Source organism: Salvelinus sp. IW2-2015, unplaced genomic scaffold, assembly GCF_002910315.2.
Source record: "Salvelinus sp. IW2-2015 unplaced genomic scaffold, ASM291031v2 Un_scaffold16393, whole genome shotgun sequence".
Classification (NCBI taxonomy): Eukaryota; Metazoa; Chordata; class Actinopteri; order Salmoniformes; family Salmonidae; genus Salvelinus; species Salvelinus sp. IW2-2015.
This window is the reverse complement of record NW_019957565.1, coordinates 527,697-658,714: the sequence shown is the minus strand read 5'-3', so window position 1 is coordinate 658,714 and position 131,018 is coordinate 527,697. Positions and strand designations below refer to the sequence as shown.

Genomic DNA, 131,018 nt, shown 5'->3' with positions numbered 1-131,018 from the left:
CATAACATGTTTATTCATCTTAATTTATAGGCTACTTTGATTGAGATTTGTTTTAATAACTCAGGATGGTTACATGCAAAGTGACTTTTTCTGTTTTTGTGGTAGCCTATTAAGTATTTTGTAACAAGATTAATGTTGATGCAGACTATCTTTGCCCAACCATGGGTGCAGGTATTGACACTTTTCAGGAAACTTTAGTGGAACTGGAAACATTAGTGAATGGTTCAATAAGGGTTATCCACAAATCTGCCCAGAGGACAGATCTGCCCTTGAACAAAATGTACCCCCCAAAAACACCAAATAGCATTCCACTGAACCATCCACCAAGGTATTGTGGCATTTCTGGCTTTCCCGATCTTAGCTATAACTTTACTAGCTTAAATAACAAACGGACAGAGAGGGAAATACAGTTAATGCCAACAGGTGTTTTAATGTTACACTGCACAGGGTAAAGGGAAGGTGCACAAAGCAACAAACCCAGCCTGAACTAGCTAGCCATAAATCACAGTACAGCGGGAGGTATCTCCCCAGAGAGATAAACACAAGAGAGAGATAGTTATATCCCCACAAACCTATTTTGAACATCTCCCCCACACACACACACTCTTCTATTACCATGACAACCCCATAAACAATTTTCATGACTGATGCTGCCAGCTTGCACACCCTACCCGCTGAGGGTCACTACAGTATCATGAAAAGTTTCTAAAAGTAAAAGTATCAGCATCAAGTTTTTCAGTGACAGTCAGACTCATGTCAATCCAATCTGCCCCATTATACTATGAGGTTTAGCGTTACAATCGAGAATTTGGTATTAATAAATCAAATTATATCAATTTCCCTCTTCAGTACCCCAGCCAAATCACTAATCAAACGCTGTTTCTTTGTATATCATTTTAACAAAGGATCTTGTGTAATTATGCAGCATGCGTCTGGATGCAGACTTAAAGTGGAGGGGGTGAGGGGGACCAAATACAAGCCAAGATACATGCTTCTAATTGATCTCATATTGCTCTTGGCAGTGGGTATCACTAAACTGTTCAAGACAATGTTCAATATCCAATAGAATCCTTGTGCGGAGAGGATATCTTTACTGGAAACAAAGGCTAATTGAAACTGAACTGTATTGTAACTGCCACATTCCCTCCGTGCTGTAAGAAAGAGGCTAAATACAGTCCTCCTAACATCCCCAGGGGCCCAAGCCCTGTTCAATGGAGGTGAGCTAGCAAGCAAAACCCCTGGGGAACAATAAGACTACGAAAAGACTACACATTGTTTACAATGTTCTTCTGCTCATGTCAAGACTAGGTCAGCTGTGTCCTCTTCTTCTCTTGGTCTTGATGGACTCCGGCTCACCAAGGGTCTTTAGTGATTAACCCTAACCCCCCCACCTCCCTCTCTGTCTGGCTGGTGAACCCTGACCACAGACCAGTCACACCACAAACCAGACATGGGCCTCCCCATCGAGCTCATCAATCAATCTCCCCCTGTGATTGTATGAACTTGAGATGTCCGCTAATGGAGAAGACAACTCTTTTCTTCTCTAACCAACAGGCCACTGGGTTAAGAGTTTATTACCTGGTCTTTATGGTTCGAGGCCGGTTCAGTTATTAGCTGCAATCCGTCATGTCCCCAAGGAGGCTGAAGCAATTTGGCTTGGCCTCTGAGGCTCACAAACATCTTTAGATGCACCATTGAGGGCATCCTGTCGGGCTGTATATACTCCGGCTCTCCGCCTGGTACGGCAATTGCACCGTCCACACAGCTCTCCAGAGGGTGGCTCGGTCAGCCCAGCAGAGTTCCTGCCCTCCAGGATTTAAAAAATGTATTTTATTTATTTCACCTTTATTTAACTAGGCAAATCAGTTAAGAACAAATTCTTATTTACATTGACGGCCTACCCAAGCCAAACCCAGACGACGCTGAGCCAATTGCGCGCCACCCTATAGTACTCCCAGTCACAGCCGGATGTGATGCAGCCTGGATTCGAACCAGGTACTGTAGTGACACCTCTTGCACTGAGATGCAGTGCCTTAGACAGGCTGCGCCACTCAGGAGCCCACAGGAATCTACAGCACCCGGTGTCACAGGAAGGCCAAGAAGATCATCAAGGACCTCAGCCACCCGAGCCACAGCCTGTTCACCCCGCTGCCATCTAGAAGGTGGAGACAGTACAGGTGCATCAAAGCTGGGGGGTGGGGACACTTGTGGGGGTCGTAGATCAAAACGGAGAACACCATTGTGTTCGTGAGAATCTCCCCTTTCTACAGTTTGTTCAGACACTACAGACGTTTTCGTGAGAAGACCGATTTTCGGGATGTCTCATGGTCTGACTAACACCGCTATAGCAGTGCCACCTTTCACCACAGATGAGGAAGTGCGACATAGGCGGATGCACTGGATTGAGACGATATCTCAGATATCTCTAGCTTAAACTGACGGATGTTGATGGGGATTTTTAAAATTATGTTACTTAGATTGACACACCAGTGCATCACTCAACATTTTTTTAAACAGTCACCACTATCCGGCCTCCAGTACCCTGCCCTGAACCTTAGTCACTGTTACTACCCAGCTACCACCCGGTACTCTACCCTGCACTTTAGAAACTGCTGCCCTATGTACATAGTCATTGAACACTGGTCACTTTAACCATGTTTACATACTGTTTCAACCATTTCATATGTATATACTGTATTCTAGTCAAGGGTCATTCTATATAACTACTGCTGTACACACCTTTTCTATTCATATACTGTCCATAATGTCTATACACACCATCATATACTTATACATTATATTCCGGACTCTGACATTGCTCTTTCTTTCTTTCTTTCTTTTATTTATTATGTGTGTATTGTGTTTTTATTTGTATTTATTTTTGATTGCTAGGTATTAATTACTGCACTGTTGGAGCTACAAACAAAAGCATTTTGCTGCACCTGCGATAACATCTGCAAATCTGTTTACTCGACCAATAAACTTTGATTTGATTTGTTAAAACCTTGAAGTGGATCCACACTTTAGAGTGGTGTGGCAGCAAGGGGGCTAAAGGCTAGAAGGGCGGTATAGTGAACCTTGTTCAGAAGAATAGGTCACTGTGCTCCTCCTTGTCTGTGTCTCCCCAGAAGCCGTTTCCTTCCACCATCACCTCGCTACTGATATGTTATCATTGCAAGCCAGCACCACCTCTTGGTTGCAGAGTAAATGCAACTGATGGTCCAGTGGCAACTCAGACGACTCTGTCCTCTTAAATTCCCCCTCACCCCTCTGGAAATGGATGCCCTAGTAACTGAGACCCAGTTGAAATCGCACCCCTGAGTCACCCTGGCCTGTGGTTAATTAATGGTTTTCCTGCCCTTTATTGTCAGGTGCAGATTTGGGTTGATCAGCCAAGCCAGTTTGTCACTCTTAACCTCCCCACACACAACTCTCTCCCCTGACCCCAATCCCCTGGATCGGGCTGCTGGACCTGGGAATGTATTGGGGCTGCTAGCCACAACAAAGCCAGACGGACAGGCAAGCTGCCCCGCAACACCCCTCCCCCATAAGGACCCACTTATGGTCAATTATGGGCCCAAATGGATGGTAGAGCAAAGAGGCATGCTGTCCGGCTTAATCGCTGGCAGATTTTCCTAAAAAGACATAAAAACTCCCCTTTCCTTTTTTTTCAGAGAACAACACTAAAGTTGAGTCATCTCAAATTACCGGTTGACTCGATAACCAGTTTAAAAGGAGAAAAAACAAAAGTGTTTTATATTTTCTTGGGGAACCAGGTGCGTGTCCAGTAGGGGTGGAGGGGGTTGGTAAATACTGGACCCCCAAACTCTTTGGATGTTTGGATAGGTAACCTCACAGTAGATTGTGGTAAGTTTGGTTCAAGGTTCCTCTTCCTCTGTCAGAACTGTGTAAAATCCATCAATATACCATAAAACCTTTAGTTGGGAGTTTGTTTTGTTTTGTCCCATAGAAACTTTAACTACGAAAAGGCTCAGTTCATCCTCTTGAAAGAAGCCTTAAAGAGAGCAGAGGAGGAAAGCCATCCTCTTTTGACTGATGCAGTCGCTAAATTCAAGCAGAGCCATAGATAAATAGTGAGGTCATTGTAGTTCCATCAAAAATCACCATGATACACAATCATATTGTTATGTACATTAGATTCCGTGCTACTCCATGCTGCTCAACTGCCATCTACTCATTTTTAAATCAATTGTGTGATTCACCCGCACCTGGCTTTGGCTGCACTTGACTCGAATAATAGCCAGCCGGTCATTAGAGCAATGTTCAAGCACCGATTAAGCCCAATCAAGACCTCACAAAGCAATGCCTCGTCCAGAGATAGTTCAACAGTGAAGAACAGGCTAACGAGTTAGAATGGGGGGGCAACCAGGTCAAGGTGGCTAGTGGACCAACCTCAATGGCCTTTCTATAGTCGTCAGACATCCATAAACTTCCTCCAGCGGGCTCGGTGTTGTTCATCAGAGGATCTTAAAGCTGACCACATGTTAATCACACCTCTCCAAGCCAGCCCTATGTCCACTTCAGTGTTCATTGATCATCAACAGTGGATTGGACATCCCTCTGCTTGCTTTCCTTCACACCTGGATGTCATTTTACTGCCAATTAACTCTGTTTGTGTTTCCCAAAGAGGATTGGCAAAACAAAGACAGCACAAAAAGGTTCCCAAAAGATGTAAAGGTTTCCTATTCATGTCATGTCATATCGTTGAATCTCATTTGGCGTGATATTGCAAAATAGACCTGTATTATCGCTGATACAGATGTTCCTATTGTCTTCCTCCTGCTGTAGCTATCTTGTTGCACCACACACAGACACACACACACCAGGTCACATAGGTAGGTAGGTAAAGAGCCTGTAGCGACGGGTTTCCCCTGAATGACTCAATAGTGACAAACAGTGAAAAACTATTAATAGCTGCCGTCCAGTTCCAAAGGCACAGTTTACTGAGATAATGGTCCCGTACAGACCAGGCTGTGGCTCAAGTTTCCTAATGCCTGGGTTAAGTTACAAGGTCATAAAACCAAAGGTTGCCTTCTGAAGGGTTTCTTCAGCCCAGTTTCATGAATACGGGTGATGGTGTTGGTTGACAAATTGTTTCAAACAGAGCACATACTGTTATAATTTAAATATGTGGTTATTATTACAGTAATAATCCTCTGGATGAGAGTATACTTGATGAGTGGTTTTCTGAAATGCAAACCAACCGATTTTTCAGTTTTCAGTTATCTGATAGTTATTTTCATTCAGCAAGTAATTAAATCAATCAATCAAAAGTATTTATGAAGCCCTTTTTACATCAGCAGATGCCACGAAGTGCTATACAGAAACCCAGCCTAAAACCCCAAACAGCAAGCAATGCAGATGTAGAAGCACAGGGGCTAGGAAAAACTCCCTAGAAAGGCAGGAACGTGGTTGTAGGGGGTGCAACAGGTCAGTACCTCAGGAGTAAATGTCAGTTGGCTTTTCATAGCCGAGCATTCAGAGGTCGAGACAGCAGTTGCGGTAGAGAGGAGGAGAAGGTAGAAAACAGCAGGCCCGGGACAAGGTAGCACGTCCGGCTAACAGGTCAGGGTTCCCTAGAGCAGCAACACGACCAGGTGGACTGGGGATAGCCAGGAGTCATTATGCCAGGTAGTCCTGAGGGAGAGAGAAAGAATTAGAGGGAGCATACTTAAATTCACACAGGACACCTGTGTCAATTCCCTTTGTGCAGGTAAACATAGTTGTAATTCTACCTACACAATTACAGAGAGACAGAGAGAGGAAGAGAGGAGGGGATACAACTGTTAGAACGATAGTGGGACCAATTGCACCAAATCCAATAAGACATGAGGCTTTTGCTTTTAAAATGATTGATCTGATACCCAAAGCTGAGGATTTGAGAGTCTTTTCCATCTGGTCTCTTTTTGTACATCTTTCTGTTGGGCTACCCCAGAGGGAATGTTCAGAAAAAGTGCCAACGCATGCATGTAATAGAAGTTCAAGTGATTCACAAATGTCATATCCTACAGACACATAAATGCTTATAAATCGGTCCCATGGCGCTGTAACGGTCCTGACCTGTTTTATGTTGTTTTTGTATGTGTTTAGGTCAGGGCATGTGTTTTGGGTGGGCAGTCTATGTTATCTGTTTCTATGTTGGTTGTGGTTGCCTGGTATGGCTCTTAATTAGAGGCAGGTGTTTTGCGTTCTCCTCTAATTAAGAGTCATATTTAGGTAGGGTGTTCTCACTGTTTGTTTGTGGGTGATTGTCTTCCGTATCTGTGTTATGTCTTGCACCATACGGGACTGTTCGGTTGTTCGTTTCGATGTAGTCTGTTTCCTGTCCGTAAGTGTTACGTTTAGTTATGTAAGTTTATGTTCAGGTTTCGTCTACGTCGTTTTCTTGTTTTGTATTTTTGAAAGTGTTTTGTTTTTTCGTGTTGCCATCGTCGTGTTAATAATAAAAAGATGGCTTATTTCCCTAATGCTGCATTTTGGTCTGATGATCCTTCTCTCCTCTCCTCGTCCGAGGATGAGGAGAGCGACAGCCCTTACAGAATCACTCACCCACGCTAAGACCAAGCGGCAAGGAATGCTCAACAGAGCAACAAGAACTCCTGGACTTGGGAGGAGATCCTGGACGGTAGAGGACCCTGGGCTCAGCCAGGGGAATATCGCCGTCCCAAGGCGGAGTTGGAAGCAGCGAAGGCTGAGAGGCGCTGTTATGAGGAACGCGTCTGGCACGGAAGCCCAAAAAGCCCGTGAGTAACACCCAAAAATTTCTTGGGGGGGGCACACGAGGAGTGTGGCAAAGCCGGGTAGGTTACCTGAGCCAACTCCCCGTGCTTACCGTGGAGTGAGAGGGCGTCGTACTGGTCAGACACCGTGTTATTGCGGTAAAGCGCACGGTGTGCCCCAGTACGCGTGCTTAGCCCAGTGCGGGCTATTCCACCTTGCCGCACTGGGAGGCTAGGTTGGCATCGAGCCGGATGTCATGAAGCCGGCCCAACGCATCTGGCCACCAGTGCGTCTCCTCGGGCCGCGCGTACATGCACCAGCCTTACAGGTGGTGTCCCCGGTCGCCTGCATAGCCCAGTGCGGGCTATTCCACCTCGCCGCACTGGCAGGGCTACGGGACCATTCAACCTGGTAAGGTTGGGGAGGCTCGCGTGCTCAAGAGCACGTGTCCTCCTTCACGGTCCGTATACCCGGTGCCACCTCCAAGTACCAGTCCACCGGTGGCAGCCCCCCGCACCAGGCTGTCTCCGGGTTCTCTCTCCAGCTGCTCCCGCCTGTCCAGCTTTTCCTCCTCTCACGCCAGCCAGTGCCTATACCACGCACCAGGCCTACTGTGCGCCTCAGCAGGCAGAGTCGGCCGTCTGTCCAACGCCTGCTGGCACTGCCTGTCTGCCCAGCGCCGTCTGAGCCATCTGTCTGCCCAGCGGCGCCTGAACTGCCCGTCTGCCCAGCGGCGCCTGAACTGCCCGTCTGCCCAGCGGCGCCTGAACTGCCCGTCTGCCCAGCGGCGCCTGAACTGCCGTCTGCCCAGCGGCGCCTGAACTGCCCGTCTGCCAGCGGCCCCTGAACTGCCCGTCTGCCAACGGCGCCTGAACTGCCCGTCTGCCCAACGCGCCTGCCAAAGCTGCCCTCTGCCATGAGCCTGCAAAGCCGCCCGTCTGCCATGAGCCTGCAAAGCTGCCCGTCTGCCATGAGCCTGCCAAAGCCGCCCGTCTGCCAAGAGCCTACAGAGCCTTCCGCCAGACCGATCAGCCAGAGCTTCCGCCAGACCGGATCAGCCAGAGCCTTCCGCCAGACCGGATCAGCCAGAGCCTTCCGCCAGACCGGATCAGCCAGAGCCTTCCGCCAGACCGGATCAGCCAGAACCTCCAGCCAGACTGCCAGAGCCGTCCAGCAGGACCTGCCAGAGCCGTCCAGCCAGACCTGCCAGAGCCGTCCAGCCAGGACCTGCCAGAGCCGTCCAGCCAGAACCTGCCAGAGCCGTCCAGCCAGAACCTGCCAGAAGCCCGTCCACCAGACCTGCCAGAGTCCCTCAGCCAGGACCTGCCAGAGTCCCTCAGCCAGGACCTGCCAGAGTCCCCAGCCAGACCTGCCAGAGTCCCTCAGCCGGAGCCAGATCCCTCAGCCAGACCTGCCAGAGTCCCTCAGCCAGGACCTGCCAGAGTCCCTCAGCCAGGACCTGCAGAGTCCCTCAGCCAGGATCTGCCAGAGTATCTCAGCCGGGACCTGCCCCTTGTCCCGGTGTTGCCCCTTGTCCCGGTGCTGCTCTTTATCCCGGTGCTGCCCCTTGTCCCGGTGCTGTGCCCCTTGTCCCGGTGCTGCCCCTTGTCCCGTGCTGCCCCTGTCCGGTGCTGCCCTTGTCCCGTGCTGCCCCTTGTCCCGTGCTGCCCCTTGTCCCGTGCTGGCCATTCATTTAGGGATGTTAGTTTTAGGGTGGTCATTGGGAGGGGAAGACAGAAGCGGGGAGTGACTATGGTGGTGTGGGGACAGCGTCCAGAGCCGGAGCCACCACCGTGGTCAACTGCCCCCAGACCCTCCCCTGGACTTTGTGCTGGTGCGCCCGGCGTTCGCACCTTGAGGGGGGTCTGTAACGGTCCTGACCTGTTTTATGTTGTTTTTGTATGTGTTTAGGTCAGGCATGTGTTTTGGGTGGGCAGTCTATGTTATCTGTTTCTATGTTGGTTGTGGTTGCCTGGTATGGCTCTTAATTAGAGGCAGGTGTTTTGCGTTCTCCTCTAATTAAGAGTCATATTTAGGTAGGGTGTTCTCACTGTTTGTTGTGTGTGATTGTCTTCCGTATCTGTGTTATGTCTTGCACCATACGGGACTGTTCGGTTGTTCGTTTTCGATGTAGTCTGTTTCCTGTCCGTAAGTGTTACGTTTAGTTATGTAAGTTTTATGTTCAGGTTTCGTCTACGTCGTTTTCTTGTTTTGTATTTTGAAAGTGTTTTTTTTTCGTGTGCCATCGTCGTGTTAATAATAAAAAGATGGCTTATTTCCCTAATGCTGCATTTTGGTCTGATGATCCTTCTCTCCTCTCCTCGTCCGAGGATGAGGAGAGCGACAGCCCTTACAGGCGCTGTGGAATCCATTTTGTTTTACACAGTTGAAGTGAGACAAGTGTGGTATAATTCCCATACCCTATCTCAGAAACAACTTTGTTTTATATTTGTTATTATGTTGCACTGTTTATTCAACATTTATTAGTCTCTGGAATAAAATACATTTTTCAAGAGACCTATTGATTACTATGGATTCATGTGGTACTCTTGTAAATTGCACCTGTGATCTTAGACGTTACCCTCAGGTAGCCTTGTAGGCAAAAGTTGATCTATTCAGTGTTACTGTCATCAAATGAGACCTTTCATGAACTGACTTTAGTGGCTATGAGTCAAATATGGTATTTCAGACACTTTACAACTAACCTGCAAATCTCTGTTTGTAATAGGATAATAATAATAATGCCACAGCTTGCCATCTGCATTTCATTCATTTGACGGTTTATGTATTTCATTGGGGTCAATATTCTCAAATTAAGTCATAAAAAACAGAGATAATGGAGGCAAGGGTATGATAAAGTAATTATGATTCAGACAGTCTTCAAAGACATGAATTTCCCTTATTCAAACCCCTCTGGTCCTTTTCCCTTATACTGTCTTAATTCAGCGTAGCACCTTTAAACTATTTATCAACCTTTATTCAACCTTTATCCAAGGGAAGCCTATGTGTCATCTCAACTTTGGTGCAGCAATAGGGGATTCAGTTACAGAAGAGACTGTTTACCTGAAGGGGTTCGGTGGGTGATACGGGCCTTGGAGCCTGTTGCTTGACATGGGGATTAGCCTAGGTTGGTGAAATTCTATTATTTTATCTGAAGATTGAGCCTGTAACTGTCTGCCAAAGAAATTAGCAGAAAACACAAACATAAGACTTTGCAAAGAAATAACTCCAGACCTATAAATTGTTCCTGTTCCGAAGTCATTATAAATGGAGGTAAACAGGTCAAGAGAAAAGGTGGAGGTTTACAATGAAAACTGTGATGGAGGACATTGGGCAAAATGCTACCAAAACAGCTACCTGAAGCCGTCATTTCACATAAAGCTTTTTAATCCGTCAGGAGCCTATGAAGAAATAACAAGGCAAGAACCTCTCTAGGTTATTGTGTTAATGTGATGCTGCTTATAAAACGCCAACAAAGGACCCATGCATTCTTCCCATTCTTTTGTTGGTGTTTCTGTTTTGCAGTAAGTGTGTGTGTGTGTCCACCAGGTATCCACCCATAAGTGTTGTACTTTGCACAGGAGGTTGGTGGCACCTTAATTGGGGAGGATGGGCTCATGGTAATGGCTGGAGCAGAATCAGTGGAATGGTATCAAATACATTAAAAAAACACATGGTTTTCATTTACTCCGTTCCAGACATTATTATGAGCCGTCCTCCCCTCAGCAGCCTCCACTATCGCTTTGAGATGAGTAGGGAGAGGTTTTCCACTACCATTAAGCCAAATCAGGACACCTTTCATTGAGGTGTTGCTTTGAGAGTGAGTTGGTTCTCCCTGCCTTGCACAGAGCATGTGGGTTTTTTCTTTGTGCCAATGTCAGCCCTTTTTAATGACATGGGGTCTCCATGCTCTCTCAAATTCAAGCCAGACCAAAAGAGAGTGGTCCCGCCACAGACGCCGCTCCAACCAGCCCCCAGAGGCTCAGTAAAACAGGGAATGGGCTCCAACATGAAAGTTCGCCCCTGAGGATCTAATCACCCCCCTGGTCCCACTCCCCTTCCCCAGTCAGCCTGTGTGCCGCTGACCACAAGAAAGGACCTGGGGGCTGAGACGAGGGGATGTGGGGTCGGGGTACAGATTGGGGGTGCAGCTGGCTCGCTCAGCTGGAGAGGTAGCGGTCCATGGCAAAAAATAGGATTGTGAATTTGGCATGATTATTTTATTGCACTGTGATCATGAAAAGATGTTGCCCAGGCAAGCAGCCCCACTGGCACATACAGTACAGTGCACATACAGTACAGTGCACATACAGTACAGTACACATACTTTTCCAGGAGGGATGTCACAGTATGGCCTTAAGCACCTTCTGTTGTTTAGTGCTTCAGTGAATACAATGCAGTTCCTGTCCACCGAGGAGGGAGTGGGGAATACAATATGCTTAGTGAAGTCTTTTATGGTCCACTGAAGCTCATCAATCACGTGCTACAGTAGGCTAACTGTTGTCTTCATCTCTCAATGTTTTGGTATTTCCCCATTTGCCCTTCGTGGGGGAATCTTTGAGGTTTACTCATATGGAGAGTCAACACATCAAAAGTCCCTCAGTTATTTATAACCAGAATTGCTCTCTCTCTTTTGTACCAGGTGGTCTCATGGCCAGGAGTTGGTCACCACCGGCTGGTCTAACTGAAAGAGATGGCTTATGGGCCTTTTGACTAGTTTATTAGCCTGTAAGCCTTTGTGAGTCATTCTCTGTGGGGAGGCACTGTGGTCATGTGAAGGGAATGGGATTATTATCTAATGATAACATATCACTTGTGAAACTCAGCACCTGTGATATAGTTGCTGGTTTAAGCAAACTTATCAACATCAGCATTTGATATCGCACACAACGGGATGTTTTGGGTCACACTCCATATAGCATCACTGGGTCTTGGTTCAACACACTTGTGATCTTGGCGTTTGGTTAAAGCTACAGTCTGGTATTTGGGATGTATACCAAAACAAGTGCGATGTGGGGACTCCAGTTTGTTGTTTTTCTAATCGCTGACTGTAGCTTTAATGCTGTAGCCCAGCTGCAAGTCATTGAGATGAGTAAGCACGTCAACCTGATAAGAGATGTAACAGTCTCACATAAATGCTCTGGATCACCAATCCCATCCAAAACCTCAGAAAACTAAAAGTGGGTGAATCATACTAATTTCCTCCTCGATTAAACACCACAAGCAATGCCACACACTGAGAAGAAATTAACTAGTCCAGTTATAGGCTACATAACCACAGAGTAACTTTGGACACTAGTTCTAAATAAAGACCTTGTGCTGTGTACAGATGTAGGATCTTAATTTGATCACCCTATTACAGGAGAACATTCTTGTAATGCAGGAAATGTAAAATGTGTAGTATATTTGAGGTTTAAAAAGGCCTCTGAAGTTTCTAATTTCCACTTTGAAATTTCAGACTTGATTTTCCCTTACGAGAAAAGGTATCAACCCCTACAAATATGTCCATGCATTATAATCCACATAATAATTAAAATGTTCTGATCTGATTATTTTCTTGCTGTAGCAAACTGGCACAAATGAAGATCCTATGTCTGTACAGTCTGGTATTTGGGATGTATACCAAAACAAGTGCATGGTGGGGACTCCAGTTTGTTGTTTTTCTAATCACAGACTATAGCTTTAATGCTGTAGCCCAGCTGCAAGTCATTGAGATGAGTAAGCACGTCTACCTGATAAGAGATGTAACAGCCTCAAATAAATTCCCTGAATCACCAATCCACTTAGCCTTGCAAAGCCGACTGATCCCGTGAGCTTACATTAAATGCTGCACGGATATATCTGTGCTGCTAGTTCTAAATTAATGCAGAAATGGACAGGCCATGTCTTCAGCCCTTGTTTTCACAGACCTTGTGTTGTGTATTGACTTGGAATTGAAGAAAAGTGCCTGGCTTACTATCAGTATCAATATTAAATCTCTAAGAGCCTTGGGGGTATTGTGTAACTGTAGTGGTGCTCACAAACAGGACACAAGTGGCAAATGAATAGGGCAAACCAAAAACACATCAAACAATGGTTCTGTCTGCTTGTGCGTTTTTCCTGCAGCCCACAGGTTCAATTTGCTTACGATACCTGACTGATGTTTAATTAATGTGTCCCCTATGGCGACGACTCTCTCCAGGCATTCACCACCACCTCAGAGGCTTAAATTGCAAGAATGTATGGAAAAATATTTACAAGCCATCCATGCTTAAGATGAAGCCTTAATGGAACGCTTTGTTTTCATCACTCTTTGTGTTTATACTGAACCATACTTTCTACCTTCTCCTAATACAATATGTGCTTAGTGTAGTTATTTTTCTGTCTGGCCAAGATTGCAGTACAGCACACTATAAACATCGCATTCATTATGGGTTTCTATAAACAAAACAAGTGCTTAATTGAGATGGATTAAACTATTTTGACTCATCACATATGCTGCTGCTACTGTGTATTATACAGTATATCCTGCTGCCTAGTCACATAACCCCTACCTATATGCACATATCTACCTCAATTACTTCTTACCTTTGCACTTCTAATCGGTACTGGTACCCTGTCTACATAGCGACGGTATCGTTACTCTTTGTCTATTTATTCCTCGTGTTATTATTATTATTTTTTATTCTCTCTGCATTGTTGGGAAGGGCCGTAAGTAAGCGTTTCATTGTCAGTCTACACTTGTTGTTTACGAATCATGTGACAAATACAATTTGATTTGATATGCTTCAATAAGAGTTTTACAGAACACACATATTACAAATAAATGATAATTAACAACTTGGGAGTTATTATATTACAGAACCTTGAAATTGCATATTCTTTCGTTTAATCACAATTTGATAAATTGCTGAGGGTTGACTTATTTTCCGCTAGACTTTCAGCGTCATCATGTGGCCATCAAAGGTAATACATCAGCGAATGACCGATTGAAGATTTTCCTATTTGACTACAGTAAAATGAGTACGGTTACATGCGCACAATAATGTGATTATTGTGGATAGTCAGATTAATATAATAGTTCGATTAAAACGTTTACATGCTTTGCAAGAATAACGATTTCCCTAATAATCCTGTTTACATGGACACATCTGAAATCAGGCAACCTGATGCCACGCTGATAAATGCAGAAAATGCAGAAAATGGCCAATCAAAATAGACGTTCTACCACAGCGACCATGTTATTTTTGTGAAGCATATTTTATTCTGATTTCGGACATATAAAGTTTATATGTGAAAACTACTTCTAAAACCCATACAACCACTTGTTAGGAAGCTTATTATAGCTCAATGTTCCGAACTCGCGTAAATAAGGGTCCCTTTTTTCCATTTTCGCCTAAAATGGCATACCCAAATTTTAACTGCCTGTAGCTCAGGACCTGAAGCAAAGGAGATGCATATTCTTGATACCATTTGAAAGGAAACATTTTGAAGTTTGTGGAAATGTGACATGAATGTAGGAGAATATAACACATTAGATCTGGTAAAAGATAATACAAAGAAAAAAGCATGCTGTGTTTTTGTACCATCAACTTTGAAATGCAAGAGAAAGGCCATAATGTATTATTCCAGCCCAGGCGCAATTTAGATTCTGGCCACTAGATGGCAGCAGTGTATGTGCAATGTTTTAGACTGATCCAATGAACCATTGCATTTATGTTATAATTTTTGTATCAAGACTGCCCAAATGTGCCTAATTGGTTTATGAATAACTTTCTAAATTCATAACTGTGCACTCCTCAAACAATAGCATGGTATTCTTTCACTGTAATATCTACTGTAAATTGGACAGTGCAGTTAGATAAAAAATCATTTAAGCTTTCTGCCAATATCACATATGTCTATGTCCTAGGAAATCTTCTTGTTACTTACAACCTCATGCTAATCGCATTAGCCTACGTTAGCTCAACTGTACCGCGGGGGACCCACCGATCCTGTTAAAGAGGGAGGCTCGCTCGGCTGGTGCGAGCACATGCGCAGATCAAATACACTGCTGGAACGCCGGTTAAGGTGTTTATATGTCCTAATAATTAGAAAGATTGCTCAGAAAACCATGTGTTTAATGGATGTATGCTTACTTTGATGTTGCCCGTACACCGATTAAAATGAGCAGAGTTAAGTGGTTACATGACTATTGTATAATCTGCCTACTGCCATAATCAGTTTAATATCAAATTATTAGTGTGCATGTGGTTCTGATGAAAATGTATGTGTAGCTAGATACTTTGTTGACCAGTCAGTATAACTGCAGTATACTGCGTCCAAAAGAACACCGTTTTTGTTACTGCAGTAGTTTTGCAGTGTACTGCAATTAGAATGCAGTTCAACTGCAGTTATTCTGCAGTTACTGTGTACAAAATACTATAGTCGACTGCAGTTACTGCACTTTTACTGTAGTTTCAAAACTGCATTTTTTGTAAGGGATTGGCTAGTTCAACAGAGATTTGGGGACACTGGAACGTCACTGAAAGCTTGTCATGCTTGCCTAATCTTATTATGCAGTCAGAGAAACGTCTAGAAAGTGTTCATAATCTGTTTACCTGTTCTCTACAACTGTTGTCAGAGTTTTAGAATTAAGAATTAACAAAGTACCTATTTTGTTTGTAACGTGATTAAAAAAAAAATGCATCGTTGTACTGAACTCCAGGAAATCGGTAATCACATTTTAAAGTTATTTTTAGTTATACCTACTCGTACACATGCGCATGCGCTCCAGACAATCCACACAAGGTCACTGGTACGTGTGCATGCTGTCATCAAGACCTAATCACGTTACAACAGCCTTTGGAAGAAGACTCTTTATATAAACGACGACAAGTTTACCCTGGCAGAAACAGCTTGAAGTGGTAAAGAACATCTGCATCAAAAATGGCAAGAGGAAGTCGCAGTGCCAGTCGTTCTTCGGCACCAGCCAGGTAATGTGTTTTCAACGATTATGCAACCGATTCAGATGACGGTTTAATTACAAAGTTACAGCCTCGTTTGCGTAGCATTTTACTGGTTATTGTAGTATATACCTATTGTAATTGGATGACACACAACTGTTTTAGAAATACAGCCTAAATCTACTGCCAAATCACTTTTACACTTCTCCTAATAGCAGAGGTCCTGTCATTTTTCAGTTATTGACCCCAAGGGCACTGGGTAGGTCAACATTTCCTAGTGAAGTTTGCACAAGCCAAATATCAAGTTATGCCATTCAACTTCAATAAATGTTTCTTATTGTCATTCAGAAGATGTTTTGCCTGTATTCATCCTAGATTATGGTAATCTATTTGGGTTTATATGATTAGAGCTCAGCTGCTTACTAATGTATCAGGTGATGTGCAGGGATGCCTGATGCAACAAAATAACAATTGTAATCAGTGCAAGTGATGTCAGAGCGATGATGTTGCATCAGTCTGACCCCCCTCCCCCTATAGTTATGTAGCTGTTCTGTTTTTAAAGGCCATGTTGGCTTCATTGTGTTTTTAAAATATATTTCCAGCTCAGCTCCGACCTATCATCCCCCGGCCCCAGTCGCTCCAGCCCCGTCAGCCCTGGCTGTTCCTGCCGCACCCCAAGGACCCGGCCTAATGGCCCAGATGGCCACCACCGCGGCCGGGGTGGCAGTGGGCTCTGCCATGGGCCATGTCATGGGCAGTGCCATCACTGGCGCCTTCAGTGGTGGCAGCCCTGAGACAGCCAGACCCGCCGCCAGCACATACCAGGTGAACAGGTCAGGGGGCTGTTGAGAAACTGTGAACGGAAATAGGCAGTGTTACAATACTCCTAAATGTCTTTCTATTCTTCAGAAACATTGACAGGGGATAGAACTAGATTAGTTTTCACCGTAGGCTATTGCTTTCACCAAAGCAATGGACTAGAAGGAAGTTTTGGTCTATTCAGGTTGGGACATTGTACTGGTGAGGTCTTCCCAAATTCTTACCTACATTCAATTTGTTTGACAAAAAGGTATGTTGTCTGGAAAGAACAACAGCCAAAAATAAGATGTACTGTTTCTGTCTGTTCTGACAGTACTACATTTGGTGTGGCCGTTGGACAGCAGAGGATGTCTCTAAGAGGCATTACTGACTTTGGCAGCCATGGTGAAGATAAGCTACTGCCCTAAGTGATTTGACCCTTCAGCTTTCAAATTGTATTTTAAAATTGAACCTAACAGCGTTGTTGGACATTCAGTATTGTGTGGTTGAAGAATTGAAAGAACTCTCTCTTAAGTGTGCAAAAAACAGATGGAGAGATCTTGGGTATTTAAAAATGTGACGTCGCAGTTTGATATGTTGCAGTTTGATTTCTTGATAGCATTTCTGAAAATAGAACTAGACCTGTCCTAGAAAGCTGAAGAAAGGAGTTTGGGCTAAGTGAGCTCATGCTAGCTACATTTACATTTCAGTAATTTAGCAGACGCTCTTATCCAGACTGACTTACAGGAGCAATTGGGGTTAAGTGCCTTGCTCAAGGGCACAGACAGATTCACCTATTCGGTTCTGGGATTCGAAGCAGCAACCTTTCAGTTACTGGCCTAACGCTCTTAGCTTCCCGGCTGCCTGCCGCCCAAGAAGAGTCACATTAGACTCCTTGATGTCAGACATTGAGTCTAGACGAAAACAGAGCGTCATCTGGCACTGACAGTGTTACAATATCTATGCCTAATAGTTGCAAACAATGAAGGATCTATTGTTTAAAGGAAGCATGGGATGTCTTGAAAAGTGACATGACTCCAAAAAGTGGTTGTTGTATTGATTCTATGTTATAGTTTATGAATTTGACTGTGCTAAGTATTAAATCATGTCAACCTGCCCTTGCGGTTTTGGATGCTGAATATCATGTAGGACTAGCCATAGCAAAGGAAGGCTCTAGATACACAAGCAACATTTTTAAGCTAGCTTGTCAATACTGTCCTATGAAATCTATGCAGAATCAGTTTAAAGGTGAACTATGCAGAAATTATTTTACATGAATATAGCTTATATACAGTGGGGAGAACAAGTATTTGATACACTGCCGATTTTGCAGGTTTTCCTACTTACAAAGCATGTAGAGGTCTGTAATTTTTATCATAGGTCCACTTCAACTATGAGAGAAGGAATCTAAAACAAAAATCCAGAAAATCACATTGTATGATTTTTAAGTAATTAATTTGCATTTTATTGCATGACATAAGTATTTGATACATCAGAAAAGCAGAACTTAATATTTAGTACAGAAACCTTTGTTTGCAATTACAGAGATCATACGTTCCTGTAGTCTTGACTAGGTTTGCACACACTGCAGCAGGGATTTTGGCCCACCCTCCCTACAGATCTTCTCCAGATCCTTCAGGTTTCGGGGCTGTCGCTGGGCAATACGGACTTTCAGCTCCCTTCAAAGATTTTCTATTGGGTTCTGGTCTGGAGACTGGCTAGGCCACTCCAGGACCTTGAGATGCTTCTTACGGAGCCACTCCTTAGTTGCCATGGCTGTGTGTTTCGTGTCGTTGTCATGCTGGAAGACCCAGCCACGACCCATCTTCAATGCTCTTACTGAGGGAAGGAGGTTGTGGCCAAGATCTCGCGATACATGGCCCCATCCATCCTCCCCTCAATACGGAGCAGTCGTCCTCCCCCTTGCAGAAAAGCATCCCCAAAGAATGATGTTTCCACCTCCATGCTTCACGGTTGGGATGGTGTTCTTGGGGTTGTACTCATCCTTCTTCTTCCTCCAAACACGGCGAGTGGAGTTAGACCAAAAAGCTCTATTTTTGTCTCATCAGACCACATGACCTTCTCCCATTCCTCCTCTGGATCATCCAGATGGTCATTGCAAACTCAGACAAGGCCTGGACATGCACTGGCTTAAGCAGGGACCTTGCGTGCGCTGCAGGATTTTAATCCATGACGGCGTAGTGTGTTACTAATGGTTTTCTTTGAGACTGTGTCCCAGCTCTCTTCAGGTCATGACCAGGTCCTGCCGTGTAGTTCTGCTGATCCCTCACCTTCCTCATGATCATTGATGCCCCACGAGGTGAAATCTTGCATGGAGCCCCAGACCGAGGGTGATTGACCGTCATCTTGAACTTCTCCATTTTCTAATAATTGCGCCCAACAGTTGTTCCTTCTCACCAAGCTGCTTGCCTATTGTCCTGTAGCCCATCCCAGCCTTGTGCAGGTCTACAATTTTATCCCTGATGTCCTTACACAGCTCTCTGGTCTTGGCCATTGTGGAGAGGTTGGAATCTGTTTGATTGATGTGTGGACAGGTGTCTTTTATACAGGTAACGAGTTCAAACAGGTGCAGTTAATACAGGTAATGAGTGGAGAACAGGAGGGCTTCTTAAAGAAAAACTAACAGGTCTGTGAGAGCCGGAATTCTTACTGGTTGGTAGGTGATCAAATACTTATGTCATGCAATAAAATGCAAATTAATTATTAAAAAACATACAATGTGATTTTCTGGATTTTTGTTTTAGATTCCGTCTCTCACAGTTGAAGTGTACCATTGATAAAAATTACAGACCTCTACATGCTTTGTAAGTAGGAAAACCTGCAAAATCGGCAGTGTATCAAATACTTGTTCTCCCCACTGTAGCTTATATGAATATAGCTTGGAACCAGTCACTCTTCAGTAAACAAGCACTTATTAAGCTTCAACAGTGTTTAATATGTTAATTCTTCGATCAAACAATTGCACTTCTTCTATATCATAGATATAAAGAGCAGGTGGATATCTTGCGTAATGTACCTGAGATGGCATGGAGATTTAGATAATGTCTGTCACACTGTAGTCAAATCAGTGCTTGTTAATGGTAATGCAGATGTCTACAGTACCTTTGACAGGTGACTTATAAGTGTGTGTCCGTGCCATTACAGGAGGCCCCTCGACCTGCCTCATCCCAGCCGGGCCCATGCATGTTTGAGGTGCGACAGTTCCTGGACTGCCCACCACTCAGGCTGACCTCAGCTTGTGTGAGGGCTTCAACGAGGCGCTCAAACAGTGCAAGGGCTCACACGGTAAGGCTCTCCTTAATGATTGGTAGCTAGGAATTATGAACACCCAATTGTATCACAGAACACTTGGTTAAACCAATGACTTAGAATAAATAGAACATGCAAGTCTACTCAATTTCTGCTCAAAGGAGTGATCTACAATTCTGTGGTATAACCATAAGATACAGTATTTGACAGATCTAGAAGATCAGAAATTAAGACTTGTCTTTGCGTATTTTCAACACAAGACATTAGATCGACCGATTAATCGGAATGGCCGATTAATTAGGGCCGATTTCAAGTTTTCATAACAATCGGAAATCGGTATTTTTGGACACCGATTTGGCCGATATCTCTCTTTTCTTTTTACACCTTTATTTATCCTTTATTTAACTAGGCAAGTCAGTTAAGAACACATTCTTATTTTCAATGACGGCCTAGGAACGGTGGGTTAACTGCCTTGTTCAGGGCAGAATGACAGATTTTTACCTTGTCAGCTCGGGATTCAATCTTGCAACCTTACAGTTAACTAGTCCAACGCTCTAACCACCTGATTGCATTGCACTCCACGAGGAGACTGCCTGTTACGCGAATGCAGTAAGAAACCAAGGTAAGTTGCTAGCTAGCATTAAACTTATCTTATAAAAAACAATCAATCAATCATAATCACTAGTTAACTACACATGGTTGATGATATTACTAGTTTATCTAGCGTGTCCTACGTTGCAATAGATCGCGGTCCATATTCGTGAAAAAGGACTGTCGTTGCTCCAATGTGTACCTAACCATAAACATCAATGCCTTTCTTCAAATCAATACACAAGTATATATTTTTAAACCTGCATATTTAGTTAATATTGCCTGCTAACATGACTCGTTGCGAACTGTGAAGACTATTTCTTCCTAACAAAGACAGCCAACTTCGCCAAACGGGGATGATTTAACAAAAGCGCATTTGCAAAAAAAGCACAATCGTTGCACGACTGTACCTAACCATAAACAACAATGCATTTCTTAAAATCAATACACAGAAGTATATATTTTTAAACCTGCATATTTAGCTAAAAGAAATCCAGGTTAGCAGCAATATTAACCAGGTGAAATTGTGTCACTTTTCTTGCGTTCATTGCACGCAGAGTCAGTGTATATGCAACAGTTTGGGCCGCCTAATTGCCAGAATTTTACGTAATTATGACATAACAATGAAGCGTTCCTGCAATGTAACAGGAATATTTAGACTTAGGGATGCCACCCGTTAGATAAAATACGGAACGGTTCCGTATTTCACTGAAAGAATAAACGTCTTGTTTTCGAGATGATCGTTTCCGGATTCGACCATATTAATGACCTAAGGCTCGTATTTCTGTGTGTTATTATGTTATAATTAAGTCTATGATTTGATAGAGCAGTCTGACTGAGCGGTGGTAGGCACCAGCAGACTCGTAAGCAATCATTCAAACAGCACTTTCGTGTGTTTTGCCAGCAGCTCTTCACTGTGCTTCAAGCATTGAGCTGTTTATGACTTCAAGCCTATCAACTCCCGAGATTAGGCTGGTGTAACCGATGTGAAATGGCTAGCTAGTTAGCGGGGTGCTCGCTAATAGCGTTTCAAACGTCACTCGCTCTGAGACTTGGAGTGGTTGTTCCCCTTGCTCTGCATGGGTAACGCTGCTTCGAGGGTGGCTGTCGATGTGTTCCTGGTTCGAGCCCAGGTAGTGGCGAGGAGAGGGATGGAAGCTATACTGTTACACTGGCAATACTAAAGTGCCTATAAGAACATCCAATAGTCAAAGGTATATGAAATACAAATTGTATAGAGAGAAATAGTCCTATAATTCCTATAACAACTACAACCCAAAACTTCTTACCTGGGAATATTGAAGACTCATGTTAAAAGGAACCACCAGTGTTCATATGTTCTCATGTTCTGAGCAAGGAACTTAAACGTTAGCTTTTTTACATGGCATATATTGCACTTTTACTTTCTTCTCCAACACTTTGTTTTTGCATTATTTAAACCAAATTGAACATGTTTGTGTCACGTTCCTGACCTATTTCTGTTAGTTTGTTGTATGTGTTAGTTGGTCAGGACGTGAGTTTGGGTGGGCATTCTATGTTGTCTGTTTCTATGTTGGTTTAAGGGTTGCCTGGTATGGCTCTCAATTAGAGGCAGGTGTTTGGCGTTCCTCTAATTGAGAGTCATATTTAGGTAGGTTGTTTCACAGTGTTCGTTGTGGGTGGTTGTCTCCTGTGTCTGTGTGATGTTACACCATACGGGAATGTTTCGGTTTGTTCGTGCGTTTATGTAGTCTGTTCCTGTGTCAGCGTGCTTCGTGTATTTGTAAGTTCATTTGTTCAGGTCTGTCTACATCGTTTTGTTATTTTGTTAGTTATATCAAGTATAGTTCGTTTTCGTCTTTGTCTGTTTTGTTTATTTAATAAATCATTATGTATTCACAACCTGCTGCGCCTTGGTTCCCTCAATACTCCTCCTCTTCGTATGAAGAGGAGGAGGAAAACCGTTACAGTTTGATTATTTATTTGAGGCTAAATTGATTTTATTGATGTATTATATTAAGGTAAAATAAGTGTTCATTCAGTATTGTTGTAATTGTCATTATTACAAATTTAAAAAATTTAATAAAATCGGCCGATTAATCGGTATCGGCTTTTTTTTGTCCTCCAATAATCGGTATCGGCGTTGAAAAATCATAATCGGTTGACCACTGCAAGACATGGATGTGCTTGCTTTGTTCAGTGTCTTGCATGTGCTTGTTTTATTTAATTTTTAAATCAACTTTGTTTATCCTTTTCTGAGCCCTAACTGTTTTGGAATATGATTTGCAGATTGTTATTTTACAAATGAATTGACCTTGTCTTTGGTTGTTTTTCCTTCAGATGTGACATCAATGGTTTGAGCGAGGATGTTGTGAGTCAAAACAAGACACCATGTTTGGATAAATACCTACTGTAGACAGATGAGCCACTCGGTCATGAAATAAACTCTATTCAACTAACTCTCCACTATTACAAGAAAGAAATTATGTTTGTTGACATGTAAGGAAATGTGTGCTGTTTGATTATTTTGGTAATGTATATGATATTGTGAAATAAAGAGCTGCTGTTTACTTTCTGCTGGAGGCCTGTTTAGTCTTTCACTTTTTTAAAGTAAGGATGGAAATTTGTCCTTTGGTCTGGAGTCCAAATTGGAGATTTTTGGTTCCAACCGCCATGTCTTTGTGAGATGCGGTGTGGGTGAACGGATGATGTCCGCATGTGTATTTCCCACCGTAAAGCATGGAGGAGGAGGTGTGATGGTGCTTTTCTGGTGACAGTCTGTGAGTTATTTAGAATTCAAGGCACACTTAACCAGCATGTCTACCACAGCATTCTGCAGTGATAAACCTTACCATCTACCATACTATCATTTGTTTTTCAACAGGACAATGACCAAACACACCTCCAGGCTGTGTAAGGGCTATTTGATCAAGAAGGAGAGTGATGGAGTGCTGCATCAGACGACCTGGCCTCCACAATCCCCCGACCTCAACCAAATTGAGATGGTTTGGGATGAGTTGGACCGCAGAGTGAAGGAAAAGCAGCCAACAAGTGCTCAGCATATGTGGGAACTCCTTCAAAACTGTTGGAAAAGTATTCCAGGTGAAGCTGGTTGAGAGAATGCCAAGAGTGTGCAAAGCTGTCATCAAGGCAAAGGGTGGCTATTTGAAGAATCTCAAATATAAAATATATTTTGATTTGCTAAACACTTTTTTGGTTACTACATGATTCCATATGTGTTATTTCATAGCTTTGATGTCTTCACTATTATTCTACAATGTAGAAAATAGTACAAATAAAGAAAAACCCTTGAATAGGTAGGTAGGTGTTCTAAAACGTTTGACCTGTAGTGTATGTGTTATGGCTTTTAACCTCAGCTCTGAATCCACGATATGGCAAATCTAATAGAACTCAAAGGGTTTTCTTTAATGGAAGATTCTCAAATGTCAAACATGTAACGTGTGGTGTACCGCAGGGCAGCTCTCTAGGCCCTCTACTCTTTTCTATTTTTACCAATGACCTGCCTTAAACAAAGCATGTGTGTTCATGTATGCTGATGATTCAACCATATATGCATCAGCAACCACAGCTAATGAAGTCACTGAACCCTTAATAAAAAGTTGAAGTCTGTTTTGGAATGGGTGGCCAGTAATAAACTGGTTCTGAACGTCTCTAAAACTAAGAACATTGTATTTGGTACAAATCATTCCCTAAATTCTAGACCTCAGCTTAATCTGGTAATGAATGGTGTGGCTGTTGAACAAGTTGAGGAGACTAAATTACCTTAGATTGTAAACTGAAATGGTCAAAACATATAGATTCAATGATTGAAAAGATGGGGAGAGGTCTGTCCGTAATAAAGAGATGTCCTGCTTTTTTGACACCACACTTCAAAAAGCAAGTTCTGCAGTTTCTAGTTTTGTCTAATCTTGATTATTGTCCAGTCGTGTGGTCCAGTGCTGCAAGGAAAGACCTAGTTAAGCTACAGCTGGCCGAGAACAGAGCGGCACGTCTTGCTCATCATTCAGAGGGCTGATATAAATCAAATCAAATTTTATTGGTCACATACACATGGTTAGCAGATGTTATTGCGAGAGTAGCAAAATGCTTATGGTTCTAGATCCGACAGTGCAGCAGTATCTAACAGGTAATAGCTAACAATTCCACAACAAAATCTAATATCTAACAAATTCCACAACAAAACCTAATACACACAATCTAGTAAAGGAATGGGATGAGAATATATAAGTATAAAATATGGATGAGCAGTGACAGAACGGCTAAGATGCAATAGATAGTAAAGAATAGATAGTGAAGGATACAGTATACAGTATATACATATGAGATGAGTAATGCGAGATATGTAAACATTCTTAAAGTGGCATTATTAAAGTGACTAGTGTTCCATTTATTAAAGTGGCAGATGATATCAAGTCTATAGGTAGGCAGCCGCCTCTCTGTGCTAGTGGTGGCTGTTTAACAATCTGATGGCCATGAGATGGAAGCTGTTTTTCAATCTCTCTGTCCCAGCTTTGATGCACCTGTACTGACCTCGCCTTCTGGATGGAAGCGGGGTGAACAGGTAGTGGCTCGGGTGGTTATTGTCCTTGATTATCTTTTTTTCCTTCCTGTGACATCGGGTGTTGTAGGTGTCCTGGAGGGCAGGTAGTTTGCCCCCGGTAATGCATTGTGCAGACCGCACCACCCTCTGGAGTGTCCTGCGGTTGTGGGCAGTGCAGTTGCCGTACCAGGCGGTGATACAGCCCGACAGGATGCTCTCAATTGTGCACCTGTAAAAGTTAGTGAGGGTTTTTGGTGACAATCCACATTTTTTCAGCCTCCTGCGGTGGACCATTTTAGTTTGTCGCTGATATATACACAGAGGAACTTTCCACCTTCTCCACTGCTGTCCCGTCAATGTGGATAGGGGGGTGCTCCCTTTGCTGTTTCCTGAAGTCCATGATCATCTATTTTGTTTTGCTGACATTAAGTGAGAGGTTATTTTCCTGACACAACACTGAGGGCCCTCACCTCCCTGTTCTCGTCGTTGTTGGTAATCAAGCCTACCACTGTAGTGTCGTCTGCAAACTTGATGACTGAGTTGGAGGCGTGCATGGCCACGCAGTTGTGGGTGAACAGGGAGTACAGGAGAGGGCTGAGAACGCACCCTTGTGGGGCCCCAGTGTTGAGGATCAGCGGAGTGGAGATGTTGTTACCTACCTTCACCACCTGGGGGTGGCCCGTCAGGAAGTCCAGGACCCAGTTGCACAGGGCAGGGTCGAGACCCAGGGTGGGGTCGTGTCTCAAGCTTAATGATGAGTTTGGAGGGTACTATGGTGTTGAATGCTGAGCTGTAGTCAATGAACAACATTCTTACATAGTTATTCCTCTTGTCCAGATGGGATAGGGCAGCGTGCAGTGTGATGGCAATTGCATTGTCTGTGGACCTATTGGGGCGATAAGCAAATTAGAGTGGGTCTAGGGTGACAGGTAGGGTGGAGGTGATATGATCCTTGACTAGTCTCTCAAAGCACTTCATGATGACAGAAGTGAGTGCTACGGGGCGGTAGTCATTTAGTTCAGTTACCTTCGCTTTCTTGGGAACAGGAACAATGGTGGCCATCTTGAAGCATGTGGGGACAGCACACTGGGATAGGAATTGATTGAATATGTCCGTAAACACACCAGCCAGCTGGTCTGCGCATGCTCTTGAGGATGCGTCTAGGGATGCCGTCTGGGCCGGCAGCCTTGCGAGGGTTAACACGTTTAAATGTTTTACGTCGGCCACGGAGAAGGAGAGCCCACAGTCTTTGGTAGCGGGCCGTGTCGGTGGCACTGTATTGTCCTCAAAACACGCAAAGAAGTTGTTTAATTTGTCTGGAAGCAAGACGTTGATGTCCACGACGGGGCTGGTTTTCTTTTTGTAATCCATGATTGTCTGTAGACCCTGCTACATACGTCTCATATTTGAGCCGTTGAATTGCAAATCCACTTTGTCTCTATACTGATGCTTTGCTCCACGGTTTCTGGTTAGGCAAGATTTTAATAGTCACAGTGAGTACAACATCTCCTATACACTTCCTTATAAACTCGCTCACCGAGTCAGCGTATACGTCAATGTTATTGTCTGAGGCTACCCAGAACATATCCCAGTCCATGTAATCAAAGCAATCTTGAAGCCTGGAATCCGATTGGTCAGACCAGCGTTGGATAGACCTAAGCACCGGCGCTTCCTGTTTTAGTTTCTGCCTATAGGAGGGGAGCAACAAGATGGAGTCATGGTCAGATTTGCCAAAAGGAGGGCGGGGGAGGGCCTTGTATGCATTGCGGAAGTTAGAGTAGCAGTGGTCGAGTGTGTTACTCGCTCGTGTACTGCAATCGATATGCCGATAGAATTTAGGTAGCCTTGTTCTCAGATTAGCTGTGTTAAAATCCCCAGCTACAATAAATGCAGCCTTAGGATATATGGTTTCTAGTTTGCATAAAGTCCAGTGAAGTTCCTTGATGGCCGTCTTGGTATCCGCTTGCGGGGGGATACACACGGCTGTGACGATAACCGAGGAGAGTTCTCTTGGGAGATAATACGGTCAGCATTTGATTGTGAGGAATTCTAGGTCAGATGAACAAAAGGACTTGAGTTCTTGTATGTTATTACAATTACACCATGAGTTGTTAATCATGAAACGTACACCCCCGCCCTTCTTCTTACCAGAGAGATGTTTGTGCCTGTCGGCGCGATGCATTGAAAATCCTGTTGGCTGTACGGACTCTGGCAGCATGTCCCCGGCTAGCCATGTCTCCGTGAAACAGAGTATGTTACAATCCTGGATATCTCTTTGGAAAGCAACTCTTGCCCTAATTTCATTGACTTTGTTAACTAGGGACTGGACATTAGCGAGTAATATACTCGGAGGCCTCACTAGAAGACCGCTCCGGCACCCTCTCCTCTGACGGCGTTGTTTTGGGTCTGCCTCTGGAATCAGTTCAAATGCCCTGGGAGGTGCAGACAAAGGATCCGCTTTGGGAAAGTAGTTTTCCTGGTCGTAGTGCTGGCTGTGCTGGTAAGTTGACATCTCTCTGATATCCAATAGTTCTTCCCGGTTGTATGTATTAACACTTAAGATTTTCTGGGCTAACAGTGTAAGAAATAATACATAAAAAAACGAAATACTGCAGTTTCCTAAGGACTTGAAGCAAAGCTGCCATCTCTATTGGCGCCATCTTGAACTCGCCATCTTGAATACTATGCATGCCAGTCTCTCTTGGCTATGAGTTGAGGTGAGACTGACTGCATCACTTCTTCTTTTCATAAGAAACAATGTGTTGAAAATTCCAAATTGTTTGCATAGTCAACTTACACACGTCGTCAACTTACACACAGCTCTGACGAACACTTACCCCACCAGACATGTCTTTTCAGTCCCCAAATCCAGAACAAATTCAAGAAAGCGTACAGTATTATATTGAGCCATTATTGCATGGAAAGCCGTTCCATCTCATATTGCTCAAATAAACAGCATACCTGGTTTGGATAAAGCAACACTTCACGGCACAACCCCTCTCCCCTATTTGACTGAGATAGTTTGTGTGTTTGTATTGATATTGTAATGACCTGACTAGATCATAAAGGAACAATTGTCCAGACAGAGGTTTGAGTTTACGAATTGACGGTTTATTAACCCAACTTTACACAGGCTGCTGTTTGGCCGTAGCCCATGCCAAATAAATGAAAGATACCCCACAAGCCAACCGTGACCTCTTGTGAAGGCCAGATGTAAGAGAGAGAACAATGGCTAAACCTGGTCTTAACTTCCAATGCTCCATCCTCCTGCCCAACTCCCCTCCACGCCACTCCGCCAACCGCCAGGATGCCCGGCATCAGAACATTCCAGGCATTCCCGTGATTGGCAGATAGCAGGTTGATTGGCATGTCGGACCCCACGAACACTGGGTACTGGTAATTACAACACAACCACCTACTAGCCTAACACATAACACACAGCTGAACTAAAATGTATGTAGTTCTGTCCTTGAGCTGTTCTTGTCTATTCATATTGTGTATTATGTCATGTTTCATGTTTTGTGTGGACTACAGGAAGAGTAGCTGCTGCTTTGGCAACAGCTAATGGGGATCATAATAAAAAAACAAATCTGTGTGTATTTAACCTAACGTAAGGCGTAAAAGTGTATCCTTCCAGAGATCTGTATATAATGACGAGATGCTCAAGGCAGGCGACAAGTATAGGTCCAAAATAAGCTCATAGAAACGCATTTGGCTTATTTTGGCGACAGTGAAACCACGGGGGAAATGGCGCAATGGATTGTGGGATTGTAGTTAATTACCACGTTTCTGACCTGAACTAGTTTGAATATGTTTAATGAAAACTACAACTCCCTTCAGACATACATGAGAACACCCCATTTTTCTCCTAGAAGAACTGGTTAGGGTGTTTTCATGTTATCTAGAGCGTTAGTGACTGTATCTGTGCTGCTGGCAACAATTTAATTACGTTTTTTGCCGACCTTTACTGACACAGGTCATATTCAACGTGTGTTGCGCGTCTCGTAAATTCAACAGTTATTCTGCACTCTGGCACACTCAGACGAGAGCACTCTGAAATCGGAATAGATAGTCAGAGTGAATTTACGAACGCACCCCCAGAGAAACTGCACGTTGGGCTCACAATTTTTTGGGATGTTTATTAATCGCTCAGCACTATTCTGCACAAATAATATTATATTTGAATAAAGTATTGAATAAAATCAAAGTTTATTTGTCATGTGCACAGGTAAATAGTACAATGTGTAAATAGTACAATGAAAGTATTACTTGCAGCTCTTCCTCAACTGCAGAATGAATGTAAAGTAGCAGAGTCAATCAATAGACAATAAGACAATACAAATAACATTATCACAACAGTTGGTAAAAAAAAGACAAGGTAATAAAACCTATAATAAAAGAACACAATAATTTAAAGATGCACTATGCAGAAATCGCTCCACCACTTTCTGGTTGCAAAAATTATGTTTATGTGACAAAACAAGCAAGTATAGTGTAGAGAGTAATTGTACCATATAAACAACTGTGAATATATATTTTCCATAACCATAAATATTGTGTTTTCAGCTGTTTGAAGCTGGTGTACAAAACCCAAAGTAAAAGAAGCAAAACCGAAACTTAAGCAGAGGAAGCATAGAAATAGAACACAGAACATATCTACTGCTTCTTAAACTTGCATTCAATGAGAATGACATATCTGTAACACACATTTCTATGTAAATTTGGTTGGGTCGCTACATTTTGCAGCTTTAATGTCAAAATTCATAAAGGAGAGCAAATGTCCACAACTGATTAGGATTTCATGCCATGGGTTGCTATCAAATATAACATGAATAATGCATATGAACCTGGTTGGGAACCGACAAATCACAGCTCATGAGGCGTTTCTCTACCGACCAATGCGCAGAAGAGAAGTGCAATCGCTTTCTCGAACTGTGAACACTCGCAGTAAACTGACCCCTCTAGCCACCTCATCTGACAGAACGGCCTCTTTACAAAATCATCATGCCGTTCATTGATTTGGAAAGTAACTTACCTGCTAGTAAGTTTTCTGAGGATTTCTTGAAAAAGCTAGGGTCCAAAACAGCGGCTGTTCTAGGCAAACCCGAAGAGGTGAGTAGGTAGCTCTGGTTCACCGCGTTACTATATTTAATAACGCTACTTGAGTGAAGTTGCATCACTGTAGCTAAAGAGCAGAGGTTACAAAATATCACCAATACAACATTCTCTATTGAGATTACAGTTCACTGTAGCTTAGCTAGGTTGTGCTCGTGTGTGTATTTATGTTGTATTTTTTTATGTAGAGAATGATGTTGGTGGTGAAACCTGGACTGCCAATGCTCATGGGTGGAACTTGCGCTCCGTGCGTCATACTGTCCGTGTCCGCCATCGGTGTCACTGACACTGCGGAGAAGAACAAGGAACACAGTGCCAATATCTTCCCTTTTCTTATTGGAGAACTTGGTCTTACTGAAGACAGGTTAGTAGCTGATTATGTGTGTAATATGCTACAAATCATTAGTTTTCATATGCAGACGATAAGGAGCTTGCTGTGGATAGAGGACAAAGTCATGTGATACCTCCTCTGATATTGAAAGTGGGAGTGTCCAACTCAACTCAGTTATGGCCAGTTCCTGTATCCTGTAGCCTCTTTAGAGCACAATTCAACATTGACTTCTCTAGCAAGTTTCTTATCTGTTATGCCATGATGTTTCTGGATTCATGGACAGTGCAGATGTTTAGGGCAAGGCTACTAATACAATAAGTTGTTGATTATAGCCTAAGGCTTGTAAGTAAGGTGCTCCACTGCCTTGCAACAGCGTCATTCAAAGGGAATATAAATGTAAAATATGTATTTACTATATACTGGATTTCATTTGATATTGCATGAATATAATATTGTATTTAGTAGATTTTAATGATATAAACATGATTTTTGTGTATATGATTTGCATTACATTAATCTAATTATAGGTTAACTTGTATTCTCCAGGATCGTGATCAGGTTCTATGCACTGGAGCCCCATCAGGTTGGAAAGAAAGGTACTGTTATGAGTTACCTGTAGCAGGCACTGTGGACGACAGAGTGACTTCAAGCATCCATTCCACACCAGTTGCCATTGGAGAGGACAAACCCTGTCAGTGGATTTCCACCACTCAATTGGACATGAGTGCCACATGTCGTCAATAAGACTTGCATTGCATTTTAGGATTATGGAATTTGTCCCTATGAAACTATGTCCTGGAACCAGGACTCATTAATTTATATTACTGTACATGTCTGCCATAGTAAACAAAACCACACATTTGACAAGCTAGATGATAAAATACCCTGATTAGAGGAAATGTAAGTCAATTGACCTGTATTCAATGTTATTACTATGTCATTTCAACTATTCAGTTCATATCACAAGAACATTGGATAATGTGGTTATAGATTTTTTTTCTGCTGTTTTGGTAGTAAGAATAATAATGACTAACATACACTACCGTCACTTAGAAATGTCCTTGTTTTTGAAAGATAAGCATGTTTTCTTTGTCCATTAAAATAACATGAAATTGATCAAAAATACAGAGTTCCTCTGTCCAGTGTCTGTTCTTTAAACCATATTTAATTTTTATTGGCCAGTCTGAGATAGGGCTTTTTCTTTGCAACTCGGCCTAGAAGGCCAGCATCCCGGAGTCCCCTCTTCACTGCTGACGTTGAGACTGGTGTTTTGTGGGTGCTATTTAATGAAGCTGCCAGTTGAGGACTTGTGAGGCGTCTGTTTCTCAAACTAGGCACTAATATACTTGTCCTCTTGCTAAGTTGTGCACCGCGGCCTCCCACTCCTCTTTCTATTCTGGTTAGAGCCAGTTTGCGCTGTTCTGTGAAGGGAGTAGTACACAACGTTGTACGAGATCCTCAGTTTCTTGGCAATTTCTCGCATGGAATTGCCTTCATTTCTCAGAACAAGAATAGACTGACGAGTTTCAGAATAAAATTATTTATTTCTGGCCATTTTGAGCTTGTAATCGAATGCACAAATGCTGATGCTCCAGATACTCAACTAGTCTAGTTTTATTGCTTCTTTAATTAGCACAACAGTTTTCAGCTGTGCTAACATAATTGCAAAAGGGTTTTCTAATGATCAATTAGCCTTTTAAAATGACAAACTTGGATTAGCTAACACAACGTACCATTGGAACACAGGAGTGATTGTTGCTGATAATGGGCCTCTGTACGCCTATGTAGATATTCCATAAAAAAAGTTTTTTTTACATTTTATTTCACCTTTATTTAACCAGGTAGGCCAGTTGAGAATAGGTTCTCATTTACAACTGCGACCTGGCCAAGATAAAGCAAAGCAGTGCGACAAAAACAACAACACAGAGTTACACATAAAAAAACGTACAGTCAATAACACAAAAGACAAGAAAAAATGAAAAAATCTATGTACAGTGTGTGCAAATGTAGAGAGGTAGGCAATAAATAGGCCCTAAAGGTGAAAATAATTACAATTTAGCATTAATAGAGTGATAGATGTGCAGATGATGATGTGCAAGTGGAGATACTGGGGTGCAAAAGAGCAAGAGGGTAAGTAATAATATGGGGATGAGGTAGTTGGGTGTACTATTTACAGATTGGCTGTGTACAGGTACAGTGATCGGTAAGCTGCTCTGACAGCTGATGCTTAAAGTTAGAGAGGGAGAAATAAGTCTCCAGCTTCAGTGATTTTTGCAATTCGTTCCAGTCATTGGCAGCAGAGAACTGGAAGGAAAGGCGGCCAAAGCAAGTGTTGGCTTTGGGGATGTGCCAGTGAAATATACCTGCTGGAGCGCATGCTACGGGTGGGTGTTGCTATGGTGACCAGTGAGCTGAGATAAGGCGGAGCTTTACCTAGCAAAGACTTATAGATGACCTGGAGCCAGTAGGTTTGGCGACGGATATGTAGTGAGGGCCAGCCAACGAGAGCATACAGATGGCACTGTGATAAACTACATCCAATTTGCTGAGTAGAGTGTTGGGGGCTATTTTGTAAATGACACGCCTAAGTCAAGGATCGGTAGGATAGTCAGTTTTACGAGGGTATGTTTGGCGGCATGAGTGAAGGAGGCTTTGTTGCGAAATAGGAAGCAGATTCTAGATTTTATTTTGGATTGGAGATGCTTAATGTGAGTCTGGAAGGAGAGTTTACAGTCTAACCAGACACCTAGGTATTTGTAGTTGTCCACATATTCTAGGTCAGAACCGTCCAGAGTAGTGATGCGGAGGGTGCGGGCAGCAATTGGTTGAAGAGCATGCACTTCGTTTTACTAGCATTTAAAAGCAGTTGGAGGCCACGAAGGGAGTATTGTATGGCGTTGAAGCTCGTTTGGAGGTTTGTTTACACAGTGTCCAAAGAAGGACCAGATTTTCCATTTCCAGCTACAATAGTAATTTACAACATTAACAATCTCTACACTGTATTTCTGATCAATTTGATGTTATTTTAATGTGCTTTTCTTTCAAAAACAAGGACATTTCTAAGTGACTCCAAACTTTGAACGGTAGTGTAGATAATAGACTAGTATTACCAAGTACTTTCAGTATAAAGAAAGCTAAGTAAATGTCATACTGTATCACAGCTGTGAAACATCATTATATGCATTTATTGAGTGTAGAAGCAGATAAGGACATAACACATTTTATGCTGCATTGGACTAATATGCAGACAGTATTTGTGAAGGGCTTTGCTCAGTGAATTTCCATATACTGTATTCCTTTTGAATTTATTAGGCTCACAAGTATCAAGAAAATGTTGCGAAGGATTTGCTGTAAAATTAGTCATACTTGAAGTAAATATACTTATATTCTCATTTGAGTGTCCCACATGACTCCAAATTATTTGCAGAATTTAATGTCTTGTAGATATTTCTTTACACTCAACAGGAAGAGTGGAAGTGTGTTAAAATTATACAAGATGTGCTTAAAATGTGACATTGAATAGCTAGATATTTAGGAACAGTGCACTGTAAACCAAACCAATGTAAAAAAACAAATGCTATCTTTCCATGCAATACAGCCCACAATAGTCCAGTATTAGGCCTAATCTTGTCAAACAGCCATGTACATGTGAAGGCAAAAAAATAAATGCATATTTCGACTGTGGGCTTGCTGTCCATACATTATACAATTTAGTATTTATTATGATCCATAATTAGCCAAGGCAGCAGCTACTCTTTCTGGGGTCCAAACAATATTGTTAGTCTTAAGTTTGCCTTGTAACAACTCCAGCTGGATCAGCTTATTAGTATACAGAATTGTCCTTTTGTTTGAAACAGCAAGGCAAATGAAGATGTTCTTGCTCATTCTTGTTTGGCTTGTGTTGAATTCAGAACAACACCCCTTTAATCTTGCTGTATGCATGACATCTTTCAGGATGTTGTCTGCTTCTCCAGGTCCTCTGACAGGGCCAGGTAGAATCTCCCCTTAGCTTTATCCTTATTCATCAGCTTGGTCAGCAGAGCCACTGAGCCTCTTCTCTCTAGCTGCTCATTGTTAAGGATGTGAAAAGACAACTAGGGATGCATTACTTTCTTAGATTGAGAATTACTGCACAGTGATTACTCCCCATATCCCCATATTAGTCAAAAGATAAGACTGTGTTACATACCTATATGTAATTATTTAACTTCTCAGCGAGACTATTCTGGTTCATCTTCTCCAGGATCTTCAGAGTGATTGTCACAGCACCGTCCAGTCTGTAGCTCTGCACCATCTTATCCACTGTGTCCATCCTGTCTCCATTCTCCAGCCAGCTCTTTGGGATGGGAGGATAGTCATTCAACACACCCTGAGTCAGGAACCACTGAAATCTCTTCAACCCGTCTGAGTCCAGATCCTCCATAATGTTAAGCAGCTGAGCCGAACTGATCACCATGGTTGATCACTACACACACTACTAAGTAGAAATACTGGTCCAACTTTGACTGAAGCACCCTCTAATAATAGTTTTTTGAATACAGAAAAACAATACAACCTTTTAGTGTTTATTGAGACAAAACATTGTACCTATTGTACCTATCCAAAATAAGCTTTTCTCAGTGCCAACGTGTCACGATTGCGACACCCAGGGTTTACTTTCACTTTTGACACCAGGAAATATCTGTATATGAGTACACTCTGGCGGGAAACAACTCGCAAACTCCTTCTTCCTTGGGTGTGTGTGTGAGAGAGAGACAGCGAGAGGCAGGTTTGACAGACTGAGGGTTCTGTAGGACTGCCCTGTTTAGTTGTGAAAATGGTCCTGTTAAAAACATGTAATTTCAGAAATGAAAATGAATATGAAGGACCAATAGACCTACAATAAGTGATTAGAATCAGGACCAGAACATGTGGATTAACATTGTGTTGGCCTGTTTGCATCTGTTATAAGTAGGATTTAAACCTGAGAATATTGTGCATACAAGTTTTGCTTTGTTTACAGTATGAATGCAGTACTGAACAGTGCCTTGCACAGATTGAAGAGGAGTGGACTCTCTCCTGTACACTCTTCCACCGATCCTTGGTTAGTATTGAAATGTTCCCATAGTTCCTTCAATTCAATAATGGACACCACTGCTGAAAAATTACTATAAGAACCCATGACTAACCTCACATCATGTGGACCAGGTGATAGGCTACACATCCCATAATGTTGTGTACGAGTAGGACAAGACATGAGTGGCAACCACAGAAGGTAGAGCTGACAACAATTAGAACATTGGTTTACTTTGAGGGCCACCCTGAGTCTGATTTAATTTGATGGAACTCTCCCCTACCAACCAGACCTCAACATTGACAGGGTGGCTGGGGGAAGTGGTAGAAACTCTATCAGTAAAGAAAAAAACCTATAAAGAATAATACATTAAAAAAACATTGACATCTACAAGACAACGTTGATGATCTGGAATTTTTATATAAACTGAAACAATATTGGGTCTGGGAAACTCTGATATGGATCAGTTTTGCAGTCCTAGCTTCAGGAAAGCCACTTGCCACAGCTGACATCCCTCTGGGAAAAATAAAGTTATTATATTGTATTCTTTTATTTTCTATCAGTTACACTGCATTCTAGAATTATATTCTAGAACTATATTATATTCTCGTGGCTGTACCTAAAAGTGACTTAGTTCACAACAACTGTCTTATCTAGGCTTGTGGTTCCCAACCTTTTTTTCTTACTGTACCACCAACTAAATTTTGCTCTGCCCGGAGTGCCCCTGAAGTATACCCTCGTGGGCATTTTACCAGTAAGCCTATGGTCTCATGAGTCTTCTTAAGTATCCCCTGTGGATAGGCCAAGTACCCCCGGTTGGGAACCACTGATCTAGGCTATTTTCATCCTTAATTGGACCACCTAACTACTGCCATCACCATCATGAGTGCAGCCAGGATAGTCATGGCTAGAACAAATTCAGCTTTGGTAAATTCAGGTCAAAAGGTCATGTGTTTTGCATTTTACCTAACCCTAACACTTTTTCTCACCTTAACCTAATTATCCTAACCTGCTAAGTTAATTATTCTAACCTGCTGCATAAGCCCTTCTAACCATGACCCCAGGAGAGGAGAGAGCAACTCCCAGCCAAAGCAAACTTGTGTAGGCTTGGACGGTTTCTAGGGAACCCGTTGCTATCAACAACGTGGATCATAAAACACCAAGGTCAGTTCTTTGCTCCAATCACAGATCAGCAAAGTTTTGAATCAGCCAATCACCTATCAGAATGCTAGTCTACCGGAAGAATGGTGTTTTGGAGGAAGCTTTGCCTGTTGAATGAAATGCTAGCAAGCTAAGTAAAATATATTTCACAATATACATAATCTACCATTTCGAGGAATATTGTGTTTTCACATGGTGAGTGACTTCTGATGTTAACGCTACAGTAGATACTTCAACTTATTTTTAGCTAATCAATTTGTCCACATCGCAGTCTCTGTCTTAGCAGAAACTCGGTTTAGCCAAATAGCTAGCTAGCTAACGCTACCAGGCCATTTCATGTGGTATCTACTAAATTTCATAAGCTACGTATCTATCTAGCTTGCTAGTATAATGGCTATCTAACTAACTACTTATATTTTGATTGACAGACAATCTCCTACTAAACAAGAATCACATCTGACAGTGAATCAACCCCACCTTGTTTGTTTACACTTGCCCCAATTTCCTTGATGTTTGTGATGTACCCAGGGAAACTGTCCCTTATCAAGGCCTGCTTTGCACCATTTACTCTGTTTCAGACAGTGCATATGATTCTGCCTCCCTTTGAAAAAGTCTCCCTTTGACTGGGTTTGTTTGAAGGTGTGGTAGTGCTGGGCCACAATAGAAAGGTTGAGCTGATGAGGGAGTTATTTTGTGGCCTTTGCGTAGTTGACACACAGCTTTTTTTACTACAGAAAAAAGTACTGAGAACCCGATCAATCTCACCACCCCTACATGTGCACGTGAATGAGACCACGCCTGTGCATGTGCATGTGAAGAAGAGTAGGAGCCCTGCCAGGACACCACAGTTTGGAAAAACCTTTTCAGGCGAACACATTTGAAAAGTTCATTAGATGTCCTAGTTTCCTATGAATACAGTTCTGATTCAGGGCCTGAGGTGCTGAATTGATACGAAAAGCATGGAGAATATGTTCTACACTGTTTCCAAGGGTCTCTGAATGTATACCCCTTTCTTTTATGCTATTTGATACTGTATGCCATGCACTACATGTAAAGGCATAGTGTCTCCCTTGAGTTTTATGCAGTCTGTTTTTCAGGGTAAGACTAAGGGCGATGGAGGGAACCTGCGACCTACTGCAAAGGTCAAGACACGGGTGCCGTGGATACCGCCTGGGAAGGCCTCCATACGGGATGCCTCCTACAAATGGGAGGTCTGACATGCTATTCACTCCTTTTATCTTGTCTGTCTATTTATCTTAATTTCCACAAATACAATGTATCCATACGCCTATTAAAGCAGTATCTTATAAAATAACTAATTTCAAGACTATCCTATCAACCCTTTCAATAATATGTTATAAAATGGATCAAAAGAAGCAATGTTTCCAGAGTCTGGTCACTGAATCTATTCATGTCTCAGAGTCTGTGGTCACTGAATCTATTCATGTCTCAGGGGCCGACTCATCGTCTGGAGATCACAACATTACCTCAGCCCGAGATCTCCCACTCTCCCCTGCGATTTGCCGACCTCTCGTCAGAGGAGGAGGAAGTGCTGCATGGACGAATCAACCAGTACGAGAGGAAGATTGACAGCCTGATGACTGAGGTGAGCACGTTCAAAAGTGTGGTCTGTCCCTCCCGTAAAATTCTCCTTAGGACCGGATGCACAAGTTCCCCTAGTTCCCTACGTCTTGATACAACATTTATTTAATCTTGTGTGTGTGTGTGTGTGTGTGTGTGTGTGTGTGTGTGTGTGTGTGTGTGTGTGTGTGTGTGTGTGGTTGGGGGTTGGGGTGTGTGTGTGTGTGTGTGTGTGTGTGTGTGTGTGTGTGTGTGTGTGTGTGTGTGTGTGTGTGTGTATAGGTGGAGCTACGAAGGAAGCAGCAGCTGCTGGAGCGGCAGTCTGAGAAACTTAGCGCCTCCCAGCGGGTCATTGAGGAGCAGAGGAGGAGCTGGCCGAGGTGGCCAATGAGCTGGAGGTCACGGAGAGGAGGAACTCCTGCCTGCGCCACTCCATGGAGAAGATGCTGGACGAGAGCGACTGCACCAGCAGGTATGGACCAGACAGATACACTTGAAACGATAGTTTATTAAATTTACTTTGTTTTCGTGATGTTACAGCTTTAACTTATTTTCTTATTTTTGCCCTGTTTAAAAATGTACTGTATTTTATGGACAGTGTTAGTCAGAAAGTAGAGAGGAAAACAGATAGTGAGTGTCAGACAGAGAGGAAGATGTGATTCAATACCCTGTTGCCGGCAGGTATGAGTTGTCCAGAGTTGTTATGACTGTGATGATGAGCCATGATTCTCAGACGCCTTTAACCCTTAATAGTCCTTGTAATAAAAGAAGGTCTATTTAGTAGTTCTTTATATATAACATCTGATTTATTGTCGGGAGCCAAAAGTTAAGTTATCGAGAGCCACCAGTGAATCGCGAGCCATGCAAAATATCACTGGCCTGTTATAATGTCATACAATGAGCCCCGGTGTCCTGGCTGAAATTCCCCATCTGGCCCTCACACCATCATGGCCACCTAATCATTCACAGCTTTCAATTGGCTCATTCACCCCCCCCCCCCCCCCATCCCCTGTAACTATTCCCAGGTCATTGCTGGTGGCTCTCAAACAAGCAAAGCGTCAGTATAGAGACAAAGTGGAGTCGCAATTCAACGGCTCAAACACGAGACGTATGTGGCAGGGTCTACAGTCAATCACGGATTACAAAAAAAAAACAGCCCCGTTGCGGACATCAACGTCTTGTTTCCAGACAAATTAAAAAACTTCTTTGTGCGCTTTGAGGACAATACAGTGCCACAGACGTGGCCTGCTACCAAAGACTGTGGGCTCTCTATCTCTCTATCATGAAGTGCTTTGAGAGACTAGTCAAGGATCATATCACCTCCACCCTACCTGTCACCCTAGACCCACTCCAATTTGCTTATCGCCCCAATAGGTCCACAGACAATGCAATCGCCATCACACTGCACGCTGCCCTATCCCATCTGGATAAGAGGAATATCTATGTAAGAATTCTGTTCATTGACTACAGCTCAGCATTCAACACCATAGTTCCCTCCAAACTCATCATTAAGCTTGAGACCCTGGGTTCTCGACCCCGCCCTGTGAAACTGGGTCCTGGACTTCCTGACGGGCTGCCCCCAGGTGGTGAAAGTAGGATCCTCAACACTGGGGCCCCACAAGGGTGTGTTCTCAGCCCCCTCCTGTACTCCTTGTTCACCCACAACTGCGTGGCCATGCACGCCTCCAACTCAATCATCAAATTTGCAGACGACACAACAGTAGTAGGCTTGATTACCAACAACGACAAGACAGCCTACAGGGAGGAGGTGAGGGCCCTCGGAATGTGGTGTCAGGAAAATAATCTCTAACTCAATGTCAGCAAAACAAAAGAGATGATTGCGGACTTCAGGAAACAGCAAAGGGAGCACCCCCCTATCCACATCGGTGGATGTGGACAGCAGTGGAGAAGGTGGAAAGTTTTTTAAGTTCCTCAGTGTACATATCACAGACAAACTGAAATGGTCCACCCACACTTACAGTGTGGAGAAGGAGGTGCAGCAGCGCCTCTTCAACCTCAGGAGGCTGACAAAATGTGGCTTGTCACCAAAAACCCTCACTAACTTTTACAGGTACATAATTGAGAGCATCATGTCGGGCTGTATCACCACCTGGTACTGCAACTGCACCGCTCACAACTGCAGGGTTCTCCAGAGGGTGGTGCGGTCTGCACAACGCATCACCGGGGGCAAGCTCCCTGCCCTCCAGGACACCTACAACACCCGATGTCACAGGAAGGAAAAAAAGATAATCAAGGACAATAACCACCCGAGCCACTACCTGTTCACCCCGCTTTCATCCAGAAGGTGAGGTCAGTACAGGTGCATCAAAGCTGGGACAGAGAGATTGAAAAACAGCTTCCATCTCAAGGCCATCAGATTGTTAAACAGCCACCACTAGCACAGAGAGGCAGCTGCCTACTTACAGACTTGATATCATTGGCCACTTTAATAAATGGAACACTAGTCACTTTAATTATGCCACTTTAAGAATGCTTACATATCTTGCATTATTCATCTCATATGTTGTATACTGTATCCTTCACTATCTATTCTTTACTATCTATTGCATCTTAGCCGCTCTGTCGCTGTTCATCCATATATTTTATACTTATATATTCTCATCCCATTCCTTTACTAGATTGTGTGTATTAGGTTTTGTTGTGGAATTTGTTAGATATTACCTGTTAGATACTGCTGCACTGTCCGATCTAGAAGCATAAGCATTTCGCTACACTCGCAATAACATCTGCTAACCATGTGTATGTGACCAATAAAATTAGATTTGATTTTAAATGATAATGTGTTCTCAGTCAATTTATCTGGTAAAATAAGGGTAAAATAAAATCTGTGTACAAAACATTAAGAACACTTACTCTTTCCATGACAGACTGACGAGGTGAATCCAGGTGAAAGCTATGATCCCTTATTGATGTCACTTGTTAAATCCACTTCAATCAGTGTAGGTGAAGGGGACAGGTTAAAGAAGGATTTTTAAGCCTTGGGGCAAGACAAAAGATTTAAGTGACTTTGAACGGGGTATGGTAGTAGGTGCCAGGCGCGGCGGTTTCTGTCAACAACTGCAGCGCTGCTGTGTTTTTTACGCTCAACAGTTTCCCGTGTGCATCAAGAATGGTACACCACCTAAAGGACATCCAGCCAACATGACACAATTGTGGGAAGCATTGGAGTCAACATAGGCCAGCATCGACACCTTGTAGAGTCCAGGCCCCGACGAATTGAGGCTGTTCTGAGGGCAAAACGGGGTGCAACTCAATATTAGGAAGGTGTTCTTAATGTTTTGTACACTTAGTGTATAATTAAGCAATAAAGCCCGTGGGGGTGTGGTAGAACCATTAGCCATATACCACAAACCCCCAAGATGCATTATTGCTATTATAAACTGGTAACCAATGTAATTAGAGCATTAAAAATAAATGTGATATACAGTCTGATATACCACGTCTGTCAGCCAATCAGCATTCAGGGCTCAAACCACCAAGTTTATAATACAACAATCTTTCCTTTCTGTGTCCCATATTCACAATCTGCCATTCCTCTGCCTCTCATACGACGTCTGCCTACACACCTGTCCAGACTAGAGAGGTCTATGGAGTCGATGCAGCTGGAGAAGGACACTCTGCTCAGGAAGTTGATGGAGGCTGAGATAGATGGGACAGAGGCTGCAATACAGGTGTCAGCCCTCAGAGAGACCGTCACTAAGATGAGGAGTGTCAGCACCAGCGTGAGTGACAACAGAGACAGGGTTAGGGGGTTGAGCACAATTTCAATTGAGGAAATGGATTGACATGCCAATTCAGACTATTTGTTATTTTCAGAGGGGATATTAGTTAACTTCCTCAGTTGACTGAATTGAAATGGAATTGACCCCAACCATGCTTAGAAACCAATATAGGTTTTCAAAATGCATATGGTAGGTGCAACCTCAGGATATAATGTAGGTGTTGAAATATGAAATTCTTTCATTTGGTTGGAAAAGAGGATGTCTGGGACTGAGTCTTCCCTCCTGGCGAGTCAGAAGGAGCTGCTGCTCCAGAAACTGGAGACGTTTGAGGCCACCAACCGCACGCTGCGCCACCTACTGAGGGAACAGCACGGACGTGAGGTACCGGTACACGCTTCAGGCCAGTAGAGGGCAGATTGGCCTGCAGTAGAGTAGAACTTACTTTTAGCTATAACATGCCTTGATTTAGGGCCACAACATGATTAGCAAAGATACTTTACTTAGCCTGAACCCTAGCCCTACTTGAACCCCTAAGTTTCAACAAATTCCGGGATGGTGAAAATGCTGACAAGATGAGGAACCAATGACTTTCAGAAGCAGGATGAGGCAGCAAGCCAATTACAACTCACAATCTTATGTTGTGGCCTGAAATAAGGCCCTCTTATAACTGCACTTTTACCTGTTGTGGTGGCTGTTTTTCTTGTTTGTTTTTTGAACAGCTGGAATCCACGAGGATGTCAGAACAGAAAGATGTACTTCTGAAGAGGCTTACAGACACAGAGGCAGAAAACTCGGTGTGTTTCTTTGAATAAGCCACTGTCTGTCAGCAAAATGTTCCTCGTATCATGAATCACCAAAATGTCCTCTTCAAAATGGTTTGTGCTCTTGGGGCAGTTGATGAATAGAAGAAGGTTCTACTGAAGTTAATGTCTGTGTCATTTGTAAAGCATACATTACACTATAAGCATATTATAAACATGGCATGTCATCACACAGAATATTGTGGTGAAACTGCAAGAGAAAAAGAGGGAGGTGAAGCAACTGACTACGCTTCTGGACACAGAGAAGGTGAAGTACAGAGGCAGTAATGTGTCTCACACACTCGCAGCGTGTTCATCAAATATATCATTATTTGAATGATAATGTATTTTCTGTCTGTTGATGTTCCAGGAGAATGCTAAGACCACAGGCGAACTGTCTAAAGTGCTGGAGTCTACTCGGGCCCACTTGCAGAGCCAGTTACGCAGCAAAGAGGCTGACAACAACCGCCTTGCTGTGCAAATCAAGGTAGAGTGACATGTTTGTTGCGTGGATTCTGTTTAGTACGCAATTCATCTTGCTCTGGAGCAGCTTCATTTTGCTATATTTACATACTTTGCCTATGCCTTATTGTAAAAGAAAAGTGAAAAGATCAGTCCCACTACAAATAAAATGTCTTCCTGTATGTTTTTTTTCATCCTCTGCTTTTGGATTTGTCAAGAACCTGGAGCGGGCGGCCAGTCAGCAGCAGGGAGAGATGGGTCACCTGCTGGAGCAGTTGCGGGGTCTGAAACTACAGGCGGAGGCCGACAAAGAGGACCTAAAGAGGGCCACACGGGCCCAGAAACACCGGGCTGAACGCAGCGAAGATACCGCCGGGCAGCTCAGCACCCAGCTACTGGATGTGGTAGGTGAAGGGGAGGAGAAGGTGGCCTAACTGTGTCTAATCTTTATAAAAAACCGACCTTGAATCAGTGCTTAGGAACAAGATATCCCACAGAAGAATAGCTTGATGATAAGTCAACCTTTGTTAGTAATGGGCTAGAACAACAGCCAGATGTACCGTGTAGCTCTCCATGGCCCGACTTGAATAATGTTAAAATCTATTGGATGATATTGTTGACTTCACAGGAGAACCAGATGGCAGAGGCCCTATCAGCAGCAGAGAACTGGCGTGGTCGCCACGCCCAGGAAATGAAGGACAAGACTCAGCTAGAGATGGAGGTCTCAGTCCTCAACAGGTGAGAGAAAGAGAGAGATGCTTCATTTGATTGACCACTTTCTCTCAGAATAAGAGGGAACACAAAATCAAGCACAATCATGAATATGTCAAATGTAAAATATAGTCAAATCAAAGTCATTGGTCGCGTACACCGTTTAGCAGATCTTATATCGAATGCAGTGAAATGCCTATGTTACTAGCTCCTAACAATGCAGTGAAATGCCAATGTTACTAGCTCCTAACAATGCAGTGGAATGTCAAAGAAGTACACAGATAATCCACAACCAAAAAACAAATCAAGAATTTCTGAACTAATTAATTAAAAACCCAAATAGAACTGTAACAGTAATCCAAATGCAATCTATACATATACAGTATACTGTATACACCAGATGAATTTACACAAGATACATAATATATACAAGAGTATGTGGACATCAGCCACACATGTTGCTGACAGGTGTATAAAATCGAGCATACAGCCATTCAATCTCCATACACAAACATTGGCAGTAGAATGGCCCGTACTGAAGAGCTCAGTGACTTTCAATGTGACACCGTCATAGGATGCCACCTTTCCAACAAGTCAGTTTGTAACATTTCTGCCCTGGTAGAGCTGCCCCAGTCAACTGTAAGTGCTGTTATTGTGAATTGGAAACGTCTAGGAGCAACAACGGCTCAGCCGCGAAGTGGTAGGTCACACAAGCTCACAGAACGGGACCACCGAGTGCTGAAAATCATAGCGCTTAAAAATGGTCTGTCCTTGGTTGCACCACTCACTACCAAGTGCCAAATTGCCTCTGGAAGCAACATTGGCACAAGAACTGTTCGTCGGGAGCTTCATGAAATGGGTTTCAATGGCCGAGAAGCCGCACACAAGCCTAAGATCACCATGCGCAATGCCAAGCGTCGGCTGGAGTGGTGTAAAGCTCATTGGACTCTGGAGTAGTGGAAACGCATTCTTTGGAGTGATGAATCACGTTTCACCATCTGGCAGTCCGACGGACGAATCTAGGCGGATGCCAAGAGAACGCTACCTGCCCTAATGCATAGTGCCAACTGTAAAGTTTGGTGGAGGAGGAATAAGGGTCGGGCTGTTTTTCATGGTTCGGGCTAGGCCCCTTAGTTCCAGTGAAGGGAAATCTTAATGCTACAGCAAATCAAATGTTATTTGTCACATGCGCCGAATACAACAGGTGTAGATCTTACAGTGAAATGCTTACTTACAAGCAGCAGTTTAAGAGTAGCAGCAGTTTAAAAGAGGGGAGGCAATGCAAATAGTCTGGGTAGCCATTTGATTAGCTGTTCTGGAGTCTTATGACTTGGGGGTAAAAGCTGTTAAGAAGTCTTTTGGACCTAGACTTGGTGCTCCGATACCGCTTGCCGTGTGGTAGCAGAGAGAACTGTCTATGACAAGGATGACAATGTCATTGTAGATGATTCTGGGCTTCCAACTTTGTAGCAACAGTTTGGGGAAGGCCCTTTCCTGTTTCAGGGTGACAATGCCCCTGTGCACAAAGTGAGGTCCGTACAGAAATTATTTGTTGAAATCGGTGTGGAAGAACTTGACTGGCCTGTACAGAGCACAAACCTCAGCCCCATCGAACACCTTTGGGAGGAATTGGAATGTCGACTGCGAGCCAGGCCTAATCGCCCAACATCAGGGCACAACCTCACTAATGCTCTTGTGGCTGAATGGAAGTCCCTGCAGCAATGTTCCGACATCTAGTGGAAAGCCTTCCCAGAAGAGTGGAGGCTGTTATAGCAGCAAAGGGGAGACCAACTCCATATTAATGCCCATGATTTTGGAATGAGATGTTCGACGAGCAGGTGTCCACATACTTTTGGTCATGTAGTGTAGACTAAGAATGATATGTAAAGCAGTAGATATATTAGAGTGAGCTACATCAAGAATCCAGTATATAAATAAGTATGCTGTGTTTATAAACAGTAACTAAAATGTAATGTACAGTAGTAGAAATATTAGAATGAGCTATGTCAAGAATACTGTCTTTAAATACACAGTACAAACCCACATGGTCTAACATAAAGCCCAGCTGACATTAAGCCTTCCTAATCCAACTTTTATCATCCTGCTCCACCCTGTGTGTGTGCAGCCGAATGTCAGACCTGACACAGCAGCTCCATGGGAGAGAGGACAAGGGCCGGGCCGAGAGAGAGGGGCTCCTGGACCGCCTGCACAGTCTCACCACAGAGGGCACCCACTCCAGGCTACAGAACCAGAGCCTCAAGGTCAATGACGACAATGGATTAACACCTGAAATGTTTTGCCCAGTTTCCCGGAGACAGATTCATTTTAGTCTGGAAGTTGGACTAGAAATCGCTTTGAATGGATATTTTTCATTGAGCTTTAAAGGGGAATGTAAACACTTTAGGAAGTAAAGCCAAGCAACGTTACAGTTAGCTGACGTTCTAAAGCCTAGTGTTTCCCTTCGCCTTTAATCTGTTTCTGTACCAATCCATTATGTGGTACTTTCTTCTTTTACGAGAATCCCATTTCTACCCGGTACCTAACAGATAGTACGTGTTGGTTCTGGTTTCAGTACATTACAAAGATACAAATGTAATTCATTATCCATAGATTTATCTGACCATATAATAGATTGCTTCATTGCATCATAACACCGACTTGCGGTCAGATTATTCTGGTACACACATGTACACCGTTCTGTACTGCTGGCTGACAGCCATATGTGTGTGTTTCCCTCATTCAGGCCAGGTTATCTGCTGTGGAAGAGAAGCTGGCTCTGTCCCAGTCAGAGGTACAACAAGTCAAAGCCTCTGTGAAGCAATACGAGAGCCTGGTAGACAGCTATAAGACCCAGGTATGTAAACACACACAAGCGCACACACACACAAGTATACGCCCACGTAGTACCCACATACAGTGCCCACAAACATGCAATAATAGACTAAATGAAAGAGAATTAAGCAATAAGGCCCAAGGAGGTGTGGTATATGGCCAATATACCACGGCTAAGGGCTGTTCTTATGCACGACGCAAAGCGGAGTCAGACCGTATACCATGGGTATGACAAAACATTTATTTTTACTGCTCTAATTACAGGGGTAACCAGTTCATAATAGCAGTAAGGCACCTCAGGGGATTTGTAGTATATTACCAATATACCACGGCTATGGGCTGTATCCAGGCACTGTGCTTTGCGTCGTGCATAAGAACAGCCCTTAGCCATGGTATATTGACCATATACAGTTGAAGTCGGAAGTTTACATACACCATAGCCAAATACATTTAAACTCAGTTTTTCACAATTCCTGACATTTAATCCTAGTAAAAATTCCCTGTCTTAGGTCAGTTAGGATCACCACTTTATTTTAAGAATGTGAAATGTCAGAATAATAGTAGAGAGAATGATTTATTTCAGCTTTTATTTCTTTCATCACATTCCCAGTGGGTCAAAAGTTTACATACACTCAATTTAGTATTTGGTAGCATTGCCTTTAAATTGTTTAACTTGGGTCAAACATTTCGGGTGGCCTTCCACAAGCTTCCCACAATAAGTTGGGTGAATTTTAGCCCATTCCTCCTGACAAAGCTGGTGTAACTGAGTCAGGTTTGTAGGCCTCCTTGCTCGCGCACGCTTTTTCAGTTCTGCCCACAAATTTTCTATAGGATTGAGGTCAGGGCTTTGTGATGGCTACTCCAAAACCTTGACTTTGTTGTCCTTAAGCCATTTTGCCACAACTTTGGAAGTATGCTTGGGGTCATTGTCCATTTGGAAGACCCATTTGCGACCAAGCTTTAACTTCCTGACTGATGTCGTGAGATGTTGCTTCAATATATCCACATAATTTTCCATCCTCATGATGCCATCTATTATGTGAAGTGCACCAGTCCCTCCTGCAGCAAAGCATCCCCACAACATGATGCTGCTACCCACGTGCTTCATGGTTGGAAGGGTGTTCTTCGGCTTGCAAGCCTCCCCCTTTTTCCTCCAAACATAACGATGGTCATTATGGCCAAACAGTTCTATTTTTGTTTAATCAGACAACATTTTTCCAAAAAGTATGATTTTTGTCCCCATGTGCAGTTGCAAACCATAGTCTGGCTTTTTTATGGCGGTTTTGGAGCAGTGGCTTGCTGAGCGGCCTTTCAGGTTATGTCGATATAGGACTCGTTTTACTGTGGATATAGATACTTTTGTACCAGTTTCCTCCAGCATCTTCACAAGGTCCTTTGGTGTTGTTCTGGGATTGATTTACACTTTTCGCACCAAAGTACGTTCATCTCTAGGAGACAGAACGCGTCTCCTTCCTGAGCGGTATGACGGCTGCGTGGTCCCATGCTGTTTATACTTGCGTACTATCGTTTGTACAGATGAACGTGGTACCTTCAGGCGTTTGGAAATTGTTCCCAAGGATGAACCAGACTTGTGGAGGTCTACAATTTTTCTTCTGAGGTCTTGACTGATTTCTTTTTATTTTCCCATGATGTCAAGCAAAGAGGCACTGAGTTTGAAGGTAGGCCATGAAATACATCCACAGGTACACCTCCAATTGACTAAAATGATGTCAATTAGCCTATCAGAAGCTTCTAAAGCCATGACATCATTTTCTGGAATTTTCCAAGCTGTTTAAAGGCACAATCAACTTAGTGTATGTAAACTTCTGACCCACTGGAATTGTGATACAGTGAATTATAAGTGATGTAATCTGTCTGTAAACAATTGTTGGAAAAATTACTTGTGTCATGCACAAAGTAGATTACCTAACCGACTTGCCAAAACTATAGTTTGTTAACAAGAAGTTTGTGGTGGTTGAAAAACGAGTTTTAATGACTCCAACCTAAGTGTATGTAAACTTCAACTGTACCACACCCCCCTTGTGCCTTATTGCTTAAATAAATGACTATGTGTGTGCGTGCACTGTTCCTGCGTGCCCTATGTGTGTTAGTGCGTCTGTGTAATGCTACCCATTGCCCATCACTCAGGTGGTGAAGACGCGGGCGGAGGCGGACGAGTACTGTGCCAGGCTGGGACAAACGGAATGCGAGGCACGGGAGGTCCGGGACCAGATGGAGAGGGAGTTGGAGGTGGTGCGTAGGGAGCTACTGGGCCGGCTGACAGAGCTGGAGCCTCTTCCTGAGGCATTGCAGCGCTCCGAGGTCCTACTGGAGGAAGCTCAGGACAGGGAACATGCCCAGGAGAGACACAGCACCGAGCTGACCACTGCCCTGGCCAACCTGCACATGAAGGTGTGTGTGTGTGGGGGGGTGAAAGTGTGTGTATGGGAGGTGGGAAGTGTGTGTGTGTGTGTGGGGGTGTGTGTGCCACCTTGGCTGACCTGAGCATGGTGTGTGCGCTGTACACAAAACTTAATGGTATGCTTCCAGACTGTGGCTTTATTGGTGTTATTAATGGTTTATTAATGGGTGGTGTGTGTGTGTGTGTCTCTCTCTCTCTAGGTGGAGCAACAAGGCACCCAGGTGGAGCTGGTGAGAGTGAAGAACTCGGTCCTGTTGGAGGAGAACAAACAGCTGCAACACCGTGTGGAGAGTCTGGAGAGGTCAGACAGTTACGGCCATTCCAGAGGCTGACACATGTATTGACCCGCATGAATATCATTACACACTGAACAGTATGAGTCTGTATGTGTGTACAGTGTGCATGTTCCTGTGTGTTTTTGTAATATGATAACTAATATCAGGGGTGCAACTTTTGCTGGGGACGGGGGGACATGCATTTTTGTGCCCCCCCCAGTTTTATCATTGGAATGTGATACAAAACGAGGCAACTGTGTGCTTTAGGACCATGCGGACGCCTCCGAGGAGTCGGGTAGGCTGTTTGGAGTGTTTATCCAACTAAATAAATAAAATAATATAATAATAATCATTTTAAAAGTATGTTCCCCCCACCAAAGTTGCGCCCCTGACTACTACAGTTGAAGTCAAAGTTTACATACACTTAGGTTGGAGTCATTAAAACTCGTTTCTCAACCACTCCACAATTTTCTTGTTAACAAACTATAGTTTTAGCAAGTCGGTTAGGACGTTTTTCCAACAATTGTTTACAGACAGATTATTTCACTTATAATTCACTGTATCACAATTCCAGTGGGTCAGAAGTTTAAATACACTAAGTTGACTGTGCCTTTAAAAAGCTTGGAAAATTCCAGAAAATTATGTCATGGCTTTAGAAGCTTCTGATAGGCTAATTGACATAATTTTTGTCAATTGAAGGTGTACCTGTGGATGTATTTCAAGGCCTACCTTCAAACTCAGTGCCTCTTTGCTTGACATCATGGGAAAATCAAAAGAAATCAGCCAAGACCTCAGAAGAAAAATTGTAGACCTACACAAGTCTGGTTCATCCTTGGGAGCAATTTCCAAATGCCTGAAGATACCACGTTCATCTGTACAAACAATAGTATGCAAGTATAAACAGCATGGGACCACGCAGCCGTCATACCGCTCAGGAAGGAGATGCGTTCTGTCTCCTAGAGATGAACGTACTTTGGTGTGAAAAGTGCAAATCAATCCCAGAACAACAGCAAAGGACCTTGTGAAGATGCTGGAGGGAACAGGTACAAAATAATCTATATCCACAGTAAATGAGTCCTATATCGACATAACCTGAAAGGCCGCTCAGCAAGGAAGAAGCCACTGCTCCAAAACCGCCATAAAAAAGCCAGACTACGGTTTGCTACTGGGGACAAAGATTGTACTTTTTGGAGAAATGCCCTCTGGTCTGATGAAACAAAAATAGAACTGTTTGGCCATAATGACCATTGTTGTGTTTGGAGGGAAAAGGGGGAGGCTTGCAAGCCGAAGAACACCATCCCAACTGTGAAGCACGGGTGTGGCAGCATCATGTTGTTGGGGGGGATGCTTTGCTGCATGAGGGACTGGTGCACTTCACATAATAGATGGCATCATGAGGCAGGAATATTATGTGGATATATTGAAGCAACATCTCACGACATCAGTCAGGAAGTTAAAGCTTGGTCGCAAATGGGTCTTCCAAATGGACAATGACCTCAAGCATACTTCCAAATGTGTGGCAAAATGGCTTAAGGACAACAAAGTCAAGGTTTTGGAGTGGCCATCACAAAGCCCTGACCTCAATCCTATAGAACATTTGTGGGCAGAACTGAAAAAGTGTGTGTGAGCAAGGAGGCCTACAAACCTGACTCAGTTACACCAGCTCTGTCAGGAGGAATGGGCTAAAATTCACCCAACTTATTGTGGGAAGCTTGTGGAAGGCTACCCAAAATGTTTGACCCAAGTTAAACAATTTAAAGGTAATGCTACCAAATACTAATTGAGTGTATGTAAACTTCTGACCCACTGGGAATGTGATGAAAGAAATAAAAGCTGAAATAAATCATTCTCTCTACTATTATTCTGACATTTCACATTCTTAAAATAAAGTGGTGATCCTAACTGACTTAAGACAGGGAATTTTTACTAGGATTAAATGTCAGGAATTGTGAAAAACTGAGTTTAAATGTATTTGTCTATGGTGTATGTACACTTCCGACTTCAACTGTATATCCAAAGTGACATACAGTACAGTGAGTTCATACATTGTTAGTGTGTGACCCCGGCCGATACATGTGACCCCCCCTCTGTGTGTGTTTATGTATACCGTGTGATGTATGTGTGAGCATACCTGGGTCTTACAGCCCTCCCCTCTATCTCTCTCTTTAACCCCCCTGTCCCTCCATCCCACCCTGTCTCTCCCTTACAGGAAGTTGGAGGAGGCCACCAGTCAAAACAGGGACCTGGCGGGGGTGATCGCCAAGCGGGAGGAGACCATCCACAGCAACCATCTCTGTCTGGAGGAGAAGTCCCGTGAGTGCACCCACCTGACCCGCCAGCTGGAGGAGGCTTTAGAAGACGCCCGACTACAGGTATGTCTGGGGCTCCTGGCTGCCTGGGGACAGGGGAGGCTGTGGAGCAGTCATTTTCAGACAACAAAAATCTCACCACGACATCAGCTAAAATACTCTGACAATAGTTTTCTTCCCTGAGGATGTTTTATCTTTGTTGTAACAAGGTGAGAAGTCTGTTGCTCTGTCTGATGGAGTATCTCTGTCCTGGTGTATAGGTGTCCAACACCCGGGAGCGTGCGTCCACCAAAGAGCGCTCCTCCCAGTCCAAGGTGGTGGACCTACAGACACAGTTGAGCAGGACCGCCACAGAACTCACCACCCTACGCCGTAGCAAAGAGGAGGTGTGGGGGAGTGTTTTAAGAAATGCACATCTCTCGTGTAAAACTCTGATTATAATCTATGATAGTCTCTAGACCTATTGTGGTCAACGACATTGAATCACGACAATACTCACCTTACACACACACAATCAGAGATAATTTCATAACTGTGTGTGTGCTCCCCTTCAGGTGGAGCGGCGTTACCAGTCGCGTCTGCAGGATGTGAAGGATCGTCTGGAGCAGTCAGACAGCATCAACAGGAGTCTGCAGAACTACGTCCAGTTCCTCAAAGCATCCTATGCCAACGTGTTCGGCGACTTAGCCCTCACCAGCTCTCTGCGGGCCCCCTCTCCTATCTGAGGGAACCATCCCCAAAGATTCTCTCAGAACACACACACAGACACACACACCTGTCTCATCTGAGGGTACTCTGTCCAAACACACACTTATTTATCCAGGTCCATTTTCAGAGGGCTCTTTTCATCTATATGAAATATGTGGATTTTGAGTGTGTATATGTTACAATTATACAATATCAATATGGCTATAATATATAAAAAATTTCAAGAAAGGAAAGTGCTGTTTGCAGACATTAATAGTTTACACAGTCTTCACTTCCAGCTTGGACAAGTACACCCAAACACGCTTCAGGCCAGCTAAAACAAAAAAGGAATCATCTGAGGGACTTGGAAATCCAAAAAAACCACTCCTTACCCCAGGACACTTTAACTAGTGACTATCAGGGAGAATGCAGAAAAAGTTGCATTCTGTTTCTGGGTAAATCTGATAGATTTATTGACGGGACAAAAAAACAATAGGCTTACGTTTAGGCATGAATCACCTTCATCAGAGCCTGACTCCCGGAAAGTCAGTAGTTGAATAATATATGCCATTTAGCAGTCGCTTTTATCCAAAGCGACTTATGCGTGCATACATTTGGGTGGCCCCGGGAATCAAATCCACAACCCTGGCACTGCTGACGCCAATCTCTACCAACTGAAGTGTGCTGGGATAAGGAATGTTTGGGGGATTTACTTCCTGCTTATCTACAGTAATTGTTACAGTTGTCCTATAGTTGTTGATGTCCTACTAAGTCCATTATGTTTTAACCTCTACGGTTTATGATATCTCAGCAAACTGTATCATTCTGTGCTGTACCCTACTGTACAACACTATATAGCTAGCCACCCACCTAACAAATGTACTGTACCAAACCATAGCTGTCCAGCTACCCTGTCGCGTAGCTGTCATATACAGCATCCGTCTATTTATCATCTTATCATGTTACAGAATTGTTCCATTGGTGCTATGATTGATTAACCTGGTCCCAGATCTTTTTGTGCTATCATGTTAAGTCCTTGTTATGTTTGGCGTGACAAGGAGCGGCATGTTGGCACAAACAGAATGGTACCCAGGCTAATGATTGGTGCTATCTGCTAACCAAGGCCATATCAATGAAACTAATGATTTAGTTTGGGTTGTTTTTACTGTTTATTTGGGTCAGTAGGCGATAATTGTAATAGTCTTGGCGATAATTGTAATAGTTGTACTTCTACTTTAATTATGAAATAGAATATATATATTTTTCATACTTTAATACAATTATTTTATATACCTTGAAAGTGTTGAGTTACAATAAAGCAATTTAAAAGGTTATCTTTTTTTTCTTCTGGTAATAGCCTACACTCCTTTAGTGTCAATGGTTTATGTTACATACACACAATTAGAAATGATACATTTTTTTTCTCATCCACTTTAATATAGGTAAAATGGAAAATAAATATATACAATGTATACATTTTTATTAAAATATTGTACAGAAAAGCTAAGATGATTATGGTATTCAAAGGAATTATGCATGGCATTTGTTATGCACGAATGCATGGAATTGATTGTATATTTTCATTCTTTCATCTAACTCTCATGAGAGAAGCCTGTCATAAGGCTATTGACTTGCTGTCAACTGCAAATCATCTTGCATCAAATAACTACCCATTTCTCGCCACTTGGGTAAGTGACAAATAACTTTATCAAATAACTACCAATTTCTCACAAACATCACATCCTCTGGTTCCAGAACCCAAGGTTCACACAACATTTGGTTATGGGTTGCTGAGATTACCTAACTCGATATCTCTTAGGTAGGCCTCATGCACAGCTCTGACTTGTGCCTTCATCAGGATGTGCCTTCTCTCCAAAATCCTCCCTTTAGCTTTAGCTTCTCTGGCTCTGGTCCTGAGCTCATCACGTTGCTGGATTATCAGCGCGAATTGTCTTCGAAAGGTGTTTTTCAGTGCTTGCCGGGATCTCATCACCCCCCGTAGGCGTATGCTGATTGAGGTGAGAGGTTGTCCACAAGAAGAACAGAGAGTGTCACCATGGCCTCTCATAGCACTGTTCTGAGATCCACGAACAGTTCTTATCGGAATAGGCATTTGATACTGTCTAGCCTGTTCACGCAGTTCCTGGAAGAGATCAAAATAAAGCTAAAAGTTCTACATCTAATTTCAACACAAATAATTGACACAAATTTGGCCCTCGTTGTGTTTAAGGAATGGTCACCCCATTTGTCTTTAGCTTTCAGTATCTGCACAAAAATACAGCCCTACCTACACATCCTAATCAAGCCAGAAAAGTAGACCTACCTGTATTTGTCTGCTGGCTCGCACTAAGTTGTTTGAGATCTGACCAGATCGTAAAGGGATTTGTCCTGGTTGTAAAGCACTGACCTGTGCCCTCAACACAATGGCCTTTCTCTCAAACATCCTCACTTTGGCTTTGGCTTCTCTGTCTCTCCTCTGGTACTCGTCACGTTGCTGGATTGTTATCACTAACTGTCTTCGGAGTCTGTTTTTAAGTTCATCTCGTGAACTCATTTCGGCCATTAGGTGAATGGTGGTGGCGATGGGAGATCCTTCACAAGAACAGAGAGCAATCGTGGGACTTCTCATAGCATTGTTGTTCTCAGATTCATGAAGATTTCTTCTTGGACTAGGCAGGTTAGGCATTTCCTGGAAAACATCAAAACAAAGACAAATTCAGATAAATTTAAACCAAATTCGAACAAAAATAATTGTGGAGTGTTTTTTAACACACGGACACACTTTAATTCTGATTGAAAAGATAATAGGTTATAACTGTGTATCTGGTGCTAACACTTAGGCCTAGTAGTCTTTTGATTGTCCTTTCCAGCATGGTTTGAGCAACTATGGTAGAAGGATATCTAGGCCAGCCCCGTACTGCTTGGGTTAGCTTGGCCCTATAGCATGAATCTGTAGTGAAGTAATATTTTAAATACATTTATATTGTTATCCTCTCATGGGGCCTGTGATTACGCAATTATTATGAACAAAGAGAGGGAGAGAGTTCATGGGCTGAAAGGCCATGCCCCAAGAGTCCACGGGGTGTTTAGACAGTGTAGGTATCTCACCACAGCAGGTCAGGAACAAAAGAGAATGACACAATGAGTGTAAGACCCTTTTATAAACATTTGAGTTGTTTGTATTCGAAATCTGAGTTGACCAATAGAATAATGTAAAAGTTAACTTCCAATCACACCATCAGACCTATAGGCTTTTATCACAACTGCTTCCCAGAGGTGTGACAGAATGGGGGTTGTGGATAGCGTTTGCATAGAGTGTTGATAAAAATGAGGTCGGGTGTTGGGCCTGCCTACAAATCAGGCAATAGTATGTTCCACAAGGCATGGTCACACCAGAGAGTATTAGCACACAAATCAGCAAAAATAAAGCCAAAATAGGCTTACCTGTAATTGTTGGACATCACAATTGGTTGGGATGACACCAGGTTGCAAACTGTATCCTGAGTCAACTGCATCAAAGCTGTTGAGCAAATGATGAGTTTTATTACTGTATCACCTTTCAGTCAGCGGCAAATATGCTTAAATAAACAATTTGGTATGGCAACATCCCCTCAGCAAAGAACTAATTCATGTAAGTGTCAGCGGGATAATAGTAAAGAAATATGGTACTTACAAGTGGAATGCTATGCCTCTGCCATTGTCCCTTGCTGCCAAATTCTCACTGGACAATGCGAAGTCCTCAGAAGTTGACATCCTCCTGGTTTGGTCTGTGTCTGTCACTGCAATGAATGTGAAGATTGCAAGGGTTGATTGCTGGTTTATATGGTGTTCTGGATCTAGAGTAGCGGGTGTCTTTCTATTGGTTGTTTCAGTCCTCTTTGTCATTCTATCTTGATGGGGCTGTCTAATGTAAACAGAGCCGGCAATTGAAAGTTGTGACAACATGGTTCATTGCATGCATGTCTGCTGAGGAGGGTGATACTTCAAGACAGAGAGCCATCTGGGAAACATGTTATATTATAATATAAATTCTATGTTATTTGCTACAAGTAAGTTGTGTTTGTGTGCCTAGTTAAATAAAGGTTAAATTAAAAATTGATAAACAAATAAAATGATGTTGTGAGTGTGCCGGCTTCCCAACCCAGCCGAGTGAGTCATAGTACTACTGTAGGCTTAGCACTAGTTATACTACTGCAATTATAAAGTCATAATGAATTGAATTGAATCCTCAACCAAAAGCCACCAATAATAGGTTAGTTGTGTCAGGTACTTTGGGAAAACATTTTACATGACATTTTAGTCATTTAGCAGACGCTCTTATCCAGAGTGACTTACAGAGAAGAGCTTTAACACCTATAGGGTTGAGAGGGCCAAGAGACCTGAGGTGGCAGAACGGAGTGCTCGGGTTGGGGTGTAGGGTTTGAGCATAGCTTGAAGGTAGGGAGGGGCAGTTCCTCTTGCTGTTCCGTAGGTAAGCACCATGGTCTTGTGGTGGATGCGAGTTTCAACTGGAAGCCAGTGGAGTGTGTGGAGGAGTGGGGTGACATGAGAGAACATGGGAAGGTTGAAAACCAGGCGGGCTGCTGCATTCTGGATAAGTTGCAGGGGTTTGATGGCACAAGCGAGGAGCACAGCCAACAGCGAGTTTCAGTAGTCCAGACGGGAGAAGACAAGTGCCTGGATTAGGACTTGCGCCACTTCCTGTGTTAGGTAAGGTCGTACTCTACGGATGTTGTGAGCATGAACCTGCAGGAGCAGGCCAGTGCTTTGATGTTTGCAGAGAACAACAGAGTGTTGTCCAGAGTCACTCCAAGGTTATTTGCACTCTGGGAGGGTGACACTGTGGAGTTGTCAACTGTGATGGTCTTTGAGCGGGCAGGCCTTCCCCAGGAGGAAGAGCAGTTCCGTCCTGTTTTAGGTTGTGCTTGAGATGGTAGGCTGACATCCAAGTTGAGATGTCTGCCAGGCACGCAGAGATGCGTGTCGCCACCTGGGTGTCAGAAGGGGGGAAGGAGAAAATAAGCTGAGTGTCATCCGCATAGAAATGATAGGAGAGACCATGTGTATGGATATGACAGAGCCAAGTGACTTGGTGTATAGAAAGAAGAGTAGAGGGCCTAGAACCGAGCCCTGGGGGACACCAGTAGTAAGAGTACCTGGTGCAGACAGAGATCCTCTAGGAGCGGCCTGCCAAGTAGGATGCAATCCAAGAGTGTGTAGAGCCTGAGATGCCCAGCCCTGGGAGGGTGAAGAGGAGGATCTGATGGTTCACAGTGTTGAAGTCAGCAAATAGATCTAGGATGAGAACAGAGGAGAGAGAGTCAGCTTTGGCAATGGGGAGAGCCTCCGTGGCACAGAGAACAGCGGTCTCGGTTGAGTGACCCGTCTTGAAGCCTGACTGGTTAGGGTCAAGAAGATTGTTCTGAGAGAGATAAAGAGATAGTTGATCAGAGACAGGACGCTCAAGTGTTTTGACAGAAAAGAAAGATGGGATATAGGTCTATAGTTTTTGACATCAGATGAGTCGAGTGTTGGTTTCTTGAGAAGGGGAGCAACTCAGGCCATTTTGAAGTCAGAGGGGACGCAGCCAGTGGTCAGGGATGAGTTGATGATGGATTTGATGAATGAGAGAAGATCTCCAGAGATGGTATGGAGAAGGGAGGAGGGGATGGGGTCAAGCGGGCAGGTTGTCGGGCAGCCAGACCTCACTAGTCGCAGGATGTCATCTGGAGAGAGAGGGAAGAAAGAGGTCAAGGTGTAAGGTAGTTCTGTGTGAGTGAGACCAGTGGACTCAATGGGCTGAGTGAATGAGTAGCAGATGTCAAGTGGTTGACAAAGTCGTCTGCAGAGAGGGAGGGGGTGGAGGCTTAAAGAGGGATGAGAAGGTGGAAAAAGTTTCCTTGGGTTAGAGGCAGAAGCTTGAAATTTAGAGTGATAGAAAGTGGCTTTGGCAGCAGATACAGAGGAAGAGGAGGTGAAAGGATGATAGGTCCTCCAGGAAAGTTTAGGTTTCCTCAATTTTCGCTCAGCTGCCCACAGCCCTGTTCTGTAAGCTCACAATGATTCACTCAGGAGGGGAGGGCCGAACACATGGCAGCCACGCATTCCCCTCAAGTGTTAAGCATACATTCTTGAAATATTACAACCTAGTTTAAAATCAAGTACATTGTGTCAGTCAGATTGGTTTGTATGCTAACACAAAACAAACTATGTATCAATATTACATTCCATGTTCATTTAAAATAATAGGAAACATGTTGGTAATTTGATACAGGGGTATAACAAAACATGTTTTATTTCTATGAATAAGATAACAATCATAAGGTGATACGATAGTATATACAATACAAACCATACTCATTTTTATATATTTGTATAGAACCACCATGTATTCTGTGACACACGTCCAAATGGCCTGCGTCCTGCACGAGTACACACCCAGTCTACTTCTACACATGTGAAACAGTCACTAAAAGAATGTGATATGATATAGTTTCATTATCACTGGAAAATAATGATAATTTAAGTCACATTTATTACAAATGAATTACATGAGCATGCAAAACTATGGTATGATGATGTTCGGTATTTTCCGGTAGTCATCGTCACACATTCGGTGCTGCGGTGTATGATGTCACTAGCGACATCCCAAACAGCTCGCTCTACAGCCCAGAACAGCTCGACGCCGTCGACAGCTATTTTATTCCGGGAGGTTTCCACACATTTTTGATCCGGTTCTAGAAAGCTACCCAAGCTAACTGCAAAGTAGAGGTAAGAGTGCACGTGGTGGGTTTCAATAAAAACTGCTTTGGCGTTTACTAACTAGCCTATTCATAGAGCAATTTACCATCCTGCTTTTTCTAGTAACGTTAGGTTGTGTGGGATAGCATTTTTGTCACTCACACAACTAGCCTCACCCTATATACATCAGTGGCCTCACCATCCCCCTGCTAACTAAGTTAGCTAGCTACATGCATCTGGGAGATGCAAGCCCGACAGCAAAACCACGGAGTTTCTAAACGTACTATACAATATTTGACATAACTGTCAGGGCACCGCCATCTCCTCCCTGGTAAAAAAAACAAGCTTAATTTATAACTTGTTGAAACAGACTTGTATAACCTTATGGAGGAGACTAGCTTTATTAGCTAGCTGAACCAGAAGCCATCACTGGCTTGTCAGCTTGCTAGCAAGTTAGCTAAGCTTCCTTGCGTTGACTTTGACAGAGCGAGCCCACACAACGTCGCGACCCATTCTACAGCAAAATTTGCAGCTTATAAATGTTTATAAATCAAATACCCATTTATACATATGGTATGTAATTGTATATATACATCATTTAATCAATTGTTATTTATTGTCTGTTGTCGACGGAAGACATATTTGTGTCGGCTATAGGCGAAGGACCCGCCCATCATCAATGCCACAGTTGGAATGCTATTGAATATAATGGCATCATCTGCTGGTCTAGCCAGCCAAAGCGTTTGTAAATAGCAGCAATACTGCGTAGTGGCAAATATTTGCATACTTCTAAAATACGGCTTTAAGAATATCCTAAACTAATCTTTATCATGGTAAGCAGAAAGCACACTTAGCAGCGCAGTTGACAGGTATTTCTCAGCTGGCTGTTCATTGTTTTAGTAATTCAGACATTGGATGTCGATGGCCTTTGTCGATTTGTCTTTCACCGTGCTTTCAATGCATTTTGATGGTTTTCACATTGGGTGGTGGTATTACTAGCCTTTGTATACCTAATCCTTTCTGATTATAATTGTCTTGGTGGTGTGGTAAACTATTTGCACTAAATTTAGTTTTAACTCACCCACTCAGGCTCCTGAGTGGTGCAGCGGTCTAAGGCACTGCATCTCAGTGCTATAGGTGTCACTACAGACCCTGGTTCGATTCCAGGCAGTATCACAACCGGCCGTGATTGGGAGTCCCTTAGGGCGGCCCCCATTTGGCCCAGCGTCGTTAGGGTTTGGCTGGGGTAGGCCGTCATTGTGAATAAGAATTTGTTCTTAACTAACTTGCCTAGTTAAATAAAGGTTGAAACATTAAAAACAATTATAATAATAACAAAATTCATAAAAATCCTAATAAATGTAAAGTTATCATAATGAAAATATTTGTATTTTCCAACACACACTCAAATGAACAGCTGCTGTTGTCAGCAGTTCACCTTCTTTAAAAGTTTGTCAAGGGCCCTAAGGCGATGTAGATGTGAACGAACATGCCATGCCAATAAAAATCAAATAAAACATAGATATGTGTTGAAGTCACAGGGAGAGGATTTGCACAGCTGGGTGGGTGATGACCTCTGAGAATTTGGACCACGCTGTGCCTCGCTTGCGTCATTGCTTTTGACTGTTCTAATGGGTGGTGGCCAATTGTGGACATGACATAAGCCTTTTCCATCCTCAGTGAGAAATCCATGGGGAAAGTAACAACTACGTCCTCAAAGATTAGCATGCAAGGCTTGTGATCTGTGCTTGCTGTTTTAGTTTTTACTTCTCCTGTGAGCTAGGAAGACCAATGTCTCCATGACATTGCAGAGACGAGAAGGCCTGTCATTTTTCTAGTTGATGGCCTTATTCAGTGCTAATTTATTAATAGAATTTCAGGTCTATTCTCCGAGCTGCAGCCTGAGTGAAGAAATAATTTCTGCGTTACGGATGAGCCTGTTCAGTTGTCTCCTCTCTGTCCTCATAGTGTCTGGTATTTTTTGCACCAATGTCAGAATTTAGTTTTCCAGTCATCACTCCAGACTAAAGACGGTATGTTCAAAACTCGGGCCTGGTTGCATTGTGGCCCCTAACTCCTTCCAATAGTCCCTCGCCCTACTAAGCACAGATCTGAATCGATTGGATGGGGGAAGGAAGCTCCACTTAACATTTCGGAGAGTTAGGTGGAGCAATCATAATGCTGCTGCTGTCTGTCCCTATCCCTTCGATGAGGTAATCACTGGAAATATATAGAATGGAAGGGGCCAGGCAGTAACCAAAATTAACTTATTTCATTAGCTTCTTGTGTAGTCAAGGGAATTGGGTATATTTTATAAGCTCTTCGACCCACCACCACCCACTTCCCTTCATAGGTGATGCACATTGTGTTTCTATTGAAGGGTGACAGAATGGGTGTGGCTCAACAACAACCTGCTCAAACCATTAGACACACACTACCTTGAAACACTAAAATGTACCCTTAGCAGGTCTGTGTTTTGCATTCTTGATGTGTGTTTTGCATTCTTGATGGCATCAAGAACACGGTTGAGGTCATCAACTGTCACCAGAGTGAAGGAGACACATGACCAAGGACAAATTCACATGAAAAACATTTAATCAGCGTTCCTCACTAAAATAAAAATATGTGTCGTATGGATTTCATTTTAAAGTCTGAACCTCGTATAGGCCTAACCTTAAACATATTAACAGTGGACTGATTTAGCTTCCAGTTTCCGGCATATTCAGTCGTTTTTTTCTATGTTTGTCTTGTTTAACATGGTCAGCTATATGGTTTCCGGCTGGCTGACAGATAATCACATTTGAACAGAGAATGTGTTGACAGTGAAGTAGCCTAATTTAAAGCATCCCTACCCATTTAGTCACTCCCTGTCTGAAAAGGTCGAGGACAGATGCCACTCTTATTCAGTTATACTCTCCGTATATGTTCTGTTCAGTGTGTTCAGTTTTATGTAAAGGGCCCTACGTAAACAGAGCGACGGGTATGGTCCGTTCCAAAATTTGAGCCGCACAAAAGTATATGGGTGATTCTCACGAAACTGACAGAAAATAATTTATCTTGGATCACTAACATAAGGATCTTTATTCATCCATTTCATAATTGTTATGTTTATTGATCAGATATGCATTTTACCACAATTTTCACAACTATTACGACAGTTTTTGAAGTCCAAAAAGGTAATAAACAAAGATATTTCAAAAGTGTTTTTATTTTTTATTTAAATTTTTATACATTGCTCACCTATTGAAAAGGCTGGACTTAAACAACACTGAAAACAAATATATTTCAAATTAAATTATTATAATGTATTTCGCAACACAATCTTTTGTGAAACTTGTTTTTTGTCATAACTTGTGTATACATGTTATTTGTATGTACACATCCACTACATGGCCAATTACATTCCAAAATCATGGGATTAATATGGAGTTGGTCCCCCCCTTTACTGCTCTTCTGGGAAGGCTTTCCACTAGATGTTGGAACATTGCTGCAGGGATTTGCTTCCATTCAGCCACGAGCATTAGTGAGGTCGGGCACTGATGTTGGGCGATTAGGCCTGGCTCGCAGTAAACGTTCCAATTCATCCCAAAGGTGTTCGATGGGGTTGAGGTCAGGGCTCTGTGCAGGTGTAACGGATGTGAAATGGCTAGCTAGTTAGCGGGTACGTGCTAATAGCGTTTCAATCGGTTACGTCACTTGCTCTGAGACTTGAAGTAGGGTTTCCTCTTGCTCTGCAAGGGCCGCCGCGGCTTTTGTGGAGCGATGGGTAACAATGCTTCGTGGGCGACCGTTGTTGATGTGTGCAGAGGGTCCCTGGTTCGCACCCGTGTCGGGGCGAGGGGACGGTCTAAAGTTATACTGTTACACAGGACAGTCAAGTTCTTCAACACCGATTTCAATAAACCATTTCTGTATGGACCTCGCTTTGTGCATGGGGGCATTGCTGTTTCAGCATGACAAAGGGCCTTCTCCAAACTGTTGCCACAAAATTGGAAACACAGAATCGTCTAGAATGTAATTGTATACTGTAGCGTTAAGATTTCCCTTCACTGAACTAAGGGCCCAGCCCAAACCATGAACAACAGCCCCAGGCCATAATTCCTCCTTCACCAAACTTTACAGGTGGCACTATCCATTGGGACAGGTAGTGTTCTCCTGGCATCCGCCAAACCCAGATTTGTCTGTCGGACTGCCAGATATTGAAGCGTTTTTCATCACTCCAGAGAATGCGTTTCCACTGCTCCAGAGTCCAAAGGCTTTACTCCACTCCAGCCAACGCTTGACATTGCGCATGGGGATCTTTGACTTGTGTGCGGCTGCTCGGCCATGGAAACCCATTTCATGAAGCTCCTAACGAACAGTTATTGTGCTGACGTTGCTTCCAGTGTCAGTTTGGAACTTGGTAGTGAGTGTTGCAATCGAGGACAGACTATTTTTTACAAGCTTCAGCACTCTGCGGTCCAGTTCTATGAGCTTGTGTGGCCTACCACTTCGCGGCCCGAGCCGTTGTTGCTTCTTAACCTTCCACTTCACAATAACAGCCCTTACAGTTGACCAGGGCAGGCATTTTTACGAAATGACTTGTTGGAAAGGTGGCATGCTCGATTTTATACACCTGTCAGCAACATGTGTGGCTGAAATAGCCGAATCCACTCATTTGAAGGGGAGTCCACATATTTTTGTATGTATAAAGAACAAGGGACACACTATCAGATTAAGCCCAGATTGCCAAAGTAAATATTTTATTTTTCCAAAATGTTTCGGAGAGGAGAATGTATGTTTCGGTAATGAGTGTTACCAAGTTTGCCATTGGAAAACTGTACTGAGCTCTATTTGAGATTTAGTAACCCAATACATCAAACTGTGTCATTTGTTAATCCCAAATGACTTGCATAATACAAAAATTACTGATCTTAATGTAGTTGATAAAAATGCCCCTTATTTTAGCATAAGTACTGTAATTACGTGCATGTATTTTCAGAAGTCAAAGTGGACTTAAGCATAGAAAAAGTAATTTCTCCAAGGTCTTTACAGGTAATATTGGTGTATTAGGGATCCTATGGGCAAATGGCATATAAATATGTGGGATCTGGACTAGAGGTAGACCGATTAATCGGAATGGGCGATTTAATTAGGGCCGATTTCAAGTTTTCATAACAATCGGTAATCAGCATTTTTGGACACCGATCATGGCTGATTACATTGCACTCCACGAGGAGACTGCGTGGCAGGCTTGACTACCTGTTATGCGAGTGCAGCAAGGAGCCAAGGTAAGGTGCAAGCTAGCATTAAACCTATCTTATAAAAAACCATCTTAACAAAATCACTAGTTAACTACACATTGTTGATGATATTACTAGTTTATCTAGCTTGTCCTGCGTTGCATACAATCGATGCGTTGCCTGTTAATTTATCATTGAATCATAGCCTACTTCGACAAACGGGTGATTTAACAAGCGCATTCGCGAAAAAAGCACTGTCTTTGCACCAATGTGTACCTAACCATGAACATCAACGCCTTTCTTAAAATCAATACACATGTATATATTTTTAAACCTGCATATTTAGTTAATATTGCCTGTTAACATGAATTTATTTTAACTAGGGAAATTGTGACACTTCTCTTTCGTTCTGTGCAACAGAGTCAGGGTATATGCAGCAGTTTGGGCCGCCTGGCTCGTTGCGAACTGTGTGAAGACTATTTATTCCTAACAAAGACAGCCAACTTCGCCAAACGGGGAATGATTTAACAAAAGCGCATTTGTGAAAAAGCACAATTGTTGCACGAATGTACCTAACCATAAACATCAATGCCTTTCTTAAAATCAATACACAGAAGTATATTTTATTAAACCTGCATATTTAGTTAAAAGAAATCCAGGTTAGCAGGCAATATTAAACTAGGGAAATTGTGTCACTTCTCTTGCGTTCATTGCACGCAGAATCAGGGTATATGCAACAGTTTGGGCCGCCTGGCTCGTTGCAAACTAATTTGACAGAATTTTACGTAATTATGACATAACATTGAAGGTTGTGCAATGTAACAGGAATATTTAGACTTATGGATGCCATCCGTTAGATAAAATACGGAACAGTTCCGTATTTCACTGAAATAATAAACTTTTTGTTTTCGAAATGATAGTTTCCGGATTTGACCATATTAATGACCTAAGGCTCCTATTTCTGTGTGTTTTTATGTTATAATTAAGTCTATGATTTGATAGAGCAGTCTGACTGAGCGGTGGTAGGCAGCAGCAGGCTCGTAAGCATTCATTCAAACAGCACTTTCGTGCGTTTGCCAGCAGCTCTTCGCTGTGCTACAAGCATTGAGCTGTTTATGACTTCAGGCCTATCAACTCCCGAGATTAGGCTGGTGTAACCGATGTGAAATGGCTAGCTAGTTAGCGGTGTGCGCGCTAATAGCGTTTCAATCGGTGACGTTACTCTCTCTGAGACCTTGAAGTAGTTGTTCCCCTTGCTCTGCAAGGGCCGCGGGTTTTGTGGAGCGATGGGTAACGATGCTTCGAGGGTAGCTGTTGTCGACGTGTTCCTGGTTCGAACCCAGGTAGGGGCGAGGAGAGGGACGGAAGCTATACTGTTACACTGGCAATACTAAAGTGCCTATAAAAACATCCAATAGTCAAAGGTATATGAAATACAAATGGTATAGAGAGAGAGAGTCCTATAATAACGACAACCTAAAACTTCTTACCTGGGAATATTGAAGACTCATGTTAAAAGGAACCACCAGCTTTCATATGTTCTCATGTTCTGAGCAAGGAACTTAAACGTTAGCTTTTTTACATGGCACAGATTACATTTTTACTTTCATATCCAACACTTTGTTTTTGCATTATTTAAACCAAATTGAACATGTTTGATTATTTATTTGAGGCTAAATTGATTTTATTTATGTATTATATTAAGTTAAACTAAAAGTGTTCATTCAGTATTGTTGTAATTGTCATTATTACAAATAAATGCATTTTTAAAATCGGTCGATTAATCTATCAGCTTTTTTTGGTCCTCCAATAATCGGTATCGGTGTTGAAAAATCATAATTGGTCGACCTCTAATCTGGACCAACAACTGGCTTGGGATATCAAACAACAGTATAGGTAAGTGCTAAAACAGGTGAATGTGTCAAATAGGGATATCCTCCTTTAAGTGGTGGGGTTGCTCTTTGCTGAAACAAAAACTCCAGTTTGTGTCTTTAAGTAAATTAAATGGGGTTTATACACTCATATTTCTTGACAACTCCTACTTAATCAAATAACTAATATTTTACAAAACATCTATACAATAGATGTAAGCAGTGGTACTGGTAAATCATTAAAGTTACCAGCATAGGACACCTGGTGACTATACATTAGAATTAGCTCATTATCATTACTGAAATTAAGGTTATAATTACCGAAACAGACCTTAAAGTTATTTGGTAATGAGAAATGTTTGTTAGTGAGGCCCTTGGCTCAATCTGCAAGTAATAGGAGACAGCCATTATGAGTCAGCAAACCATTGACCACATCACTAAAGCCCATTCATGCCTCCATGTTGGTAAGGTAATGGTTCTCGAGGTTTTCCCAATTTGACCTTTTTAGTCATTTCGGTAATGAGAAAGTCAAGTGTCATAAAGGGTGTGTTTGAAAACAAGATATACTTGAAGAAATTCAATTAACTTGTGCTTATCTAAGCACTACTCCTCTAGATGATGCATCATTGGTGAATACCATTTTATTTAAAAAAAAAAATATTGCAGTTTTTACAGCAACTTAGTGTTACGGTAATGAGAAACATGTCCTCAGACACTGTTTTTACATAATCAATATTATATTTGAATGTTAACTTCAACTAGTATACAATTTTAATGATTTATGCACAACCTAAAGCAAAATATTTTGTTTTATTCAAATAAGATACATTTATCTAAAGTAAAATAGTATAAAATGACCCAAGAATCTAATCTGGTCTCATTTCGGTAATGAGAATTTGGGGTTAAAATGTCTAATTCAGGCAAATGTAAAATGTATTTCAAATAAGACACTGTGCCATTAAACTAGGCATCTTCATTTTCAGAATGACAGTTGATTCTTGCAGATAGATGCATCATGGTTTTCAAACTCAATTTGCTACTGCCATGGTTAACTGGTTTCATGAGTATCTCCCACGTAGAACTACGTAGAAAACAATGATGCGTTTGCATAAAGTGTGTAGCAGCTTAATGCCATAGGAACTAGGCTAAGGAGCCTCTTATCTGGATGTCATGCGAATGCTGTTACCCTGACCTTAGTGATCTATCAGGTTGCTGGCTGGCTGTCCTAACTCACCTCATACTTTGGGCATGCACACTTGACACAAAGCAAATAACAAACACTTTTGTAATGCTGCAACTGAATGAATATTCTTATTGCAACTGTATTTATCAATGTCAACAAGTCATGTTTGTTAAAAGCAATAGTTTGAATTCTCTTTTTGAATGGTTGGAAATAACCCATTGCTCTGACATGAAACTGTTGTGCATGTTGTTGCCTTTAGCCTGCGCAGGCACCTGTCATCATGTCCCAGTTTATTAAACCAAAACTGAAGGTAACTTGTGTCACCACTGTGTGTTAGTTTGCATGTTGTGTGCGTTGCTGCTATCGAAGGGTGTTCATTGAATGCATGGACATTTCTGGAATGCTGAGAGCAGCCAGGGAGAATGTTTGCGAGCAGGCCATGATGCTGCTGTTTTGCTGAATAGAGGAAGAGGGAGGGAAAGAGGCAGAGAGACGCAAAGGGCTGGGCGTTATCTTGGCCTGCTCCCCTCACGGCCTAGCCACTGCAGGGGCGATGCGTCTATCTGTGCTGCAGCGAGAGAACGAGTGAGAGAGAGAATAAGAGAGGCGTTCAGTTTCTCATTCTTCCTTTATCAGTTGAGCCTTTCATCTGGAGCCTAGACCGAAGTGACTGCTGCTGGCTTCATGGCCACCACCTCTCCTCAGGTACTGATTGCAGAGACAGTGTCGGAAAGAACAGGGCTCTGGATAAACAGCCCAGAATATCTTGATTTTCTCTTGATACACAACCAAAGTTGGTTTTACAGGTTAATGGTTAGCCCATGTCCCTTTATTTTTGAGAATTTAAGTTGTGAGTAAATGTTTATGGTTAACTGTGTTAGTCTAACTCTGGTCAGTTGATTTGGTTTTAGTTTATTTTTATGGTAATTTGTCACTGAATTCAGGCCTGCGTTTTCTGCATGCATTGTATGTTTGTGTAAGCAAATGTTTTTTGTCTTGACAGGACTTGGTTAATTTGGTAATTTGATTGGTTTTAACTGAATTCCATGGTAATTGAATCACTGAATTCAGGCCTACGTGTAGGCTACTGCATGCGTTGTCAGTGGATTTGTGTGGAGTCGTGTGCATGAAACTGAAGGTTTGTTGATTTTAACTGAGCTGGATTAAATTAATGTCACTGACCATTATTTATGAAAAAAAATACATGCAAGGGAATCATGTTTGCATTTGGCATGGTAAACCTCCCCAGATGTCAAATCTCTTGACTTTGGCATTTCACTGTGTTGTTGACTGGGCGGCAGCCATTTTGATTTAATCCAGACGTGATTGTTTGGGTGATGTTCCAGAGAAGATTTGGGATTTGTATGACAGATTGAACGTTTTTTTATGTGAAAACGTATGAAAATAAGAGTAACAATGAAGCTGAATTCAATCTTTTGTCATGTAGCCTAATCACACTCTTGTACATATTGTTTTAATTCACAAACCAACCATCCACTGTTAACTTCTTCAGCTGCACTCAAATCTCCCCTGGGCATGCTACCGATCAGCTAGGAGTGGAGTGGGCTGTAAGGGGGGGGGTCAAGGTTCACTCTGAGGGAAGGGAAATGAAGCTACGCCTCTTCTCTTTGCACATGTATTTGGCATGTACTAAGTCTTCTGGGATCACCCTGCCGTTTCCTGTAAATTCCTCCGGTCTGCATTCGCCCAGTATGGCGTCATATAACTCCTCGCTAACTGATGTTACCATGGGAACCGTGAGGGGGCTGACTATGGCTGTGTTTACACAGGCAGCGCAAAACTTTTTTTCACTTACTGGTCTTTTGACCAATCAGATCAGCTCTGAAAAGATCAGATGTGTAAAGATCTGATATGATTGGTCAAAAGACCAATTATCTGTTTCCCACTGTCTCACCCTTTGGGAGTGATGATGGGCCTTCTCCTCAGTATAATAATTTCTTGTGCTCTGTCAAAACTAATGCATTTGTTTATGCCAGGAAGCGAGCGAAGACTTTGGTGCACTCAAATTAAATATCCAGCTACGAAGAGTAGCCTAGGCCTAATGCGTAGGCAATAATTCTAATGAAGCAAATCGATACCCCTCCCCTCTCCACCAACCCGTCCACCCACCCACCTTGTGTCGCATTCTCTCTCCGCAGAGCAATATCTCTGGATACTTGTGCAGCGATGGGAGCCACACAGGGATCTATAAATATCTCTGGCCTCCTCGAATGGAATCTGTGGCACGTCTTTATGAGAATGACCTGATTTTAAAATGGGGAGAGTGGGAATAGATGCACTTATGGTTTTCATCCTTTACTTCTAATCATGGACTGATTCAGAACTGGGACACCAGGTGAGTGCAATTAACTACCAGGTAGAAACAAAAACCAGAAGTGTTTTGGCCCTCCAGGACCGGAATTGGAACAGCCCTGTTAATATGCCTTCATGACAATGGCTAACTGTCTGAAAAGGTACTGTCACTACTGTGTGGCGATTACAAGTGGTTATTTCAGTGACAAAGACCTATTGCAGATAATGACGTGATATTTGCGTTCAAGTTGTTGTCTCATCAGGAATACCAAATTAATATTCAGTTAGAATATTGCTGATTCACTAAATTCCGTTAATCTATTGAAAATGTGAAATAGTTTGACATGACAGTTTGAGGTAAACACCCAAGTTGAATGCACCTTTGCTAAATGACTGAAGGGAAGAATCTTTTAGAGAACCTTGAAACAGCCACATTTACATAACACTTCAAGTGTGCCGGTCCCGTGCATGAGTACTGACATAACGTCTTTCTTTCTCTAAAGATGTCTTATGTAGTTGGTACTGAAGTGGCAATTTAGCCTAGTTTCCTGCGTCCATATTTAACCCAACCACTTTCCGGGTATCTAGGCCTATAGTTAGTGTTTTTTTTCTGCATAGAAAAGTATTTGGGAAAATAGTTTTAGGGATGAAAAAAAAAAAAAAATGTTTTTTAACTAAACGACTAAAACCAAATATAGTATGTAGGAATGATTATGGCACTTAAAAAATAATAATTTTGACAACTAGCAATCACCAAAATAAATGCTAGATTGTCAGGGAGAATAAAACATTCCCCAAATTATGCATTCAGGAGTATTTTTGTCATTGCATGAGGCCCCCATTTGATTTTATGTTTAAGTCACTCAGATGGCGTAAGCCATGGCAAAATGTGTAGAATTGCAGATTTTCTCTTAGCTCCATTGTAAAATGTGTAGATTTGCAGGAAACTAGCATAAATGTTTTAGCTAAGCCTAAAAGATTTCCGATATTTCGCGCGGCAGGTAGCCTAGTGGTTAGAGCGTTGGACTTGTAACCGAAAGGTTGCAAGATCGAATCTCCGAGCTGACAAGGTAAAAATCTGTCGTTCTGCCCCTGAACAAGGCAGTTAACCCACTGTTCCTAGGCCGTCATTGAAAATAAGAATTAACTGACTTGCCTAGTTAAAAAGGTAAAATTATTATAAAAAATAAAAAAAAGATTTCTGGTTGTTGACTGTACCATTAGCCACACCCATGGCCACCCACCCGTCACCCCCACCACCTAAGTGCTATTTTGAACCAGAAAAAAACCCAGCAAGACCGTCCTTCATGTGGTCTCGCCACAACAACAGGATGTGGGTCCACCATCTCAATCCACAACCTTTGTCTCTGTGCAGTTGATAAGCAGGCCTAACCACTGTTAGGTATAAGTCCTAACCACCGTAGAGTTATTTAATTGCTGCTTGCTTACACGGTTGAGAAACCAGGTGGTTGGACTTTGACTATCCTATGTAATGCGGATGGAATTTGTGCATGGTGCTTCTGTCTCCTCCTCTTAGCACTAAAAATGAATGAGCCTGTTGGCGAGAGATCAAGGGTTACATAGACGGTGAGCCTCGAGGAAGCATTCAGCTCTGCTGTTTAGTAGTATGTGGGGGGGTGTGTGAGGTAGTTAGTGGATAAGTGGACGAGGGAGTGAAGGAGGGAAATAGTGTTAGAGAGAGGGGGCAGGAGATGGAGGAAATTGGTGTTATCTACCACTCACAGCGTCAGTCAAGCACTATCTCCTATTGCAGCTGCACTGTGCTAGGGGGTCTTCCGCGGGTCGAAGAAACAACATGTGCTATGACGTGGCCACTTCCTTCCCCAAATGTATTGTCGTCTGATAAATGCTACAGATTTGTTTTTCTGTAACGTAACCGTTTACACTGCCTTCAGAAAGTATTCCCACCCTTTGACTTTTTCCACATTTTGTTGTGTTACAGCCTGAATTTGAAATAGATTATTTGAGATTTTCTTTGTCACTGGCCTACACACAATACTCCATAATGTCAAAGTGGAATTACGTTTTTCAAAAATTGTACAAGTTAAATACAAATTTAAAGCTGAAATGTCAATAAATATTCATTTTTTTTGTTTTGACAAGCCTAAATAAGTTCAGGAGCAAAACATTGTCACATAAGTTGCATGGACTCACTCTGTGTGCAATAATAGTGTTTAACATGATTTTCTAACGGCTACCTAATTTCTGTACCCCACACATACAATTATATGTAAGGTCCCTGCAAATAGTCTGGGTAGCCATTTGATTAGAGGCGTCCTACCTGACACAGTTGCCGGAGACGATGGAAACCGCTCAGGGATTTTACCACGAGGCCAATGGTGACTTTAAAACAGTTACAGAGTTGAATGGCTGTGAAAGGAGAAAACTGAGGATTCACCAACACCATTGTAGTTATTACTTCACAATACTAACCTAAATGAGAGTGAAAATAATGAAGCCTATTCGGAATAAAAATATTCCAAAACATGCATCCTGTTTGCAACAAGGCACTAAAGTAATACTGCAAAAAATGTGGCAAAGTAATTCACTTTTTGTCCTGAATACAAAGTTATATTTGGGGCAAATCCAATACACCACATTACTGATTACTACTCTCCATATTTTCAAGCATAGGGGTGGCTGTATCATGTTATGGGTATGCTTGTAATCGTTAAGGAGTTTTTCAGGATTAAAAAGAAACGGAATGGAGCTATGCACAGGCATATCCTAGAGGAAAACCTGGTCCAGTCTGCTTTCCACCAGACACTGGGAGATGAATTCACCTTTCAGCAGGACAATAACCTAAAACACAAGGCCAAATCTACACTGGAGTTGCTTACCGGCCTGATTGGCCGAGTTACACTTTTGACTTAAATCTGCTTGATGGCACGACTTAAATTGTTTTCTAGCAATTTGACAGAGCTTGAAGAATTTTTAAAAGAATGGGCAAGTATTGTACAATCCAGGTGTGTAACACACTTAGAGACTTACCCAGAAAAATTCAGAGCTATATTCGCTGCCAAAGGTGATTCTAACATGTATTGACTCAGGTGTGTGAATATTTTCGTATTTCATTTTCAACACATTTGCAAACATTTCTAAAAACATGTTTTCACTCTATCTTTATGGAGTATCATATGTAGATGGGTGAGGAAAGATATATATTTAATCCATTTTGAATTCAGGCTGTTTATCAACAAATGTGGAATAAGTCAAGGGGTATACATGCTTTCGGAAGGCAGTGGGCTTGACACATGGACTCTCCACACATTCAGTTGTCTCTAAACCACATGCCAACAGGGCAAACTCTTTACAAGGTCCGATGACTTCAAGTTCACACTGAAGTGACGATATCTCACACGGCTGTAAAATTCGCAGCATCACTCCAACAACGACTTTGGCACATTGTGTCTCAGAGCAGCAGTGTCTCCCAGGAGAGGGCGGTGTCCTGAAGACTAATGACCCAAAGGCTGTTTACTCATTTGTCCAGAGAGCTGTCCCTCAAACAGGCTAGTCAGAAACAGGCTAGTCAGAGTAGTGTGTGCCTTCATCCCCACAGGCAGATGTCAGAGCAGAACGGGGTTGCGGTCAGCTAAATCCTGGGATGATTTAAGCCCTTAGTGTATTAGGACTGGTGTAAGGGGACGGGGGAGGGGAAATTGTCTAGTATGATGCTTTTTACAGAAAATGGGCCAGTGTAGAAGCTACTAATTGTTTAAATGCTTTTTCATGATCTTGTCAGTTATTTCTGGCGTATCTCTTTCTTTTTATAGATTGATTTGTTTGATGGCAGAGTGGGCATATACTCATACAGTACATTTGGATAGTATATTGAAATTGAGCTCCAGTGCTTCCTGTTTTCAATGATCATGAGATGTTTCTACAACTTGATTGGAGTCCACCTGTGGTAAATTCAGTTGATTGGACATGATTTGGAAAGGCACACACCTGTCTATGTAAGGTCTCACAGTTGACAGTGCATGTCAGAGGAAAAACCAAGCCATGAGGTCGAAGGAATTGTCCGTAGAGCTCCGAGACAAGATTGTGTCGACGCACCGATCTGGGGAAGGGTACCTGCAGCAATGAAGGTCCCCAAGAACACAACAGCCTCCGTCATTCTTAAATGGAAGAAGTTTGGAACCACCAAGAGTCTACCTAGAGCTGGCCGCCCGGCCAAACTGAGCAATAGGGGGAGAAGGCATTTGGTCAGGGAGGTGACCAAGAACCCAATGGTCACTCTGACAGAGCTCCAGAGTTCCTCTGTGGAGATGGGAGAACTTTTCTAGAAGGACAATCATCTCTGCAGCACTCCACCAATCAGGCCTTTATGATAGTGTTCAGACGGAAGCCACTCCTCAGTAAAGGCACATAGCAGCCTGCTTAGATTTAGCCAAAAGGCACCTAAAGGACTCTCAGGCCTCGAGAAACAAGATTCTCTGGTCTGATGAATCCAAGATTGAACTCTGGCCTGAATGCCGAGTGTCATGTCTGGAGGAAACCTGGCACCATCCCGACGGTGAAGCATGGTGGTGGCGGCATCATGCTGTGGGGATGTTTTTCATTGGCAGGGACTGGGAGACTAGTCAGGAATGAAGGAAACATGAACGGAGCAAAGTACAGAAAGATCCTTGAGGAAAACCTGCTCCAGAGCGCTCAGGACCGTGGACTGGGGAGACTTCCAACAGGACAACGACCCTAAGCACACAGCCAAGACAACGCAGGAGTGGCTTTGGGACAGAGAAGAATGGGAGAAACTCCCCAAATACAGGTGTGCCAAGCTTGTTGCGTCATACCCAAGGCTGTAAACACGGCCACAAAGGTGCTTCAACAAAGTACTGAGTAGAGGGCCTGAATAGTTATGTAAATGTGATATTTCAGTTAATAAAAAATATAAAAAAATCTTTTTTTTCTTCTAAAAAGCAGTTTTTGCGTTTTCATTATGGGGTATTGTGTGTAGATTGATGAGGGGGGAAAACTATTTCATCCATGTTAGAATAAGGCTGTAATATAACAAAATGTGGAACAAGTCAAGGGGTCTGAATACTTTCCGAATGCACTGTATATGAGCTATATAGAACAATCTGCACTTTGACTGGACTCATGGCTCCTCAGTTTTTTTTTCTCTTTCTGGTGCCATCTCTTCAGTGGGTTATGGTTATGGTGTAGTTCAGTGGTTCCCAAACTCTTTCATTTACTGTACCTCCAACTGAATTTTGCTCTGAATTACCCCTTCATGTATATCTTCTCAAGTACACCCTGTGGAAAGGCCAAGTACCCCCTGGTTGGAAGCCACTGGTGTAGGAAGATGTTTGGGGAAGAATTGAACCAGGCAACAAACTGGTCTGTTGATTGTTGAGGAGACCCAGCCAGCCCAGCGGCCCCTCTGTGGACCAGACCAAGCAGTGTCTCCTGGATCTGCTGAATGTCACCACACTGCTGACACCACTAATCCTACTGTCAGAGATGGACCATTTCACTCTCTCTCCCTCTGTCCATCTCTCTCCACCCCTCTTTCTCGCTGTCTGAATGGGAGCTGCACTGGCTGTGTTTTAACAGTGGGCCTCTTTCATGAGGTCTAGTACTACCCCCACCCCCACCCCCCGGGGCAGACTGTTGGACTGTCAGCAATTTTATTTTATTTCTATATGGTCCTCTTTGCTCATGGGGTTCACTGTCCTTGGGTTGGCCGGGTAAATCAATGTTCTGTCCCTCCTTACTGAAATAAATTACTCAGTTAAGCACACTGAATTCTGTTCATAGTCGCCATATCACATTTTGATCTTATCCATGTCTATTGTGAGACACCTTGTCTGCACTTTTCTTTCTGGAACAATGGTTAGTCCATTTATTTCTGTCAAGAAGGTTATGATTGTATGAAGGGTATGAGATGGTTTATTGGAACTGGATGACAACCATGCACAAACAGTCCTGACCTGAGATGAAGGATGCTGTGTGTTTTCTCCCCCTGGTGTTCAGCTGGACTGGCCTCTCTCCACCAGGGCCTGGTCTGGTGTATCAGAGGTCACAGGGACCTGATAGGCCACAGTTTAGGTCACACCACCCTGAGAAAAGACTCCAGATGTAGGCCTAAGCATTGGGAAAGACCAGCCATGGACAATTTAGCAATCCCCCCCACAATGGTTGGCAGGTAGGCTGAGACTACACCCATGTGCTAAAATCCTACAATCTCACGGAAGCCATTTGGAGGCTGCCTCACATTTAGTTGTGTATTCATCAATGATTGAAAAAGACAAACTTGCCATCTTAAATGCACTTTATGCTGCTACAGTTCACTGTCACATCAGCTTCAAAGTTGCCATGTTGAATGTTGGTAATTCAATTTATGGTCTAGGAGCCTAGATTCTCTCGCCCTCCCAGGCCCCCTGCCACTCCAGAAATGACACCAAATGTTTAGCTCACATTCCTCGTTGTACAGAGAGACTAGTAGTATATGAAAGGAAGCACCCTGGGTATGCCTGCCTGGCAGAGACTGCGTTACAGTCACTACCAGGGTGTGGTCCTCTGACAGCCCCACTATCCAGGCTGGGGACTAGAATACAGGGTGGGTGACTGTGATCCTGTCTGGTTACCTCGCCCTACTCTTCCCTCTCCCTACTGGCCTCCACTCCCCCGGTGTATGGTGGGATGGTATATAGGCTGGGTGAAGAGGGGGGCTTAGGGCCAGTGCGTGTTAGGAGGGCTGACAGCAGCAGTCCAATTGTGAAGTGAGGTCTGGTTACTGTTTGTTCAGAGCTGTGTGGAATTTCCGCCTCCACTCCCTTTTTTCATTCTCGCGTTCTCAGCTGCTGCTGGCCCCACGGCGAGTCAGCTGGACTGGAGAGGAGCTGGCTACTTATTTCACTGTGGAGTTTTTGTCCTTTCATAGCAATAGTCAGCCTTGTCTCGTTGTATTCTATAAAGTTGTGTGTCTTCCGTGACTTTTCCTCTAAAAAACGTTTTTTGCGTGGTGAGTAGAGATCCATGAAGAGCTGCACTGTGTTCAAATGTCCCCAGGGAAAGAGAACGTGGAAAAGAAAGAATGGCACTTCGTGACATTCTGGAAGTTCTCCACAGCTATTCAGTTTCTGAGAGCTTTTGTGTTTTAAAGGCCTAAAGAAGCAGAGATTAGAGAAATTGGATGACGGCCAAGTAGAAATGTTTGATGCGATGCTAGCGTTGCCATAGCAGGCTCAGTTGGACCGTTATTTCTATACTATTCAAAGGGATGGACAAATGGTAGCAGCCATCTTGTTCATACACATACATTTGTCAAGATGGCTGACGGCATTCTAATCCACTCATCTCAATTGTAGTAACTATTAATGCTAACAACTAGAAAGCAGAATCGTTTTGTTGCAAGTGGTAAGAAGTGTTAATGATTACCTCCCCCATTGTATTTCTCTTGTCAGAGAATGGATACCAGTGGGGTGAAAGTGCTGGAGTCTGCTGATGACATCCAGGAGCGCCGGCAGCAGGTGTTGGACCGCTACCGGCGCTTCAAGGAGCTTTCGGGTGTGCGACGGCAGAAGCTGGAGGACTCGTACCGCTTCCAGTTCTTCCGCCGCGATGCTGACGAGCTGGAGAAGTGGATCCAGGAGAAGCTGCAGATCGCCTCTGATGAGAACTACAAGGACCCTACCAACCTCCAGGTCAGTCTGCCTTGTCCATATGTCTGTCAGCATCCGGAATAACAGTACCTACCTATCGCACATCATGGGTTTTAGTGCACAAGGATGCATTTCAACAGCTCCAGGTAGATTTAGGATCAGCCTGTCCAGTTGTCATTTTAGTCTATTGGAATTTGGGTGGTGTTGTACTGTAACCTGGGCTTTGACAAAATGAATGGTAACATCCTGATTCCATTTTATTGTCACCTTTATTACAGTATGCACAAGCCACTTTTTGTGAATTGACTGACTTGTAGCATTTCCAGTGGCCATTCAAAATGAAACCGCAAGGGCATAAAACTCACATAGAATGATCAGTACATCATGATCCGTGACCCTTCGCCAGGTATGTCTCTCCTTTCCACTGTAGTCTTTGCCATGCTAACATGCCTCCTCTCCCCCCACAGGGCAAGCTCCAGAAACATCAGGCCTTCGAGGCGGAGGTGCAGGCCAATGCTGGAGCCATCATTAAGCTAGACGAGACTGGCAACCTTATGATCTCCGAAGGCCACTTTGCCTCCGAAACCATCCGCGTAAGAGACAAAGACACACACCCACACAGTCCGCTGAGCTATGTGCCTGACCAAGATAGATCTACACAATCCACCCTTTTTAACCCCGATCATGTCTGGTTCAGTCCTTCACGCCCTACCGGACTTCCCAGAGACCCATAGTTTCAAGTTTCAATATGGCTGACTATATAAAAGTAGGTGCTTGGGTGATGTGGACCTCCTGGCTCTTGTGTTTCTCTCTCTTTTAGGTTCCACTCCCTTTTAATTCTTTCAGATCCATTCTGTTTGCTGTGTGGTTATGACCTATATAATAAGACTATGAGAAGTGCATGATGTGTGTGTGCCTATTTTCTATTGATATGCACTTATCTTGGTCTCAAACTACAGCGTCAGCAAGTACTGGACTCAAAGTATTGGAACCATAACCTGTGTCTCAGATTAGGAGTGCTGATTCGGGATCAGTTTTAACTTTTGGATCTTAATGGACAAGATCACATGGATGAAGGGAGCTGGTCCTAGGTCACCACACCTACTCTGAGATACTTTGTGAATATGGGCCCTAATTTCTCTTTTTAGATCGTAATGAATAACGTTGTATGGACCGAGGGGACCTGATCCCAGATCAGCACTCCAACTCTGAGAGACTGAATATGGGCCCTAGTCTTGAATCAGTTTCCATCACCCTGTGTAAATTGTCTCCCTTTCTGCTTTTAGACTCGTCTGGAGGAGCTTCACCGTCTTTGGGACCTGCTGCTGCAGAAGACCAAGGAGAAGGGTGTCCGTCTGCTGCAGGCCCAGAAGCTGGTGCAGTACCTGCGCGAGTGTGAGGATGCCCTGGACTGGATCAGTGACAAGGTCAGTGTCTCAACCTGAAGTCACACACATCCTCTATATCTACTGGAGGCAATGGCCTAAAGCATGTCTATGGAACTCTAATAGACAACATGACCTTACCCTAAATCATATCCAACAGGAGACCATTGCCATAGGACCTTATTGACAACCTATCCTAACATTAGCCTCCCTAAACCATGTCTGCAGGGCCCTACTATATAACCGATCCTAAATCTTACCAAAACCTGTGTCTAACAGGAGGCCATGGCCACCTCGGAGGAGCTGGGCCAGGACCTGGAGCACGTAGAGGTGCTCCAGAAGAAGTTTGAGGAGTTCCAGACGGACCTGGCAGCCCACGAGGAGCGTGTGAACGAGGTGAACCAGCTGGCGGGCAAGTTGAGCCAGGAGTCCCACCCCGAGGCGGAGCTCATCGTTCGCAAGCAGGAGGAGGTGAACGCCGCCTGGCAGAGGCTCAAGGGCCTGGCGCAGCAGAGGCAGGGCAGGCTGTTCGGAGCCGCCGAGGTGCAGAGATTTAACAGGTATGCCCAGGACAGGCTGGGGGTGTGTTTTCTTTTGGAGTGTGTGTGTGTGATGGGGAAGCCACAAGACAACTGAGAGGATCAAGACATTTAGATTTTCTGTTCCGACTGAGAGTGTTATGTGGCCTGCAGGGATGTGGACGAGACCATTAGCTGGATCAAGGAGAAGGAGCAGCTCATGGCATCCGATGACTTTGGCCGGGACCTGGCCAGCGTTCAGGCTCTGCTGCGCAAGCATGAGGGCCTGGAGAGAGACCTGGCTGCCCTCGAGGACAAGGTCAACACTCTGGGCGGAGAGGCTGAACGTCTGCAGCAGACACACCCCCAGAACGCCTCCCAGATCCACCTGAAGAGGGATGAGCTCATCACCAACTGGGAGCAGATCCGCACGCTGGCCGCCGAGCGCCACGCCCGCCTCAACGACTCCTACAGGTGGGTACCGGTAAAACCCTGGCCGCCCTAACAGCGAACACACTAACTTTACTGGATCAGTACCGTATTGTTACTATGTCAGTACTGTAACTTTGCAGTGTCCCTACTGTAACCTTACTTGGTCAGTACTGTAACTTTGCAGTGTCACTACTGTAACTTTACTGGGTTAGTACTGTAACACCACTGCGCTCAACACACAGCGACTACCCAATAGCATGGTCAAACAAAACATTTATCAGCCATTTGAGCCCAGTTTAGTTGAAAGTATGCAGAACCCTATCTTCTGACTGACTGTCTGTATGTGTTTTGCAGGCTGCAGCGCTACACTTCAGACTTCCGTGACCTGACCAGCTGGGTGACGGAGATGAAGGCCCTGATCAATGCTGATGAGCTGGCCAACGACGTGGCTGGAGCTGAGGCTCTCCTCGACCGCCACCAGGAACACAAGGTACAGGAAAACTGATCCTAATAATAATTTTTATATAATTGCAGTTGTTAAGTACTATATATTTTCTCAGATCTTCAATCAGTGATGCTAGTTTTTCATGCAATGTTGCTGACGTTTACTGTGTGTGTGTGGTCCTTAGGGTGAGATTGACGCCCATGAGGACAGCTTCAAAGCCACGGACGAGGCCGGCCAGGCTCTGCTCAACACTGGACACTACGCCTCAGAGGAGGTCAAGGAGAAGGTATGGCTATCTGTCTCTTTATCCTTGGTTTGGAATTCAAGCTTTTACATGGACCTGTGGACAGATTAATTGAACCCCATCCGTGTGTGTGTGTGTAGCTGGGTGTACTGACTGAGGAGAAGGAGTCTCTGCTGGAGCTGTGGGAGGTGCGCAGGCAGCAGTACGAGCAGTGCATGGACCTGCAACTCTTCTACAGGGACACGGAGCAGGTCGACAACTGGATGAGCAAGCAAGAGGTATCGCCATCCACACACAATAACATGCTCACTTACACTTAAATTATTATTCTCCAAAAATGTTTGGGTGTGAAGTAATTCTTGTGTTCTTGCAGGCGTTCCTTCTGAACGAGGATCTTGGTGACTCTCTGGACAGCGTGGAGGCCCTGCTGAAGAAACACGAGGACTTTGAGAAGTCCCTCAGCGCCCAGGAGGAGAAGATCACTGTGAGTATATAACAGTAACCTCTAGGATCAGCTTTTCCTCCTCAAATGTTACGCCTAATCTCTAACCTCTCTCCAGGCCCTGGATGAATTTGCCACCAAACTGATCCAGAACAACCACTACGCCAAGGAGGATGTGGCCACTCGTAGAGATGCTGTAAGTAGAATACGATGATCAGGACCGGAATGTGTCCTATGTTTGTAGCACTTTGCTAAATGACTAAAATGTCAAATAGAGAGTACAGACTCTCTTATCCAGAGCAATTAGGGTTAAGTGCCTTGCTCAAGTGCACATCGACAGATTTTTCACCTAGTCGGCTTGGGGATTCGAACCAGCAACCTTACGGTTACTGGCTCAACACTCTGAATCACTAGGCTACCTGCTGCCCTATATCTGCTTATACCATATCCTGGGTGTTGTGTATAAAATCTCACCCACCCTTCAGCTGCTGAGCCGCCGTAACGCCCTGCATGAGCGTGCCCAGTCCCGCCGCGCCGCCCTGGAGGACTCCTTCCACTTGCAGCAGTTCTCCCGCGACTCGGACGAGCTCAAGAGCTGGATCAATGAGAAGATGAAGACGGCCACCGACGAAGCCTACAAGGTATCAATGTTTCTCAGTTAGCTACTTTAGCTAGCTATTTTATAGTGATGTACTTTAGCTAGTTAGTTATCTACTTTATAGTAGTATACTTTAGCTAGTTAGCTACTTAGTACTTTATAATGGGGTTTCAATACTCAACGTGGCTTTCTCCTAGACTGCAGTGTGATCCTATTAGGCTGCAATACCACTGTGAACCACACAGTTCCTTATTCCCAGTAATATGGCCTAATACTTATAACAACCCCTTCCTTTCACTATCTCTCTGCTCTTTCTGTTCTCCCCAGGATCCGTCCAACTTGCAGGGCAAGGTCCAGAAGCACCAGGCCTTCGAGGCGGAGCTGTCAGCCAACCAGAGCCGCATCGACGCGCTGCAGAAGTCTGGACAGGAGCTCCTGGACGGAAAGCACTACGCCACGGACGAAGTGTCGGTCCGCATGGACGAGGTCAGCTCCCAGTGGAAGAAGCTGCTGGAGGCCACTGAGCTCAAAGGTGAGATGAGTGTGAGTGAGGCTGTTATTATTATGGCGACCACCATTTTGAGTTTGCCTCCAGTGGAGGAAATATAAAATGGCGGCGACGCTAGTTACTCTGTAGAGTAGCGCTGCAAAAAGGTGCATTTATGTTTTAAGCTAGTTTTTAGTCACTACACTAGGTTTAATTTAAGAGCCCCAAGATCTGAAACCAAACCTACAAATTTAGAACTGCCCTTCCTTCAATACCTACATCCAACTTAATTGAATCCACCCTGAAACCGCTCCTCACCACCCTCTCCTCTCTCCCCTCCCCCCAGGCATCAAGCTGCGTGAGGCTAACCAGCAGCAGCAGTTCAACAGGAATGTGGAGGACATTGAGCTGTGGCTTTACGAGGTGGAGGGCCACCTGGCCTCCGATGACTACGGCAAGGACCTGACCAGCGTCCAGAACCTGCAGAAGAAACATGCCCTGCTGGAGGCCGATGTGGCCGCACACCAGGTAATGATTTACTGTCATTTATAAACTGGGTGGTTCGAGCCCTGAATGCTGATTGGCTGACAGCCGTGGTATATCAGACCGTATACCACAAGTATGACAAAACATTTTATTTTACGTTGGTAACCAGTTTATAATAGCAATAAGGCACCTCGGGGTTTGTGGTATATGGCCAATATACCACGGCTAAGGACTGTGTCCAGGCACTCCGCAATGCGTCTTGCATAAAAACAGCCCTTAGTCGTGGTATATTGGCCATATACCACACAGCCTCGTGCCTTATTGTTTAAATCACCGCCGGGTAACTGACTGACTGCCATCACTAGATGTTTTCAGAACCAAAAAGTAAACTACTAACAGACACTGTTGCATTTACCTCTGGGAGCAGCTAGTGCGTTTCTACTCTAATTATAAGAAACCCGTCCATGCCTTGTAGTTCCTAGAAAAAGCTGGACTGTGCTAATCTATAGGTTTTTGATTGACTGGCAAATATATACTCTGTGATTTTATGCATGAGAGTTGCCACTCCAAGTACTTCATAGCCCAGTTGCAGAGACATTATTATGGTCTACAATATTCAGGCATTCAAATATTTGTGTCGACTACTGTCTGTCAGTGCACAAGGTAAGTCTTGCTGACTGACTTACTGCCAACACTTAACTGACCGACTCTCTCTCCCCTCTCTAGGACCGCATTGACGGCATCACCATCCAGGCGCGTCAGTTCCAGGAGGCGGGCCACTTTGACGCTGACAACATCAAGCGCAAGCAGGAGGCCCTGATGGCGCGCTACGACGCCCTTCGCGACCCTATGGCTGCTCGCAAGCAGAAGCTATCAGACTCGCTGCGGCTGCAGCAGCTCTTCAGAGATGTGGAGGACGAGGAGACCTGGATCCGGGAGAAGGAGCCCATCGCCGCCTCCACCAACCGGGGCAAAGACTTGATTGGCGTTCAGAACTTGCTGAAGAAGCACCAGGCCCTGCAAGCGGAGATCGCCGGCCACGAACCCCGCATCAAGGCTGTCACCCAAAAGGGAGAGGCCATGGTGGAGGAAGGTAAGCCGGCTCTTACTAACATGCATACTGCCACCTTTTTCAACTGTTCACCTGTTGACTATCTAGCAGGTTGGGTCAATTCCATTTAAATTCAACACATTGACTCTAGTACTCGCGCTGCTAAAACACGATCACTGCTACTCGCCCTTCCAGGATGGCTACAAGGCCCTCCCTCGCCCTCCCTTCAGCAAATCAGATCACGACTCCATTTTGCTCCTCCCTTCCTATAGGCAGAAACTCAAACACGAAGTACCCGTGCTAAGGTCTATTCAATGCTGGTCTGTCCAATCGGAATCCATGCTTCAAGATTGTTTTGATCACGCGGACTGGGATATGTTCCGGGTAGCCTCCGAGAATAACATTGATATATACACAGACATGGTGACTGAGTTCTTCAGGAAGTGTATAGGCGATGTTGTTCTGACTGTGACTATTAAAACCTACTCAAACCAGAAACCGTGGATACACGGCAGCATTCGCGCAAAACTGAAAGCGTGAACCACTGGGAATCTGGTCGAATACAAACAGTGTAGTTATTTCCTCCGTAAGGCAATCAAACAGGCAAAACGTCAGTACAGAGACAAAGTGGAGTCGCAATTCAACGGCTCCGACACAAGATGTATGTTGCAGGGTCTACAGATGGTCACGGATTACAAATGAAAAACAGCCCACGTCCCGGACATGATGTCTTGCTCCCAGACAAGCTAAACACCTTCGCCCGCTTTGAGGATAACACAGTGCCACCAACGCGGCCTGCTATCAAGGAATGTGGGCTCTCGTTCTCCGTGGCTGACGTGAGTGAGACATTTAAGCGTGTTAACCCTCGCAAGGCTGCCGGCCCAGACGGCATCCCAAGCCGCGTCCTCAGAGCATGCGCAGACCAGCAGGTTGGAGTGTTTACGGACATATTCAATCTCTCCCTATCTGTCGGCTGTCGCCACTTGCTTCAAGAAATCCACCATTGTTCCTGTACCCAAGAAAGCAAAGGTAACTGAACTCAATGACTATCGCCCTGTAGCACTCACTTCTGTCATCATGAAGTGCTTTGAGAGGCTAGTTAAGGATCAAATCACCTTTACCTTACCTGACACCAGACCCACTTTAATTTGCATACCGCCCCAATAGATCCATAGACGATGCAATCGCCTTCGCATTGCACACTGTCCTATCCCATCTGGACAAGAGGAATACCTATGCATTGACTATAGCTCAGCCTTTAACACCATAGTACCCTCCAAGCTCATCATTAAGCTTGGGGCCCTGGGTCTGAACCCCTCCCTGTGCAACTGGGTCCTGGACTTCCTGACGGGCAGCCCCCCAGGTGGTGAAGGTAGGAAACAACACCTCCACTTTGTTGATCCTCAACACTGGGGCCCCACAAGGGTGTGTGATCAGCCCCCTCCTGTACTCCCTGTTCACCCTTGACTGAGTGGCCACGCACGCCTCCAACTCAATCATCAAGTTTGCAGATAACACAACAATAGTAGACCTGATTAACAATGTTAGCAACTGATGTTATTCTTCAATAACACAAACTCCAAAGCAAATCATGGGGAGAAAAATAGGTTTATTCAGAGAGGACAAATCAAGATGTTATGCTGGGAGGTAGGTAGATGTTCAGTCTCCCGTCCTCAGCTTTTCCCCACTGAACAAAGGAACAGGATGCCATTTATAACTCCCCCCACCCTAGCTTGGGGTTGACCATCAGAAGTTCTTGCAATACAACTTGGCCAATGGCCAAATAACAAGTATCCTGCCCCCGACTCAATATACATACCAATGAAAACGTGGCACAGGTAGCACACGTCGCTCTGAGTTCAGGAGTGACTTTCCACAGATTCTGAACAGATGTTGAATTGAACTCCTATTTACAATTCCCTAATGACCATTAATACTCTAGTTTTTAGTCCTCTCACCCTCTGCGTTGTGTATTTATCTTCAACATATTCCTACACCAACAATGACAAGACAGCCCACAGGAAGGAGGTGAGTGTCCTGGCAGAGTGGTGCCAGGAAAATAACATCTCCCTCAACGTCAAAAAAACAAAGGAGCTGATCGTGGACTTCAGGAAACAGCAGAGGGAGCACGCCCCTATCCACATTGACGGGACCGCACTGGAGAAGATGGAAAGCTTCAAGTTCCTCGGCATACACATCAATAACAATATGAAATTTTCCACCCACACAGACAGTATGGTGAAGAAGGCGCAACAGAGCCTCTTCAACCTCAGGGGGCTGAAGAAATTCAGCTTGACCCCTAAGACCCTCAAACCTTTACAGATGCTCAGTTGAGAGCATCCTGTCATCCTTATAGACGGTAGGCAATTAAGGTCACAGTTATAAAAACGTAGGACACTAAAGAGGCCTTTCTAATGACTCTGAAAAACACCAAAAGAATGATGCCCAGGGTCCCTGCTCATCTGCGTGAACGTGCCTTAGGCATGCTGCAAGGGAGCATGAGGACTGCAGATGTGGCCAGGGCAATAAATTGCAATGTCCGTACTGTGAGACGCCTAAGACAGCGCTACAGGGAGACAGGACGGACAGCTGATCGTCCTTGCAGTGGCAGACTACGTGTGACAACACCTGCACAGGATCGGTACATCTGAACATCACACTTGCGGGACTGGTACAGGATGGCAACAACAACTGCCCGAGTTACACCAAGAACACAATCCCTCCATCAGTGCTCAGACTGTCAGCAATAGGCTGAGAGAGGCTGGACTGAGGGCTTGTAGGCCTGTTGTAAGGCAGGTCCTCACCAGACATCACCGGCAACAACGTCGCCTATGGGCACAAATCCACCGTCGCTGGACCAGACAGGACGCGTTTTTGTCTCACCAGGGGGTGATGGTCTGATTCGCGTTTATCGTCGAAGGAATGAGCGTTACACCGAGGCTTGTACTCTGAAGCGGAATCGATTTGGAGGTGGAGGGTCCGTCATGGTCTGGGGCGGTGTGTCACAGCATCATCGTACTGAGCTCGTTGTCATTGCAGGCATTCTCAATGCTGTGTATTACAGGGTAGACATCCTCCTCTCTCACGTGGTACCCTTCCTGAAGGCTCATCTTGACATGACCCTCCAGCATGACAATGCCATACTGTTCGTTCTGTGTGTGATTTCCTGCAAGACAGGAATGTCAGTGTTCTGCCATAGCCAGCGAAGAGCCTGGATCTCAATCCAATTGAGCACGTCTGGGACCTGTTGGATCGGAGGGTGAGGGCTAGGGCCTTTCCCCCCAGAAATGTCCGGGAACTTGCAGGTGCCTAGGTGGAAGAGTGGGGTAACATCTCACAGCAAATCTGGTGCAGTCCATGAGGAGGAGATGCACTGCAGTACTTAATGCAGCTGGTGGCCACACCAGATACTGACTGTTACTTTTGATTTTGCCCCCCCTCCCCTTTGTTCAGGGACACCTTATTCAATTTCTGTTAGTCACATGTCTGTGGAACTTGTTCAGTTTATGTCTGTTGTTGAATCTTGTTATGTTCATACAAATATTTACATGTTAAATTTGCTGAAAATAAACGCAGTTGACAGTGAGAGGACGTTTCCTTTTTTGTTGAGTTTATATACTGTATTCTAACTACTGTATTATTGTCATTGCCACTCCGACATTGCTCGTCCTAATATTTATATTTTTCTTAATTCCATTCTTTAACTTTTAGATTTGTGTGTATTGTTGTGAATTGTTATATACTACTGCTCTGTTGGATCTAGGAACACAAGCATTTCGCTACACCCACAATAACATCTGCTAAATATGTGTTTATGACCAATACAATTTGTTTTGATTTGAATTTAAATTAACTTCCTGAATTGGCTGAACTGAAATGGAATTGTCCCAACCACGCTCTGCAGGTCGTTATTGTAAAATATATTTTTCTCAATGATTTTCCTTCCAATAAATAAACTATCCCCCTCTCCCCGTGGTCCCCACTAGGTCACTTTGCCGGAGAGGAGGTGAAGGTGAAGCTGGAGGAGCTGAACGGCCGCTGGGACACCCTGAAGGGCAAGGCCGGGCAGCGCAGGCAGGACCTGGAGGATTCGCTGCAGGCCCAGCAGTACTTTGCCGACGCCAACGAGGCAGAGTCCTGGATGAGGGAGAAGGAGCCCATTGTGAGCAGCCCCGACTACGGCAAGGACGAGGACTCTGCTGAGGTAAGAGAGGCGGAGAGGGACATTTGACTATCTAGGCGGGTAAATGAAGGAGGTGAATTAATTAATGAATACTTTATTGTTTGAGGATAGGTTTGGATGTAGAAGGTTGTAGGATGTAAAGTGGAGATGACACTCACCCCTGTCTGCTCTTCCCCAGGCCCTGCTGAAGAAGCACGAAGCCCTGATGTCTGACCTGAGTGCCTATGGAAGCAGCATCCAGGCTCTGAAGGAGCAGGCCCAAACCTGTAGGGTAAGTCTGGAACCCACATTGTATCTTTAGCATTATTGTAAAATGGATATGAACCATTTGACAGCTTATGAATGCTTTATCTAGCTAGTTCACATTCTTTGGATAATACAACTTTCTCATCCATGCAAACATCTGAGAACCAGAGGTCCAACAAATAAATAATTTCTTTACTACTCCCGGTCTATCATATACATAACCTGATATGTTTATGTTGCCATCTTCTAGATTACACCTATAATTCTTATTTTTCATCTCACCTGCAGCAACAAGTGGCTCCCACCGATGATGAGACGGGTAAAGAGCTGGTGCTGGCCCTCTATGACTACCAGGAGAAGAGCCCCCGCGAGGTCACCATGAAGAAGGGAGACATCCTCACCCTGCTCAACAGCACTAACAAGGTACACACACACAACCACACAGCGTCTTAGCGAGATGAACAAAAGCCTTGTACCGGAAACAACTACTAGGGCATACCCATGACTAGGCACTTGATGTAGAACGGAAAGAATTGGAAGGATATAGGCAATATAGTATGGGACATATCTCTTAATATTTTATGGGGGATAAAAAGAGCACGTCTTCTCCTGTGGTCCTTTCTCCTGACCTCCCCTCTCTCCCCTGCTGTAGGACTGGTGGAAGGTGGAGGTGAACGACCGCCAGGGTTTTGTTCCGGCAGCCTACGTCAAGAAGCTGGATCCCACCCAGTCCTCTTCCAGAGAGAACCTGCTGGATGAGCAGGGCAGCATCGGCCTGCGCCAGGATCAGATTGAGAACCAGTAAGGGACTACTTCTATTCCCTCCACCTAAGCCAGTTCCAAAATACCCTATCCCCAGTACTTCTCTTCAGTACACTCCTGCATCTCTGTATAGTTATTTACCACTTTTACCCCTTTAACTTAGGACATGTTGTCCCTAATGGGTTAATTAACTGTGTATTCTGTTTCCTGACTTGAAGAAATGTCCATGTGAGCTCAACCCAATAACATTTACCTCTGATGCCCCAGTCTTGCTCCCCTTTTCTGTCTCTCTCTCCCTTTTCTGTCTCTCTCTCCCTTTTCTGTCTCGCGCTCCCTTTTCTGTCTCGCTCTCTCTTCAAATTCTTTTTGTATCCCTTTCTATTCCTTAGTGAAACAGCCCAGAGAGTCACACTTTTTTCTCTCTCTCTATCACTAACGGCCTTTTGCCTTTTTCTCCATCTATCTCTGTTTCTTTCTCTAACCACTAACGCCTGCCTGCCTGCACATGTCATGTCTGGACTGAGCAGGCCGTTGGCCAAGGAGGCGTGCAGTGTGTCTGTACGCATGAAGCAGGTGGAAGAACTGTGAGTAGGACCAGTGTCCCCATAGGTGTCGTGTTTGCGAAGCCACCACGCATCGCCACAGGCAAAGCCATTTGCCATTCCTGCCACTCCCTCAATTCATACCATGTCAATCAATACCCATGTCGATGTCGTGGTCCTTGTGACTGTGATTCCAGTGTGCATGCTCTCTCTCTCTCTCTCTCTCTTATATCCGTCACTCATCTTCTATTCAACATGTCTTCTATTCAACAGAAGGATAGAAGCTTCATCTGTCTTTCTCACTCCTTTTTTCTCCCAGCTTGCCTGTGGGTGTCATGAGCTCTCACTTGCGTTCTGTTTTTCCATGAGAGCGTATAGACGTGTTTTTAACTCTGCATCATAGACAGCCATGTTACAAACCTGACTGATTATGTCATTCCGATGGTATTTTATGAAATTGTGAGCAAAGTAAGGGGGAATCACCTCATCCACCACCAATGTGTAGCAACCACCTGAGGGATGCCATGGCAGCCAATTTGTGCTGCGCCAGAAAGCTCACCACACATCAGTTATCACAGTGGAGAGGTGTGCACTTTAGGGCTGACCCTGCAGGTCTACCGGTATTTAAAGATTTGCTCAATTATTAATCCAAATTGAAATATAATTTTGGCAACAACCCTAGTGCTCTCAGTTCTCCCTGTAAATCATCATGTATTGACACTTCTACGTTATTTCCACTACCCAGTCTCCCCCCACAGGGAATTCTGAAAGCCTTTATCCTGTATTTTTAGGTACGGAACTCTCCAGGAGCTGGGCGAGAAGCGCAAGGACATGCTGGAGAAGAGCTGCAAGAAGTTCATGCTGTTCCGCGAAGCCAACGAACTACAGCAGTGGATTAACGAGAAGGAGGGAGCCCTCACCAATGAGGAGGTGGGCTCCGACCTGGAGCAGGTGGAGGTGCTGCAGAAGAAGTTTGACGACTTCCAGAAGGTATGCCGCACACAACATGGCCGCCAGGAGTAGGAGAAGGACACTAGATTACTTACTGGACTAAGAAGCATTTAAAAATCATGTTCAAGCACAGGAGCAATGTGTGCATTATACTTACTCAGTTCTTCTAATCTATGCTGTCCCATCTCACCCAGTACATTGGTGAATACTGGTATGAGTTTTGTGTTGACTGTCTTGTCTTCTGTCTGTTTGACTACCAGGACCTGAAGGCCAATGAGTCTCGTCTGAGGGACATCAACAAGGTGGCGTCTGAGCTGGAGTCTGAGGGCCTGATGGCCGAGGAGGCAACCATGGTCCAAGCTCAGGTAGGATGGTGTAGCCAACCACTGCGGAGATATTAAATACTTTTCATATTAGAGGTCAATGATAAAAGCATATGGAGTGAATGTTATGAGGATTTGTAAAAATAATTTGGTACATTATTTGAAACAAATCAAATGTATTAACTTCAGCTTACGGCAACATTTCTCTCGTCTTCTCTCTCTTTCTCTCCTCTCTCTAGGAACAAGTGATGCTGGGATCTGCTCCTGGCCAGGTAAGACAATTTCACAGTTGCAATACATTATACTGGTAAGGAAAGTTAATGCAATCAAAATGTATAGATGTGCCATCAACGTCAACCCAAATTCCGCTCTTTGTTCCAACAGGATGAGGCTGATAACAAGAATGCCTCTCCATGGAAGGTAAGACGCTCGTCTTCTGACAACATGACCAATCAACATGATTTCATGTGCTTCCAAACAAAACATTTTGTGTCCCAACCTTATTTTAATGTTGTTTTAGTCCATAACAGATATCAACTGCTAAGATTGGACAGCATGCAGCAGCCTGTCAATCTGGACTTGTCATATGAACCTGAGCATGATTGAACTGTATTGTGGGTTTTGACACAGTGGGAGTCAAAACTATTTGAATGGACCTAAATCATGGCCACTAACTCAGCCTTGTTCATAGGAGCTTACATCAGTTAATGTAAGATGTATTTGTTAACACAAACAAGAGACAAACGAATGGAAGACCTGGCAGTGGTACTCGCCATTCTATCTACAAGTTTACTTAAACAATAAGGCCTGAGGGGGTGTGGTATATGGCTGTTCTTAGGTATGGCTGTTCTTATGTAAGACGCAACACGGAGTGCCTGGATACAGCCCGTTGTTTATTGGCCATATACCACAAACCCCTGAGGTGCCTTATTGCTATTATAAACTGGTTACCAATGTATTTTTACTGCTCTAATTACATGTTTTGTCATACACGTGGTCTACAGTCTGATATACCACGGCTGTCAGCCAATCAGGATTCAGGGCTCGAACCACCCAGTTCATAAAAGACAGAGTAGCTGTACTCCACTGTTAAGTAGCTACTCTGTTTACTTACTAGCTGTTTACTCATTAGGGTAAACATTATTCCTCAAAATCAGGTCATTTTTAAATGTAAAGCAGCCTGAAAAGACCAAAGCAGACATGTTGACTCACCCATATAAATAGAATTAGAACAGTATTTATTATATGGCTCTCTATGGACACACCCTGCACATAAATGTCCATATTACCCAGTGCACTGTATGTGTAGCAGTCGACGTTGGGGGTCAGTTTCCACTTTAGGGGTCAGTTTCCACTTTAGGGGTCAGTTTCCAATTTAGGGGTCAGTGTCCACTTTAGGGGTCAGTGTCCACTTCAGGTTCTGCTGGTCTTCTATTGCCATGGTGATGGTGCCGGTTGTCTCTTGGGCAACCGTGTAAAGACATGGGCAGCTTTTACCTCCCTGCTGCGCTAACATGGTGACTGGTGTGGTGTTTTCTGTTATTGTCCAAATCCTCCTTCCCTCCTCCCCCCTTTTCCCCTCCTCCCTCCTTTCTGATCTGGTTTTTTCATCTTTGATTGTAGAATGTACGCTTGGCTGTTCAAACGACGGCTAACTTTAATACTATCAAGGTAAGATTTTTAAAGACCACTCCATCTGTCCCGCCCCTGATCCCACCTCCTCCTCCACCCTTGCATTATGTCCTCCTGGCTCGTCTCATACCTGCATCGTGTTTATTCGGGAGACTAAACCCTTCCATCAACAGTCTCATTGTGGTCTTGCCGTGCGTTCGTTGTCGTCCTGTAGTTCCATTGTCTTGCACATCGTCCTGGTCTGGTCTCCGTGTCCACACTCCTTACATCGTTTTTTGTTCTAATCATGTGACCGATGTCATTGAATGGCCTTGTCCCTCGTTCCGGTTTTCATTTGTCTCATCCCCCTCTTCTTTAACCATTGTTATTTGTTTTCAGAAGGAAGGATGGCTGTTACAAAAAGGCATTGAAATATGCCTCAACACCATCTTTGTAATCCTAGCATTTTGTTGTCATTTGTTTCTCCATTTTGTGTGTTCTCATCACTATGCATCCCTCTCCCTGTCTGACTTACCTTCTTCCTCGTCACCAACCCCTCATCTGTGTTCAACACCCTCCTTTTACGTCAGTCTCTCTGTCAAACACGTAGAGCACAAACTGAATCTTTGAGCACTTTCACTGATTCACGATTGATATTCACCACTGATATCAGTTTAAGTCAAGATTACCAGGATTGGGCTCCATTCTAACTGTCAAAGCAAACGAGTTCATATTCAACTAATAAATGAAATATATATATTTTTCATTTATTGAGTTCAAATGGAATTTATCCTAACCTGGAGGATATACAACCATCAATACATTAAAACTTATCAATACATTAAAACATTCCCTCAATTTGAATCAGCTAAATTGGAGCACTGGGTTCCAGAAACCTGGGTAGAGGCCTCATGGGAGTGATTGACTCCTGGCGAAGCTCCATCTAGCTCTGTGATTGGGTGATACATTTCCGGGGGTGTGTTTGTAGGAGCTGAACAACCGCTGGAGATCCCTGCAGCAGCTGGCCGAGGAGAGGAGCAACATGCTGGGCAGTGCCCACGAAGTGCAGAGGTTCCACAGGTACACACACACACACACACAGTTGAGAGCAAGAAACAGTGGGTGGATTTCAATATTACAACGCACATGAAACAAAATGGCTGGTGTTGAGTCAAAATTGAAATGGCTGCTTTTTGTTGTCCTCAGGGATGCGGATGAGACCAAGGAGTGGATCGAGGAGAAGAACCAAGCGCTGAACACAGACAACTATGGCCACGACCTGGCCAGCGTTCAGGCCCTTCAGCGCAAACACGAGGGCTTTGAGAGAGACCTGGCCGCCCTGGGAGATAAGGTGAGAGGGAACACAGTCGGTCTCTCAAACACACACACACACAGTCACACACTTTCGTTGCTCTGCTGTTTAGAGACGATACTGACCCTTTTCCTTCCGGTTCCAGGTGAACTCCCTGGGGGAGACAGCGGAGCGTCTGATCCAGTCCCACCCGGAGGCGGTGGACGACATCCAGGAGAAGTGCACAGAGCTCAATACGGCCTGGAGCAGCCTGGTGGGGCGCGCCGACCAGCGAAAGGATAAGCTAGGCAACTCCCACGACCTGCAGCGCTTCCTCTCCGACTTCAGGGACCTCATGTCCTGGATCAACGGCATCCGAGGCCTGGTGTCCTCAGAAGAGCTGGCCAAGGACGTGACCGGGGCTGAGGCCCTGCTAGAGAGACACCAGGTACTGCCTCTACACACACTGCACTGGTACCGTCCATCCACTGTCTCCTTATGGACACCAGATAAGTCTGATCTCACATATCAACATACACAAAGTTCTCGTCCATCAAATACACCTTCTTACCCTCCCCGTCTTCTCTCCAGGAGCACCGTACTGAGATCGACGCCCGTGCGGGCACCTTCCAGGCCTTTGAGCAGTTTGGCCAGCAGCTGTTGGCGCGCGGCCACTACGCCAGCCCTGAGATCCAGCAGAAGCTGGAGGCCTTGGACCACGAGAGGGCAGACCTGGAGAAGGCCTGGGTGCAGAGACGAATGATGCTCGACCAGTGCCTGGAGCTCCAGGTATAAACGCAGGCACACACTATCTTAGAAACCCCCTCTTAGAAACCTCCTCTTGCTGATCTTTGCTTCTGGCACATTTAAGAGTACCAGACGAATCCTTCCAAAACCAAACGTCTTGTCTCAGTGGCTTTTGGCCATTTGAACTCAAGGACATGTTTCTGTGTCCTCATAAGTGTATGTTCCGTTGCACCAGATCTGACACCTTTTGAACAAGGCCTAATCTATTGTGTGTGTCTACCAACCCACATTTTTTTTTTTTTTTTACCACACTCAACAGGTCATGACAACAATTACTAGCCTCTATACAACATCCACTGCCAGTGAATAACCTCTCTCTTTTCTCTGCTCTCCTCCCTCAGCTGTTCAACCGTGACTGTGAACAGGCTGAGAACTGGATGGCGGCTCGCGAGGCCTTCCTGGCCAGCGACGACAAGGGTGACTCCCTGGACAGCGTGGAGGCTCTCATCAAGAAACACGAGGACTTTGACAAGGCCATCAACGTGCAGGAGGAGAAGATCGCTGCTCTGCAGTCCTTTGCAGACCAGCTGGTTGGCGCGGATCATTATGCCAAACCAGAGATATTCAACCGTCGCAATGAAGTCCTGGACAGGTCAGTCTTTCTCTTTTTGATGACCGTGTGTGTGACTTTGTGGGCATCTTTGTGTGTAACTGTCTGCCTGTTCGTTGTTGCTCCAGTCTTAAGTGTTTGTCCTCCCGGCCTGTAGGTGGCGCCGTCTGAAGGCTCAGATGATTGAGAAGCGCTCCAAGCTGGGCGAGTCCCAGACGCTGCAGCAGTTCAGCCGCGACGTGGACGAGATAGAGGCCTGGATCAGCGAGAAGCTGCAGACAGCTACAGATGAGTCCTATAAGGACCCCACCAACATCCAGGTACAGGATTGGCTAGCAGCAACTCAGGGCTCCACCCTTAAAGGTTTGAGCATGCTGCCACATAGAGGGCACAAATGCCAAAAAAGGCAATGATAAGCATGGGCAGCTCCATGGAAGACTTTTACCATGGGAAGTACGCCCTCTAACCATCTCAATGGGCTGCCCCTATCCACATATTTAAGGTCAGTTTACCCTACTGCCCCATACCCATTAGTAGGATAACACATATCTGACCCTCTGGCAGTGGTTAGGGTTAATTTTTACCTAGCCTGTCAAGACTTTCTTGTCGGATGAAACACTTTGACCTGTTCAATAGATCACGATCAAATGACTTAATTCATTGTATTTTTGTTTCAATAGATGGTTAACCAATTTTGTGTGAGGGTTTGTTAATATACGTCGAATGACATCTAACTTGCCAGTGATTTTAATACTGCAGTTTAATGTCTTGTTGCTCCTTGTTAACAATGACTACTACTTCTACTCCTGTGACTACTGAACCAACCCCATGTGTTGTGTCTATATGGGACTGAATCTCTCCTCTGTTTTATTGTCTTGTTTATAGCTGTCGAAGCTGCTGGTAAGTTGAATAGTGTCAGCTAAACTAACATCCAAAGTAGGTTTCCTGTTATATGTCCACGTCTGTTGCCTTGTTTGATGTAGAACGCCATCCCATCTGTCTATTTTCCATGTTCCTCCGCACTCGCGAGTGCCTGCTTCTTTTTTGTATGGGTTTCATTCATGTGTTCATCCCCCCCCCCATCTTCTGCCATCAACGCACATGTTTGTACATGACTGTAGTTCTGTTATCATTTTAGCAAATGTCACTTTGTGTAGTTGCTGGTCGTGGCTTCCATATTTTGTGGTTTTCTTTCTTTTTTTGCTTGTTTGAGGTATGGTCATCTTCAAACACGCTCCACATATTGTTGCTTTTGTTTAAATATTCCTATAAATCTTGAGAAATGTCTAAACATGTTCTGATCTTAATATAACAGAAACTTGATATATAATTTCATAAAACGTTTAGTGTTAAAAAAAAAAAGCGGCTTCCATCTATCAAAACTGCAATGTAAATTTGAATTTAGCAAATCTGTAGTGTATCAAATACATTGACCTGATCGAGAGGAGACCTCCAGCTTAGAATTGTTGTGCCTTGCCTTATTGTACCTAATGTAGAGACAATCATAGAGATATGTATGCTAGCAGCAGCCATGGTTGTGAACAAAAACCATACTTTAGCCGTAAAATAAGTATTGCCAAAGATCTATCAAACATCAAGGATAGCTCAGACAAGGACTGTTGCGGTCAAATTCCACATGACCGTTTAGTCACAGTAATAAGGCTTCTTCTCCAAGCTCTGATTCTGCTGATGGTCATTAGTAGCCTACCAAACTTGCTACTGCCTGGTACTCAGCACTCTATTGTCCCTCTAATCACTCTGACATCAATGCAAATGTTATCGAAAATCTAATCAAACACTTTGAGCTCATGTTGTGTAACATTTCTATAGGCTATGCAATTGCGTGAGAAAACAGTCTACTAAAAAAAGGAGGATCCCATCAGCTTTCTATAGGCTAGGCCTACCATATTTATTTCTCAACTTTCCTAATATTAAGCACATTGCTTATATTTACAACAGGAGTATAGCCTACCTGTCTGGCATGAAAATAAACCACAGGGAAAAGTGTCCTCCATTTGCTATTTAAGTGCATAGATGACATGTCTTTTTCCCGCTGCCCTGTTTCCATACAGGTGCACGATAATGGTCCAATGTCTCATATATTATTTACTATATGTAAAGACAAGATTAAATCAAGAAAAAGCTAATATTGTCACCAATCAGACAATCACTTGTTAATTATATATTATCACTTGTGAATGATGCCCAGCGTAAGAAACAATGCCTTTTTCTAATCATAGTCGTACACCTCATGTAGCCTAGCCCATAGGCCTATATGTTTTAATAAGGTTTGTATCACAACTAAAGTGGCCAAATAACTTCTTTAAAATTAAGCACATTAATCCACTTTACAAGGGGTGTAGAGCCTAACTGGCATACATAAGCAGCGCGGGAGTTTCAAGTTTGGGGAAAATAATTTTCACCATTAAAATGCACCTTTTATAATAAAAGCAATACATGCATAATTGCATTTGCGGTCACTTTTGATAATGGTGTTTTCCATTAATGGAACATTCACGCTTATAGCCTACTACGAGGTGCGCATTGCAGGGCTCATGCCTTTCAAGCAACTTTTTTCAAATCATCATTAGTCGCCTTACAATCGCCTTACAATGTATTAAAAATGAAAACATTATAGCCCAACGTTTGTAGAACAACTAAAGTTACATTAATAACTCTAAATTAAGCATATAGGAGTACCTATTTCTTTGTTGACCTCTCAACACAGAATAGCCTCATATGCGCACTCCCTCAAATCGTTTGAAGAAAATATTTATATTTTATTCAGCATTGTTCAATTGTATTCTTCATACTATTAAATAATGCCATGCAATTATAAGTTAATCTTGTCTGCTAAATTAACTAGTATAGCCCGCAGCCATTTGGCATAGACACAGGTTCTAACATAAGGACAACTCAGAGTATGCTATTCTTTTATTCTGACAGACCACATTTTCTTCATATCATGCTTCTCTAGACCTGTCTAAAATAAATAATGGATTTATTGTGAAGGTATAGGCTATATTACATGGATTTTTTTTACTTTTTAAAAATGGCTTGTAGGCTATGTGTGGAAGCCAGGAGATGCTAAATGTGTTTAATTAACAATGGTCAATTACCGTGAGACCGACCAGTTATTTGCTTGACAATCACCGGCTGACAATTCCATGATCGCCACAGCCCTAGCTCAGACACCTCGCATAAGGTTTTTATTGTTTGCTCTCTCTCGGTGTGTAAAAACATTGTGGAACGAGTTTTGAAAAGACCCTGACCTCTTCTAGGTACTCTTGAAAAGTAAAATTTGTTGTGGCCCCGTTGTGGGTCTGTTCCAACTCCATTTTGTGTTTGTCACCTTGGTGTGTCTTGTCTTGTAGAAGTCAGTCCGACACATTGTCTGTCCTCATTTGGTGGTGTCTGAATTTCACATTTGTGACCTCATCTTCTTTTTTTATGACCTCACCTTCTGTGTGGATTTTGTCCTGCAGTCATCTCCTGGATGTAGACTTAGTGTATTTATGTGTGTATATATCCATCAACAATAGCACCAAGTTAGGAGACATTTACTGTCCAAACACAAACATGCATGAAAAATGACTGCCACTTATAAAAGTGCCATTCTAATATATATACATGTACTCAGCCTCCTTATTTTCAAATTGTACATCAACCCTTACCAACACATTATTTCTAAGTAGCCTACCGGATTGTGTTTTCACACAATCTAAGGGAGATGTCACCCATCCACCACCAACCCACTGCCTCCCATAGTTCTCACTCCTGCTCTCTCTCCCCTTCCCCTGCCTGAGCTCAGAGTAAGCACCAGAAGCACCAGGCCTTCGAGGCGGAGTTGCATGCCAACGCAGACCGCATCCGTGGGGTTATCGACACTGGCAACGCCCTCATCCATAGAGGGGCCTGCTCCGGCAGTGAGGATGCGGTTCAGGTACACACACTCTGTCTTTAATCATACTTGTTATTATACATACACTTCATACTTGTTACAATACATACACAAAACATATTTACATACAGTTGAAGTTGGAAGTTTACATACACTTAGGTTGGAGTCATTAAAACTCATTTTTCAACCACTCCACAAATTTCTTGTTAACAAACTATAGTTTTGGCAAGTCGGATAGGACACCTACTGTGTGCATGACACAAGTAATTTTTCCAACAATTGTTTACAGACAGATTACTTCACTTATAATTAACTGTATCACAATTCCAGTGGGTCAGAAGTTTACATACACTAAGTTGACTGTGCCTTTAAACAGCTTGGAAAATTCCAGAAAATGATGTCATGGCTTTAGAAGCTTCTGATAGGCTAATTGACATCATTTTAGTCAATTGGAGATGTACCTGTGGATGTAGTTCAAGGCCTACTTTCCTTGACATCATGGGAAAATAAAAAGAAATCAGTCAAGACCTCAGAAGAAAAGTTGTAGACCTCCACAAGTCTGGTTGGGAGCGATGGGAGCAATTTCCAAACGCCTGAAGGTACCACCTTCATCTGTACAAACAATAATACGCAAGTATAAACAGCATGGGACCACGCAGCCGTCATACCGCTCAGGAAGGAGACGCGTTGTGTCTCCTAGAGATGAACGTACTTTGGTGCGAAAAGTGCAAATCAATCCCAGAACAACAGCAAAGGACCTTGTGAAGATGCTGGAGGAAACCGGTACAAAAGTATCTATATCCACAGTAAAATGAGTCTTACTACGACAACCTGAGAAGCCACTCAGCAAGGAAGAAGCCACTGCTCCAAAACCGCTATAAAAAAGCCAGACTACGGTTTGCAACTGCACATGGGGACAAAGATCGTACTTTTTGGAGAAATGTCCAGTACAAAAAAACTATGAATGTATGTACTTGTAAGTCGCTCTGGATAAGAGCGTCTGCTAAATGACTTAAATGTAAATGTAAAATGTCCTCTGGTCTGATGAAACAAAAATAGAACTGTTTGGCCATAATAACCATTATTATGTTTGGAAGAAAAAGGGTGATGCTTGCAAGCCGAAGAACACCATCCCATGAAGCACGGGGGTGGCAGCATCATGTTGTGAGGGTGCTTTTCTGCAGGAGGGACTGGTGCACTTCATAAAATAGATGGCATCATGAGGATGGAAAATTATGTGGATATATTGAAGCAACACATCAAGCCATTAGTCAGGAAGTTAAAGCTTGGTCGCAAATGGGTCTTCCAAATGGACAATGACCCCAAGCATACTTCCAAAGTTGTGGCAAAATGGTTTAATGACAAAGTCAAGGTATTGGAGTGACCATCACAAAGCCATGACCTCAATCCTATATAAAATTTGTGGGCAGAACTGATAAAGCGTGTGAGAGCAAGGAAGCCTACAAACCTGACTCAGTTACACCAGCTCTGTCAGGAGGAATGGGCCAAAATTCACCCAACTTATTGTGGGAAGCTTGTGGAAGGCTACCTGAAATGTTTGACCCAAGTTGACAATTTAAAGGCAATGCTACCAAATACGAATTGAGAGTATGTAAACTTCCCACTGGGAATGTGATGAAAGAAATAAAAGCTGAAATAAATCATTCTCTCTACTATTATTCTGACATTTCACATTCTTAAAATAGTGGTGATCCTAACTGACCTAAGACAGAGAATCTTAACTAGGATTAAATGTCAGTAATTTTGAAAAACTGAGTTTAAATGTACTTCTACAATGCCACTTCAAGGATGAAAGCCTTTGAGAAAAATATGGTGATAACATTGCAGACAGAATGTTAACTGTTCCTATGGCATTCAAGCTACGTGAACCGATTCTTGCCTCATTCAACATCTATTGTTCTAAAGCTGGGTATCTAACCTGGGTGTGTGTTTCACCAGTCGCGTCTGGGTGCTCTGGACGAGCAGTGGCAGTTCCTGGTGAACAAGTCGGCAGAGAAGAGCCAGAAGCTGAAAGAAGCCAACAAGCAGCAGAACTTCAACACTGGCATCAAGGACTTTGACTTCTGGCTCTCTGAGGTAAAATAATGAAAAAAATAAACATATTTTCTAGATGTCAATATGAGACTACTTTCACTTAAGTTCAAATCTCCATCCACCACACAATTCTCAAAGTTAAAGATGCTGATATTGTGTATTCTGTACTGAAAACCTTGATGTTCAATAGGATTTATCTGAGACCTGCACAGATTAAGTACTGGACAGACACCCAAAAAGGCAACATCACCTCTGGATCTGAGATTGTGTCAGGCTATTTAGTTTTCTTATTTAAATGGATTTGACTTGTTAACCCATTAGCCTACCTGTGCTGTAGGAAAACAAAAACAAAAGAAGAGGCTGAGATTAGATTTGGAAAAAATAATTGTTGTTTTCTCTGTGTAGGTCGAGGCCCTTCTTGCCTCTGAGGATTATGGCAAAGACCTTGCCTCAGTCAACAACCTGCTGAAGAAACACCAGCTTCTGGAAGCCGACATCTCTGCTCATGAGGTAATGTATTCAACGTCCCCGTATCTCTGTCAAACCGGGATTGATGCTGGGCTCAGCTGGGGGCCTTGATGTACTAAAGGATCTGTCAGATTACACACCTATATATGCAGACTGGCTGAAAGGTGACGCTGCCTCGGACTGAAAGCTTTCGATGGCAACCAAACCAAGTGTCCTCTGTTGAACAACTTCCAAGTTTATGAAGCATGTTTTTGTACAAAGCCATCCACTGAGTTCAGTCTAGTGCTTTGGTTTGAACATCTTTCTGTCCGTCCACAGGATCGTCTGAAGGACCTGAACGGCCAGGCTGACAGCCTGACGGCCAGCACGGCCTTCGACCCCACCCAAGTTAAGGACAAGCGCGACGCCGTCAATGGACGCTTCGCCAAGATCAAGAGCATGGCCACTGGCCGCCGTGCAAAGCTCAACGAGTCGCACCGCCTGCACCAGTTCTTCAGGGACCTGGACGACGAGGAGTCTTGGATCAAGTAAGAACGCACCCTGGAGTTGTGGAGGAATGGATGCAAGTCAACGTCTGAGTTTTTTTTTGATGTTGAGACATTGTGATTACTAACACTCTCTCTTTCACTCTCTGTTCTCTATCCAGAGAAAAGAAATTGCTAGTGAGTTCGGAGGACTATGGACGTGATTTGACAGGAGTGCAGAATCTGAGGAAGAAACACAAGAGGCTGGAGGCTGAGTTGGGGGCCCATGAGCCGGCCATCCAGTCTGTGCAGGACACAGGGAAGAAGCTGTCTGATGACAACACCATCGGCCAGGATGAGATTGAGCAGAGGCTGGCCCAGTTTGAGGAGCACTGGATGGAGCTGAAGGACCTGGCTGCAGCCAGGTTAGACTTGGAACACAGACACGCGTATACATTCTGACACACACACACACACACACACACACACACACCTGTCTCTTATACACATCTAGATGTGTATAAGAGACAGGACAACACCATCGGCCAGGAGGAGATAGAGCAGAGGCTGGGCCAGTTTGAGGAGCACTGGACGGAGCTGAAGGACCTGGCTGCAGCAAGGTGAGACTGGACACACACACAGGTACATTTTGATACACATACACTAACACACACACATTCTGACTAACGCGCACACATTCTGATACTATCGCAATACTGGTATCGTCCCAGCACAATCTGATACAAACACAAATGAACATGCACACCACACACAGGTGAAACACCATTATCTTAGGCATTCATTGATAATGTTTTTTTTTTTGTATGTGTGATCAGGGGACAGAGGCTGGAGGAGTCGCTGGAATACCAGCAGTTTGTTGCGAATGTTGAAGAGGAGGAAGCCTGGATTAACGAGAAGCTGAACCTGGTGGGAAGTGAAGACTACGGGGATACCCTGGCTGCTGTGCAGGGCCTGTTGAAGAAGCATGAGGCGTTTGAGACTGACTTCTCCGTGCACAGGGACAGAGTGAATGACGTGTGTTCCAACGGAGACGAGCTCATTAAGAAGGTAAACACTGACAATACTGTTGTCGTATATCAAATGAATAGCCTTTCCGTCTCTTCATACGGTACCAGCTGAATTAGTGTTTAAGCAATAGTTCACACACAAAAAATACCAACTTTTACAATGATTTTCCACTTACCTTGGCTGTTGTCAATTCACCCATACAGTTAAATGCATATTTTGCCTGTGTCCATCCCTCCATTAGAACAACCACCACGTGGACAGCATCTCAGCCAAGATGGCGTCCCTGCGGGGCAAGGTGTCTGAGCTGGAGAGGGCCGCTGCAATGAGAAAAGCGAAGCTGGATGAGAACTCTGCCTTCTTGCAGTTCAACTGGAAGGCTGACGTGGTGGAGTCCTGGATCGGTACGGTTTGAGACCTGAGAAGGGGGAAGGTTTAGGGGATGAGGCTTCAACATTCTTTGGTGTTGCAATATGATTTTTGCGTGTGTTCCCAGAAAGATGAGAGCATTGTTTAATTTTTAAGTGTAGCACTGAATTTATACTATCTGGTTGTTTGTTCAGGTGAGAAGGAGAACAGCCTGAAGACTGATGACTACGGACGAGATCTCTCATCTGTGCAGACCTTGCTCACTAAGCAGGTACTGTGTAGCAATATGTAGCTCCCAAATGAATGATGCTACGGCAGCCATTTTGTGCAAGAAAGCTAGACACGTTCTCCTATGCCTCATGTTCCCCCTTCGGGTCCACAGGAGACGTTTGACGCAGGGCTGCAGGCCTTCCAGCAGGAGGGTATCACCAACATCACGGCCCTCAAGGACCAGCTGCTGGCGGCCAAGCACGTCCAGTCCAAGGCCATCGAGGCGCGCCACGCTGCCCTCATGAAGCGCTGGAACCAGCTTCTCGACAACTCACAGGCCCGCAAGAAGAAACTGCTGGAGGCCCAGGAGCACTTCAGGAAGGTATGTAAAGACTATGATGACGGATAATTGTCATTTAGCTTACGATGAGGATATCATGACTACTATTCATAGATATCATCGTTATTAATGTTCATATTTTGAACAGGAATATCAGACTATCCTTCACCTACGAAGTCAAAAACCTTAGTGGATGTGGACCTCTTACCTCCATCGATTCCATCTTGCTTCTGTCTCCAGGTGGAAGACCTGTTCCTGACCTTTGCCAAGAAGGCGTCGGCCTTCAACAGCTGGTTTGAGAACGCTGAGGAGGACTTGACAGATCCGGTGCGCTGCAACTCGCTGGAGGAGATCCGGGCGCTGCGCGACGCCCACGAGGCCTTCCGCTCATCGCTGAGCTCGGCGCAGGCCGACTTCAACCAGCTGGCCGAGCTGGACCGGCAGATCAAGAGCTACCAGGTGGTGTCCAACCCCTACACCTGGTTCACTATGGAGGCCCTGGAAGAGACCTGGAGGAACCTGCAGAAGATCATCAAGGTTAGAAGGGAGAAGAGGGGGGAGGTAGCATGGTCCCAGATTTGTTTGTGCTGTATCACCAACCAATTGGCATGACAACGACCATATGAATTGGCTATACAGCACTAACGTATCTGAGGAGCAGGCTTGGTGAGGAGGACATGCACATCTCATGTTGTCCTATTCCCCACTGTAATGCTCTACTTATGTCCAGAACCAATGAGGGCCTCTGGGGGCCGATGTCTTGATCTGCATCATGTCTGGGAAGCACTTCATCCATCTCCATCCCTTTCTGTCTGTATAGGAACGAGAGCTGGAGCTGCAGAAGGAGCAGAGGAGGCAGGAGGAGAATGACAAGCTGCGGCAGGAGTTTGCGCAGCACGCCAATGCATTCCACCAGTGGCTGCAGGAGACCAGGTAGGGCCTGGATCTGTTGTGCTAGGAAGACAGTGCACTCACAGAACTCCCTTAATCAACATTCCTTTTGGCAATTTAATAGATAGGAATCTAATACTATTTCTAGGAATAGAATGGGGATGTTTCCAAGGCCTTGTGGCTGTTTAAAGAATGTAGTTTAAGTTCATTGAATAATGTCACCTGCATGAATAGCATTGAGATGTCTTTAAATGTTGCTTGCATCATTCTTTAGATTCTCTTACAACAATGAGAAATCAATGGAGCTACCTGGAATTTAAAAGTGCCTGCTGCTCAGAAATCTGCCTCCTGTCTCTCTCTGCCACAATGTTCTCAGCCATAGAGAACAGGAAGCTGCTATTCATCGGAGCGCAACGTGAAATGTTGCAGATAAATGTTTGTTATATGAAACTGACATGATTCTTTACAGTTTCTCTATTCTACACCTTGCATTTATATCTGCAATGCTCTGAATGTTGCTCCTCACTGAATTGGCCCCAGGCAACGCATGCTTAGTGTATCATATGTTCTGTAGATTTTGGGAGGTGGGTGGGGGACCACTGATACAACTTTTACACAACCGCACAAGTGGTCTGTGAACGTTTAGAAATGAAAACGGGATCATACTGCAGATGCTCCTGTGCTCCCACTATTTCTGTGTCTGTATATGTTTGTTTAGGGGAGGATGATGGAGTGACCATTTTGTCCCTGCCTAGTGTTTCTAACTGTTGTCTCTTTCTCTCTCTTTTCCCGTCCCACCCCCCCACCCTTTCCTCTCCCTCTCTCTTGCTGCTACCTCGCTGATGCTTGGATAACTTTGCTAATCAGGACATATCTTCTGGATGGGTTAATATCACATTTTACTATCTCTCAGTTGGGGCTGGGACGATACTAGTATCGCAATACTCATTAGTATCATGGCAAGGGAAGAAAACACGAAGCGGATTTAATTTTAGGAAAACATCCCTAATGTTGGAAACAAGCATCATTATGTTTGTTATTCAGAGTCACATTTATTTATTTTCCAAGATATAGCACACATTTTACATACAGCAGGTTATGGGACCAAAGAGTTTAGTCTGCTTCGTCTTTTCTTTATTTTCATTGAAATTTTGTGATACTGCCCTACTGTGTTTGTGTGTCTGACTGTGAATGGGGTCAAATCAATGAGGGTTGATTGGAGTGACATTGTTTTGGACCAAAGAGGTTTGTTGTCAGGTTGGTGGTAAGATGTTGCATGATATATGTTGGTTAACATAGAACCACCAGGTAGGTAGGTATCTGTCAAGTAAAGGTAAAACTGGACCAGGGATCACTATGTTCAAGGGAATCCAAGTTGTATTGTGTATTATTACTGAGTTTCTGTAAGCTTTTTTACCCCCTTTTGACAGTTTTTGTTGTATAATTTCCCTTTTGTCTGTCTCTAATTTCCCTCTTTCTGTTGGTATTTACTTTATTTTCATCCTTCCCTCCCTCCTTTTCTAAATAGCATAGCTTATCGACGGGTTGTCCGTGTCATTCAATATGAAGTCGGTGATGATCTTTCCGGAAGGTCTTTTCCTTTTTCTCATGGTTTTCCATTCCATATATCCCTCACTCGCCTTTCCTTCACCCTTCATTACTTCCATCACGCCCTCTGGGTTGCGTGTTTTCATACACTTCTAAAAGCCACCATTTGAGATCGGTTTGCTCAGTTACATCTCTACTAACGTCACCCCAATGTAGCTTCCTGAAACTAAGATCAACCTCATGATTGGTCTGGATACTCTTTTTTTCTGGCAACATTGAGCACTGTTTTAAAGGAGTGAAAAGTCTTCACTTTCATCTTTTGGGGATATTTCTTTCACCAAATTTAGGGGTGGACACTGCAAAATGTGTTGAAATATCTATATTTTTTGGTTGAAACTAATTCACAACTGATTCGGGGTTAAATGCAGTTTCCTGCCCTGTACACAGTAGCCCTAACCTTGCATGGTATAGGTTACCATGGCTATGAGTTGACTTCTTTGGCATGCATTGGGGGGGGTGGGGGGGGTTGCTCTGAACATTTTGAGTGATGTAAAGTTTTTTTTGTGTGTTTGTACTTCTGTTTCCCCTTTTTTAATTCACCAAATGTTCTCTGAAATTTTCCCAAAAATATTGAGGTTTCAGACAAATCTTTACTTTGCTTCTTTACAAAAATCATTGGTTGGTTTCAATTAGTACATTTCAAGATTTGTTTAGAATCTCTTGACACACCTCTAGTATATTCAAATATATGAAATGGATCTTATCAAAATGAGAATGAATTTCAAGGTAGGAATGGGGTTGGATCTAAGGGTTCCTACAAGTAAATGGGTGTGGGTGCAGACTCTGAGACTGTGTGCTGGTGTGACTGACTGTATCACCTGATCTTGATGGCTGTGGCATGTTGTCTATCCCAATATTTGATCATCCTGTCAAGATCCTCTCCCCTGACATTTGTGTGTATGCATCTAGGTCCTGCATGGTAGAAGAGTCCGGAACCTTGGAATCACAACTTGAGGCAACCAAGGTAAGAAAGAATCCCTCATCATTTATGCTATAGACCAGGGTTTCACAACCCTCTCCTCAGGCCCCACCTGTTGTTTTGCATTTTTGTTTTAAGCCTAAACTAGCACACCTGATTGAGTTAGTCAAAGGCTTAGTGATTAGTTGACTAATACAATCAGGTGTGCCAGTTTAGGGTTAAAATAAACATTTGAAATGTATGGGGGGCCATTTCAAATCAAATAAAAATGTATTTGTCACATGCAACGAATACAACGGGTGTAAACTTTACGGTGAAATGGTTTCTTTACGAGCCCTTCCAAATAATGCAGAATTTAAAATAATATCAGGAGGAATAAAATACACAGGTCAATATTCACAAGGCCGCAGAGCCAGACGGATTACCAGGATGTGTACTCTGAGCGTGCGCTGACCAACTGGCAAGTGTCTTCACTAACATTTTCAACCTCTCCCTGGCCGAGTCTGTAATGCCAACATGTTTCAAGCAGACCACCATAGTCCCTGTGCCCAAGAACACTAAGGTAACCTGTCTAAATGACTACCGACCCGTAGCACGTCTGTAGCCATGAAATGCTTTGAAAGGCTGGTCATGGCTCACATCAACACCATTATCCCAGAAACCCTAGACCCACTCCAATTTGTATACCGCACCAACAGATCCACAGATGATGCAATCTCTATTGCACTCCACACTGCTCTTTCACACCTGGACAAAAGGAACACCTACATGAGAATGCGGTTCATTGACTACAGCTCAGCGTTCAACACCATAGTGCCTTCAAAGCTCATCATTAAGCTAAGGACCCTGGGACTAAATACCTCCCTCTGCAACTGGATCCTGGACTTCCTGACGGGCTGCCCCCAGGTGGTAAGGGTAGGTAACAACACATCCACCACACTGATCCTCAACACAGGGGCCCCTCGGGTGCGTGCTCAGCCCCCTCCTGTACTCCCTGTTCACTCTTGACTGCACGGCCAGGCACAACTCCAACAAGTTTGCTGATGACACAACAGTGGTAGGCCTGATCAGACAATGATGAGACAGCCTATAGGGAGGTCGTCAGAGACCTGACCGTGTGGTGCAAGGACAACAACCTCCCTCAACGTGATCAAGACAAAAGAGATGATTGTGGACTACAGGAAAAGGAGGACCGAGCATGACCCCATTCTCATCAACGGGGCTGTAGTGGAGCAGGTTGAGAGCTTCAAGTTCCTTGGCGTCCACATCAACAAACTAACATGGTCCAAGCACACCAAGACAGTCATGAAGAGGGCACAACAAAACCTATTCCCCCTCAGGAGACTGGAAAGATTTGGCATGAGTCCTCAAAAGGTTCTACAGCTGCACCATCGAGAGCATCCTGACTGGTTGCATCACTGCCTGGTATGGCAACTGCTCGGCCTCTGACCGCAAGTCACTACAGAGGGTAGTGCGTACGGCCCAGTACATCACCGGAGCCAAGCTTTCTGCCATCCAGGACCTTTATACCAGGCGGTGTCAGAGAAAGGCCCTAAAAATTGTCAAATACTCCAGCCACCCTAGTCATAGACTGTTCTCTCTGCTACCACACGGCAAGCAGTACCAGAGCGTCAAGTCTAGGTCCAATAGGCTCCTATAGCTTCTACCCCCAAGCCATAAGACTCCCGAACAGCTAATCAAATGGCTACACAGACTATTTGCATTGCCCCCCCACGACACTGCTGCTACTCTGTTATCTATGCATAGTCACTTTAATAACTCTACCTAAATGTACATATTACCTCGACACCGGTGCCCCCGCACATTGACATTGACTCTGTATCGCTCCCCCTGTATACAGCCCCGCTATTGTTATTTACTGCTGCTCTTTAATTATTTGTTATTTTTATTTCTTTTTTTAATGTATTTTCTTAACTGCATTGTTGGTTAAGGGCTTGTAAGCAAGCATTTCACTCTAAGGTCTACACCTGTTGTATTCGGCGCATGTGACATAACATTTGATTTGATATACACAGCAAGTACCAATTATATTTCAGCTGTATTGACTACTTTTGTAATTGCATACCCTCACCCTTCTGTGTGCCACTCTGTCTGTAGCGCAAGCACCAGGAGATCCGGGCAATGCGTAGCCAGCTGAAGAAGATTGAGGACCTTGGCGCGGCCATGGAGGAGGCTCTGATCCTGGACAACAAGTACACAGAACACAGCACGGTGGGCCTGGCCCAGCAGTGGGACCAGCTAGACCAACTGGGCATGAGGATGCAGCACAACCTGGAGCAGCAGATCCAGGCCAGGTCAGAGAGACACACACATACAGTACCTCACAAGCAGTGAACATATTTCCTAATCTTGTCAAATCTCTCTTCCACCATAGGAACACCACTGGAGTGACAGAGGATGCCCTGAAGGAGTTCAGCATGATGTTCAAGTGAGTGGCGGCCATTTTATTTTAACACGATGTTCAAGTGAGTGGCAGCCATTTTAACACGGCGTTCAAGTGAGTGGCGGCCATTTTAACGATGTTCAAGTGCGTGGCGGCCATTTTAACACGGTGTTCAAGTGAGTGGCGGCCATTTTAACGATGTTGAAGTGAGCGGCGGCCATTTTAACACGGCGTTCAAGTGAGTGGCGGCCATTTTAACGATGTTCAAGTGCGTGGCGGCCATTTTAACACGGTGTTCAAGTGAGTGGTGGCCATTTTCACCATACCTTCTAGTCATACCAAGTAGTTGCTTAAAGTAAAGAAACTCCCAATAATCTCAACCATGTTATCTTTGCTCCCAGGCACTTTGACAAAGAGAAGTCTGGCCGTCTGAACCACCAGGAGTTCAAGTCGTGTCTGCGCTCGCTGGGTTACGACCTGCCCATGGTGGAGGAGGGAGAGCCAGACCCAGAGTTTGAGTCCATCCTCGACACGGTCGACCCCAACAGGTCAGCAACCCCAGCTCTTCTCACTCATCTCTACTTGGGGTTTTCGATCAGTAGTTTGAGCAAAGCCAACATTCACAAGAATGTGATTTTATTCAGAATGGGTGTGTCTTGTTGCCTCATTTTCTATTCTTGGGTTTTTTGCTTTATGGGTAACTGATTTAATTGTGTATTTTCCAGGGATGGCAACGTGTCCTTGCAGGAGTACATGGCCTTCATGATCAGCCGCGAGACAGAGAACGTCAAGTCCAGCGAGGAGATTGAGAGCGCCTTCCGAGCCCTCAGCGTCGATGCGAAGCCCTACGTTACCAAGGAGGAGCTCTACCAGGTACTTAGTCCGGTCTTACCTCCATCACTTTCTGGCTCTGTCACAGTGCTTATAGAAATGAGTATTAAATAGGACCAGCATTTGAGTATGAGCTTCAGCCATAGTTGCGCATTTATAAATGTCTCTTAAATAACTTAGCAAAACTTAAAAGGTTAAAAATCCTCATACCTGACCATCTCTTCTCCTCTTCATTCAGAATCTGTCCAAGGAACAGGCAGACTACTGCATCTCGCACATGAAGCCCTACCTAGACAGCAAGGGCCGGGAAATGCCCTCGGCCTTCGACTTTGTCGAATTCACCCGCTCGCTTTTCGTCAACTGATCCAGTGACCAATCGGGATGCGTTTGTCACGCACACATACAAAAACACGGCTGAAACTGCATGATTCTGACACTAGAATACTCCATAGCTATATATATCTCACTCTTTGTGCTTCACTGTCAATAGCCTAGTGGATCTGTTTGCATTTGAATGTTTTAGTGCTTTCGCTGGATTTAAGAACCTATAGATATGGTATGCTGTAACATCACAATAAGGACTGCGGTGTGGTTTAATAAACGCTACTGGTTAGAACTGGAAATGTGTTCTCTGTGCCTTTATTACATGTTTTCAGTACAAAAAAAATAATTAGTCTTAATAACCAGTTCAGTAATATTTGAAGTTTCACCATCACAAAAGATAACAAATCCATCTAAAATAATATGGCACAAAAACCCACGTTCTTCTACCTATATACATCCACAGATGTGCCAGCAACCTTGCACGGAGACGACCCTGTTATTCTGTAATTTCATTGGCCCTCTCCTTCCTGCCTCGACTCACTCTGCCACCTCATTAGCTAGTTGCTCCAGCTTGGCAGTCTCTCGGGGCCCCTGTTCCGTCAGCTCCGTGCTTAGGTGCCAGATGTTGACGGAGCCGTCGGCGTTGCCCACCGCTAGGAGGTCTTTCCGTCTGGGGTTGAACTCCAGGCAGTAGACTGGTTGGCCACCCGTCAGCTGGTCTAGGGTGGCTGCTGGTCTCAGGGACTTCCTGCCCAGATCAAATATCTGCACCAGACCTGGGAAGAGAGAAGGTTATGGGATTTTAAACTTGGCTGTTTAGTGAAAAACTAAAAGGTTAATTGATGAACTGGTGAGTTAACTTTACATCAAGATGTGCCATTGTTTTTAGCGGTTAGGGATTGTTTCGGAATTATCATAAGTCTGAATGGGGGGCGCCCTTAATGATTTTTAATATATTAACTGTGGCTCAAGTCACACCATTTATAGCGAAGTTCTGTGAACCAATTGAGAATGAGCTGAAATGGAGCATACCTTGTCCTGTGGCTGCAGCAAAGAGGAGGGGCCTTGTTGGTGACCAGCGTACCCCGAACACATACGAGTCGGACACCCGCAGCGAGAGCAGCGGATCGGGCTGCAGCAGAGAGTGAAGATGGGCCAGGCCGTCGGTCCCCACACTGACAAACAGGTTCCTTAGACATGAAATGGGAGACAACTAGATCATAACTTTGATTCATTGACAGAATGTTACTATAAAGCATTTTACAGCTGTAGAGTTAAAAACTTATTACGAGATGCGAGTTAGCTACACGCTTCCAAATGTACTATAGGAACAGGGCAAACTGTTTAACAAACAACAGGTAAACATGAATAGCACTGGTTCATTCCTGGGTTTTGGCATCAAAACACAGTATAATGACAAATTCCGAGTTCCGAGTAAAGAAATGTTCAGTTCAATTCTCTTATTTTTGTAAATCTTAAACCATAGTCTCAAGCATTTAGTCTGGTTAATTTCTCACTAAAACCACCTTCAGGCCTGACCTGAACCATGGGGAAAATCTCATTTGCACTCCTTGTGTCATCTCCTTCTCAAAACCCATTGGAGGTCAGAGGGGAGGGACCTCTGGCTTTCTCATCCAAAGGGATGTGAGAAGTATGCAATTGATCTTCTCACCTGTGGAAAGGGGAGCAGTGCAAGGAGTGGACAGGGCCTCCTCGGGGGCTGAAGGAGAACTGGGCTGGGGCACGCAGAGTCACACTCTCTCCATCGGGAGGTGCCGCCGCCAGCGTCTGGGCTGAGAAAGAGCACTTAAGGACCAGGCCGCTTTCGGAGCCCACCAGGAATGTGTCCAAGTCCCAGGGGGACAGGGCCAGGGAGGTGACCCCCACATTGCTGCTCCCTCTGTTCTGTAGCAGGCAGGCAGGTACCATTACAAGAACAACATCAGAAGGAGAGTAATTTTTGAAGGTTTAAGAAAATGTCTATAGATAAGTCTGTTTCAGACAATTTTGTAAATAACACAATCATATTTAATCTATTTTATCACATTTTCACGGTCTGTAAATCACCACGTTGGCCCCTGTATCCCGAGTCTCACCTTGCTCAGTGCACTGTTGTGAGGCACCTGCTGTCTGATGAGGGCAAAGCCGGCACTGAGCACCAGCCTCCCCTCGTCTGAGTCCACTGTCCACAGCAGCACCCTGCCCCCAGAACCAGCACTCAGCACCACCATCTCCCCTCGCCTTGGTCCAGGGACCCAGGCTACCTGAAAACACACTTGTTCAGACCTGTGTCCTGTTTATTACGACTTGCAACTGAAAATGTGTGTTTCTTATTGGACAAGTCCAGGTTGTCCTTCAGTTTCAATCCCCTGTCAGGTACCTAATGAACACAACCCTGCTATCAAAAATCTTACTGTCGTCATCCCATAAAGACTCTCACCACTATGTGATATTCATGTGGTTTATTAGTAATATACAAGGGACCTACAGTACATAGGGACTGTGTACAAATTACACCATGAGAATAACCAATACTAGGTAAAGCATTTACCATCAGTTAACATGTGTCCTCCTGAATAAAGGTGTATTTTAGTGCCATAGGAGACAGCATGTGGTATCTATACCTGGTAGACTGGCTCCCGGTGAGTGTCGGTCGACATTCCTGTTTGCGCTAAAATTAGGTCCTGTGTCCTGTTTGTGTCCCAGACCACTACCTCTCCACTGTAAAGACCCCCTGTGGCGTTGGGTAGATGGTGAGAGAAGTAAGGAGTGAGCTACACAGGACCGTTGTATTTATGTACTAAGATCAGTTGGTGATCAAACCACTGGCAAAAGCAATATGGAAGTGCATACCAGCTATGAGAGAGGGTTGAGAGGGGTGGAAGGACAGAGACATGACTGGCCTGGCCACATCTATGACCATGTCTGGTCGCTTGGGGTTCAGGCCTCTGCGGTCCAGGTTCCAAGTGCACACACAGGACTTCTCTGTGCTCCAGTCTCCGTCATCAACACTGAGACAGATAGATCACTGTTCACCTCAAGTTCTGGCTACAAAACTACGATGTTGGCAAACATGATGGCAAATGAATGTGAAGTTTGAACATACCGACCGAAGGCGCAGGCGATTACTGAACCTGTGCAACTCCAGGATATGCTGGTAACTTGAAGACCCTTCTCCTGGGCACTGGGGTGCTGGAGACAATGTATGCATGAAACCTATACATAAACACATTTTAGAATTGAAAATTCAACAGGGAGAAATGCACAAAAAAAATTGTCCAATATCAAATCAAATTTGTCATATGCGCCGAATAGAACAGGTGTAGACCTTACCATGAAATGCTTACTTACAAGCAGTTAACCAACAATGCAGTTTTAATAAAGAGTTAAGATAATATTTACTAAATAAAATAGTTTTATTTTTTTTACATGGAAGTAATGCACATTGAGATATTGCACATTTTGTTAGTGTGTTACTTATACTATTCTCACCGTCTCGTTCTGATCCTCCCAAATCACGTCGAACCCATCAAACGCATGACTCTTGGCGTTGCTGGCCAACTCCTTGACAACCATGTCCTCCACTCGATGCAGGAAGTCCCTCAGCCCGGGAGACTCTGGTCGGAGCTCACCTTTAAGGGGGAGTTGGTATATGAGGTGGTCTTGTGGATCCGTCTGGGTGCCATTATCTGCATTAAGCAGGGGCTGTATTTCAGCCTCAGCTGTGTGTACGGGCCGGGTTTGACAACCTCTCTGAAAAACCAACAGACATAGCCTGCTAGGATTATATTAGGCCTATATAAAATGTTAAAACATGCCCATAACTGGCTTGATGATTGTCAAGAAGAAATTTTGCATTTCAAAAATGATGTTTCTGACTGCAGTTGACCCAAGTGAGTCAGTAATTCCACCAACTGTTGATGAGAAACCCATTTTTGTGTACCATGTCATTATTCAACTACCTACTAATATGTTCAGAAATGTGTTGGGCTTCACAACAACGCTGAAAATGACACGTTGGACAATGCACGTGGTCAGCCCACCACCAACACTGATCAGGATGTGCCGACTGTTGCTCCAGACCATCATCGCTAACTAGCTAACTATTTTGGCTAGCTAAAAGAAGGCATTGATTCTCAGATTCAGGAGCTTCAGCAATATTAGACACTGGTAGTATTCATGTGTCTGATCTTTTCAGGGTCTATAGCCTTGTCATATATGGCCAGGTAAGTAAACGTACACGAAATAGTTAGCTAAACAAAAAATCAGATAGCATGCCATAGCAAAACTCTGATGCTAGCTAACTAGGTTGTCAACAGAACATACCGATTCCTGTGCAAACTGTTGCGATTTCCTCCACAGCGACTCAACGCCCAAGGCATCCAAAGTTTCATCAGTGAACATGATTACTGTGCCTCATAGACGTACCTGTGTAGCTAGTAGCACATTAATAATATCCCCGTACGGCTTTACACTTCAGTGAACTTAATTGTATCTATTCAACACAAACAGCCATGTTTAGAGATGGATTTACTTCCGTTTATCGCTGCTTCCTTGGAAACACTTCGACGATGGAACCAATCCGTTTTTTTTCTAAGCACCATGCGCATTCCCCTCTCATTGGTCCGGCGTCGTCATTTTGGCCGTTGGAATACTTTTACAATGCACCCTTCCTTCTTCCCTCGAAGTAATCGGTGATTTGATTGGTGAAAGCAATAACTTGTTTGGTATTACAAATGGGTGACAAAGAGTGCCACGCAGGCTAGGTCTGACCTGGTGCAAGAATGTCAACAGGGGCACACTGTCTGGGACAGTTCATATTATTTATTTCTCAAGCATTTGTGGTAGAATTCTTGCCTGCCAAGCAGGGGAAGGGCATGTTTTATTTGAAGTATTTGGAATATACAGAATGCATTTCTGTGAGTAGACAGTCAGTGGTTCCATTGAATATGAATGACCCATCCATCAGTCAATCATAGATTTATATAAAAAAGACTTGATTTAACAGTTATGGTGATCAACTGACTGGCTGTTGTGACTACAGAACAATAATGGATGACCTTGAAAATCTGATGATCAGTAGAAGGCTCTCCAGACAGTAACAATTCTTTCCCCATCAGCCTGAATTAGATATTTTACCCCCACAACACACATTGTGTCAAAACAGTTCAGAAACTACCCCAAACACTTGTGTATACATTTATTGTAACAAAGCAACTGGTACACTTAAATGTTAATGTGAACAGTTTTCCAGTGGAAAAGGTGGAGATCACTAGTATATCCTATGAGATTCTATAGGGTTTCTACCTTTTTTCCCTTAACCTGTTAATTAGCCAAGCTCAAAATTACAAGAGGACATTGTTTGGGTTTTGTTTTTATTAAAAATGTAATTTTCAAACCTCATGGGTGTCTGTAAAACATTACAATGAAAAGTCAATCAACATAAACCCAAATGTTGAGGTGTCAAATGCCCACTTACCCCACCAAACCCCATTTAACTGTCTACAATAATAACCGTGTCATATCAAGATATCAACCCCAAAACATTTACAAATCGCTGACAGGAACAAGCCGGTGCTTTCCGTTAGTACAACGCATGACGACGAAAATGTGTCAAACCCCAGAAGACCCCCCCCCCCCAAACTCTGCATTAAAGAAAATTTATAAAATAAAATGTGGCCAGGGATGCTAAGTTATCACCGCACAATTGCTTATCTTTATTCAACTCACAAGTTAACAGAAAACGTAATTATCATACATATAAATTGCTATTCGACTTTATTTTAGTCTAAGATGACGTGCAGAATGCTTGTACTTTTATTGGTCTTCATGGACATGTGTAGCAGTTTTATGACACGCGAGACGGCAGAGTTTTCTGATCTGGGAATTTACTCGTCTTCAGACATGGTATGGACAGGCGGAAGCTTGTGGAACAGGAGACAGAGCACAAAATAATACAAAAATAAAATGAAAACAAAGCTTCTTGCTCCCAAGCGTTGAAGGATGATTAGAAGGAAAGAATGGGCAAAGGTATAGGTTGGAATATGTCCATTTCTGCCTTAATCATCCTCGCCGTCATCCTGTAGAAAAGAGATACACATTTAACCCCATGCCTGTAAAGACAAACATTTCAGACAAGTGGCAGTCTCCAACAATTTTTTTTATAACGTAGACAATAGTGTCCAAACAAAACCGGAGTGAATGAACTCCACCATACCTCTCCATCTTCTCCTTCCTCATCGTCATCTTCCTCGCCTTCCTCATCCCCTTCCTCATCGATGTCCTCCAAGCCCTCTTCCTCATCGTCCTCACCTTCCCCTTCCTCATCATCCATATCAGGGACCTTGTCGAGTTGAGATGTTATATGAATACGAGTTCCCAAACACAAATCTTATTGCCAGCATGAGACGATTTACAGTCCAGAATCTGTGGCTGGATATGTTTTAGTCATGTTCCGTAGAACCCTATGGTTATACAACACACTTCTGAAAGTGTCCCCAGAACACCCTTTAGAAAAAATCTTGCAGATTTCACCCTTTACAGAGCCACTTTGGTCTAACCCTACGGCCGCAATGCCAAGATATTTTGGATAATTGTAAGAAACATACAGAATACTCTACCAGAGTAAGACTAGGCTGACACCAATTCAAAAATGTTTAGCACACAATGGGCAGTCAACAAAGAACTATGGACAATAGCATGGAATCATACCAGGTAATACTGCAATGGGTTTGGCCAGATGTCATCCTTAACGACCTCTCCTAGTTCGTCTGCCCCTGCGTCGGAGTGATCTGTGAACCAGGTGAAGAAGCTCTCTGGTTCTTCGTGTTGCCTTTTCTTACCAGCTTTGTTCGGCGTTTGGCCGGCACGCTTCGTCAAGTCCTGTGAGAGGGGACAAATTAATAAAAACACAAAAACAGCGACGGCATGCATTTTGCTTTTCTCCAGCATGACGCCACAAGACATGAAATATATATTTTTTTAAACTACATATAAGACACACTGTAAAAATTGAGATGTGTAAACATACCTTTCCAGCCTTCCATTTGATTTCAGTTGACTTCGAAGATGGGTCCCCACTTTCATTCAAGTGAAACTCTTTGGAGAGGATTTTGTTCTCAAAGTACGGGTTCTCATCGAAGTACTGAAATAACAATCTGGTTAATTTACGCACCATTATGTTTGAAATGCACAATCAAAGAAAGATGTAAATACTTACAAAATCTATTCTGTAACCCGACTTGATGTCCTCAAACTCAGTCACCTCCACTCTGGTAAGGTAATGAAGTGCCTCCTCATCTTCCTCACCAAGAAGGGCTGAAACTGAGAACAAGAACACATTTACATAGAAAGTTTGTCACCGAACAACAGTTTGTATATCAACCCCTTAAATCAGACTGATGGAAACATTTGGCATGTGCAGAATCCCACCATGTACAATAAGTATACAATTCCTAAGTAAAATAAGAGCATAATATCTGAACTTACCTTGTGGGTGGTTGACGAATGTAGTGACCCAGAAGTTGGGGATTTTAGCTATGAGGTCTGACCGCTTCTGGAAGAATGGCTGGCGTAACTTATTGTACTTCTGCTCTACTTTTAAAATCTCCTCACTGGCCTGTTCATTCAATCTACAGGGAAGAGAATTGTGCAACACAATTTGATGAGATTGATAAGGTAAAAGGTCAGTCTTATTAACCACAAAAGTTTCAGGATAATTGGCTCACCTGTCAATTTCATTTTGTACTTCGTCAATGTGTTCAATAGCTTCTTGTTGCTCTTTTTCTGAAAGAGATTACATTTGTGTTAATTTTCTAGAAATAAATTAATGAAATTGGATGGGCATGTACATGTAGAACATCTTGATGGTAAAAATAAAGACATGGTAAAGAACCAACCAACGTATAGTACATAAAGACTTGCGCATTGGGTACCCAAGCTAAGCATTCCACCATCTTTTGTAGTAACGATTAGCTCTCAAGCTATGAAGTAGCTCTCTAGCTAAGCTAGCCAAAGTACTCTGATGCAGCTTCCTGCTGTTTCTCAAGGCCGCGTGGTTTGAATGAAGTGGCCGCCGCACGCTGGGGACTGGTTTCGCCCCTCAGACAGCCGGTCGGCATTATAGCCGACTATTAGTATCTTACTAGTGCAATATTTTTGCAGTAATCTATAAATCTGTGTCGACCCTAGTGCTGCATTTTGTTCGTTTACAATGGCAAGTAAGGACTTCTAAGCGTGGGTGCAAACCGCGATGGCGGAGCAACAATGAATGTTGGGCCTCACGCAAACAAATGTTAGCTTGTTAGCCAACTTAGCTACCGCATTTGTTAGTCTACTACTAACTAACTGGCTATTTCGCAAACAACGTTAGTTAACAAAACATGTGTAAGGTACTTAACCTTCAGAAGTTACTTTAATTTGGAAGTACACGCGAATTACTCCCAAACCTGCGTGGCACAATGAGCTTGTGCAAGGCACAACATGGCCTCCTCCAACGACGTTGTAGCATAGTTGGCTAGCCAGTTAGCTAGCAAGTTCTGTTCTCACTACTAGTCCTGCGCGAGCCATCACATTTCACCGTTCGCTAAAGCCTCCATCAAATAAGTACATCGTTTCGTACCAACTAAAGAGTGGTCGCTTAACCAAAAGTATACGCCATGGTAACAGTTTTGCAATATAAAAACAACTATAAATTGCGTTGTATAGGAGGCCGCCATTTCTTACCGGAGGTCTCGTCCGCTCCATCATGATTAGAGTTTTCCTTCCTAACGACTTTCGCCGACGAGGCTGCCATGATTTTCGAACACCGTAGATGTTTGCGTCAGAATATTTATTCCCTGTTGTTTAGACTTCTCCTCGGGGAAGAGAAAGGTGAAGTTCCACCTTGAATGGTGGAGAGTGCAAATAAAGCGTGTCGTGAACGAAAGGCTTTGCTCATGCACACACTCTCCTCTTCTCGCGCTCGCCAGAACGCGCATCCCCCACACAAACTCCTCCCCCAACAGAACTGTTTCGCCGTGTTGAAATCGAATACTTTAAAAATACACCCTTCCTTCTTTCCTTGGCGCGATCAAACGATTTCCACTCAAAGTAGTGTTTATATCTCTCCGGGGCTGCAGTTGGATACTGTAGTCATTGTACAGTGTTTGTAATATGGCAAGCCAACCACTGAAAGAAAACCGGATCTAAAACTAAAATGTTTCTTCATATTTTGATGAATGCGCAGCTGTGTGGTTTTGCTTTGTCTAGCCACAGGCAGGCAGCAACTCAAATTTAATCACAAGACAGCCTTTGTGTATTTTGCTCTTTCCTCCTGAGTCCTGCACAAGTCACGAGTTCCTGACGAAGGGAGTAACAAACCGACGATAGACCAAATCAAACTAACCTTTACCACTGCTGTGTAACATGGTATATAGGTGAACGTGTTTCTTCTGAATATTAGGTCGTGAAAATGCTTTCATTTGAGGAAATAAAATCTTCTTTAGATCATGCAGGACAGTCTCACGTCCTGCAATTTTGGTCTGAACTTTCTGGGGATGACAAAAGCACTTTTCTGGTTGAGTTGTCTCAGTTGGACTTAAATGAATTGCGCGAGCACTGTGAACGGGCGGCGGAGTCTGCTAAAACTGATCATTCCGCAACAGCCGCGGACCAGCAAATTGAGCCAGTATCTTCAGAATTCATCGGGAGCATTCGGAAGAGTGATCACACAGCCTTAACTGGCTGGGAAAATGAAGGTATGTTTTAAATCTATACAGTGTTTTTAATGTATTTTTTTTTTTTTATACAATGTTTAGAAACATTACTCCATTACTGAACATTGGAGTAGGTATCCAAGCGTTTAAAGATTGTTGGGCCAGTAACCGAAAGGTTGCCGGTTCGATTCCTCGTGCGGAATAGGTGAAACATCTGTTGATGTGCCCTTGAGCATGGCACGTAATCCTAATTGCGCCTGTAATTTGCTCTGGATAAGAACGTCTGCTAAATGACTGCGGTAAAATTTGTGAAACAAGTGTATATTTGTGGGGCTCTGATGCGGTACGACAGTTGAACTAATCTTATCAAATCTAATTTATTTGTCACATGCGCCAAATACAACAGGTAGACCTTACCGTGAAATGCTTATGTACGAGCCCTTAACCAATAATGCAGTTCAAGAAATAGATTTAAGAAAATATTTACTAAATAAACTTAAGTAAAAAATAAACACAATAAAATAACAATAGCAAGTCTATATATTGGTGACTGGAGTCGTTGACAATTTTTTGGGCCTTCCTCTGACACCGCCTAGTATATAGGTCCTGAATGGCAGGAAGCTTGGCCTCAGTGATGTACTGGGCCGTATGCACTACCCTCTGTAGCGCCTTACGGTTGATGCCGAGCAGTTGCCATACAAGGCAGTGATACAACCGGTCAGGATGCTCTCGATGGTGCAGCTCTATAACCTTTTGAAGGATCTGGGGACCCATGCCAAATCTTTTCACTCTCCTGAGGGGGAAAAGGTGTTGTCGTGCCCTCTTCACAACTGTCTTGGTGTGTTTGGACCATGATAGTTTGTTGATGATGTGGACACCAATGAACTTTAAACTTTTGACCCGCTCCACTAAAGCCCCGTTGGTGTGAATGGGGGTGTGTTTGGTCCTCCTTTTCCTGTAGTCCACGATCAGCTCCTTTGTCTTGCTCACGTTGAGGGAGAGTTTGTTGTCCTGGCACCACACTGCCAGGTCTCTGGCCTCCCCTATAGGCTGTCTCATCATTGTCGGTGATCATGCCTAGCTACCACTGTTGTCAGCAAACTTAATGATGGTGTTGGAGTCGTGCTTGGCCATGCAGTCATGGGTGAACAGGGATTACAGGAGGGGACTAAGCATGCACCCCTGAGGCATTTCTAAGTTATATTCTTCAAGAATCAATGGGTAATGTTAATTATAAATCCCAACATTTATTTAGCAATTGCAGATTGCCCCTTTTTAAATATTTTTTTAAATAATTGAGTGACTCAATTTTGCTGCACTTGGAATTGTCGCGACTCGTGTAAAATTTGAGAAGTATCTAATGCCCCTGTAACCAAATGTCAACATCTTTTTTAGAATATGCCTTTATTTTCTGCAAAATCCCACATCCCACTAAAAGTTACAAACTTACATATGCGAGATCAGGATGGTTCGTACGAGACTACAAAGAGGGGTGGGCTATCATCTGATCATAGCGAATGTAGATTATGTAAATCAGATAGCTAGTTAGCTACACTGTTGAAACAATTCCAACTAGTCTTTACTTGTGATTGGAGTTCATTCTGCTGCTGACATCTGCCTCTTAGGCTTATTAACAAACAGTCGAATTGAAGCCTTCCCTTGCAACTCAAAAGGAAGACACTTCTACACTACCGTTCAGAGCTGGTTGCTTCCCACTGGGCACAGACGTCAATTCAACATCTATTCGACGTTTATTCAACGTCGTTGAATTGAAATGGCGTGGAAACAACGTTTATTCAACCAGTGTGTGCCCAGTAGCTTCTGCCTGCAGGAGGAGTGTAGGTGCCAGCGCTCATGGGGTCAGTGAAGTGGGGGAGGGGGAAATTAGCTAGTTTGATGGGAAATTAATTTAAATAACAAGAGAAAACAATGAAAAAATGTAATGATTAAAAAAACTCTCTCTCATAGGAGGGCAAAAGGGCAGGTGCTCAGGCACCTTTAGACCTCTATCTGTGCATGTGCCTGGGTCCCACTGTCATTTGAATGTATGGCAATTACACTTACATTTTGATCAAGCATAGGTCAGGGATTCCCAAAATGTGTATTTTTTTGTTGTAATGGTAAATGAGGACTGTCAGGCCACTGTAGTGCACCAACATAGTAGCTTACTCTATAAAACCACAGCAAATGCAAATGTTGATACGAACACCTGTTTGGTAAATGTCAGTGTCAACCTTGTTTCTTTGGTTTGTCTGTGCTTTGTCATGGTGCTGTAATGATTGTTTTCTTTCCTCTGGTATTGTCCTTTTACAGGGTTTTTGCAAATTTCCCAGAACAGAGTGGCTGTGCTGCTGTTGGCTGGTGGCCAGGGGACCCGTCTTGGTGTTCCATACCCCAAAGGGATGTACAATGTGGGTCTCCCGAGCAGCAAAACTCTGTATCAAATCCAGGCAGAGCGCATCTGCAAAATACAGGAGCTGACGAATGCAAAGCATGGATCAAAGTGCACAGTACCATGGTGAGATCTCATGGCCGTCAATTGACTGCTCTCATTTTATGAGCTGGCACAATTTCAATATGTGCAGAATCAGAATCAGAAACACATGATCAAAATAAAAAACAGTGTTCTTAAACTGCAGATCACACAATATTATATTTGCAAACTTCAAAGTTCTCAATTTGACTGAGCGTTCCTGCTCTCTGACATTGGTTTTCCTCTGTGCTCTATGCTACTGTTCTGCCATCATCAGGTACATCATGACCAGTGAGTTTACCCTGGATCCTACCAAGAAGTTCTTCCAGGAGAATAAGTACTTTGGTCTGGATCCCTCTGACGTGGTCATGTTCGAGCAAAGGATGATCCCTGCTGTGACCTTTGATGGAAAGGTCATCCTACAGGACAAAGGGAAGATAGCTATGGCCCCAGGTAAGAAAATGGCATGGAGTGGGTTGGCAGATTAAAGTGAAGTTTTTGTTAAAGCAGGAATATGTAACTTTTTGGGCAACCCGACCAAATTCATATAGAAATGTGTTACAGATCTGTCATTCTCGTTGAAAGCAAGTCTAAGAAGCAGTAGGCTATTTCTATGCTTCTTGTTCTAAATTTTTCGTTTTTCATCTTTTACTTTTGGTTTTGTACACCAGTTTCAAACAGCTGAAAATACAATATTTTTGGTTATGGAAAACATTTCACGGCAGTTTAGATGGTATAATGAGTCTCTACTCCCCTCAAACTCAACTCTGGACCTCAAAGCCAGTTCCACTGCATTTTTTCATTGTTCCCATTTAATCAGCGACTGCTTTAGACTTGGGACTCCAGGAATGTTCAATTAATTATTAGGTAAAGCAGAAAGCAGAAAGCTTTACACAATGACTGCTTGTTTTGTCACAAACTGAAATTAGGCTAACTATTAGAATTTTAACAATCAGGAAATGGCATATTCTCATTCACCCCTTTAGATTTGTGTGTATTAGGTAGTTGTTGGGGAATTGTTAGATTACTTGTTAGATATTACTGCACTGTTGGAACTAGAAGCACAAGCATTTCGCTACACCCGCAATAACATCTGCTAACCATGTGTATGTGACCAATACAATTTGATTTGATTTCTGCATATTGCATCTTTAATGCAATTTAGTTGATAGGGGCAGTGCATATGAATCCATGATTCTCTTTTCCGTCTCTCTAACCTTTTAGATGGAAACGGTGGCCTGTACCGAGCTCTGGTGGATAACAAGGTACTTGAGAACATGGAAAAGAGGGGTGTGGAGTACCTCCACGTCTACTGTGTAGACAACATCCTGGTCAAAATGGCCGACCCCGTCTTCATTGGTTTCTGCGTGAGCAAAGGAGCAGACTGCGGTGCCAAGGTAAACGAAAGGGAATCATCACACCCACAGTGTAATCATGCAGGCATGTTTTCCTGATCCACACTTATTAGGTTGTATACTTGTTATAACTTGGTCACATGCATGTTATTTATATGCACATTTGGTTCTATGTTCTTAAGATTTCAAATGTTATGATAGTTGACATGACTATTTCCAGGTAGTTGAGAAGGCGTACCCAGCGGAGCCAGTGGGCGTGGTGTGCAAGGTGAAGGGGGTGTACCAGGTGGTGGAGTACAGCGAGCTCCGCCCAGAGACGGCCGAGCAGCGAGACCCAGGAGGAGACCTGGTGTACAGCGCAGGAAACATCTGCAACCACTTCTTCACACGGCCCTTCCTCAACGAAGTGGCACAGTGAGTGAGATGAAGAGATGTATACTGTAATGGGGCAAAAATAAAACCACTATGTACAAGTCATGTGCACAACACTTCAGTAAGAAGAAGAAGAAAAAAATGAAAACAATTCTTACTGAAAGTAATGGTTGAATAAATTAAATGAACATTAATTTCTGGAATGCAATGAGTTGAAATTACATGGACCCCACTCCTGCACAATTTTGCACACTGTCACTGTCTTGTCATATTGTATTGCTGATACAACTGTCTGGGCAAAACCAACTTGTGATATAACAGTTTGTAATGTCTTCCATTCGTCCACCTATCTCCTCAGGAAGTTTCAGGGCCAGCTGAAGCAGCACGTGGCACTTAAGAAAGTCCCTTTTGTGGACAGAGAAGGAAACCTGGTGAAACCCACCAAGCCCAATGGGATCAAAATGGAGAAGTTTGTTTTTGATGTCTTTCAGTTTTCAAGGTGAAATTCAAATTTTGTGACTGATTTGCATTACACAATTTTCCTACAGTTTCCAATATTTTAATGATATTCTAGACAATTTTACTGACGTTACATAGTAACCATAAATTGACTGCTTATTTTACCAAAATTATTGCTTATTTAAACGTAATGTAATATTAATGCATGTAAAATATAATGTAAACGGAACACAGTAAAATATTTTGCTTTTGAATGACATTCTCCAGCACACCAAATATGAGACATTTTCCTCCTGACATTGGCAGGAAATTTGTGGCATTTGAGGTTCTGAGAGAGGAAGAATTCTCGCCATTGAAAAATGCTGATGGGGCACCTCTGGACACTCCTACCACAGCCAGACAATCCTTACTGGCACAGCACTACCGCTGGGCGGTGGCTGCAGGAGCCAGCTTCCTGGATGCCCAAGGGAAATCCCTACCTTCTAGACCCAGGTGGGAGTGAGCGCTACTCTACATAAAATATGGGGATTAGAGGGTGGGTGTGTGTGCACTTATCTCACCAATAAATCACAGTTGGGATTATATAAATTGCAGACATCTTGGGGCCTCCCGGGTGGCGCAGTGGTCTAGGGCACTGCATCGCAGCGCTAGCTGCGCCACCAGAGTCTCTGGGTTCGCGCCCAGGCTCTGTCGCAGCCGGCCGCGACCGGGAGGTCCGTGGGGCGACGCACAATTGGCCTAGCGTCGTCCGGGTTAGGGAGGGTTTGGCCGGTAGGGATATCCTTGTCTCATCGCGCTCCAGCGACTCCTGTGGCGGCCCGGGTGCAGTGCGCGCTAACCGAGGGGGCCAGGTGCACGGTGTTTCCTCCGACACATTGGTGCGGCTGGCTTCCGGGTTGGAGGCGCGCTGTGTTAAGAAGCAGTGCGGCTTGGTTGGGTTGTGCTTCGGAGGATGCATGGCTTTCGACCTTCGTCTCTCCCGAGCCCGTACGGGAGTTGTAACGATGAGACAAGGATTGGATACCACGAAAATTGGGGAGAAAAGGGGGTAAAAAAAAGAATTGCAGACATCTTTTATTTTTTCCTATATGTTGTTCTGTCCAGCACCTGAAACATTGGGATAATGATCTATTTCCCTTTTCACATTCTTGTTAGGGTGACACGGGATGAAGACCCACCAGCTGTCTGTGAGATCTCCCCGCTGGTGTCTTTCTTCGGAGAGGTGAGGCCACAACAACAGTTCCTACGTGATGTCACTTCCTGCCCTTATTTCCTCCTATTGGAGTCTCCTAACAATATGACCATTAATATTTCATCTGCAGGGTCCAGTGTTGAGTTTCTCTGTAAGGTTACACTAGACTGAGCAGTTACTTCACCACTCTAATATTGTTAATGTGCACTCATGGCAAATTAGGAAAGTGGTCTGTTTTATTCGTGTCCTCAAGAACATGATATCTACTGGCACTTTCCCATGAGAGTGGGGGGGGGTGTATTTTTTACTCTAAAGGCACACTTTCAAATAAATTAGCTAAGTGCGTGGCTCTCAAGTTTAAAAAAATTTCCGCTTATACGAGGGAAATGTCGGCTCGAAGTATGGGAGGAGTTAGTGTGAATAGATAATGCAAATCATTACAAGGACACCTATCGCATTATGGCCCCCTCTCACAGACTCCAGTCAGTCTAAACTGCTCAGTCAAGTATGGCAGACTCATCCATATATTTATATGTATATATTCTTATTCCATTCCTTTACTTAGATTTGTGTGTATTAAGTAGTTGTTGTGGAATTATTAGGATTACATGTTAGATATTGCTGCAGTGTCGGAACTAGAAGCACAAGCATTTCGCTACACTCGCAGTAACATCTGCTAACCATGTGTATGTGACCAATAACATTTGATTTGACTAAAGCTGCTCTCTCCATATCTGCTCTCTTCATGCCTGTCTCCCCCAGGGTTTGGAGCAGCTGCTGGGACAGAAGGTCCTGACGACTCCCTTCCTTCTGGATGAGAACAGGGCAAAAGAACTCCTCCAGGCCCAGTAGCTAGCTCTACAGTACACTGTTCCCATCAGATGGGCTTACCTCTTGAGCAGTTGAGCCTGTTGATATGAGATGCTCATTCCTTGGCTGAATTTCAAAATGGAGCCCTTTGTTGCCCCTAATGGCATGTTTCTCATAACCAGGGTTGGGTAGGTTACTTTAAGTGTAATCCGTTATTAGTTACCTGTCCAAAATTGTAATCATTGACAACTTTTGGATTACCCTAAATCAGTACTGTAATCTGATTACTTTGTTACTTTTAGATTACTTTCCCCTTAAGAGACATTAGAAGAAGACACAAAGGATACATCAAATGCATTTGGTGTGCCGTTATAGTGGTCTCTGACTTGTGGTCAGACTCGCTCAGGTGGAACAAACTTTAACTTGCGCCTTTTTCAATGCTTAATTGAATGTAATTGAGAAACCGAAAGGTGTCAATGTATCCTAATGTATCCTTTCTGAATTTAAAAGTAATCAAAGAAGTAATCATCTAGTTTTTCAAAAGTATCTGTAATCTGATAACAATGTTATCAGATTACAGATGGAAAGGGGACTAAGGGTCTGTTTGGAATTCAGCACCAGAACACAAAGATGCATTGGCAATTACAAGGGAATTTTTGTATCCACATTTTTTTCATCCTAACATGCTCAATACAATGTTGTCCCATAATCTTCCATGATCTATTGCTTAAAAGGAAACAAATTATTCTAGCACTTTAAGACACATTGTGTTTATCTTCTGATTATACACATTTCAGTTAATTTGATGGACTTAATTTAAACGGGATACACATTTCAGTATGCATTTGGAAAAGTAAAATGGTCTAAAAGTTATTGATAAAGCAAAACTCAAGTACTGTAATCATGATACCTTAATACCAAGGAACTAATCTAAAACATCTGATTATATTTTTACTTTATGATACACTTTGAGGAAATGAATTGACCTTTTTTACCCATTTTGTATAATGTGTCAAATGTTAATGATCAAAGCAACTGTGGAAATTATAAAGCTTTTCTATACCCCAGCCTTTCTGTATGAAACGCATCTTTTCTTTTATACATTTTTCTTTACCTCCTCTTTGGTTATTGGCCAAATTGTAAAACATTTATGAAAACCAAAAGAAATTGGTCTTAATTTAAGGATAGATATTAAGTTAGCGTCATAGTTAAGGATCTGGTCAAGATTAGGTATAACATTTTAAGAACATAAATTGTAGAACGCGGCACTGTTTATGACCTTATGGCTGTGGTAACTAGTGACAACCCTCCCTTTTGGATCATCATAATTCAGTGATATTAGTCAATATTGCCATCTAATGGTAACATAACGCTTAACATGATTCAGTTTCCATCCAGTACGGTACACAGATTTTTATTTTGTTGCTACGTTCATATGCTACTCGGAAATAACAACTATCTGACTGAACAAGTCGGGGTAGAAGTTGTTTCCCCATATTCCAACTCGTAATTCTGTTTTGGCGGGTCATAAATGAACTGTTTTGGCGTCGGAAAATCTTTATATGGCCTGTTGTTAGATAGCACTTGAATACGAAACAAATTTCCCAGTCTGCGTTCTGGAATTCCAAGAGGAGGACATTAATTCAGCAAAAATCTATGTACACGATGATGTCATATAATGTACCACGTGGATGCAACTGACCAATAGAACTAACATATCCGTAGGAACGACAGCAACCCGGACAGTAATATTGCAGCCCTCCAGAGATGCTTTCGATCATATTTATCAGGTTGTATGCATCTAAGCAGAAAGCTTGGTATGTTAATTTGGGGATTTAGTAGACCTTACCGTGAACTGCTTACTTACAAGCCCTTAACCAACAATGCAGTTTTAAGAAAAATAAGACTTAAGATTTATTTTTTACTAAATTAACTAAAATAAAAATTAAGAGTGACAATAAAATAACAGTAAGGAGGCTATATACAGGGGGTACCGAGTCAATGTGCGGGGGTACAGGTTAGTCGAGATAATTGAGGTAATATGTACATGTAGGTATGGGGTAAAGTGACTATGCATAGATAATGGATAATAAACAGTGAGTAGCAGCTGTATAAAAAATAGGGGTAGGTCAATGGAGATATTCCGGGAAGCCATTTGATTAGCTGTTCAGTAGACTTATGGCTTGGGGGTAGAAGCTGTTCAGAAGCCTTTTGGACCTAGACTTGGTGCTCTGGTACCACTTGCCGTGCGGTAGCAGAGAGAACTGTCTGACTAGGGTGGCTGGAGTCTTTTGCAATTTTTAGGGACTTCCTCTGACGCCACCTGGTATAAAGGTCCGGTATGGCAGGAAGCTTGGCCTCAGTGATGTACTGGGCCGTACGCACTACCCTCTGTAGTGCCTTGCGGTCAGAGGCCGAGCAGTTGCCATTCCATGCGGTGATGCAACCGGTCAGGATGCTCTCGATGGTGCAGCTGTTTAACTTTTTGATTCTCCTTTGGGGGAATAGGTGTTGTCGTGCCTTCTTCACGACTGTCTTGGTGTATTTGGACCATGATCGTTTGGTGATGTGGACGCCAAGGAACTTGAGGCTCTCAACCTGCTCCACTACAGCCTAGTCGATGAGAATGGGGGCATGCTCGGCCCTCCTTTTCCTATAGTCCACAATCATCTCCTTTGTCTTGATCACGTTGATGGAGAGGTTGTTGTCTTGGCACCACACTTCCAGTTCTCTGAACTCTTTTCTATAGGCTGTCTATCATTGTCAATGATCAGGCCTTCCACCATTGTGTCATCACCAAACTTAATGATGGTGTTGGAGTCGTGCTTGGCCACGTAGTAATGGGTGAACAGGGAGTACAGGAGGGGACTAAGCATGTACCCCTGAGGGGCCCCTGTGTTGAGGATCAGCGTGGCAGAAGTGTTGTTGCCTACCCTTATCACCTGGGGGCGGCCCGTCAGGAAGTCCAGGATCCAGTTGCAGGGGGAGGTATTTAGTCCCAGTGTCCTTAGCTTAGTGATGAGGTTTGAAGGCACTATGGTGTTGAATGCTGAGCTGTAGTCAATGAACCACATTCTCACGTAGGTGTTCCTTTTGTCCAGGTGGGAAAGGGCAGTCTTGAGTGCAATAGAGATTGCGTCATCTGTGGATCTGTTGGGGCGGTATGCAAATTGGAGTGGGTCTAGGGTTTCTGGGATAATGGTGTTGATGTGAGCCATGACCAGCCTTTCAAAGTACTTTATGGCTACAGATGTGAGTGCTACGGGTTGGTTGTCATTTAGGAAGGTTACCTTAGTGTTATTGGGCACAGGGACTATGGTGGTTTGCTTGAAACATGTAGGTATTACAGACTCGGCCAGGAACAGGTTGAAAATGTCAGTGAAGGCACTTGCCAGTTTTTCAGCGCATGCTCAGAGTACACGTCCTGGCAATCTGTGCGGCCTTGTGAATGTTGACCTGTTTAAAGGTCTTACTCACATTGGCTACGGCGAGCGTGATCACACAGTCATCCGGAACAGCTGGTGTGCTCATGCATGCTTCAGTGTTGTTTGCCTTGAAGCGCGCATATAAGTCATTTACTTAGTCTGGTAGGCTTGTGTCACTGGGCAACTTGCGGCTAGGCTTCCCTTTGTAGTCTGTAATAGTTTGCAAGCCCTGCCACATCGACGAGCGTCAGAGCCGGTGTAGTAGATTTCAGTCTTAGTCCTGTATTTACGCTTGAAAGCGTAAGCTCTACCCTTTAGCTCAGTGCGGATGTTGACTGTAATCCATGACTTCTGGTTGGGGTATATACGTACGGTCACAACGTCACCGATGCACTTATTGATGAAGCTGGTGACTGATGTGGTATACTCCTCAATGCCATCGGATGAGTCCCGGAACATACTCCAGTCTGTGCTAGGAAAACAGTTCTGTAGCTTAGCATCTGCGTCATTTGACCACTTCCTTATTGAGCGAGTCACTGGTACTTCCTGCTTTAGTTTTCGCTTGTAAGCAGGAATCAGATTTGCCAAATGGAGGGAGAGGAAGAGCTTTGTACACACCTCTGTGTGTGGAGTAAAGGTGGTCTAGAGTTTTTTTTCCTCTTGTTGCACATGTAACATGCTGCTAGAAATTAGGTAAAACGGATTTAAGTTTCCCTGCATTAAAGTCCCCAGCCACTAGGCGCGCCGCCTCTGAATGAGCATTCGCTTG

General features: G+C 43.8%; 6 protein-coding genes, 1 non-coding gene and 1 pseudogene across 21 annotated transcripts; 6 read left to right on the top strand and 2 right to left on the bottom strand.

Annotated features, from left to right (window-relative positions):
• The first annotated feature begins 15,482 nt into the window (after window positions 1-15,482).
• LOC112080606 (coiled-coil-helix-coiled-coil-helix domain-containing protein 10, mitochondrial-like) lies at window positions 15,483-23,623 on the top strand. Its single transcript, XM_070442642.1, is given in 5 exon segments — window positions 15,483-15,695; window positions 16,268-16,490; window positions 19,629-19,695; window positions 19,698-19,769; window positions 23,188-23,623. Coding segments are annotated over 5 exon segments (417 nt in total). The 5' UTR covers window positions 15,483-15,648; the 3' UTR covers window positions 23,196-23,623.
• A 6,156-nt stretch (window positions 23,624-29,779) lies between these two features.
• Window positions 29,780-31,439, top strand: LOC112080605 (D-dopachrome decarboxylase-A). The gene is made up of 3 exons (XM_024146427.2): window positions 29,780-29,976; window positions 30,168-30,343; window positions 30,857-31,439. The coding sequence occupies exons 1-3, from the start codon at window positions 29,869-29,871 to the stop codon at window positions 30,927-30,929; spliced, it is 357 nt and encodes a 118-aa protein (XP_024002195.1). The 5' UTR covers window positions 29,780-29,868; the 3' UTR covers window positions 30,930-31,439.
• Window positions 31,440-36,580: 5,141 nt separating this feature from the next.
• Window positions 36,581-52,718, top strand: LOC112080604 (outer dense fiber protein 2-like; annotated as a pseudogene).
• A 6,283-nt stretch (window positions 52,719-59,001) lies between these two features.
• sptan1 (spectrin alpha, non-erythrocytic 1) lies at window positions 59,002-110,767 on the top strand. Of its 12 annotated transcripts, none has more exons than XM_024146414.2 (51): window positions 59,002-59,117; window positions 77,107-77,346; window positions 77,772-77,897; window positions 78,591-78,731; window positions 78,969-79,249; window positions 79,382-79,681; window positions 79,994-80,129; window positions 80,269-80,370; window positions 80,469-80,606; window positions 80,702-80,812; window positions 80,889-80,966; window positions 81,256-81,411; window positions 81,696-81,900; window positions 82,202-82,383; window positions 83,068-83,434; window positions 87,379-87,596; window positions 87,754-87,846; window positions 88,110-88,244; window positions 88,474-88,622; window positions 89,111-89,167; window positions 89,917-90,115; window positions 90,337-90,441; window positions 90,639-90,671; window positions 90,784-90,819; window positions 92,023-92,070; window positions 92,999-93,090; window positions 93,217-93,361; window positions 93,468-93,749; window positions 93,893-94,090; window positions 94,450-94,700; window positions 94,816-94,978; window positions 95,544-95,558; window positions 98,470-98,601; window positions 100,519-100,656; window positions 101,020-101,124; window positions 101,401-101,609; window positions 101,729-101,971; window positions 102,383-102,614; window positions 102,817-102,976; window positions 103,136-103,212; window positions 103,324-103,533; window positions 103,732-104,028; window positions 104,312-104,424; window positions 105,250-105,267; window positions 105,911-105,973; window positions 106,900-106,954; window positions 109,028-109,224; window positions 109,305-109,358; window positions 109,715-109,861; window positions 110,039-110,186; window positions 110,383-110,767. In XM_024146414.2, the coding sequence occupies exons 2-51, from the start codon at window positions 77,110-77,112 to the stop codon at window positions 110,506-110,508; spliced, it is 7,503 nt and encodes a 2,500-aa protein (XP_024002182.1). In that variant the 5' UTR covers window positions 59,002-59,117; window positions 77,107-77,109; the 3' UTR covers window positions 110,509-110,767. The 12 variants fall into 12 exon arrangements, with proteins under 12 accessions (XP_024002182.1, XP_024002180.1, XP_024002185.1 ...); XM_024146412.2 differs by lacking the exon at window positions 59,002-59,117 and adding an exon at window positions 67,966-68,068; XM_024146415.2 differs by lacking the exon at window positions 59,002-59,117 and adding an exon at window positions 76,524-76,664.
• Window positions 82,808-82,941, top strand: LOC112080638 (small nucleolar RNA SNORA84). Its single transcript, XR_002896209.1, has one exon. It is a non-coding gene; the product is annotated as a small nucleolar RNA SNORA84 (small nucleolar RNA).
• Window positions 110,768-115,199, bottom strand: dync2i2 (dynein 2 intermediate chain 2). Of its 4 annotated transcripts, none has more exons than XM_024146422.2 (9): window positions 114,795-115,199; window positions 113,961-114,243; window positions 113,575-113,684; window positions 113,322-113,479; window positions 113,093-113,202; window positions 112,565-112,732; window positions 112,141-112,373; window positions 111,501-111,658; window positions 110,768-111,244 (listed from the first exon to the last, which is right to left on the bottom strand). In XM_024146422.2, the coding sequence occupies exons 1-9, from the start codon at window positions 114,860-114,862 to the stop codon at window positions 111,006-111,008; spliced, it is 1,527 nt and encodes a 508-aa protein (XP_024002190.1). In that variant the 5' UTR covers window positions 114,863-115,199; the 3' UTR covers window positions 110,768-111,005. The 4 variants fall into 4 exon arrangements, with proteins under 4 accessions (XP_024002190.1, XP_024002191.1, XP_024002193.1 ...); XM_024146423.1 differs by having other exon boundaries at window positions 113,961-114,221; window positions 114,795-115,196; XM_024146425.2 differs by having other exon boundaries at window positions 113,961-114,100; window positions 114,897-115,195.
• A 627-nt stretch (window positions 115,200-115,826) lies between these two features.
• LOC112080601 (protein SET) lies at window positions 115,827-119,446 on the bottom strand. The gene is made up of 8 exons (XM_024146411.2): window positions 119,193-119,446; window positions 118,196-118,253; window positions 117,957-118,099; window positions 117,688-117,791; window positions 117,499-117,612; window positions 117,180-117,350; window positions 116,686-116,811; window positions 115,827-116,548 (listed from the first exon to the last, which is right to left on the bottom strand). The coding sequence occupies exons 1-8, from the start codon at window positions 119,260-119,262 to the stop codon at window positions 116,528-116,530; spliced, it is 807 nt and encodes a 268-aa protein (XP_024002179.1). The 5' UTR covers window positions 119,263-119,446; the 3' UTR covers window positions 115,827-116,527.
• Window positions 119,447-119,517: 71 nt separating this feature from the next.
• uap1l1 (UDP-N-acetylglucosamine pyrophosphorylase 1, like 1) lies at window positions 119,518-127,351 on the top strand. The gene is made up of 9 exons (XM_024146410.2): window positions 119,518-120,205; window positions 122,477-122,681; window positions 122,914-123,089; window positions 123,861-124,033; window positions 124,212-124,405; window positions 124,722-124,862; window positions 125,129-125,314; window positions 125,978-126,044; window positions 126,777-127,351. Exons 1-9 carry the CDS (start codon window positions 119,920-119,922, stop codon window positions 126,864-126,866), a joined length of 1,518 nt encoding a protein of 505 aa, XP_024002178.1. The 5' UTR covers window positions 119,518-119,919; the 3' UTR covers window positions 126,867-127,351.
• The last annotated feature ends 3,667 nt before the right edge of the window (window positions 127,352-131,018 follow it).

Coding starts and splice junctions, on each gene's coding strand:
- LOC112080605 (XM_024146427.2), top strand. CDS start 29,869: ATGCCGTTCATTGATTTGGAAAGTAACTTACCTGCTAGTAAGTTTTCT. Junction 29,977..30,167: donor TTCTAGGCAAACCCGAAGAG/GTGAGTAGGTAG, acceptor TTTTTTATGTAG/AGAATGATGTTGGTGGTGAA. Junction 30,344..30,856: donor CTTGGTCTTACTGAAGACAG/GTTAGTAGCTGA, acceptor TGTATTCTCCAG/GATCGTGATCAGGTTCTATG.
- uap1l1 (XM_024146410.2), top strand. CDS start 119,920: ATGCTTTCATTTGAGGAAATAAAATCTTCTTTAGATCATGCAGGACAG. Junction 123,090..123,860: donor GAAGATAGCTATGGCCCCAG/GTAAGAAAATGG, acceptor CTAACCTTTTAG/ATGGAAACGGTGGCCTGTAC. Junction 124,863..125,128: donor GATGTCTTTCAGTTTTCAAG/GTGAAATTCAAA, acceptor TGACATTGGCAG/GAAATTTGTGGCATTTGAGG.
- dync2i2 (XM_024146422.2), bottom strand. CDS start 114,862: ATGAAACTTTGGATGCCTTGGGCGTTGAGTCGCTGTGGAGGAAATCGC. Junction 114,244..114,794: donor AACAGTTTGCACAGGAATCG/GTATGTTCTGTT, acceptor TAATCCTAGCAG/GCTATGTCTGTTGGTTTTTC. Junction 113,480..113,574: donor ATCGCCTGCGCCTTCGGTCG/GTATGTTCAAAC, acceptor TATCTGTCTCAG/TGTTGATGACGGAGACTGGA.
- sptan1 (XM_024146412.2), top strand. CDS start 68,048: ATGGCCACCACCTCTCCTCAG. Junction 80,130..80,268: donor ACCGCCACCAGGAACACAAG/GTACAGGAAAAC, acceptor TGTGGTCCTTAG/GGTGAGATTGACGCCCATGA. Junction 103,213..103,323: donor AGACCTTGCTCACTAAGCAG/GTACTGTGTAGC, acceptor TCGGGTCCACAG/GAGACGTTTGACGCAGGGCT.
- LOC112080601 (XM_024146411.2), bottom strand. CDS start 119,262: ATGGCAGCCTCGTCGGCGAAAGTCGTTAGGAAGGAAAACTCTAATCAT. Junction 117,792..117,956: donor ATTCGTCAACCACCCACAAG/GTAAGTTCAGAT, acceptor TCTTGTTCTCAG/TTTCAGCCCTTCTTGGTGAG. Junction 116,549..116,685: donor AGGAAGGAGAAGATGGAGAG/GTATGGTGGAGT, acceptor TCTTTTCTACAG/GATGACGGCGAGGATGATTA.